Source organism: Hypanus sabinus, chromosome 10, assembly GCF_030144855.1.
Source record: "Hypanus sabinus isolate sHypSab1 chromosome 10, sHypSab1.hap1, whole genome shotgun sequence".
Classification (NCBI taxonomy): domain Eukaryota; kingdom Metazoa; phylum Chordata; class Chondrichthyes; order Myliobatiformes; family Dasyatidae; genus Hypanus; species Hypanus sabinus.
The window spans coordinates 60,739,505-60,883,683 of NC_082715.1; the positions used below are offsets into that span (position 1 = coordinate 60,739,505).

Below are 144,179 nucleotides of genomic sequence, written 5' to 3' on the forward strand. Positions count from 1 at the left end.
GGTAACAAATTTCGCTTCTTCCACTGACTGATCCGCTGAGCGGCTTTCCAATTCACGGCATCTTAAGTTTCCAGCGACCCGAGCGCACACTGCGGATCCCGAATAATCCCCCGAGGAATTTTTCAACAATTTATGAATTGCCAACAGGGAAGCTATGTAATTTTTAACGTTAATTATACTGCGATAAAAGTGAATTCAAGTATTGAAAAATCACGATCAAGATACTTTAAAATGCTCAAAAGTGTATCTGCAGAGCATCAGAAAACGATGCGGTGCTGCTAAACACGCTGTACTTTGAAAAGATCTATCAGTTAATAAAGTGCTGTAATTGAGTAGGATTAATGGAACTGTGCCCACGGAATGATTTGAAATCTTCAAAATTATGAAGGGATCTAATAGGGTAGAAAAAAAAGAAAATCACTGTTGTCTATAAAACTTAAAGCAGATTGAATAAATCCACAGAAATGTCGTTAGCCCCCCCCCCCCCCCCCCCCAAAGGGACGGCAATGCAAAAACAAGGAACAGAATAGAGGCGGGGAAAGGAAGTTAAGTACTGTACACAGGAAAAAGCAATAACAGATGCAAGATGGCATGAAATTGGGTGGGTCAAGTTGTCAGGTTTCGGCAGAATAGTTAACGGAGTTTGCGCTTACTGATAAAAATTCCACTTTTTTGTTTTCAGTCGTATATTTTATGTGGGTTCAGGTTTTGCATGAGTGGGTGGGCGCAGGTGGGACACTTCGAAACATCGTGAATTCCCCCCCCCCGACCCCCGATTTATTCACAGTATTCCAGCAACCAACCCTGTCTGTCAGGTCGCTCCAAACCACTCCTTTTGGTTTCTAACAATGCATAATGCATTTACATGGCATCCCTCCGTGAGGCCATTAGTACTTCTGGACTGAGGCACAAAGACTGCATCCCTCTCAAACACCGTAAACGTTTGAACGCCTGTGATGTAGTTTAAAACCCGAGCTTCCTCCGTGGGTCGGTATCAGGAACAGGGCTCAACTCTCTTCACTTACAGAGGTGAAAAATGAAGCCGATCCCACGCAAAGATGCAACTAAATATACAGCCAGAGCGAAAGCCCGGAAACGTCGATTGCGTTTCTCGCCGCACTGATGTCGGACCTGCTGGGTGATCTCGTTCCAAGTATATGCACCTCGCTAAAAGCGAGCAGCCGGCTCTCGGGCCGCGCAAATCGAGCTCGGCAGCACCTGACAGCGGGCCGCTGCCGGACTCGGCCGCGTTCCGATCGCCGCCTAGCAACGGTTCAGCCCCCGGTTCTGCTGCCATTGTCTGGCTCCGCACGCAGCTCCCGTCTGTCTCTACGTTCACTTTCATTGGCAGCGGCTGCAATCAGCGCAGCTGAGTGGGCGGAGGGTTCCTGATCGTGACGCAGCCGCCCGTTGATGGAGTGCAAACGGTTTCGTGGTTAGCCTGCTGGATGCAGCCGCTGCCACCTTTGTAGACTATCAGGAGAGAGAGAGAGAGAAAAAGAAAATTGGACAGTGGATCTCGGTTTTGGTTAAAGAAGACGGGGAAAAGTAGAGAATAAACCTCTTCCGCTCCCAGCTTCCCTGGACAACCGGTGTCTGCCTCGATAGGTTTTGCAACTGAACCCAAACAAAGAGACAAAGGTGGGTCTTGCATCTTAAAATCTTGAATGTCTCTGGCATGACAAGACAGGATGGGAGTCTGTAGTAATCATGGTTTGGGCCTGTCTCGTTGCCCTTTATGCAATTAGCAACTTGCGGCTCTCCTGACATTTCGGTGATAATGTCATTACCCCTCTAAACTGGGACTTCCAGTTGGCCGAGACAACCTCTGTAATTTGCTAGGTTCTTAAGTATTAATACTTTGTTAATCTCGCCACGGGAAGCAAGCTTATGGCGAATTTTCATGCAATAAATACCGCTAAAGATTAGGAGCAAATGTATTTTTTACACAGTCCCTTGTTGCCCAATATTGGCTGCTGCATCTCAATTGACAGAAGCGGTTTGCATCAATGGTAACCAGTTTGTATATTTATCTTCGGACATTATACTTTGTAAAGCCGGTTAAATTTTTAAATTGTACGCAACGATCCAAGTGCTAAGTAGCAACTCCTCGTTAGAATCGAGTCCACAGATAATATAGTTGGTAGGTTTTGCCTAAGCTATCCTAATCATAGATGTCACAGAGAAAAAACATAGGTAGTAATTAATATATTTCTTATACCAAACTTTTGTTTTTTTTCCCATGACGAGTGTCAAGAAACTGGATCGGTTGGCACCAATTTTTCATGTACATGTAAAACAATTTTAACCCTGTGTTGATTGCCGTTCTGCCGATCGGGACAATGGACCAGGCACTAACGTGCGTCGCGCAATCTAGTATGTTCAGTGATTTTCCAGTTTAAGACGTGCACTAAATTACTGCATTGTTTTTGCAATTGCCATTTCTGCCTCTTGACCTTAGTGGAATGCTGCCAATTAGAAGCAGTGCATTGAGCGACTTTGTTGGCATTCTTATTTTACTAACCGACCCGTTTCGCTGACATCGGGAGACCTATTCGGCAGCCTCAGAACTGACTATAGGCTGCTCACCTTCCATACGACGCTAAATGTGGGCAGCATCTAGTTGCTTACGTGCTTCTGCAATGGATATTTCAGTGGGGATGCCGGTGGCAGCACTCCTTTTCTGGAGAAGTCGTTGTGGTTGGTGTTTGGCCAAGTTGTAGAGCTTGGGGCTGGAGAGAAGGAGGCCCTTCACACTTGCAGAACCTCGAGAGGTACCAGTTCTGAACAGATCAGATGTATCTGATGGACAAAGCACTTTCAGGCCTGGGGGTGTGTGAAATGTTGTGGGGATACGTTTGATCAGTTTTCAGTGCCTAGTGGCATCCCCTGCTTTAATCAAGCTCCTGTTGACTCTCAGCTTCCTCACACAAGTTAATTCCATGGAACTGCAGCAGATCCCCACAATGAGTCTCAGTTTGCTGCATCACAACAGTGTAGATGGGTTATGCCTCCAGCAACGACCCTGTGAAATTGTAACCCCACGATAATATACTGCACTCAGTCACAGCAAGGGGTGTCCACACACTTTGATTAATGTTGTGTTGTTGTGCAGATTCACCTGCACTAATTGACTACAGGATGTCAATGAATGAATCACTCCCAATCAAGCTAATCCCAATTAGCTGGCAGAAACGCTCTTGGGTCCTCTGAAGCTCACTTTAGCCTTTTATTTATGAGGAAAAGTGGATTTTGAATTTGAATGAAAACCAGAAAGGGCTGGGAATTCTCTGCAAGCCATGGAAAGGTAAGTAGAGCAAACAAAACATTCCAAGTCAACAATACTTTTATCTGTCCCACGGTACTTATCCCTGCAAGCGTAAGTGCTACACCTGTCCCTACACCTCCTCTCTTACCACCATTCAGGGCCCCAAACAGTCCTTTCAGGTGAGGGAACACTTCACTTGTGAGTCTGCTGGGGTCATCTATTGCATCCGGTGCTCCCGGTGCGGCCTCCTCTACGTCGGAGAGACCCGACACAGATTGGGGGACTGCTTCGTCGAGCACCTCCACTCCATCCGCCACAACAAACAGGATCTCCCGGTTGCCACCCACTTTAACTCTGCTTCACATTCCAATTCCGCTATGTCTATACATGGCCTCCTCTACTGCCATGATGAGGCCAAACTTCGGTTGGAGGAACAACATCTCATATACCATCTGGGTATTCTCCAGCCCCTTGGTATGAACATCGAATTCTCCAACTTCCTGTAATTCCCTCCCTCTCCCTTCCCCCATCCCACCTTCACTCTGTCTCCTCTTCTAGCTGCCTATCACCTCTCTCATGACTCTGCCTTCTTCTACTACCCATAGTGCTTTCCCCTTACATTCCTTCTTCACCTCTCCTGCCTCTCCTCTCCCTGCTTCCCTTCCCCCACCCCTTGATCTTTCTTCTGATTGGTTTTCCACCCTCCCCCCACCTTCTTTATAGGGTCCCTGCCCCCTCCTTTAGTCCTGACGAAGGGTCTCAACCCGAAACGTTGACTGCTTCTTTCAACGGATGCTGCCCGACCTGCTGAGTTCATCCAGCTTTTTTGTACATCTTGATTTGACCACAGCATCTGCAGTGCACCTTGTGTGAACACTTTGATCTGCTGTGTTAATTTTTTTCACTGACCCTTCACCATTGCCGAATGAGTGTGGTAATACTATAGGCATCTCCTGCCAGGCTTTTCAAATGTTGTCCTTAACTCATCTCCTGGCGCCCTTCATCACTGAAGTTTAACTCACATATATGTCTTTCCAAGTCTCTTTCACTGAACTCTAAGCTCCTGCAGCCTCCTTCCTTGATGATTACTGCTGCTGTGATCCCACTGAGAATTGTGTAGATCATGTTTTTGCACATAGCAAGGTATAACCCTAACTCTGTCTCAAACATCTTCTTGGCCAAAATTGCACGGTTGTGATTGTTGGGTCTGAAGTGGAAAGTGATGTCTGAGTGTGCTGAAAAAGGCTGAAGTCCACAGCAGAGAGTTATACAGCATGGAGAGAGGCCATTTGGTCGAACACGTCCAAGCTGACCAGGATGTCTGTCTGAGCTAGTTTTACACATCTGCTTTTAGTCCATATCTATGTAAACCTTTCCTATATTGAATCTGTCCAAGTGTCTTTTAAATGTTGCAGTTATACCATAAGACCATAAGATATAGGAGAATTAGGCCATTTGGTCCAATGGGTCTGCTCTACCATTTCATCATGGCTGGTTCAGTTTTCCTCTCGGCACCAATCTCCTACATGTATCCGTTCATGCTTGACCAATCAAGAGTCTATCAATCTCTGCCTTAAATATACATAAAGACTTGGGCACCACAGCTGCTGTGGCAAAGAATTCCAGAGATACACCACTCTCTGGCTAAAGAAAATCTCCGTTCTAAAAGGATGCCCCTCTTTTCTGGCTGTGTCCTCTGGTCTTAGACTTCCCACCACTGGAAACATCCTGTCTGCATCCACTCTATCAAGGCCTTTCACCATTTGATAGGTTGCAATAAGGGCACCCCTCATTCTTCTGAATTCCAGTGAATATAGGCCCAGAGCCATCAGATGCTCTTCATATGATAAGCCATTCAATCCTGGAATCATTTTCACGAACCTCCTTTGAATCCTCTTCAGTTTCAGCACATCCTTTCTAAGGTAAAGGTCCCAAAGTTGCTTACAATACTCCAAGTGAGGCCTCAGCAGTTCTTTATAAAGTCTCAACACTGCATCCTTGCTTTTATATTCTAGTCCTCTTGAAATGAATGGTAACATTGCATTTGCCTTCCTCACCATAGATTCAACCTGCAAGTTAACTTTTAAGGAATCCTGCACAAGAGCTCCCGAGTCCTTTTGTACCTCAGATTTTTGTATTTTTTCTCCACTTAGAAAATAGTCAGCCTTTTCATTTCTTCTACCAAAGTGCATGACCATACACTTCCCGACATTGTTTCCATCTGCCATTTCCTTGTCCATTATCCAAATCTGTCTAAGTCCTTCTGTAGCCCCTCTTCTTCCTCAAAACTACCTGCCCCTCCACCTATCTTCATGTTGTCTGCAAACTCTGCAACAAAGCCATAATCCAAATTATTGACATATAATGTAAAAAGAATCGGTCCCAACACAGACCCCTGTGGAACACCACTAGTCACTAACAGCCAGCCAGAAAAGGTCCCCTTTATTCCCACTTTTTGCCTCTTGCTAATCAGCCATGGCTTTATCCATACATCATACCAACCTCTGCAGCTTCCTTGGGCAGCTCATTCAATACATCCACCACTATCTGTTTGGAAAACCTTCCCTTTAAATTCCTTTTAAATCTTTACCCTTTCATGATAAACTGTTTAGTTTTAGACTCCCCCATCCTGAGAAAAATAAAGACCTTATCTATGCTTTTCATGGTTTTATAGATCTCTGTAGGGTCACCACATAGTCTCTTAATGTTAAGGGAAAAATGTCCCAGCCTGTCCAATTGCAAGTCCCCAGTCCTGTTCTAAGCAGTGGTTAATTCACAATAATGTCATTTGTTACTCGTATTTTGAACAAGGTTGATAATTTATCTTTGATACAGATCACAGTATATGTCAAGTTTCTGGATATACCTGTTAAGTTTACTTCCCATTAGATTCTGAGAAATGTGCTTTTCTACATATTTATTACTTGCTTTCGAAGTGAGATAATTAATATTGAACATTGTTCCCATTTTATAATCTACAAATAAACCATTAGACTGATCATACTGTATGAATTTATTCATGCTGTAATTAAGCAACTGTCTTTCTTTTGTGAAGTAAAACAACTCTTCATTAATATTGTCAAGGAATTGAGCCATATCAGGAATCATAGAGAGACCGTAAGTCTTTTAGAGTAAAGGTTATGGGGGCTAGTGCATTGGAAAGTGGAGTGAAAGTAAAACGTTGGCCATAATCTTATTAAGTGGTAGCAGGCATCGGAGACTGAATGGTGTACTAATGCAAAACACACAATGCTGGAGGAACTCAGCAGGTCAGGCTGAGTCAGGCAGGTCAGGTCAGGCTATGGAAATGTATAAACTGTCAATATTTTGGACTGAGATATTTTATCAGGACTGGAAAGGAAGGGAGAAGAAGCCAGAATAAGAGGAGAGGAAGGAATACAAAGTAGAAGATGATAGGTGAAGCCAGGTGGGTAGTGGAGGGGAATGAAATAAGAAGCTGAGAGGTGATGGATGGAAAATGTAAAGGGCTGGAGAAGAAGGAATCTGATAGAAAAGGAGAGTGAACCATGGGAGAAAGGGAAGAAAAAGGGAAGAAAAAGGGGCACTGGAGGAGGTGATAGGTGAGAAGAGGTAAGAGGGGAACCAGAGTAGGGATTTGAAGAAGGGATATGTCTATAGTGTACATCCATCCCCATTCATTATGCCTCTTTTTGTTGTGTATGATTGCCACTTACGGCTTTAAAGTCAACATTCTTCAGGTACAAGTCCAGACTGTAACAGAAACATCGACATTAAATAGAAACTCTTATTGTACCTTGCAAATAAATGTTTTCAGGAAACTGAATTTTGTAGGGCATAGTTAGAATGAGTGATTGATGATTTTGTGAAGAATTTGAATTGCTGAGGGAAATGAAAAGACTGGAGGAGGTTCAGGTTGCAAGTTTGTTAGTAGGTGCAAGGATGTTAATTGAAATTTGGAAGAAGAGGTCAACATTAGGCCTAAAGGTGTAAGAAGAGGCACAATGTTGGGGTATGGTGTGCATTTGCAGACAACATAGAACAGCAAAAAGCCCTTTGGCCCATAGTATTTGTGCTGATCATGATGCCAATCCAAACTAATCTTATTTGCATGCACATGGTCTATATCCTTTCGTTTTCTGTCTGCTCAGGTGCCCGTCCAAATATTTGTTAAACACTCTGTTTCTACTTCCACCACTTCCCATGGCAGTGTGTTCCGTGCACCTACTGTTCCCTGTGTGTTTAAAATTAAAAAAAATTGCCTTTCTCCATCTCACCTTAAAGTTATGCCCTCAAATATTTAACATTTCCATCCTGGGGAAAAGTCTGGCAATGAAGAGGACTTCAGAAGCTACAGATGTGAAATTCTTGTTTAATTACCTTTGGATTATTTGTTCCTTGTAAACATCAGTAAGATAGCCCTTCAATCATGCCAGGAAAGACTTGCAAGTTGTACAGAGTCATTGATTCAGAGGTTAAAAACACAACATTATTTTCATTTACAATCATGTTTCTCATGACTAATGTCATATTTTGCTGGTTTTTGTCTATTGCTCTCAATGTCTACTTGCCATCTCCCTGCACTTGTACTCTCCTGGCCTGGATGTGGAGGGCCTGTGGGTCCTATGGCAGGGCCGACTGGTGGAATAGTACCTGAGCTTCAAGAGCCAATAACTTTGAAGCAAATAATTAAAAAAAAATCTTTGCTAAGTGAAAAAATTTTAAAACACATAAAACGCGTACAAAATTTAGAAACCTTTTACCAAAACAATATTTAAGAAGGAACCTGTCTTCAGCATTTTCTGTATAACTCAAGCCCTAAAATTTCAGTTGTTATTAAGTGACTTGTGCCAGATCAAGAGATAATTTTTCTCTGGCTTAATAACTCTAGATTATCAGCAGTACAGAGCTCAGTGTGGTGAAGATTTTAGCATTCCAGATTCATCAATAGTTTGGTACTTCCCCATGGAGTTAAGCTCCAGATTTACTTCCATTTAAGCGGCTAAAATGTTGGCGTCTTATTAGCTACCTCTGAACCCACAAAACAAGAGCATAAGCAAGACATTTTTGCTCTTGAGGAGCACTTGAGAAGAATAGATCTCAGTTGTTCAGTTCAAGTCTCTGACAATTACCTGCAGTTGAGAATAATAGATACTTGGAATCTGAGAGAAACTTGCTCAACATGCAAAAACAAATGCTGAGGTCTGCTGGGTATTCATTGATCCACATGGTTCAGAGTTGCCCTGATGGGAAGGTGTAAATGACAGGGCTGTTTATCTCATTGATTTGTATGGAATGTTGTTGATGTCAGGCACAGAGTAGCGATGGATTGGGTTGGTACACATGGGATTAACACTGTCAGGTGATGTATGAAGTAATTTCTTACATCATTTACACTGTTGTGATTGAAAATGTTCCCGAATATGAAAAGCTCACAAATTAGGGTTGAAGCCTTTTTGCATTGTTGTTGTGAATGACACTCAAACAGATCTCTTGCGTATTGTGCTAAATGCTTTTGTTGCCTGTTCAATTCAAAGTAAATTTTACTATCATATATGTCTCCATATACAACCCTGAGATTTATTTGTCTTTGGGCATATTCAGCAAATCTATAGTATAATATTTGTAACAGGATCAATGAAAGATCAACCAGAGTGTAGAAGTCAACAAACTATGCAAATGCAAATATAAATAAATAGCCATAAATAACAATAACATCAGATAAAGGGTTCTTAAAATGAGATCATTGGTTGTGGGAAACATCTTAATGAATGGGCAAGTGTAGTTATCCCCTTTTATTCAACAGCCCAGTGATTGAGGGGTGGTAATTCTCGTTGAACCTGGTGGTGCAAGTCCTGAAGCTCTTGTACCTTCTACCTGATGGCAACAGAGAGAAAAGAGCATAGCCTGAGTGGTAGTGATCTCTGATAATGGATGCAGCTTTTGTATGACAGCATTTCATGTACGTGTGTTCAATGATTGGGAGGGTTTTACCCAAGATGTGCTCGGCTGAATCCATGACCTTTTGTAGGACTTTTCGTTCAAAGGCATTGGTATTTCCATACCAGGCCATGATGCAGCCAGTCAATGTGCTCTCCACTACACATCTGTAGAAGTTTGTCAAATTTTTTGATGTCATGCCAAATCTCTGCAGACTCCTAAGGAAGTAGAGGCACTGCCACGCTTTCTTCGCAGTTGTGCATATGTGCTGGGTCCAGGACAGATCTTCTGAAATAGTGACACATAGGAATTTAAAGCTCCTAACCCTATCGATCTCTGATCCTCCAATGAGGACTTTCTCATGCTTCTGAAGTCTACAATCAGTTCCTTGGTCCTGCAGACATTGAGTGAGAGGTTGTTGTTATGACACCACTCTGCCAGATTTTCAATCTCCCTCCTGAATGCTGATTTGGCCCATAACAGTGTTGTCATCAGCAAACTTGAACATGGCACTGGAATGGTGCTTAGTCACACAGTGATAAGGGTAAAGCAAATAGAGCAGACATTGAGCAGACAGCCCTGTGGTGCACCTGTGCTGATGGAGATCATGGAAGAGATGTTGTTGTCAATCTACTGACTTGGGTCTTCAGTGAGGAAATCCAGTTACACAAGGTGGTATTGAGGCCAAGGCCTTAGAGTTTATTGACTAGTTTCAAGGGGATGATGGTATTGAATGCTGAGCTGAAGTTAATAAAGTGCTTCCTGATATACAAACAAAACAGGTTGGAATCAAAACAGGTTAGAATAATTTTTAAGTACAGACTCATGTAAATAGGCTTTTATTAAAGCTGACCATGTGTTGTTATATAATTTTGCCTATTCCAAAGGTATCTACTGTGCAGAACACCTATAATTGTACAATGGAGAAATAGAGACTCTTGGCAGATGTGGACCTGAGCTTCAGCTTGCCTTTCAGTTCATTTCTTTACCCTGTCGACTGTCTGATCTCTCCCTATCATCCTCATTTGCTGCAAGCTCAAGAATCTTCAGATACAGTTTATGGATACTTAACTTGTAGATGAGTTAAGTGAATGGCAACGTTGGCAATTGGAGTATAATGTGGAGTTGTTCATCCTGGGAGGAAGAATAATGAAATAATATTTAGATGGAGGAATATTCAAGAAAGCTAGAGCTCGAAGTCAGTTAGATTTTCAGAAGGCCTTTGACAGGCTGTGGCACACAAGGCTGCTAAACAAGATAAGAGACCATGGTATTACAGGAAAGACACTAGCATCGATAGAAGATTGGCTGACTGGCAAGTGGCAAAATGTGGGAATAATGGGGGCCGTTTCTGATTGGCTGTCAATGACTAATGGTGTTCTGCAAGGGTCAGTGTTAGGACTGATTCCTTTTACCTTAAATGTCAGTGATGGAATTGAAGGCATTGCGGCCAAGTTTGCAGATGATACAAAGGTAGGTGGAGGAGGCAGGGGGGCTGCAGAAGGACATAGGCAGATTAGCAGAATTGGCAAAGCAGTGGCAGATGGAATACAATGTCGGAATTGTACACTCATGCACATTGGTGGAAGAAATAAAGGATTAGGCTATTTTCTAAATGGGAAGAAAGTTCAGCAATCTGTGGTGCAAAGGGACTTGGAAGTCTTTGTGCAGAATTCTCTAAATGTTAGCTTGCAGATTGAGTCAGTGGTAAGGAAAGCAAGTGCGATGTTAGCATTCATTTCAAGAGGACTAGTAGATGAAAGCAAGGATATAATGCTGAGGATTTATAAGGCATTGGTCAGACCGCACTTGAAGTGTTGTGAGCAGTTTTGAGCCTCTTATCGAAGAAAGGATGTGCTGGCATTGGAGAGGGTCCAGAGGAGGTTCACGAGAATGATCCAGGGAATAAAAAAGTTAACATGTGCAGAGCATTTGATGGCTCTGGGCCTGTACTCACTGGAATTCAGAAGAATGAGGAGGGATCTCATTGAAACCCCTTAAATAGATTTATATAGAGTGGACTTGGAGAGAATGTTTTTTATAGTGGAGGAATTTCAGACCAGAGGGCATAGCTGCAGAATACAAGGAGAAATTTTTTAGTCAGAGGGTAATGAACCTATGGAATTCATTGCTGCAGATGGCTGTGGAGGCCAAGTCATTACATCTATTTAAAGCGGAGGTGTTAAGTTCTTAATTAGTAAGGGTGTCAAAGGTTATGGAAAAAAGGCAGGAGAATAGGGTTGAGAGGGATAATAAATCAGCCATGATGGAATGGTGGAGCAGACTCAATGGGTTGAAGAGGCTATTTCTGCTCTTATGTCTCATGATCTCATGGTTAGGGGTCCCTTGTGCAGCATAAGAACTAATAGAGAATCTTATTTATAAGCCATTGCAGGTTAAATTCCAGAATACAGAGCTCACAATATACAGAGTTCACCAAGCAACCAATCAGCAACAAGACCCCCTCCCTACATCAGAATTGGTTTCCGTGATGACAACCAATCAGCTGATTAATAAGTCTATAAAGGCCAAGCATTGTGAGGACACAATTAACAGCACACTGATGATGTCTCCTCCTCTGGTGATTAAATGTTTGCAAATGGATTGCCAAGATTGGAGAACCACTCATCCCAACCAAGGTATAGAGAAGGCTAAATTTCAAGTGCTTATTTCAACGTATATAGCAAGATGACATTGAGAGTACAGTAAACAAATTTATTTAGGGAACGATGATATTTCATTGGAGATGGTTCAGGGGAGATTCACCAAGATGAAACTAGGATTGGAGGAGTTGTCCTATGAGAGAAGCTCAAACAGATTGAGATTCTATACATTGGACTTGGAAGACTGGGATACTCAGTTTTGCTTTCAGAATATTTTGGTTCACGTTGTTGATCAAAATTTGAAGTTAAAGTGATTTGTTCTTGATACTATAGTAGTTTTTGACCAAGTGTAGCAACAAAGAAGTCCTGGAAAAAGTGAAGTCAGCGGGGACTCTGGATGAAGCACTCCACTTGATGATGTATAAATTTCGCACAAAAGATGTGACTGTGGTGTTGTGTGCCAGTATCCCCAGCCATAACGTTTTGATGCAGAACTCCGCAAGACAGTGTCTAAAACCAAATCATGACCGGCCTCTTTATCAGTAATCATTGCTTAACATATGAGAGTTTCAGTGAGTGTGTTCAATTATATTCATAATTCCTCAGATAATGGAGTCTGTGCCCTCTTACTTCAAGACCTGTGTAATTTCAGGGCTTAGGCCAATTAGTTGACAGGTACCATTCGTGTCACACAATGTCAAATAATGGCCATCTCTATCAGTAGAAAATATAGACATTTTTGCAATACGTTCAGTAACATCAATTTTGTCAAGAGCCACCAAAATAGTGGATAAGGGTAGGCTATTACTTTAACCAGAAACTTTACCAGACCAGCGGAGCAAGTATTGGACACCTTATTGGATATTCAGTGGCAGGAAGCTCACCTCTTGATTCACCAAAGCCTTTTCAGCATTGATAAGGCATGCCAGGATTGTACAGGCTATTTGACGAGGTGAAGGTATCTCCATTAACATGAAGTGCTAAGCCAACCAGGACAAACAGACAAGTTGATTAGCACCACCTATCACAATAAACATGGAGTCATAGAAAACTACAGCACTGAAACATGCCCTTTGACCTACCTAGTCCGTGACGAACCATTTAAACTGCCTACTCCCATCATCCTGCACTGGGACCATAACCCTCCTTAGCCCTACTATCCATGTTGATATCAAAACTTCTTTTAAAGGTTGAAATCAAGCTTACATGAACCACTTGCACTGTGAGATCATTCCACATGATCCTCTGAGTGAAGAAGTTTCCCTTTGTGTTTCCCTTAAACTTTTCACCTTTCACACTTTACCCATGACATCTAGTTGTAATCCTACCAAACCTGAGTGGGAAAATCTGCTTGCATTTACCCTATCTATATCCCTCATAATTTTGTATGCCTCTGTCAAATCTCCCCCCAATCTTCTTCTACATTCCATTAAATAAAGACCTCATCTATTCAATCTTTCCTATAACTCAGGCTCTCTAATCCCAGTAACGTCCTTGTAAATTTTCTCTTTCAACCTTATTTACATCTTTCCTGCAGGCAGGTAACTGTACAGAATACTCCAAATTAGGCATCACTTTCAACTTCAACATAACATCCCATCTCCTTTACCCAATACTATTATTTATGAAGGCCAAGTGCCAAAAGCTTTCTTTATAACCCTATCTACAAATTATGAATCTGTATTCCCAGATCCCTTTGTTCTACAGTACTCTTTAGTGCCCCACCATTCATTGTGTAAGACCTACTCTGGTTGGTTCTACCCAAGTGCAGCACGCCTGCATTTTTCTGCATTCAATTCCATCTACCATTTTTTAGCCCATTTTACCAGCCAGTCCAGATCCAATGCAAGCTCTGATAGTCTTCCTCGTTGTCCACTACACCCCCAATCTTGGTGTCATCTGTAAATTTGCTGATCCACTTAAACACATTATCATTCAGATATAGATGATCAATAGCGATGGATCAGCACCGATCCCTGCAGTACTTCACTAATCAGAGAGGCAACCATGTTCTAGCGTTGTCTGGCTTCTCCCACAAAGCCAACATCTAATCCAATTTACTACCTCATCTTGAATACCGAGTGACTGAACCTTCTTGACCAACCTCACTGCAGGGACCTTGTCAAATACTTTGCAAAAATCCAAGTAGACATAGAAAAAACAGAGAAACCTAGAAATCTACAGCACATTACAGGCCCTCCTGCTCACAATGTGCCGACCATATACATTACTTTAGAAACTGCCTAGAACTTGCTTACTGCATCTCTCTCTCTGAACCCTTAGTGCCTAGGTGGCACATGGGGCCTCTTTCTTATTGCATAGCCCTCTATTTTCTAAGCTCCATGTCCCTATCTTAAGAGTCTGTTAAAAGACCCTATTGCATCCATGTTGCCACCACTCCCTGTGTGAGAAACTCACCTCTGACATCCGCCTTATCTATTTCCAAGCACCTTAAAACTATACTCCCTTCTCTTACATTTCAACCTGGGGAAAAAGCCTCTGGCTATCCACTTGATCAATGCCCCTCATCATCTTATACACCTCTATCAGGTCACCTCTCATCTTCCAACGCTCCAAGGAGAAAAGGCTGAGTTTACTCAACCTATTCTAATTGGCAGGCTCCCCAATCCAGGCAACATCCTTGTAAATCTCCTCTGCATTCTCTCTCTATGTATCCACATCCTTCCTGTAGTGAGATGACCAGAACTGGACACAGTACCCCAAATGGGGTCTAATCAAGGTCATCTACAGCTGTAACATTACCACACAGCTCTTAAACTCAGTCCCACGGATGATGAAGGCCAACACACCATATGCCTTCTTAACAACACTGCCAGCAGCTTTGAGTGTTCTATGGACATGGACCCTAAGATCTTGTTGATTCTCCACAATGGTAAGAATTTTACCATTGATATTATATTCTGTCTTCAAATTTTACCTGCCGAAATGAACCACTTCACACTTATCTGGGTTGAACTCTTATCTGCCACTTTTCAGACCAGTTCTGCATCCTATTGATGTGCCGCTGTAACTTCAGACAACATTTACTGCCAGCTTCATAAGCATATTTGGTGTACCTATCTGCCTATATTTGCTATGTACTTTTTTTTCTTAAACCAGGTCTTCAATATCTCTTGAAAACCAAGGTTCCCTACACTTGTTACCTTTACCTTTTATTCTGACAGGGACATACAATTTTGTACTCACAAAATTTCACTTTTGAAGGCCTTCCACTTAGCAAGTACACCTTTGCCAGAAGCCAGCCTAAACCAATACACACCTGCTAGATCATTAAAATTGGCCTTCTTCCATTTAGAATCTCGACCTGCAGACCAGACCTATCTTTTTGCATATTTGCTTTGAAAGTAATGCCATTATGACCACAAGTGTTTCCCTACACAGACTTCTGTCACCTGCCCTGTCTCATTCCCTATCAGCAAATCAAGTATCGCACACTCTCTCGTTGAGAGTTGTATGTACTGATTAAGAAATCTTTCCTGAACATATTTCACAAATTCTATCCCATCCAGTCTTTTTTACAGGTGTGGGAATCCCAGTCAATATGTAGAAAGTTAAAATCACCTACAACAACAGCCTTAAATTTCTTTTGATCTCTATAAATTTGTTCCTCTAAATCCTGTGATTCCTACCCATGCTATTGGTATGTATATGGACTACAACCAGTGGCTATTCATCCCCTCACTTAAGAATCATGAGGACTTGATCCCAGATATCCTGGACTCTGGCACCTGAGAAGCCACAAGCCATAAGACCATATTGGAGCAGAAGTAGGCCATTTGGCCCATCGAGTCTACTCTGCCATTTCATCTCAGCCCCAATCTCCTGCCTTCTTCCTGTATCCCATCATGCCCTGACCAATCAAAAGTCTATCAAACTCTACCTTAAATATACATAAAGACTTGGCCTCCACAACTCCTTTTGGCAAAGAATTCCATATATTCATCACTCTTTGGCTGACGAAATTCCTCCTCATCTCTGTTCTAAAAACCATCTTGTTCTTGTCTACAAAAGCACCTGTCTGTTCCCCTAATTAATGAATTCCATATCACCACAGCTTACCTCTTCTGCTGCCTTCCCTTCTGAGTCACAGGGCCAGATTCAGTTCCAGAGATCTGACAGCTGTGACTTTCCTCTGCTAGGTCATTCCCCCATCAGTATCCAAAGTGGTATACCTGTTGTTGAGGTGGATAGCCACACAGGGGTCCTCTGCCCTGGCTGTTAACCCCTTTCCCCTTCCTGACTATCACCCAGTTTCCTTTGTCCTGCACCTTAGACAAAGTTCCAGCTCCAATTCCTTAATGTGGATTGTTAGAAGCTGCAGCTGGATGCACATCTCTGATGTGTAGTTGTCAGAGACACTGGAGGCCCCCATGCCTTCCTGTATCCCATAAGAAGAACATTCAACTATCCTGCCTACTGTTCTAAGTGAGCAAATATATAAAGGAAAAATAATAAGTAAACTTTAGGGAAAAAAATCTGCCTACAGCTTTTTGCTTTCTCTCACTCATGCCTCGAAGAGCGAAAGCCTTAAAATCCCCACTCTAACACTGTCCACTCCAAAAATGGCTGTTCAACCTGCCCCACCTTTTAAAAATGTTTTTCAATCCCAATCACTGGCTGCTGCTCAAAACACCAAAATATCACAACTCAGTGCCTAATGTACTCAATTGGTGAACTTGAGTGGGCTGAGTCTTGTTTTCTCTGTCGCAGACCCAGTGTGATTTCTGTGTGTGCCACCCATATTCTGATTAGGGATTCTTTAGCTGCATTTCCAAAAGTGCATCTTCTAACATCTTAAGGAGCAAGAGCAGCAGGAACACGGAGGCAACACCACCTCCAAAGACCCAAGTCGCATGACTTTCCATAAATAAGAAAATAAATCTCTGCGTTTTTACTTGTTCAATAAAGTATTTGTGTGTGTTGCATTCAGCATCCAAAATTAATTTTTATTTGAAGTATAAGGATCTTCCATTGCACTTGAACATGTTTTGAAGAAAATATCAGAGCTCAGAATAATAGATTTCTTAGGCATATGAATGCTACTGGCTAAAGTGCTGAAGCGGATAAATCACTCAGAGGTGTAAGTCACCTGCGATTTGCTATATTGACAGTGGGATGGGAACTTGCATAGTTGCAGAATAGAGAGAGGAAATGCTATGGAGAGCTGGGGGTTAGTAAGTAAATTTGGTAAACAAAGGAAGTGATATTGGAAAGTGATAAAAACAAATGCTTTTGGAAGAAAAGGTAACAGCAGTTCGGCAGTGTTTAGCAGCGCATACTTAATGCAAGGATTGAGGGAAATAAAGCCAAGAACTGAGGGCAGAAATGAACGATGGGAAATGTGATATTTTAGCTGTTACTGAATTTAAACTTCACATGGAGCATGAGTGGCATTCTTCTGAACTTCTGATTTACAGTGTTCTTCGTATGAAATAAAGACCAGAATTAAACCATGCTGAAGGAATAGGATTGGTTAAGGAAATAATTACAGCTGTAAAAGGATGATATGATTGAATGATGAACAAATATGAGCTCTGTGGTAATTAAGCTGAGAAAACTAGTGGAAGTAATTTGTTGAAGGTGTACTACAGTCCCTGGAAGGGTCAGGTAGAAGGAAAAACAATACTATCAGCAAATCTCTGGGTAGTGAAAAGATTGATTTCAGATAATCATCTGGGACAGAAAATAGAGTAACACTAAAGAGGGTGCAGAGATCTTAAAAGCCATTCTTTCAATTAGCACATAACAAGTTCAACTTGAGAGGGAGCAGTTCTGAATTTAAACTGAGATTGTTAAGGTGTATTTTGAGGCTAGTGACTGTAATTCAGCAAATTACAGCATATTTGTCAATGGATAAAGGTAGACCAAAACGTAAGGGTCAATTTTTCCCGTCTAGGATGCATTTTAGTAGAAGTGGACTGAAGGAGCTTTTTAATGGGAGTAAACCTCCAAGAGAGTTTGGAGGCTTGCATACTGCCAAGGACCCAGAGAGCTCTGTTGGCTGAAGTCAGGGCTTTATGCTTTGGCTCTTGGTAGGGTCACCCATGCCAAACAGGTCAAAGGGTAGAGGCCAGACTAAGAGTGGTCAACTGGTCTTCCAGGATCAGGGGTTCAGTCAGGGCTAACAACCGGTTACAGAAACAGCCATGAAGAATCATTCTACATCTGAGTGTGACGGTATTCTTGAGTCTCCACCCAGGACTAGAATGGCTGACAGTAGTGAAAACTGAGAGGAAGCTACTGACGTGATGAAGGAAGTTCCGAACACTACCAGAAATGGAAGACCTTCATTGCTGCCCTAAGCATTAGTGTCATAATGGGCAGTAACGAACTTAGTGGGAGTAAAGATTCAGATTAGGAGGGTTCCCACCATATGGGTTAGGACTCCAATTCTAGATTGTTGCACCATTCTGTGTGGAGATGCATACATTATAGGGTATTGGAAAATAAATAGAGTTTATGTCTGATACCTAGAACTCAATATTGAATAAAATCTAGAGGAATGTAGAAATTGTAAGGTTGAAATTTAAAAGAAAAATATAGTTGACTTTAATGTCAGGTGCAAGATGAGTGAGTTTGGAGATTTTACATGTATGGGTAAGTCTGAGGACAAAAGACTGAAGATAAGACCAATGGGCACAGGCATGGTAGGTTGCTAATGAAATTTTGTCCAAAGAACTGTGAGTTAATACATTAGGATGTTGAAAAGTGCAGAGGATCCTTGGAGTGCATTTCCATAGATCCCTGACAATGGCAGCAGATGGTGGGGAATGGGAAAAGGTTAATCACACCAGGATTATAAAGTCCTCGTTAAGTAACAGCATTGATACAATGCTAAATGTTGGTCATTGCTGGAAAAAGTTTGGAGAACCATAGCCAATTTTTTTGCTAGAATCTGGACCAAAAAAAAACTAATTGCTGGAGCAAATCAGTGAGGTGAGGTGTGGGATGAGGGAGGAATTATCCAATTTCACGTACTGATGCAGGGTCTTGACCGGAAACATAGACAATCTGCTTCCTCCCATTGATGCTACTTTATCCAGTCAGTTCCTGCAGCATTTTGTGTAACTCCCGGTTCGGCTAGTGGCTTAATCTAGGGGAAGACAGCCCTTGGCCCAGCCAAACTTAAATCTTGTTTGGGTGGATGCTGTGTGATGTGTCCCGTTACAAATCAGCACCATGAAATAACAAACAGTACACAATATGCGATTAAATGATTGAGCTTTATAATTCTTAATTTGACTTATGGTTAGTAAAAAAACAAAAGAAAAGGGTCCATTCTCATGAAGCAGTCTAACGTGCATTGTTGGAGCTCTCGGTTCAGTCCATGGGTTTCCCACCAACCTCCTCCGAGTGTACCTCCTCAAACCCTCACTCCAAGTCCACTCCGTAGGATGGTCTACCAACTCTCTCCATTTGTGTCTTCTCTCCTCATCTCTTCCTGGCAAAACACCGTAAAATCCCTGCTCCCAGACCCACAAGAAGGAACAACATCTGTTTCATTCGATAGCCCTACATTCTGAATCCCTGATATCTCTAGTCATAACCCAAACATTGCTGCTACAGAGAAACCATTACATTAACAGTAAAACCTTACAGCGTGTTACATTTGTTTTTTTGCATGAGATTTATTCTGATATTTCCACGGTTGGAGTTGTTTAGGGTCTTTGGAACAGGCGAGACTATGATGATTTAATTGAATGTATAAAGTTATCAGAAAACCATATAGGTTGGATAGAAAAGATCTATTTCTTTTAACACAGAGGATGAGGTTGGTAACTGGGTTTATTCAGGTTATCAGGCAAAATGATTTGAGGGGTGTTGTGGAACTATTCAAAGGAGAACATATTAGCTGGTGATTATCCATAAGTCAGCATCATCAAAAGATGTTGTGTGATCATTAACATGTTGCTGTTTTGTTGGCAAGTTGCTGGTTACAGCCCTGGGAGCTAGTTAAGGATCTTCAGAAGTCATTGTGCTTCATTTCTGTTCTTTGCGATGACTTGAACTTGTGAAAGTTGGAGGAGCAATGCATCATATTCTGTTGAGGTAACCTCCAACCTGATTGCAGAAATGTCAATTTCTCCAAATTCCAGTAATTTTTTCCTCTCCCCCTTCCCTCTTCATTTTCCCACTCTGGCCTCTTCATTTACCTATCACCTCCTCCAGTGCTTCCCCTCCTCCCCTTTTTCCCGTGATACACTCATCTCTTCTATCAGATTTATTCTCCAGCCTTTTGCCGTTTCTACTTATCATTCCCCAGGTTCTTACTTCATTCACTCCCCCCACCACACACTACCACCTGGCTTCACCTATCACTGTTGAACTTGTCCTCTCCCCCCTCCCACCACCTTCTTATTCTCCCTTCTTTTCCCGTCCTGGTGAAAGGTCTTGTTCTGAAGCATCAAATGTTTACTCATTTCCATTGATGCATCCTGACCTGCTGAGTTCCTCCAACATTTTGTGTGTGTTGCTCTGGATTTCCAGCACTTGCGGGATCTCTTGTGTTTATGTAAATGTTAGTAGTCTAAATTGAAAGTAGCACCAAAAATGGAATGCCAGATGAAAGTGTGAATTGGTGTGCACACTTAATTTTCTTTCCCTCTTGCAGCAAAATGCAGTTGCACATTGAATCGATAGCAGCTGGCTCAACAGTAATGGAGTTGTTCAGTGGAATTATTTTCTTCATAAATAATGCATGACAGGAAAATTCCACGCCACCAGGCTGAAATGTGGTGCTCGTCAAACATTAACATGTTTGTGTTTAACTGTTTAGAATTTCTGTAAAGTGCCTACTTAGGAAATAATGAGTGCGATGGCATGTGAACAGAGGAGGTGTGAGGGGGATGATTACTGCCATTGATTATTTTAATACAAGCCACTTATCGTGACTACCTGTATGTGAACATGCCTTTGAAAATTGTATGGTTTAACAATGATCCTTACTAAATACTTTTGCCCAGATGCAAATAACGTGAACATAATTACGAGAGCTTTCCCAATGGTGTGATAACAGCTTGCCTGACTATTTAACTAACAGGCTACTTTAATAGTAGAGGCAGTACGCAGCAGCATTATGTGGCAGTTATTGTTTTGTGTCTATGATTCTATGATCAACTTAATTAGGCATTTGTGGAGATTGGGTATGTCACCAAAGACTCATAGATTTCTATATATATGTTGGAGGGCATCACAGCCTGGTATGGAGCCTCCAATGCAGAAGATTGCAAGAGGCAAGCTATAGTCTCAATTAGGTCCAGCACAGGCACAACCCTCTGCACTTCTGCGAGAGGTAGTGCCCGAAGAAGGTGGCATCCAACATTAAGGACCCTCACCATCTGGGACATGCCTATTCTGTTTGCTACCTTTGGGGAGTAAGTACAGGAGCTTGAAGACCAATACTCAACAATTTAGGAACTGCTTTTACAGCTTCTTCCTCTCCGCCTTCAGATTTCTGAACGATCCATGAGTACTATGTTGGATCTGACTATTTAATTCTTAGATTAGACTGTTTAATTATTATTTTATTTGTAGATTAACAGTTAGTTTTCTGCTTGTATTTTACATAAGTCTTATTTGCATGTAACAGTTTAATATGCCTCTAGTTGCTATACAAGGTATGATTCTTTGTTCTGGATTATTTGAATAAATGCTTTCTCATTGGTTGGCACTTTTCTACAAACTTGTTTGGAATTTTCCTTATCTCTGTAGTATAAAGCTGCTCCATGCCAGGCACCATCTTATCAAGATCGTCACTTGTCTTTAAGGCTTCTCCAAGAGTTTCTGTTTCCTTTGTTTTATCAACACTTAATAAACTGTTTATGAAGAAACAAGTGTTGTGCCTCTTTCCTAACTTGTAAAAGAACCCAACATCAGAATCCAACAATAATCTCATTTTTTTTAGTATTTATTATGTAATTCATAGAATTTTATGTTTTCACACTGTACTACTACCACAAAACAACAAATTTCATCCAATTCTGATATTCTCCTCTTAGCTTGTTGAACGTAAACTATTGTATCCTAGTTGAATTTCGTATTAAAAAAGTTTTAATGCCAAAATGTAGGAGGTATCTATGTGCAAAGTTAAAATTGAGCAAGGAAAATCCTTGAGGTATAATTTAAAGGTGCATGATTTTGTTACATTTTATTCTGTATTTTACAAATCTTCTGAAGTGTGTCAGCTAATCAAATTGAAATCCTATTGTATAACATTGCAAACATCCTGTGAAAACTTGGAGCCGTATTTTTTTCTCATCATTCTACAATTTCACTTTTATAACTTTCTGAAGTAAAATTCTTATGTCATTTTGTTTTGTGATGTCAAAATCAAATAGTCAAGCTTTCTCTTGTCCCTGTACAAACTAAATTGTAGTGAGCAGATAAAATGTTAAATGTGATCTATTAATGTGCTCACATTCCGGAAAGAAGTTAGCTAATTTGAAAGTTGGACCAGGATTGATTAACCTATATGAGGGTCAGTATAGCTGAATGTTACTTGAACATTTTTATTATTCAGTGTTTATGAGGTAAATATGTTACTGCTATTTGATCTTACCTAAGACTGACATCCACTTGACATCTGATTTGGTATTGTTTTCTCCTTTTTTTCTGTTTTTATTTTGGTGAGGAATGTTTTTATGTTGTTAATTCTTTTCTTTCTTCAGTTGCTGGTTCCCATTTAAATTTTACCTTTTTTTTCATTTCCTGTGTTCCTACTGTGCTGAATCCTATTATAAATGATATGCACTGCAATAATGTATTAACAGATTTTTCAACCCAGTGTAATCTATGATCTTAAAGTCTTGAAGTGATTTCTGATAGGTTTCATCAGAATTGCAAATGATGTGGTATTCTTGTGACTGTATCGGGTACAGGGCTACAGTGATATAGAGAATTTGCTTTGGGTTAGACGTCCCTCTATGAACTGTGTATGTTTCCTCTGATAGCTCTGGTTTCCTCCCACAGTGCAAAGATGTAGGTTGATTGGTCATTGTTAATTGTGATTTGGGTAGTGTTGTGTTGTGCAGCTCATTGGGCCAGACGGGCCTGTTTCACACTATCTCTGATAAATGACTGCATTCCACTATACCTAAAGAACTAGAGGTTGTGTTTCTTTTCAAATACTTGTTGCTGTAACACATTTGATTTAACCTTTACCCTTTTACATGTTTCATAACCTCTAAAAAGAGAAAAAAAACCTTTAATATTGAAATAATAAAACCTAATAGGAAATTGAGGGATACACAGTGTATTTTAATATATTTGCACCTTTTCAATGTTCAGAATTCTGGTATGGTACATGCAGTGCCTATAAAAAGTATTCACCCCCCCACCCCCAGAAGTCTGCATGTTTTATTGCATTAGAAGCAGAGAAACATAGAAAACCTACAGCACAATACATGCCACAATATTGTGCTGAACATGTACTTATTTAGAAATTCCCTAAAATTACCCATAGCCCTGAATCACAGTGGATTTAATTTGTTTTTGACACAGATCAACAGGAGAAGAATCGTCTCAAAGTGAAAACAGATCTTTACAAAGTGATCTAAATTGATTGCAAATGTGAAACACAAAATAATTGATTGCATAAGGATTCACCCCCTTCAAATCAGTATTTAGTAGTTACACCTTTGGCAGCAATTACAGACTTGAGTCTGTGTGGATATCAGCTGTCTATCAGCTTTGTGCATCTGAACATTGCAATTTTTCCCCATTCTTCTTTACAGAACTGCTCAAGTCCTGTCAGATTGCATGGGGATTGTGTGTGAACAGCAATTTTCAAGTCCAGCCAGAAATTATCAATTGGATTGAGGACTTGGCCACTCCAGAGCATTATCTTGTTGTTCTTAAGCCATTCCTGTGTAGCTTTAGCTTTATGCTTGGAGTCATTGTTTTGATGGAAAACAAATCTCCTCCCAAGTTGCAGTTCTCTTGCAGACTGCATCAGGTTTTCCTCCAGGATTTCCTATATTTTGTTGGATTCAGTTTGCCGTCTACCCTCACAAGCCTTCCAGGACCTGCTGCAGAGATGCATCCCCACAGCATGATGCAACTGCCGCCATGTTTCATAGTAGGGATGGTTTGTTTCTGATGATGTGCAGTGTTTGGCTTACACCAAACATAGCATTTAGTCTGAAAGCCAAAAAGCTCAATTTTGGTTTCATCAGGCCATAGAACCTTCTTCCAGCTGATTTCAGAATTTCCAACATGCCTTTTGGCAAACTCTTGCCAAGATTTTATGTGAGTTTTTTTTTATTCAGCAGTGGCTTTCTCTTTACCACTATCCCATAAGTAAAGCAATGACTGGTGAAGCACCTGGGTAACAGTTGTAGTATGCAGTCTCTCCCTTCTCTGTCACTGAAGCTTGTAACTCCTCCCGAGTTGTCTTAGGCCACTTAGTGGCCTCCCTCACTCGTCCCCTTCTTGCACACACTCATTTTTTGAGGATGTCCTGCTCTAGGCAGATTTACAGCTGTGCCATATTCTTTCCATTTCTTGATGATTGACTTAACTATACTTCAGATGATATTCAGTAACGGAGATTTTCTTGTATCCATCTTTTGACTTGTGCTTTACAATAACCTTTTCACAGAGTTGCTTGGAGTGTTCTTTTGTCTTCATGGTGTAGTTTTTGCCAGGATACTGACTCACCAGCAGTTGGACCTTCCAGATACAGGTGTATTTTTACTATAATTAATTGAATCACCATGTCTGCACAGAGATCTCCAAAAACACATCTCCATTTAGCTAATTATGTGACATCAAAAACCAATTGGCTGCACCAGTGATGATTTGTTGTATAATATTAAAGGGGGTGAATACTTATGCAATCAATTATTTTGTGTTTTATATTTGTAATTAGTTTAGGTTACTTTGTAGAAATCTGTTTTCATTTTGACTCAAAAGTCTTTTTCTGTTGATCAGTGTCAAAAAAGCCAAATTAAATCCACTGTGCATTTTGTGTGTGTTGTTGTTTAAATCCACTGTGATTCAGTGTTGTAAACAATAAAAGATGAAAACTTCTAAGTAGGGTGAATACTTTTTAAAGCACATGTAAATAGGGAATTCTTCTTGGATTGTAAGAATTCCATCAGCAGTGCTTAGCTTCTGAATTCAGAAAGTGTAAAATCAAGCCAGGTCTTGGCATAGCTGTGGCCTTTTAACAGTTGTGGAGGGCTTTTGGATCCCTACTTTGTTTTTTGCATCTCCAATCCAGATCTTGTCATCGTAGGTTGCGGCAGCTTCTGTATTAGTGGCTTTTAGAGGTGAAAGATGTGAAAGAGAGCTTGAGAATGTAACTTCATCGGGTGCGAACTACTGATTTCTGATAGATCAGCTTTATTGTTCTTAGAGTTATCGCCACCATACCAAATGGTGTTGGTGCCATTTGTGTATGGTGGCGACATACACATGTGTATGTCGGAACACCCATGTGTTCCAATAGCTGTCAACTCTATTCCTGGAAGTTGCACCAAACTTTACATGTTGTTCTGAATAGAACATGGGGGGAGAAAACTGGCATTGTATGCGTGTTATATTTGGCTTGAACAAAGAGAATTAGAACCATCTTCCACTTGATGAGTTAGGAGATCTAATGTGTAGTTTATTGGCTAGTCTTGTCTATTCTCTTGAATGGTAGGTTTGTATATATTGTCTAGGTCTAGTAAGTATTTGAAAATTGTAGGTTGTGAGCACAGCTAATATTTGAGCTCCACCTTCAAGAACACTTAATGCCATGAAAGATGTGAAGACTTACCTGAACCACATCTTTCACCCTATAAATCTTCAATGCGGTTAAGATGTCCAGAGGCTCTTTCTAGTGGAGGTATCAACACATTGGACTCCTTATCTTAGAAAGGATGTGCTGAAACTGGAGAGGGTTCAAAGGAGGTTCACGAAAATGATTCCTGGATTGTCACATGAAGAGCTTTTGATGGTTCTGGGCTTATTTTTGCTGGAATTCAGAAGAATGAGGGGTGACCTCATTGAAACCTCTTGATTGGTGAAAGGCATTGATCGATTGGATGAGGAGAGGACATTTACCGTGATGGGAGAGTTTTAAGACCAGAGGACACAGCCTCAGAATCGATGGGTGTCCTTTTGGAACGGAGATGCAGAGGAATTTCTTTAGCCAGAGTGTGATGAATCTGTGGAATTCTTTGCCACAGGCAGCTGTGGAGGCCAAGTATATATGTGGAAGGGTGATGCAACCACACTGTCACATGGAACTACAGTTACTTATGTGGAGGTTAAACACCAGAATGTACTGGATGGGGCAATTCTTAAAAATTCAGTGTAACCATTATTTTTATACTTGTCTGAAAGTTGTTTATATTTCACAGTATTCATAAACCAAAACTACGATGTTGGTATTTGTTAGCTGCCCCACAACCTTATTGGTGGATAACTTTTTGTCATTTAATTACTTGAGCATTAAATTGGTTTAATGGCCATTCCGTGCGTAATTATTTGAAATATGATTAGACTCTTTATGTGATAAGCTGACAATATAAATTAAATTCTTCATTCATCAAAGCGCTTCTCAGTATCCCAAAGGGTCGATTATTTCTGTGCAGAGTAATGAAGCTGCAAATCAAATTCCCAGCAAGGACAATTAGTTCACTTGATAAGTATTTTTCAAAGATATCAGAATAGTTGTTGGGTTGGCTGCCTGACGAAAGCAGACAAATGATCAGATTCTGGAATATTAATAGATTGCTATGATTCCTGTGTCTTTTCGGATAACTGGCAAGCTAATTCTGAAATGTCACCTGTGGTTAACTGATGAGAGTAATTAGTAAATGATAGCTTGATATTTTGTTTTATCTTCCTGGATATACTTTGGGAAGCAATTCACCAAGGGGGCTGATCAAATTTCTTAGTTTCTGCCCTATTTAATTCCTTCAAAAAGATGATGGTCAGAAAGCTAAAGGGGCTTGTGAGCTGAATGTCCTTTTCTTTCCTGCAACATTTTTCTTATACAGTATTGGTATTTCTCGTGCAGCTATGGAGGAACAGTTTCTTTGAGTTATTAAACAGTGCATCAGAGCAATGGATCAGCAAGTGGGCTTCGTGCTGTGCACCTTTGCCATTTACCGGAAGGACGTTGTTCAGTAGTGGAATAAGAGGTAATGCATCTCTTAAGTCTCTTTTTTAATATGTTGACTGCAGACAGCAATTCTCTTCATTCATTGTAATCCAATTTACATTCTAACGGTCTTTGTAGTCTGATCATACAGTAACTCGCTAAATTTAAATACATAGGTTTCTTGGTCTGCTTTATAGCTTCCCCAATAATGTTTGATAGGAAGCATATGTAGAACTGATAAGGTCCTAATAATGAAAATTTCAAAGGTCCCTTAGACTTTCAAATTGTTTCACGTCTTTTATTTTCAATTGAAGACAATTGAAAAATGTAAAGCTGCGACTTCTACTCTGGTTTGATTCTGGAAATTGCTTTTGGTTATTGTGGAGAAGAGAGGTGAAGCTTTGTTATTGAAATTGGAATTGCTGTTCTTTTGACTGTTAAAAGGTTTGGGGTAATTTTATACCTGATTGCCATATTAAACAAAGTTGGATTGTGCAGAATAGCTGTCTAAAAATTAACCTGCCATTGAACAGCTGGCAAAAAGTATTTCAAGCTGAGAATGCCAGTGAGAAGTATGTTGTTACTGAACAGGGGATGTAGCAACTTAAATCTTTACATTTTGTGACCTCTAGTTCCTGGCTAAGAAATAGAAGTGGAAGGATATTCATCAGAAAGGCTGTTGCTTAGAATTTCATTCCTTTTTCAGTGGTACTAACGATATACAGTAATATTACTATAGCAATATCAGCACACAGCATACAACTTCTGAAATTCATTGAAGGAAGTTAATGGAATGAATTTTGCAAACAGAGTTCTGCATACTTACTTTACACAACATTTACCACTGTCAACCATGAATGTATTTTGAGGCATATGTAGTTTGTGTTGGAATGGGTTTTGAATGGATTACTTTTGAAGTTGGAACAAAATTTGCTGATGCTGAACAGCCACTACTGAGTGGACATATATTCATCATGGTCCTATCTTGAAAGATGACCAAGTAGGAAATCAATTTTTAAATCATATTTTCCCAAAGGAACATTGTAATCAATCTACATTTCAGCCTGATTGTAAAAAGGAAATTCAATTAATTAAATTTATGAAAATATTTTTGAATGAATGGTGTGCCACAATCTATCAGTCAGTGTTCTTTTGTCTAGGTTTGAAAATGTTAAGTATTCTGAAAATGAACTAGATTTTTAAAGAACAAATTTGGTTAAAGTAGGAATTAAAAAAATGCTCTTGGGAATATTTTTAGAGAATGCTTTTCTTGTACATTGTGCCTATTAACTAGAATAAAATGTTAACATCTTTTTCACAAGTTTATTCCAACATACTGTATTTCAGTCTTTCAAAAACAATGTGGAATGGTTGATGTCAAATTTATTTTTGGTGGCCTCTAGTATTGAGTTCAAATTTGACAGAGTAAAAATAGAAAATGGTAGAAATATCTGCAGAACTTAACAGCACCTGAAATGCTTTGGATCATGTCCAATGTTGTGAATATATTATAATTGCACACTTGGGTATTTTTGGAGATCATTATTATTAGAGCAGCTCATGAAAATTTGAAATGTTATGCACTGCCACAGGAAGAGTGTTACGTTGGAACAAACACCGTAAATCCATGCTAATTCCAAAGTGCAATTGTACTTCATATTCTACAAAATAAGTTTGTGTAGGAAAGAATGGCTTTGATGGAGAATTAAAGATCAACAACTTTTAATAGAGGCCAATGAAGATTTATTTACCTTAACAATATAAATTGGATGAATGAGATATGATCTCATTAAAATGTACAGGATTCCAAAGAGCTGGAGATCTGGGATATTGGGACAGAGGAGTAGTCATTGAGTATTGAGCTTGCAGAGAGGGTTTAAATCTTTGGAGTTCTCTTCATTGGAGAGCTGTGGATGCTCTGAGTATGTTTAAGGCTTTAAGATTTTTGGACCCCAAGGAAATTGGGCAGGACTTTAGTTATGGTAGTGAATTGCAGTCATTTGGACTGTTATGTCCTTTGAAATTCTGCCTCCTCTTATTCCCATCTCTGCTACTGTTTATAAACAAGCATCTCCTTTGTAATTGCTTATTTCCTGTTTTTACTGTATTTGCAGTGTCACATTAACATTAACACATTCTTTCTCATTTCTATTTCCCTTTCCAGTTAGCAGGAGTGTATTTGTTTTGAGAAAGGGATGCGTATGACTGATCGTACATGTGCTAACATTCAAGCAGTAGGGCCTTGTCTCCAGCTGCCTTGGACTCTTCGATTTTGGATTAAGATCTAACTGTCATGTCTGTGTGGTATCTAGCCCACGTTAGACCAACTCGCATATTGGCAAGTTTAATTCTACAATGTGAAGTTCATGATTGTAAATATCAGGACATTCACAGAAGATTGCTCTCTAATCATAGCTTGGGAATTCAGATGTTTGTCATTGACATCATTGGGTTGGGACAGTTGGACAGCAGATGGCCAGGTTGAAGGATAAGCTGTAAAGTGAGCACTGTCTTCAAGTGTGAGCCAGTCTGGTTATCTCTGAAAGTGTACATTTCAAGGCCCTTGGCTCAACCTAATGTGGAACTAACACATTGCAGTCATTAGTTCATACACCTCAATCCTGGTAGAAATAGGGAATTGCCCAACATTCCAGAGGGAAGCAGGCTAAGTTTTTGTTGGTGACACTATATTGAGAAAATAGTGAAGGATAGAATCCTCTGGCAAGACATGAAGGGTGGACTAACTTTGAAAGAGTCCACCTTTTTACAAATTTCCTGTTGTTCCATTAACATGAACAGAAGATGTCATAGCATCAAGTACAGGCTATCATACAACAAGCAGCAGTTTACCCATGCTGTGGTCGGCACTAGTAACTGTTGGAGCAACCACTGCTTTATTTGCTGTGCTACTTTCCTTTGCTCCTTAAGTAAATGCATCAACAGAAGAATTCCTGCAAGACATTAGGTACACAAGGATTTGAGGACTTCACAAAGATGTCTCATCTCAGACTCTGCCGAATGGCTTCCAAACAGCATGAGCTGTAAAGTGTACATTGTGTTTAGTCTGCCCTGAAGTCCACTTCAATTAGCTCCTGTGAGGAGACTCTTGGTTTATTTATCAGAACACTCCAGGACTGGTTCTATGAGAATGACCAAGAGATACAGGAGCCGTGCAGCGCTTCCTTGGACTGGAAAATATTCAAGGTTACTGACATCTGAGGGTGGAGTTACAACAGCCAACTCATGGTGGGAGCAAAGTGCACAGGAGGTCAGCAACTAACTCACTATTATTATATATCTGGATTCTCCTGCAGTGTCAGGGACAAATGGAGAGGAGGTGAATACTCCTTGGAGGAAACACTTTGCGAGCAACTCTTCTAGTCTGATTGTCCTTGACATGAGCTCCCAAGACTTGTTGCATTAATCAGTCCAACTTTACTGACACATTTGATGGGCAAAAATCTGAGAGGGCCTATGACAAAAAAACACCACCCTCAGGTACAGATAATATTCCTACTGAAGTTATAAATTCACAAATTTATTAATGTCACCTCCCATGTATAGGAAGTAAAGCACATGCTGATGGATCCCACAAGTGCCATAATAGTGACAATATCCAGGAAAGGAGATAGGTCTGGTTGCAGAAACCAGACAGCGGTCTCCCTGCTTTCTGCTGTAGAAACGTTGTCCTCGATTGTTTTCTCTCAGTGGTTCCAATGGTGGTTCCATGGAGATTCTAGCAGCCTTGTGTCACAGTGGACATGATCTTCACCATGCATCCATTCTGAGAGATTTATTAGATTTTGAGTGCAGAATACAGATACTAGCATTTATTCAGAGACTGAACTGCATGTCATCAACCATTTGGTCATGTAAACATGCGCAACATGCACATAACCCTAACCATTGCATTCAATGCTGGTGAAACAAAGTTTTTCTAGAAGTTAGTTCCCATTGACCAACAATGCCCTACGACAGTTGGGGTCCACAAGGAGAAGCTGGAAAATGTGGATTGCTCCTTGTACTTCACTGGGTTCATTGGCCTGACTACAACATTTGCACCCTCAGCACCAAAGTCCTGAAACATAGACCCTGCTGCAAGCTGCCGTGGCAAGAGATCAGAGGATACACTTGAATTCTTCCCAAACCTCAATGGAAAAGATGTCACATTCTTGCTGACTCATCCCAGATCAGTGATTGAACAAAATGGAGAAGAGCGTGAGGTATGATGATGAAGACCTTGAGCTTCTTGACTGAAAAGGTGGCAGCCCAGTGTAAAATGTGAAAGAATGTAATGTCTCCCATCTACTCCTCCGGTCAGAGTGTGGGAGTTACACATTGACCTTACCATTACCTCAGGATCTACAAAACTGGATCAATCTCGCCTTCAATCTCTTGGGATTGACAAAGAAGGCACTAACATAAAAACAAAAACTGAAGAGCCATTGGTCCACAAATGCACTGTAATAGTGACTGCCTCTTAGAGAGGAGATAGAAGCCAGTTGAAGGAGCTAGAGGGGAGTCTCTCTGCTGTCTGCTACACCAAAATTGTCACCAGTGAACTCCACACACAAGGCGGTACTGGTGTGCAGACAGTATGCATTTCCAATAATGCCCTTTCACCAGAGCAAGGGAAACATTACTTCTGTGCTTGTCATAAATGTTGATTGTCTACTAAGTATTTCTAACATTTCAGATTTTCAGCAGTTTTTTAATTTGCTTCCATGTTTAGATTTTGGACTAAGCACCAATGGAAATACATCTCTTTATCTCATCTATAAAACTATAGTTTTTTTAAAATACCTGTTAATCACCAGCACCTTTTACTTTACAGAGAGGGCAGCACCACTTTGAATTTTTTCCTGGAACCCTGGGAGTGTCTCAGTTCCAATACACTTAATGATCTTGGTTATACTGTACTTTCCCATGCCCATATCTTAATTTACTGCAAGATCACTGACCTAAAACAATACATTTGTTTTTCTCTTTGTCGAGGAGTCAGACATCAGGAAGAGCCGTGGTAGTAGCGGACTCCATAGTAAGAGGAACGGAAAGGGGTTTCTGCGGCAACAGGCGAGATTTAAGGATGGTGTGTTGCCTCCCTGGTGCTAGGATCCAGGACATCATGGACCGATTGCAGGGAATCCTCAAGGGTGAAGGTGAACAGCCGGAAGTGGCAGTGCATGTCGGCACAAATGACGTCGGGAAGAAGAGGAAGGACATTCTGCAGCGGGACTTCAGAGAACTCGGAAGAAGGCTGAAAAGCAGGACTTCCAGGGTGGTTATCTCCAGTTTGCTTCCAGTTCCTTGTGCTGGAGAGGGCAGGAACAGGGAGATAATGGATCTGAATGTGTGGCTGAGGAACTGGTGCAGGAAGCAAGGATTTACATTCTTGGACCACTGGGATCTGTTTTGGGGTAGGGATGAATTGTACAAAAGGGACGGGTTGCACCTTAATAGGCGGGGGACCAGCATTCTGGCAGACAGGTTTGCCACTGCAACATGAATGTGTTTAAACTAAGTAGTTGGGGGGGGGGGGAGGGGATGAATTGGAAATATAAGGATGGAGTTAAAGGGAAAGTAAAAATAAGAAAAGTTAAAAAGGACAACAGAATCAATGGAGTAGAAAGCTCAAGAAGAGATCATACAGTATGGCCAAGTGAAATAGGAATTGATATGAAAGGAGAGGGGAGTAACAAATTAAAAGTATTATATATGAATGCACGAAGTATAAGGAATAAAGTAGATGAGCTTAAGGCTCAGTTGGAAATTGGCAAGTACGATGTTGTGGGAATAACAGAGACATGGCTTCAAGCAGACAGGGCCTGGGAAGTGAATATTCAAGGATATACATCTTATCGAAAGGACAGACGGACTGGCAGAGGGGGTGGCTCTGTTGGTGAGGAATGATATTCAGTCCCTTGTGAGGGGGGGACATAGAATCTGGGGATGTAGAGTCAGTATGGATAGAACTGAGAAATTCTAAGGGTAGAAAGACCCTAATGAGAGTTATCTACAGGCCCGCAAACAGTAGTCTGGATGTAGGGTGTAAGTTGAATGAAGAGTTAAAAATGGCAGGTCGCAAAGGTAATGATACAGTTGTCATGGGGGATTTCAACATGCAGGTAGACTGGGAGAATCAGAATGGTACTGGACCCCAAGAAAGGGAGTTTGTGGAGTGTCTCCGAGATGGATTCTTAGAACAGCTTGTACTGGAGCCTACCAGGGAGAAGGCAATTCTAGATTTAGTGTTGTGCAATGAACCAGATTTGATCAGGTACCTTGAGATAAAGGAACCATTAGGAGGTAGTGACCATAATATGATATGTTTTAACCTACAATTTGAGAAGGAGAAGGGAAAAACGGATGTGTCAGTATTACAGTTGAACAAAGGGAACTATGGAGCTATGAGGGAGGAGCTGGCCAAAGTTTAATGGAACAATACCCTAGCAGGGAAGACAGTGGGACAACATTGGCAGGTATTTCTGGGAATAATGCAGAAGGTGCAGGATCAGTTCATTCCAAAGAGGAAGAAAGATCCTAAGGGGAGTAAGGGGCGGCCGTGGCTGACGAGGGAAGTAAAGGGCAGTATAAAAATAAAAGAGAAGAAGTATAACATAGCAAAGATGAGTGGGAAACCGGAGGACTGGGAAGCTTTTAAAGAGCAACAGAAGATAACAAAAAAGGCAACACGCCAAGAAAAAATGAGGTACGAAGGTAAACTCGCCAAGAATATAAAGGAGGATAGTAAAAGCTTCTTTAAGTATGTGAATAGCAAAAAAGTAGTTAAGACCAAAATTGGGCCATTGAAGACAGAAACGGGTGAATTTATTATGGGGAACAAGGTAATGGGAGACGAGTTGAACAGGTACTTTGGATCTGTCTTCACTAGGGAAGACACAAACAATCTCCCAGATGTAATAGTGGCCAAAGGAACTAGGGTAAAGGATGAACTGAAGGAAATTTATATTAGGCAAGAAACGGTGTTGAATAGACTGTTGAGTCTGAAGGCTGATAAGTCTCCGGGACCTGATGATCTGCATCCCAGGGTACTTAAAGAGGTGGCTCTAGAAATCCTGGAAGCATTGGTAATCATTTTCCAATGTTCTATAGATTCAGGAACAGTTCCTGCTGATTGGAGGGTGGCTAATGTTGTCCCACTTTTCAAGAAAGGAGGGAGAGAGAAAACAGGGAATTATAGACCAGTTAGCCTGACGTCAGTGGTGGGAAAGATGCTGGAGTCAATTATAAAAGAGGAAATTATGACACATTTGGATAGTAGTAGAAGGATCAGTCTGAGTCAGCATGGATTTATGAAGGGAAAATCATGCTTGACTAATCTTCTGGAGTTTTTTGAGGATGTAACTATGAAAATGAACAAAGGACAGCCAGTGGATGTAGTGTACCTGGACTTACAGAAAGCTTTTGATAAAGTCCCACATAGGAGATCAGTGAAAAAAATTAGGGCACATGGTATTGGGGGCAGAGTACTGACATGGATTGAAAATTGGCTGGCTGACAGGAAACAAAGAGTAGCGATTAACGGGTCCCTTTCAGAATGGCAGGCTGTGACCAGAGGGGTACCGCAAGGTTCGGTGCTGGGACCACAGCTGTTTACAATATACATTAATGATTTATGAAGGGATTATATACATATACATATACATAGATGAAGGGATTAAAAGTAACATTAGCAAATTTGCTGATGACACAAAGCTGGGTGGCAGTGTGAAAAGTCAGGATGATGTTATGAGAATGCAGGGTGACTTGGACAGGTTGGGTGAGTGGGCAAATGTATGGCAGATGCAGTTTATTGTGGATAAATGTGAGGTTATCCACTTTGGTGGCAAGAACAGGAAGGCAGATTACTATCTAAATGGAGTCAAGTTAGGAAAAGGGGAAGTACGAGATTTAGGTGTTCTTGTACATTAGTCAATGAAAACAAGCATGCAGGTACAGCAGGCAGTGAAGAAAGCTAATGGCATGCTGACCTTTATAACAAGAGGAATTGAGTATAGGAGTAAAGAGGTTCTTCTGCAGCTGTACAGGGCCCTGGTGAGACCACACCTGGAGTATTGTGTGCAGTTTTGGTCTCCAAATTTGAGGAAGGACATTCTTGCTATTGAGGGAGTGCAGCGTAGCTTCACAAGGTTAATTCCAGGAATGGCAGGACTGTCATATGTTGAAAGATTGGAGCGTCTGGGCTTGTATACACTGGAATTTAGAAGGATGAGAGGGGATCTGATTGAAACATATAAGATTATTAAGGGATTGGACACACTGGAGGCAGGAAGCATGTTCCCGCTGATGGGTGAGTCCAGAACTAGAGGCCACAGTTTAAGAATAAGGGGTAGGCCATCTAGAACAGAGATGCGGAAAAACTTTTTCACCCAGAGAGTGGTGGATATGTGGAATGCTCTGCCCCAGAAGGCAGCAGAGGCCAAGTCTCTGGATGCATTCAAGACAGAGTTAGATAAGCTCTTACAGATAGTGGGGTCAAGGGATATAGGGAGAGGGGAGGAACGGGGTACTGATTGTGTATGAGCAGCCATAATTACAGTGAATGGCGGTGCTGGCTAGAAGGGCCGATTGGCCCACTCCTGCACCTACTATCTATTGTCTCTCCAATATGCTGCCTAATCCCCAGCATTTTCTGCTTGTCTTATGTTCGCATTATCTTGCCCTTTGACTTGCTCTCTCATTTGAAACATAGAAACATAGAAAATAGATGCAGGAGTAGGCCATTTGGCCCTTTGAGACTGCACCGCCATTCAGTATGATCATGGCTGATCATCCAACTCAGAACCCTGTACCTGCTTTCTCTCCATACCCCCTGATCCCTTTAGCCACAAGGGCCATATCTAACGACCTCTTAAATATAGCCAATGAACCAGCCTCAGCTGTTTCCTGTGGCAGAGAATTCCACAGATTCACCACTCTCTATGTGAAGAAGTTTTTCCTCATCTCGGTCCTAAAAGGCTTACCCTTTACCCTTAAACTGTGACCTCTCATTCTGGACTTCCCCAATATTGGAAACAATCTTCCTGCATCTAGCCTGTCCAATCCCTTTAGAATTTTATACATTTCAATAAGATCCCCCCTCAATCTTCTAAATTCTAGTGAGTATAAGCCTAGTCGATCCAGTCTTTCTTCATATGAAAGTCCTGCCATCCCAGGAATCAATCTGGTGAACCTTCTCTGTACTCCCTCTATGGCAAGAATGTCTTTCCTCAGATTAGGGGACCAAAACTGCACACAATACTCTTGGTGCAGTCTCACCAAGGTCTTGTACAACTGCAGTAGAACCTCCCTGCTCCTGTACTCAAATCCTTTTGCTATGAATGACAACATACCATTTGCTTTTTTCACTGCCTGCTGTACCTGCATTCCCACCTTCAATAACTGGTGTCCAAAGATACCCAGGTCTCGTTGCACCACCCCTTTTCCAAACATAGAAACATAGAAAATAGGTGCAGGAGTAGGCCATTTGGCCCTTTGAGACTGCACCGCCATTCAGTATGATCATGGCTGATCATCCAACTCAGAACCCTGTACCTGCTTTCTCTCCATACCCCCCTCCATACGGCCGCCGTTCAGATAATAATCTGTTTTCCTGTTCTTGCAACCAAAGAGGATAACCTCACTTTATCCACATTAAATTGCATCTGCCATGAATTTGCCCACTCATCTAACCTATTCAAGTCACCCTGCATCCTCTTAGCATCCTCCTCGCAGCTAACACCGCCGCCTAGCTTCACGTCATCAGCAAATTTGGAGATGCTGCATTTAATTCCCTCATCTAAATCATTAATATATATTATAAACAACTGGGGTCCCAGCACTGAGCCTTGTGGTACCCCAGTAGTCACTGCCTGCCATTCTGAAAAGGTCCCATTTACTCCCACTCTTTGCTTCCTGTCTGCCAACCAATTCTCTATCCACATCAATACCATACTCCCAATACAGTGTGCTTTAAGTTTGCACGCTAATCTCCTGTGCGGGACCTTGTCAAAAGCCTTTTGAAAATCTAAATATACCACATCCACTGGCTCTCCCCTATCCACTCTACTAGTTACATCTTCAAAAAATTCTATAAGATTCATCAGACATGATTTTCCTTTCACAAATCCACGCTGACTTTGTCCGATGATTTCACCTCTTTACAAATGTGCTGTTATCACATCTTTGATAAGCGACTCTAACATTTTCCCCACCACCGATGTCAGACTCACCGGTCTATAATTCCCTGGTTTTTCTCTCCCTCCTTTTTTAAAGAAGTGGGGTTACATTAGCCACCCTCCAATCCTCAGGAACTAATCCAGAATCTATGGAGTTTTGAAAAATTATCACTAATGCATCCTGTATTTCTTGGGCTACTTCCTTAAGCACTCTGGGATGCAGACCATCTGGCCCTGGGGATTTATCTGCCTTTAATCCCTTCAATTTACTTAACACCACTTCCCTACTAACATATATTTCCCTCAGTTCCTCCATCTCACTAGACCTTCGGTCCCTTACTATTTCAGGAAGATTATTTATGTCCTCCTTAGTGAAGACAGAACCAATGTAGTTATTCAATTGGTCTGCCATGTCCTTGTTCCCTATGATCAATTCACCTGTTTCTGACTCTGTAAGGGACCTACATTTGTCTTGACCAATCTTTTTCTTTTCACATATCTATAAAAGCTTTTACAGTCAGTTTTTATGTTCCCTGCCAGCTTTCGCTCATAATCTTTTTTCCCTTTCCTAATTAAGCCCTTTGTCCTCCTCTGCTGGTCTCTGAATTTCTCCCAGTCCTCAGGTGTGCCGCTTTTTTTTTGCTAATTTATATGTTTCTTCTTTGGACTTGATACTATCCCTAATTTCCCTTGTCAGCTGCGGGTGCACTATCTTCCCTGGTTTATTTTTTTTTGCTAAACTGGGATGAACAATTGTAGTTCATCCATGCGATCTTTAAATGCTTGCCATTGCATATCCACCGTCAACCATTTAAGTATCATCTACCAGTCTATCTTAGCTAATTCATGTCTCATACATTCAAAGTTACCCTTCTTTAAGTTCAGAACCTTTGTTTCTGAATTAAATATGTCACTCTCCATCTTAATGAAGAATTCCACCATATTATGGTCACTCTTACCCAAGGGGCCTTGCACGACAAGATTGCTATCTAACCCTTCCTCATTGCTCAATACCCAATCTAGAGTGGCCTGCTCTCTAGTTGGTTTCTCGACATGTTGGTTCAGAAAACCATCCCGCATACATACCAAGAAATCCTCTTCCTCAGCACCCTTACCAATTTGGTTCACCTAATCTATATGTAGATTGAAGTCACCCATTATAACTACTGTACCTTTTTCACACGCATTTCTAATTTCCTGTTTAATGCCATCCCCAACCTCACTACTACTGTTAGGTGGCCTGTACACAACTCCCACCAGTGTTTTCTGCCCCTTAGTGTTATGCAGCTCTACCCATATAGATTCCACATCCTCCAGGCTAATGTCCTTCCTTTCTATTGCGTTAATCTCCTCTCCAACCAGCAATGCTACCCCACCTCCTTTTCTTTCCTATCTACCCCTCCTGAATATTGAATATTCCTGGATGTTGAGCTCCCATCCTTGGTCACCCTGGAGCCATGTCTCTGTGATCCCAACTATATCATATTCATTAATAACAATCTGCACATTCAATTCATCCACCTTGTTACAAATGCTCCTCACAAAGCCTTCAGGCTTGTTTTTACAACAATCTTAGCCCTTATACAATTATGTTGAAAAGTGGCTCTTTTTGCTTTTTGCCCTGGATTTGTCTGCCTGCCACTTTTACTTTTCACCTTACTACTTTTTGCTTCTACCCTCATTTTACACCCCTCTGTCTCTCTGCACTTGTTCCCATCCCCCGGCCACATTATTTTAAAGTCTCCTGAACAGCAGTAGCAAACGCTCCTCCTAGGACATTAGTTCCAGTCCAGCCCAGGTGCAGACCGTCCTGTTTATACCTGTCCCACCTCCCCCAGAACTGGTTCCAATGCCCCAGAAATTTGAATCCCTCCCCCTTGCACCATTTTCAAGCCACATATTCATCTGAAGTATCCTCCTATTTCTACTCTGACTAGCATGTGGCACTAGTAGTAACGCAGAGATTATTACCTTTGTGGTCCTACTTTTTAGTTTATCTCCTAACTCCCTAAATTCACCTTGTAGGACCTCATCCCATTTTTTACCTATATCGTTGGTACTATGTGCACCACGACCGCTGGCTGTTCACCATCCCACTCCAGAATGTCTTGTAGCCGCTCAGAGACATCCTTGACCCTTGCACCAGGGAGGCATCCTGGAGTCTCGTTTGCGGCTGCAGAAATGCCTATCTATTCCCCTTACAATCGAATCCCCTATCACTATAGCTCTCCCACTCCTTTTCCTTCCCTCCTGTGCCGCAGAGCCACCCATGGTGCAATGAACTCAGCTGCTGCTGCCTTCCCCTGATGAGTCATCTCCGCCAAAAGTATCCAAAACAGTATGTCTGTTTAGGAGGGAGATGACCCCAGGGGACTCTTGCACTATCTGCCTACTGCTATGCTGTCTAGTGGCCACCCCTTCCTTTCTGCCTGTGTAGCCTTTACCTGCGGTGTGGCCAACTCACTGAACTATTCACGACTTTCTCAGCATCGCGAATGTTCCAGTATGAATCCAATCGCAGCTCCAGACGCTCAGTGCGGTCTGCCAGAAACTGCAGTTGGACACACTTCCTGCACACATAGTCATCAGGGACACTGGAAGTATCCCTGATTTTCCACATGCTGCAGGATGATAGTTTTAGCCATCTAGCTGTTAGTCATCATCAGTCTAGGCTGGGCATTACTGGGTGGTATTGGACAATAGGAAGTAAACTGTAAGGCAGGTCTTTATAAATTAACTTTGGAGCCAAGTGTACTGGGATGTCAGATGGTTCCACTTCCCTGCAGGCTATTGGTTTCACCAGATTAGTCATCCTGTATTACCAAATGGAATACAGGATGGTGAACCTGTATTACTAAATGGAATAATTTTATGTTGCCTGAAGGAGTACCTATGTGGAAGGGGTAGTTGAGTTCCCAGAAAACAATCTACTGGTGCTTTTTTGTAATGTGAAGCTGAAAGCCACAAGCTGAAAAACAGTTATTTATTTTTACTTAAGTTTTCACATACATTTTACGTAGTTACTTTTATTCTTGAGTACAAGGAAGGGAATGCCTTTTCTAGGAGAAGGGGACCATTCCAGAAAAATAGGTGTCATCTGAAATAAAAAATTTGCACTAGGCATGTTAGTAAAACACAAATGATCTCAAAGCTTTTCAGAGGCGCATCTAGTCTTGCTTGGTTATTTTAAACAATAACGTTTTAAGCACAAGAGGGTCATTGAAGCAAACGGTTGTTATGACCTCTGCTCTCAGGAAGTAACGCAAAGGAGGCAGGCCAAAACAGGAATTACCAACAAAAGATATTTATTAAAGTTAAGGTGAAGGGAAATAGGGGATATGAGGTGTGGTAGTACTGGCTGCAGAATGAGAGAAGGAGTAGGAGTGGGAGCGACCTGGTTTTCAAGCAGTCCACAGCAGTGCCAGCAGTGGAAAGGTAGTTGCAGGTATCCCAAGGAACTGCAACACAGGTCAAAGAGGAAACACAGGCCAGGGAATGTACAGGACATAACACATTGACATTTACTTGAATGACTATTGCCAATACTGATTTTTACAACTGAGAACCCTGATCACTCCATCACGGAAACTCCCTCTTTCTCTTGTCTCGCTAAGGCGTATTGTATTTTTGCAGCTCAGATGGCTTCGCTGTACACTGGCAAAGGTTTGGATTTGTGCTTTCACAATTTCTGTAGACCTGTGATAATCAGAGTGTGTGCTATCACAGTTATTTATGTAGTCTCTATCTTGAGAAAAACAGTAATTCTATGAGCCTTCAGGAGCTATTTGGATGTTGTCCTTCCTCCTGTGCAGCAGATTGTTCTGTCCATCTTGCTCCCTTTTTATTCATAGTGTAGGAAAGAGAAGAACACTTTGGTACAACTCCTCCCCCCCACTCTTCTTCACCATTCCCCATTCCCATTTCCCCCTCTCACCTTATCTCCTTACCTACCCATCACCTCCCTCTGATGCTCCTCCCCTTCCCTTTCTTCCATGGTCTTATACCCTCTCCTTTCAGATTCACACCTCTCCAGTCTTTTATCTCTTTTACCATTCAACTTCCCAGCTATTGACTTCACCCCTATCACTTTGTACTTCTTCCCCCACCTTCTTAGTCTCATTTCTCATCTTTTTTTTCCAGTCTTGATGAAGGGTCTTGGCCTCAACTGTTTACGATTTTCCATAGTCGCTGCCTCGCTAGCTGAGTTCCTTCTGACATTTGTGTGCTTCTGTTGCTTGAATTTCTAGCATCTGCAGATTTTCTCAAATTTGGGTATCAATTAGCTTACTAAGTTTACCAAAATTGCTTTGTAAAATTAGCACAGAAACCAGAGCCTGCTCACTACATTGATCCAGCAAAGGTTACGAGAGCTACAGACTGTATATATTTTATTTGGCACTTGTATAAAGGTACTGTATCTCTGAATGAATTTGAATTAAGTGATTTGTTTCCATTATCCAAAGTCAATTCAACGTAATATGAAAAAATTAGAAAGAAATTATAAAGTTGCGAAAAAGCAAATTAAAACCGCTGATTTGTAGCCCATGTAGTTTGTCAAAATTGTTGCTATAATAGTGTGAAAGAGTTGGAAGTAGTTCCCAAGATCAAAAAAGCTATCAATGATCATCAGTTTGAATTGTATTAGATGGACCATTATGCGTCACTGAAGTACCTTTATAGTTAATTGATATAGGTGAGTTTGGGTAATTCTGTTTCCCTGAATGACATTCGATTTAAGGTTGTTGATCCTACTGAAGCTCCTCAGTATTGTACTCCTCCAGTTTCCATGCATATAGGCATTAGAGGTTTGATCTGATCTAACCCCATTTTTCTTATGATTCAAACAAATATTCGCAATATAACGGTTATAGGTCTAAGTTTACAATATAATATACAACTTGACTTCGCATTTAAGAAAAAACATTTGAAGTTAACTGGGTTGCATTGAAATGTGAATACTTAGTGAATCACCTTGATAAAATGCAAAGATAATTCGTTTGGGGCTGGTCAAACCTCTGCTGAATCATGCATTGTATCTGGAAGAGTTCAGAAGATTCAACAGCCTTAAAACCTAAGGGGTAGGTGATAGTCCAGAAGCTAGTATGGTTATGAAGTTAAGGAATCTGATAGGAACCGGTTTTGTATTCAAAAGAAGACTATCTTTACTCAATAAGATAAGTAGCATACTTCCTTCAGTCATTCTGAAAATGGCATAAGGGAAATATATTGCTTACCTTATTGGGTAAAGTAGACACATTCTTTTTTAGGGCCTGTATTCATGCCTGAAGTAGGTCATTGGTTATTTGAAATGCAATGAGAGGTTGAATAATTGTTTTGTGATGATTTTTGTGGTTATAGTAACTATTTCTTGAGGTTGGAATGATTTTTGAAAATGGCCTTGTGCATTTGATTCAGGCTTTTTGCCGACTATAGGAGAGAAATTCTCTTATGCTTCCAACACATAACTTCTCTGAGTTCAGGAGTTCACATAGAATAACCATGCACACCTTCAAGAGTCATTTGAGAAGTGTAACATGATAGCAGTGACCGACTCCTGCAGGTCCTGTGTTCAAAGTGGAATAGGGTAGAGCTGGAATGCTGGAACCAGGAATGACAGGATGAAGATGGCACCTAGCATCCCAGCTCTCTGATGTGTACATTGATGACAAAGTTGGGCACCCAGGAGAAGCAGAGGGGTGATTGGGCTGTCTTTCTCCTGCCCATTCAAAGAAAGAAGGAAGCTTTACATTGACCTTGCAGACATCTAGTGTATTGGTAAAGACTTTATTAGTGGTTTTGAGGGGAACCCTCAGCAAACACTGTACATGCACTCAAGCAGTTCTCCATCTTTCCTTTAAAACCAGTTCCGTTGGCCAAAATCACCGACAAGTGTGGACTGCATTCATAGAAAGCTACTGCATTTGCAATGATATCTGGTGTTCAAGTAATAATCATTTACAATATAGTTGAACTCATAGGATTCCATGGATGATTGTGATTTGGCAGTAGAGAATGCTTGTTTGAGGCTTTTCAGAATCAGAATCAGAATCAGGTTTATTATCACCGGCATGTGATGTGAAATTTGTTAACTTAGCAGCAGCAGTTCAATGCAATAGATAATCTAGCAGAGAGGAAAAAATATAATACATAAACAATTAAATCAATTACAGTATATGTATATTGCATAGATTTTAAAAATGGTGCAAAAACAGAAATACTGTATATTTTTAAAAAAAAAGTGAGGTAGTGTCCAGAGATGCAATGTCCATTTAGGAATTGGATGGCAGAGGGGAAGAAGCTGTTCCTGAATCACTGAGTTTGTGCCTTCAGGCTTCTGTAAATCCTACCTGATGGTAACAGTGAGAAAAGTGCATGCCCTGGGTGCTGGAGGTCCTTAATAATGGACGCTGCCTTTCTGAGGCACCGCTTCCTGAAGATGTCCTGGGTACTTTGTAGGCGAGTACCCAAGATGGAGCTGACTAGATATACAACCTTCTGCAGCTTCTTTCAGTCTTGTGCAGTAGCCCCCCCCCACCATACCAGACAGCGATGCAGCCTGTCAGAATGCTCTCCACAGTACAACTGTAGAAGTTCTTGAGTGCCAAATCTCTTCAAACTCCTAGTGAAGTATAGCCGCTGTCTTGTTTGCTTTATAACTGCATCGATCTGCTGAGACCAGGTTAGATCCTCAGAGATCTTGACACCCAGGAACTTGAAACTGCTCACTCCCACTTCTGATCCCTCTATGGCGATTGGTATGTGTTCCTTCTTACCCTTCCTGAAGTCCACAATCACCTCTTTCGTCTTACTGACGTTGAGTGCCAGGTTGTTGCTGCGGCACCATTCCAGTAGTTGGTGTATCTTGCTCCTGTACGTCATCTTGACACCATCTGAGATTCTACTGATAGTATCATCAGCAAATTTATAGATGGCATTTGAGTTATGCCTAGCCACACAGTCATGGGTGTAGAGAGAGTAGAGCAGTGGGCTAAGCACACACCCCTGAGGTGCGCCAGTGTTGATTGTAGTGAGGAGGATAGGTTATCACTAATCCGCACAGATTGTCATCTTCTGGTTAGTAAGTCAAGGATCCAATTGCAGAGGGAGGTACAGAGGCTCAGGTTCTGCAACTTCTCAATCAAGATTGAAAAGTGAGATAGAGGGAGCAGTTTCTGCCACACTTATAGCATGTCTGTCAAGCTTCCAATGTACATATTTCCAAAGTGTCTACTATGTGCTCCAGTCAAATGGAGTATCTGTCATGGTCCCAATCATGGCAAGTAACATTACCTCTGGGAGTAGATTGCTGGATTAGCAATAATTGTTTTTGTCCAGGTGACCAGCTAATTTAAGAAGCAGCTTTCCATTACCTGTGGAATCTGTGTGCCTGATCACACTGAGATTTGCCTAGAAACTGTTTTGCAAATGGCAAGCTCTTGCCTCTTACCAAAGCCACCTCACAAAGCTAAATGTTTCATCATTTTCCTTTCTATTGTGACTGGGTGGGCTTCAGCACCAGACCTTTGGCTTAATATGCTACTTGAAATACGGCAAAATGCTGCAGATAAGCGTCATCCTGGACTTTTAGGCCTGAATGTCTGGACTGGGATAGTGAGACTTAGAGGTGAGAATGCTTCCATAAATAACTTTCTGTTCCCAGGGAACTGCCAGAATCCGTCTTTCTCTGCCAGATTTGAATTGATACTCTAGATGGAGCCTTGTTTCTCCCAATATCCTTTCTCTCTAAATGAGCATTTGTACCCGCCACAAGATGATGCCTTTTATGGCCAATGCCAATGTCCTTTCTATGTCCATAATAAACATTTTTGAATTCCTTGCATAATGCCTGTGATATGGTGGGTAGGGTGTAGATGCAGGATGGGAAGGTGTTTGGTAATTTCAAATTTAGCTTGTTGTGCAGTGTTACTTATAGCCTTATACAGGTGCTGTGGAGACCCAGTCATTAGGTATATTCGTCAAGACATGAAGTGATATGAGGAGAAGGCAGGAGAGGGAAAATGGGTCAGCTATGATGAAATAGTGGAGCAGACTTGATGGGCAAAATGGCCTAATTCTGTTCCTATATCTTATGGTCTAATCTAATCTCTTGTGGTCTAATTTATATAGTCATGCATGAAAAGTATTCCAGTTCCTGACAGATATACATATAGCCAACTGTTTTTGTTGTGGATTGGACTACGTAATAATTGTTTGGAAACACATTTAGCTGCAATGTTCAAGGTTATTAATATACAAGGACTGTGAAATGACATTCAGGATTATTCTAGAATATTTGTTTGGTTGTGATTAATTCACAACTTTAATAATATTTTTGCTCTCTTCCCCTGAAGACATTTACCCACTTTGTCCAGACAATAGTAGAGTCGTCTCGCACTGAGACCAGTCCTTCAGCCGCCATGACCTTGCTGACCTCTTTTTTCCATCGACACAAATTCAGTTTGCCTGCAGTAGGATATCAACCACTCCGTGTTTTAAAAAACTTTACTTTTACAAATCTCTTTTAAAGCTCCTTCCTCTCATCTAAAACCAACGCCTTGTTTTTGAGTAACATTCCCATGGGAAAAGATTTCGACTATATCTTATCTGTGTCTTTATAGTTTGCATACCTCTATCAAGTACCTCCTCAGCCCCTTTGTTCTAGGGATAACAAACCTCATTCCTTATACTCCATCTAGCTAGCTTCCAACCTTGCTGGCGTGAACATCAAATTCTCAAACTTATGGTAATGCCCCCACCCCTTCACTATTCCCTAATTCCTTTACCCTCTCACCTTATACCCTTATGTGCCTGTTACTTCCCTCTGGTGCTTCTCCCACTTTTCTTTCTTCCCTGGCCTTCTATTCTCTCCTATCAGACTGCCTTCTCTCCAGCCCTGTATCTATTTTATCTATCGACTTCCCAGCTCTTTACTTCAACCCTCTGCACCCCCCCAATTTCACTTGTCACCTTGTGTTTGTTCCTCTCCTCTCCCCAGCTTCTAACTCTAATTCCTCATCTGTTTTTCTCCAGTCCTGATGAAGAGTCTCGGCCTGAAACATTAACTGTACTCTTTTCCATAGATGCTGCCTGGCCTGCTGAGTTCTTTCAGCACTTATAAAAATCTTCCAAGCTCTGCAAAGACATCCTGTCGATAGTGTGCCAACCAGAACTCCCAAAAGGGCTCCAAGCATGGTCTAACTCGTGTTTTGTGAAGTTGCCATATAGTGAACCAACTTCTATATTCTTTGCCTTTTTGTTCTATTGTTTTTGAACTGTGAGCATTTTTGGACCACACTTATAACTAGCAGTTTGTTGTTCCCAAATATCCAAGGAAATTTAAAAATTAAACTGACTGGAGTTTTCTGATACATTTTGCATTGTAAGTTGAATATAACTTTTCACTTAGTTTTTATTTTTTCATGAACTTTGCACATTAGGGTTAGCAAGAAGATCTAATGAAGTTCCACAGGCAGCTCCTGAGTAATATACTATATTTTAATAAATAATATATTCATTTTATCTATAAATCAGAAATGGGAGCTATGCTTTGAGGTTTGTATCAGGTTATCTGTGATTTTTAGCCCAGCCTATGTGTTTCTTTTCAATGGCCTGAATGCTGAACCAATAATTATGGCATTGAAGCCGCTCTTCGAGTTTTAAACTCTGGGCATTGCCCAGTTAATGGCTACTGAGCTGCTTGATAGAACTCCTTGGATTAGAAACTCCAGCTCATAGTCTCAGAAAGAGGACATAAGTTGAAGAGTATGTGCAGAGAAATATAATCGGTAAAAACAAGCAGAGTTCTTTGTGCAAAATACTGCGGATGCTAGAAAGTTGAAATAAAACAGAACAGGCTTGAAGTGCTCCGGAAGAAGGGCATCACCCATGGTGAAAGAAACTGAGTTTGCATTTCAGGTACAAGAAAAGGTATTGGATTACCTGAACATGCTTTGAGACAACGAAGCTACAACATCTTGTGGACAGATTGCATGATCTATTTCATCTGTCTATCCACTACTTGCTATAAAACAACACTTTATCTACTAGTTGTAGAAGGACAGCTTTTTTGGCCCAAATTGTAGATCGTCTTTCCTTTGATAATTTTTTTTTGTTCTGGTTTGAACAATATGGTATATACTGTAACATCATGGTGGCAGGGCCAGTGCTGAGGTCCTGCTCACAGAATGTTTTGACAGCCAGTGAGGTATTAGGAATAGTTTAAAAAGTTCCAAATTCTACAAAATATTTTGCATTTAACTGTAAATAAATTGTATACAAAAAGCATTTAAATACAGTAAATGCAATTTAATTTGGAGAACAAGCTCAATTTGTCTTTCTCACTGATCAGTTCCTTTTGTTTGTATTCACTGTGACTAATCTGGCACAATGTAATCTATCACATATGCTTCCTGGTTGAAGAGATTCACATTGCAGAAATAGGCAGGTCAGAAGATGTTGTCACCAGTTAAGGCTGGTGCCAGCAATGCAAATCAGAAATTCCATGGATGAATGCAATTACTTTCCAATTTTACAGCTGGTGTGGTAATGGAAGATCCAGTTCTGTTTATTTAGTTAATCTATTACATATATTTTATGTGTCAGTACTTAGATTAGAGGCATATAATCATGTAGGCAGCAAAGTTCGAGTTTTTTAAATGTTAGAAATCTTGTCATAGTGTAAAATTATAAAAACAGATGCAATAATGCTAGGAATTATTAATATAATTTATACAGCAGGTCAGCATCAATTTATTTGCTTTATTTGTGAATACTCTAAATTAATTTTGCTCTGAATTTGTTCTCCCACTCCCACCTGAAACCATGGTTTATTATCCCTCCGCTTCTGTATTCAAAGTTTATCCACTATGGTTGCCTAGCTATATCCATGTTAGTTAGTCACTCGCTAGTGGTCTGAATCTTAAAAAGCACTACTGCTTGACAAATATGCTGAGAAGGACAGTAAAGATCAGTGAGTCTGACACTTCGCCTGGCCAATTACATCCCAGTTTGCCTCACCCTGTATCTGCTGAGAATTGTGATGTGCAGCTAAAGAAGCATGCTCCAGACCTCCGTCACCCACACTTTGTGGAAATGAATGCCTTCCTGAAAATAAAGGGAGAAATATGGTATGGGTAAATCTTTAAAGATGGTGTTACACAATGTGAAGGTTGTTAATGCAATTGGGATTGTTGGGTTTATTGTACTAGGTACAAAAGCAAACAAGCTGCATCATGCTCTGGTTAGCTACAGCTGGAGATTTGTGTCTGTTTCTGAGAACTGCACTTAAAGGAGATGTTAAAGCATTGGAGAAAGTCTGGAAGAGATTTTACAAAATTGTATCATGAATGAGTTGCAATCAGTGGCCACCTGCATGTCAGTGCAAATATCTAATCATCCAATCATGGTGCAGCTGCCCAATGCATAAAAACATGCTGACATGGTTAAGAGGTTTTGACACTGCCTGGAAGGGTGGAAGAAGCAGCTTCATTGGCAATTTCTGTAAGATGATGGCTATTATGGAAATATAAGGAAAATTGCACCAATCTGATGAAAGAGTTTGAAAGATTATCCCAATTGGCCTATTTCTCCAGCTCAAAGAGCAGGGAATGGGTGAAAAGGTGTAAAAGGTCTTCATATACTGTTAACATTTTTGGTTCTACATTAAGAGCTTGCCAAGAAAAAATAATAAATTATGTAAAATAAATAACCACAAAAAAGTAGATATGGGAATGTACTTCAAAATTTCAGCTAGATTTTATGTAAGTGGCAACTTTACTTATGTTACTATAGTTTTGCATGTATATAGAGTTGTTTTAATGATACTTTTGAAATATGTTTACACAAAAATATTTGTCCAACTCTGTGCTTATTCCAGTTATAGTGTTATAATAGAAGCTTAAATTTTGAGAGTGAGTTGCTTTGAAATTTTTTGATTTAGTTAAAATTCAGTGTGGTATTTATAATTTGAGATTTATAGCATCAACTTAAGAGTCTTTAAACCTTTTTACAATTTTCTGCATGTCATTTCAGATCAATTTCATGTTATGTTTACGAACAGCCACCAATGACCTCTTTGTTCTCTGGCCTGTTTGGAACTTGGTCCACCAGTAAGTAGATTACTACAGTTAAACTTGAAAACATGAAGAAAAGAATTGATGTACAATTAAAACAGATTAGTGTAGTAATTTACAGAAATTTAACATGTTAGTAAAGCCATGTAGCAGCATATGTTATGGTTATCAGCATTTTCTGCTGTTGGAAAAGAATGGAAAATATTCAGACTTAATAAGGTGTCTGATGGCCTATTCTGCACTGGGAGCCAAGTGCTGAAGAAGTCATCTGTTAAATCAGCATGCTAATAAACTGTGTTGCATACTTTTAAAAGTTCTACAGAACTTTCCACTGATATTTCCAAGCTAATGATATCTGGATAAGTGCATTATCCAATTGAAATTTTGAGGAAAAATATGTAAGGGAATTTAGTGACGTACTGTGAGGATTGGAAGATGTATGAGTGTATTTCTGAATCATTTGAGCACTGCACACATGAAGATATGGAGACATGGTGACCTCCAGCAGTGTGCCACATGTCTCTGAATGCCATTTCCATGAATCTTGTAATTTCTCTGTATGTGAGGCTACTGCTGCTGTGAAGCTGCTTGAATAGATCCCAGCTGCTGGAAACTTACTTTTGGTTGGCCCAGTCTCTCCTGATTATCTGAAACAGTTTTTCATCCACCACATCACCAATATTTTCCTCACTCACCCTTGATCTATCTGATTATGTCCTGAACATTCTTTTCCACCTCCCCCTTTCATCACCAGTGATTACAATCTTGACACCCACTCCAAAGCCAGTCCTGACTTTTGAGTTCCCCAGCACCACAGCAAGCAACTTTTCCCAGGCAATGATGAATGGAAGAAAGATCTTTGAATACATTGTGTGTCGCCCCTCTCTTTTCCATCTGGTCATTTGAAGTGGTGGGCCTTCACATAAAATGTCACCAACATACTTGAGACTGCATATATCATGGTGGTAAAGAATATTTAAGTCTTGTTATTTAAGTTGGATATGATGCTAGTTTACTTGCGGACATAGCACTTAAATATAAAAGCAGGTTTTCAGATCACTGTCTAATGTGAAGTAGTACAAAAATCATTGAATTAAAAATGGTTTAAAACAGCAAAATTTGTTTTCTAATCACTTCAAACTTACTGAGTTAATATGTTAACAAGGTGAGAATATTTGAAATTGTTGCTGCTCATCAATGTTAACTAATACTGTAAGTAATTTCTCATGCACCAGAAAAAGCTTCCGCTGTGCAAGTCAAAATCTAAACCAGAATCCAGTTCATTATCATTGACATATGTCACGACATTTGTTCTGTGACAGGTGTATCTCAGATAGGCAGATTGAGGATGGTGTATTTTAATCTTTATCATGAGTGAGGCAATTACTTCTTGATTAACTGATGATTCATCCCATGGAAATTTAAGACTGGTAGTGGAGGCTGCTTCTCTTTTTTTATTCTTTCTGGGAACTGCCACCACATTTCAATTGTAATTTCAGACAAGGCTTGACAGGTGCAGATGGGTATTTTGGTGGCTGCAGGGTGAATCCTGAAGAGAAGTCATCGTTGTGCACTGTGGAATGGGTCCATCCTGCATGTGCTATCTCTCAAGATAATCATTTGGCCTCATTGCGCTGGTACTTCATCAAGGCTTTCTGTTAACAATCATTTATCTACTTCCTTATTCTGCTTTTATAAATTCGGCCCTGAGCCCTGTTTCTGGTAGGGAATTCTATATGCTAACAGTCCTCATTATATCAATGTTACTTTTTTTAGTGAAGGATTTAAATTGAGGAGAAAATCCTGATAATATTTTCCCCCCAAATTTCCTTTTCAAAGCTTAAAAGTAAAATGAAACCTGGTTTGTTTCTTCAAATTATTCTGAGTTAGTGAGGCTAATTATAATGCCCAAAAATCATTGAGGTAAGTTAATTTTGCACATATTAGTAAGTAAACTAGGAATTTCCTTATGAACAAACAGTTCTAGAGGCAGGGTTTTAAATGCAAATTGGCTGTAGCAATAAAAAGTTTTGCGGTTTTACATGTAGAGCTCTTCCAAGGTGACATGACCTTTTGACAAAGTTATTAAATAAGAGAAAGGTATTTGCAACCCTTCACTGTGAATAGATGCAGATAAAAGCCAGATAGTCATGCCATTTTTTTCTATATAAGATGCCGGTTGCAAAATGGCTAGAGTACCACGTGCCATTTTAAGAAGATTTCAAGACTGTAGAGAGGATTTATTAGGGGCGTAAACTTAATTACAGAACTAGAGAACCTGTAAGTTGTTATAGCAAAGTCGAGAGGCTTTCAAAAGGAAGAGTAAAAGAAGAGAAACTACAACCACTGGCAAGAAGGGCAATCTCAAAGAAGGACCAAAATTGACTGAGGAGACAGAAGTTAAATTAATTTATTATGCAGAGAATTATTATGATCTGGAATGCATTGGCTGGAAGTTTGCTGGGGCCAGGTTCAATAATAACTGAATAACAAGCCAGATAAATGCCTTGAGGGAAGGTGGTTACAATACAATGAGGAAAACAGTGTACTAAGACTAATAGGAGAGCTATTTCAAATAGCTAGCTCAGCCGCAGTGGGCCAAGAGACTTCGATGATGTAAGGTTGAACTACAATTTTCCATACAGATGTTGTTTGTTTGAAAGTGTCATGAAATCCTAGCATGTTTAAGAACTGAAATAATCAATTCCCTTTTAGCAAATGGAGAATTTGAATGATTTCCCCCCAAAGTTGGTAAAACTGTGCTTGCAGAGATGTATATGGTGTATGGCTCAGTGTTACTTCCCAAAATAATGTGATTACCTGCCACATTATATTCTGCATATTGTAAACATTAAATGTGACGAAAGCTGTTCAGTTTGAGGAAAGTCATCAATGTCAGTATCACATTTCATAGCTCTGTTGTGCCTTTAAAAAATTGAATGTGATTACATTGTTGCACTTGCAGGTATTTTCTTTCTTCCAGATTCAACGTAGAATGACAACAGAAAGGTATAGGCCTACTTGGGACCTGGCATTGGATCCCCTTGTATCCTGTAAACTGTGCCTTGGGGAATACCCTTTAGAGCAAATGACAACAATATCACAGTGCCAATGTGTATTCTGCACTCTGGTTGGTACAATTATTTTTGATACTCTCTAACTATTCGTAGGTGCTTGAACCGATTTTGCAGTGTTAATTTGTCCCATTTGCAATTGTCTTAATAGATTTGACATTTTAATCAATTTCAATTATAGAAATTGCAGGAAGAGAGTTTATCACTGCTGAATTTGTACATCAAAGCATGAAATAGTAAACATTTTAAATCTCAGAATGGGAAGAATAACTTAATATTTTAATATTATAATCTGCTTACTTACTATACAGTGGATTCCAGTTATTTGGGCCGTCAGTTAATCAGGGCAGCCACTTATTTGGAACAACTCTTAAAGAACAAAAACTGATTGTGGTATAGCCAATTTCCCTTTGTTTATTTGGGACATTATGCCACTTCATTGGGACAGGAACTTGTTGCCGAACAAATTCTAACTTGTCAGTTGCGTGCACTTGTGTGGCCTTTAGACACTACACTGTGCTTAGAGTGAACAGTTTTTAAATAGTGTCAGTTGTGTGTATTTGTGTTCAAGAAGTCGTGATTTTTTGTCACAGGAAGTTGGTGAGAAATAGGCGGTAAGACAATTCAGAACTGTATTGTTCATTGTGGTTTCAAGCATTGAGGCTTGGAGAAGCCAGAAGTTGCTGGGAGTAAAAATTTCACTACTTCACCAAGTTCGGGCCTACGAAGAATTTGAAGGTATCGACAATATCTTGAATATTACAATGAAAATGAAGATTTAGAAGATTATTGAAATCATTGTATGAAGGTGTCTGGTCTGATTTTACAGTCAATCAAAAGAGCCAGATGAATTCCTCCATCGATAACTATTGGAGCTATTACCCAGTTTTATGGTATTGTAGTGGTAGTGTTTTAATTTGTTCTGTATTACATACACAATTTGTTACTCTGTTAAACAGCAATTTGTCTTTTTCATACTTTTTTAATGATTTCCATGAAACTTTGGCTAATTGGGTCAAAAGGTATTGGTCCCAATGTGTCCTAATTAACCGGGATCCACTGTAGTAATTTAATTCACAATTTCTACAGAGTGAAATCTTTGTCATTTATGGATTTTATTTTTATTTGCTGTTATCAGTTTGTGGTGCTTGATCTTGTATGATAATTAAATGATTTGTCATAATTTTAATTTTGTAAGATATTGCTCAATTTGTTTTACCAACAATGCTGAAACACCTTATATTTTGTAATTCAAAATGTAAATTTATTTTGCTTTGTAGTAATTTTTCATGTTGAATGCATCACCTCCTCTGCTTGGAACTCAAAACAGATTTTCTATTTTAAGAGCTTTTGGCATTGGGATTTACTTTGTATCCTGTCACAAATTCTGGATTATTAATATATCTGGTCTCTATTACTTATTGAATTTAAAATGATTAACTTTGTTTTTAATGCAATTGTTAATGATTTTCTTTAGCCTATAATTTTCTTTGACATAATGCATTGTATGAAGCCACAGCAGCCAGGCCCAACTTTTACAAGTAATCCTTCAGCTTTGACTCCATTTCCACTAAGTTACCATGCTGTCCTAACCCATTATCCCACTGAAATCCTTCTAAATCACCTTTCTCCCATGAACCATGATCCTCAAGTACTACCCCTTTCCCAATCCTTTTCCAAATCCATGAGCTTTTGGCTCAAAGAAAATGCCTTGTTGATGAAGGAGCACATTCTGAAACACCTGTTCACATCTCCTCAGACTGGAGAGGGCATTGTAAAGGAGACATTTGGCTGTGACTATGAGTCCGATTGACCCGTGATTTCATATCCAGATCTTATTGCCCCTGATGCACCATCAATAACTCACACTGAGACGTAAGGCGAGATATCGGCTTTTATTGACTGGAAGAAGGAACCAGGAGTGAGTGTCTATCATACTATGTCCTGGAGACTGAGGCCGAGCGTCAGGCCTCAGATCGCCTTTATACAGGGGCCTGTGGGAGGAGCCACAGGAGCAGTCAGCAGGGGGCATGTCCAGACAGGCACATAGTTCACCACAGCCCCGCTGTATTGAGTGACTAAGAGTGAAAAATGACACACTTGGTTGTTTCTTTTGCACTATCCTTGTTTGTTCCCCAAATCTAATTAGCCTTAGCTTTAAAATAACAATCATTTTGCTGTTGCTGATGAATGGCTTATATGAGAGGAAAACATCCCATAGGAGCTCATCGATAACATAAGATTTAATGGGAAAAGTGGGATGGATTGCTTTACTGAAAATCACAATATAGGCCATTTCATAGGAATATAACCCTTCTGTAACATGGCCAGCTTTTGTAAACTCATGGGTGTAACTGCCCTTGTAATTGTTCTACTAATGATAAATATTTTGTGTCATCTTTCTATGAAAGGTCCAAAACCTAGAATAAAAATTGACAGGAGTGGCTTTAAAGTAAGTTTACACTGAATATTATTTCATTTTGGAGTAAGCCAATGTAATTTTAACTTGGTGAAAGGCAAAATCAACCTTTAAAGTGTAAAGTCTTCAATTCTTTGTGAAGGTGCCTCCAGGTTATATTGGTCAAATCTAGCATAAAAGGCATTGAGCTCACTAGGAGCAAAACCTTGTTGTCCCCTATGTTGTTTGACTTAAGTTGTAGAAGATGATAGCATTCAAGCCCTGCCACAGCCATCAAGCATCCTTCTGTGATTCATGTTTGGCCCATAATTGCCACTTGCATTTGAGAAGGCTTTCTGGAGGTTGTACCTAGACTTTTCCTGGTCACCGGTCCTGAACGCCACCAATCTAGCTCTCAGCAGATCGTGGATCACTTGGTTCATCCAGGGCTTCTGGTTGGAGAAGACTCCGAATGATTTTGTGGGAACACTCATCCATGAAGTCTGAGAACATGGCTATCTACTGACTCAAAGCAATCCCAAAGTCACTCCTTTGCCTCCCATGACATTCTCTTTATTGTCCTTGTCAATGGTGCCTTGCTCTTTAGCCTCTACCTGTATGCAGGTAGGAGGAGGACAACAAGATGATAAGATTTCCCCAAGTACAGTAGACATTCCTCATGGTAGTGTAACAAGGTTTGAGTGTGTTGGGACCCCTGGTGCTGCAGGTGGAAGACCCCAGCAATGATATGAGAAGTGTCAGGGTAGGCTGTTTCTTGTTTGCTAATCATGGCACTCAGTGTATAAAATGCTTGCTTAACATCAGCCTTTGGCAGTCAGAACCACAGAGGAGAACTCACTTCATAATTTGAATAAATGGCACTCATTAGATGTTCCATGTCAGGAGAACAAGAGTGAATCAAGACCACTGCATCCGAGCACCACGAAGAATCTATCATGAAACACAGATCCCCACCCCCTGCCGCCTTTGAATCAGCAGTTTGGTCAGTCCAGTGGATCGAGAAAACCTCTGGCTGGGTTGCCATACCTGGCGTGTCTAGAGTGAGCCATGTCTGTTAAACAGAGAAAGCAGCAATCCCTTTTCCTCCAGTACACAAATCTTGCACTTAGCTAATAAGATCCTGGGGAGAGGAAGTTTCATACCCTGGCTTGAAGTTTGCTATACCTGCATTCTTGAGAGTCAAGTTCAAGTACTTCAAGAGGCTGCACTCCTCCATCCCTGTACCAGGAAAGCTTCAAAGCCCTCCACTTCTTTCTGGACACTAGACCCAATCAGATCCCCTCCACCACCACTCTCCTCTGTCGGGTAGAACTGCTCCTCACTCTCAATAATTTCTCCTTGAGCCCCTCCCACTTCCTTCAAGCAAAGGTTGTAGCCGTGGGGGTTTGCATGAGTCCCAGCTATGCCTGTTTGTCTGTCGGCTACGTGGAACAGCCTATGCTCTGACCCTACACCGGCATCACTCCCCCACTTTTCCTGCACAACATAGCTGCTGCTTCCTGCACGCATGCTGAGCTTGTTGGCTTCACCAGTTTTGCCTCCATCTTCCACCCTGCCCTCAAATTTACATGGTCTATTTTGCTTACTTTTCTTTATCTGTGGAGGCAGTTTATCCACTGATATCTTTTGTAAACTCACTGATTTTCACAGCTACCTGGATTATGCCTCTTCTCCCCCTGTCACTTGTAAAAATGTAATCCCCTTCTCTCAATTCCTCCGTCTCCACTTAATTTGCTCTCAAGATGCGACTTTTCATTCCAGAGCTAATGAAATGTCCTCCTCCTTCAAAGAAAGGGGTTTCCTTCCTCCATCATCAACACTGGCCTCACCTGCATCGTTCATTTCACACAAGTCTGCCCTCACCCATTCCTCCTGCCATCCCACCAGGGATAGGCTTCCTCCTATCCTCACCCACCACCCCATTAACCTCTGCATCCAGCACATAATTCTCTGTAACTTACACCATCTCCAGTGCGATCCCAGCACCAAGCATATCTTCGCCTCCTCCTCACTTTCCACTTTCCGTAGGAATCACTCCCTACAGGACTCCCTTGTCCATTCGTCCCACCCCACTGATCTTCCTCCTGGTATTTATCGTTGCAAGCGGAACGAGTGCCACACTTGGCCCCTACACCACCTCCCTCATTATCATTCAGGGCCCCAAGCAGTCCTTCTGGCTGAGGCGACACTTTACCTGTGAGTCTATTGGGGTCATCTACTATATCTGCTGCTCCTGTATATTGGTGAGAGCTGACATAGATTAGGATACTGCTTCACCGAGCACTTATGCTCCATCCACCAGAAAAAGTGGGATTTCCTGGGGCCAGCCATTTCAGTTCTCTTTCCCATTCCCATTCTGACACGTCAGTCCATGGCCTCCACTGCTGCTGTGATGAGGGCACACTCAGGTTGGGGGAGCAACACATATTCTGTGTGGGCACCCTTAACCTGTTGGCGTGAACATTGATTTCTTGAACTTCTGGTAATAGACCACTCTTCTTCTCCTCCAATATTCTCCATTCCCATTTTCCTCTCTCACCTTATCTCTTTACCTGCCCGTCACCTCCCGCTAGTGCTCCTCCCCTTTCCCTTTCTTCCATGGCCTTTTGTCCTCTCCGACCAGATATTCTCTTGTCCAGCCCTCCATCTTTTTCACTACTTGACTTCCCAGCTCTGCACCCCGTCCCCTGTCCTGGTTTCATCTATCATCTAGTTCCTTGTAGCTCTTACTCTCATCCCCCCCCCCCCCCAATTCTTATTCTTATTCATCTAATCTGATTTTTCCAGTCCTGACAAAGGGTCTCAAACCAAAATGTTGACTGTTCACTCTTTTCCATAGATGTTACCTGTTCTGCTAAGTTCCTCCATCACTTTCTGTGTATTACTTTGACTTCCAGCATCTGCAGGAAGCATCAAACAATTTTCTCTTGTTTGTAAAATTGCTAGTTCATTAAGATGGTTGAAAAGTGTGTTTCTGAAAGGGAAATGGCGGGCTGCAGATTGCAGTGATAGTAGTTCAGAATAAGTATCTCTAGAGGTTTTGTGTGTTGCTGGTAAACCGTCGTGTATCACCAGTGCCATCTTGAGATTCACCTGAGTTTATGGGTCTGTGGGATCAAGGCCATCTCCTGCTTTTAATCCAATCTGCCATAAGAGAGGAAGTTGAGGATATTTGGTAAACTTGGATCTCACTGCTGTCATTGCATATGGAATTAGTATTGTCCCTCACCCAATATCACTTGAGCAGAATGTTCGGTCACATGTTCATCACCATTTGTAGATTCTTGTGTGGAAATTGTTTGCAAATATATAATAAGAGTAGATTTAGGAAACCAGGGTACTCAGTGCTAAAGCACTTTGGCTATGAACAGTGCAGAATAAAGGGTTTTACATTAGTGCAGTCGTTAGTGTAATCCTTTACAGTGTCAGTGACCCAGGTACAATTCCACTGCTGTCTGTAAGCAGTTTGTATGTTCCCCCCGTGACCGTGTGTGTTTCTGTTTCTTCCACGTCTCAGAAATGTGTGGGTTAAATGGTCGTGTGTGTAACTGGATAGATCAGGTTTGCAAGGTGAGAAAGATATGCTACTACAAGAGACCATAAGACCTCGGAGCAGAATTAGGTCATTTTACCACGCTGTATCTCTAAATAGCAAATAAATCAACTCAAGTCTTCCACATTTTTTTTAAGCTAGCTGAAGTCCTATGTATTGGAAGTTGGTGTCAGTTTTAATCCATCTTCTATAAGCTATTCATCCATAGTAGAACCCTGCTAATATTCTGCTACTAACTGGCAATCTTATTTAAAAGCTTGCATGATATTTCTTTTATCGCATGACACCACGACATACTGTTGCTCAATTGTTTGAGCCAGTTAAGACTTGCTGAAGAATGGACTCTTCTTGGACTTCCAGCCGGGTACAAGTATCAATTTTAACTGATATTTCAACGATGGACTCTGCAGTCTTCATCAGGGATGACGCCTGGGCATATCTAGTGTGGTGATAGTTATACGTTCCTCCTGATTGGTTAGTCCTCTTTGGCTCAGGTTTTCACTGTCCTAAACAAAGGAAGGCACTAGATCCTTTTTTGCTGAAGAAGGTTTATCTGAAGCTGTAAGGCCTGACATGGTTTCAGATGCCTATGGATGGGAAGAGGTAGAGGTGGGTGGAACTGGACACAAAGTGTACTTCAGTCATGTGAATTTCAACCAAGTTGGCATATCTAGATGCAATGAAAATTCACCTGTACAGTGGAGAGAATATATCTGTAAAAACTCTCTGGTTTGTCAACAGTGTCTGAAGCAATATGTGGAGCTTTTGATAAAGGAGGGCTTAGAATCTGCAGTTACCTGTCCTGATGCTGCTTGCCCTAAGAGAGGTCACCTGCAGGAGAATGAGGTATTTCTCAAATGTAACAATAAAGAAATTATATAAATTACAGATCTTTTGTAACACTCTTCATGTGGATGTGCACTCATTAGGGTGAAACTTTGTCTTTCTCTTCTTCCCAGAAATAATATTTAGTATTGGATTATTATATCTTGGCTTTCTCATTACAAATATACTTACTTAAATTATTTCAAAGTATATCACAGAAACTCCAAAACTGTTCTCATAAATCTTTATTGAGCACTTTGTAGTCCATATAACTTGTTTTCCCCATTCCATAACTGTTTCTCATTGTTTATCTCATGAACAGATTGAATGCATTGTAGCAGCAGAACTTATGCAGAGATATAAAAGACTGCAGTTTGAAAAAGGCAAGTAACTTGTAATATATATACGGGTAAATGCTTTATATTTTTTGTATTTCAAATTCATTTTGATTTTAATTGCATTTCTTGTATGTGAAGATTTTGTACTGTAATATTAAAGCAACCTGATTTCGGAATATCTGGTTTGAATTTACCAATCATTGCAGCATATAGCGATAGACTATTTGTCAGTATAATTACGTATCCTGCTCATTTGCTTTTCCATTCACTTTGGCTAAACACTCTTTGTCGAGAGAAAGGGAACCTGTAGCATTGTTTCATTTTCATCTTGGAAGATGATGAAGCCGCTCAGGTCCTGATTCAGCAAGACAAGTCTTGCTTGCACGAATGAGTGACAAGCAGCAAACACTCTACGTATTGGCCTGGCAGTGACTATCTTCTTATTGAGAGAATATCTAAGTACCTTCTTTTGACATGCAATGGCATTGCTTTGCTAAATCACTCCTCATTAGATCGTGATATTCATAAAACTGAGGAACTGTTGTGGTATAATAGGTGCATCAAGTCTTTGCTGGCCACTGGTGGAGTCAGCATCAGTCAAATTCCCCTGCTTTGTTCAAAGTAATTTGTCATTTTTTGTAAACTGTGCATTTTAAAATGTGCATGTGGATGGTTTTTAGAAGAACATCATACGTCACATTACTTAATATTATAAAAACAAGTTACAAAACTTATAGCCCTTTAATACTTCATGTATTATGGAGGTAAAGAAGAAATATGAATTAGAAGATTTGTGAAACCATTTATAGAGTAGATGCACCCTGCGAACTGACTGGGTAGTACAAGTATGACTGGCCTGGTTGGCCAGGAGAAGATGTGTCCAACCAGGTGCTAGAAAATTATTTGGTAAAACAGCCTGAATAAAGGCAAAAGTATTAATTCCAGCGTATTTTCAAAGTACATATATGGATCATAAAAATGTGATGGCTAGAAAAAAGCAAAACTTTTTTATTTATTTGAAAATAGACTTTTGTTTCCTGCTCTGATCGTCCACATGCCTGCTGAACTCCAGTGAGATTTAATTGGATGAAGTTGATTTCCAGTGTTCAGCTTGAAACTGTCAAGGTTCAGGAGGGTTAGATTATTTATTATATAAAGTTCATTCACTGGAGAGAGCGGTGCCATATGGTAATGCAAAGGTGTCTTTTTATCCACACATTATTCAGTATTAAAGGAAAAAATTAGACATACAGAGCCATAGAGCTGGAACTCTGCTAGCTGAAGCTATTACTGTTATGGGAAAAGTATTAATGCATTCAAATAGCTAGGCTCTAAAGAGCATCAAAAACATTGATTGTAGGTGTACTCAGTATTCAAATATGTATGTAAATGCACATGTAACCAAACATAAGTGCATGTCTGTTCTTTTGATTCATCTTTTGCTTTCTTCATGGAGCTGTGATCTCAGATGAACAGTCATTAGTGTAAAGCAACTCCTCTGTTTTTGTTTGCAGTGTATATAGCTGAAATAGTTTGTCTTGAACTCTTTGTTGTCTAGGACATTACTTGGTCAGCCCAAGTATTTGCCTTGAATAACTATCAAGCCCATAATTTGCAAAGCCTTGACCCAAACCTCTCTTCCTGATTTCACTGCTAAATTGGATTATATTAGGTCACATCGTGTTTCTGAAAGATTCAATCCAATTTTCTCTGCCTGTGAGCAAACCTCAAATGGAATTCCAGAAGCTGCTCTGCAAATGTAATGGAAACTCCTTCCATTTCCTCAGTTAAAATGTTTCATGTTGAACCTGCAGGCTGTTTCCAAGCACAGCAAACTTGCAGGGTCTGCATCCTTCTCCCTTTTCTATCCAAGTACTACTGTGGATCTAGTGCTAGAATTTTCAACAAATGAGCTTCATTCTTGCCATGACCATGAATTTCAACATGAGAATTACATCCTAAATGTGTAACTGGACCAAAAATCCAATTATGTGTAATCAAAATCTATGTACACAGCTGTGTGTGTTCTTGTCCAATAATAATAATAGCTTTCTCTGTATTTCTGTGGTGGTGGAATTTACCCCAGTGGGTCTGCTGTGTCCATCTGGTTTAAGCATTTGTATGTTCAGAGGTTAATTATTCTCTTAAAGAAAATGCCAGGCAGTGTTAAGCAGACCATGAGAAAACAAACAGTTTATGAGTTACAGTGTTATTTGGACATGGTAAATAATTCTTGACATCCAGTTAACTCTGCTGGATGTCAAAGTAAATCAGTTACTAGGTGAATAACTAGTAATAGCCTTTGGTGCAGCATTTATTGGTGGAAATTGGGATACAAAATTCCATTACTGAGTAAGTTGCTGAGGAAACACAGCTTGTCGCATGGGAAATTAAGCTATTGTTTAGAAATGAGATTTTACCCCAATAAGTGGCTATGATTAGCATAAACAATCGAGAGATAACCTGTATAAAATTGTGAGGTTGGTTGAAATCTAGATTGAAATGACAACCTAGCTGACATCTTTTCCCAGAAACAAGCATGGAAATGGGACCCATGTGATTCTACATTTTCACATCCCAAAGTTCAAAGTAAATTTATTATCAAAATATATATGTTATCTTATACAGAGCCTATAAAAAGTATTTACCCCCTTTGGAAGGTATCAATTTGTATAGTTTCAGAGCATTGAATTACAAGGGGTTTAATTTGACTTTTTTTTACTTTGATCACCAGAAAAAGACTCTCTTGTGTCAGTGAAAACAGATCTCTACAATGTGATCTAAATTAATTACAAAGATAAAATACAAAATAATTGATTGCTTAAGTATTCAACCCCCCCCTTAATATGTCACAACAATTCATCACTGGTGCAGCCAATTAGTTTTAGAATTCATGTAATTAGTTAAATGTTGATCACCTGTGTGCAATCAAGGTGTTTCAATTAACTGTAGTAAAAATACACCTGTACCTGGAATGTCCAGCTGCTGGTGAGTCAGATCCTGGCAAAAGCTACACCATAAAGACAAAAGAACACTGCAGGCAACTCTGTGAAAAGGTTATTGAAAAGCACAAGTCAAAAGATGGATACCAAATAATTTCCAAGTCACTGAATATCCCTTGGGGTACAGTTAAGTGACTCATCAAGAAATGGAAGGAATATGGCACAGCTGTAAATCTGTATAGAGCAAGCCATCTTCAATAACATGCAAGAAGCAGACGAGTGAAGGAGGCCACCTAAGTACCTATGACAACTCTGGAGGAGTTACAAGCTTCAGTGGCTGAGATGGGAAAGACTGTGCGTACATCAACTGTTGTCCAGGTGCTTCACCAGTCACAGCTTTATGGGAGAGTGGCAAAGAGAGAGCCACTATTTGAAAAAAATGCTAGCATGAAATCTCAACTAGAATTTGCCAGAAGGCATGTGGGACACTGTCAAGTCAGCTGGAAGAAGATTCTGTGGTCTAATGAAACCAAAATTGAGCTTCTTGGCTACCAGACTATACGTTATGTTTGGTGTAAGCCAGACACCGCACATCATCAAAAACACACCATCCCTACCGTGAAATGTGGTGGCTGCTTTGTGCTGTGGGGATACTGTGACAATGACCCCAAGTATAAAGCCAAAGCTATACAGGAATGGCTTAAGAACAACAGCATTCATGTCCTGGAGTGGCCAAGTCAGTGTCCAGACTTCAATCCAATTGAGAATTTGTGACTCAATTTGAAAAGGACTGTTTACTCACAATCCTCATGCAATCTGACAGAGCTTGAGCAGTTTTGTAAAGAAAAATGGGGAAATATTGTAATGTCCAGATGTTCAAAGCTGATAGAGACCTATCCACACAGACTCGAGGCTGCTAAATACTGCTGCTAAATACTGACTTGAAGGGGTGAATAATTATGCAATCAATTGTTTTATGTTTAATAACTAATAAATTTAGACCAATTTGTAGACATTTTTTTTCACTTTGACATGAAAGTCTTTCTGTTGATCAGTGTCAAAAAAACCAAAAAATCCTTTGTTATTCAATGTTATAAAACATGAAAACTTCCGAGGAGGTGGGAGTGGTGAATTGGCATCGTACAATCCTGAGATTCGTTTTCTTGCAGGCATACTCAGTAAATCCAAGAAACATAGTGGCACCCAACAGATCAACCAATGTGCAAAAAGCATCCAACTGTGCAAATACAATGGGGAAAAAAATTAATAATAGATAAGCGATAAATATCAAGAACATGAGAAGAGTTTTTGAAAATTGTGGGAGCAGTCCAGGGGTGGGGTGATTGAAGTTATCCCTCTGGTTCACAAGTCTGATGATTGAAGGGTAATAACTGTTCTTCAATTTGCTGTTGTGGGTCCTGGGGTTTCTGTACCTTTTCCCTGATGGCATCAGTGAGAAGAGGGCATGGTTTTGGTGGTGGGAGTCTTTGCTAGATGCTGCTTTCCTGTGACAGTGTAGACATGCTCAGTGGTGAGGAGGTCTTTTCCCATGATGGAGTGCCGTCTTCTTTTGCTTTGCCATGTTTTACTCACAGAGGGCTCACCCATTAATGGCACCCATCGCTCCCATGGCTGCTATTCAACAGCAATATGCTTTGGGAACTATCTAGGAGATCTAGATAGGGAGGTAGAATCCAAATTCACACGATGGGACGTGGAAGTTTGGGTCAGTATGGCTGGAGTAAGGTCTTGCACACAGGGAGTGGTGAGGAGCAGGTTGAGGGACAGGACACCTGTCAGGATCGCTGTAAGAAGTGCCTCACAGGAGAAGGCTGCTGTGGTTTCCACCAGGAGACAAAATTTGCATGCAAGAGAATAATGCTGATCAAAATTTCATGATCTTACAAGGTACATCAAGATAACCTACTTGGTTCCTTACTTCATAGACTGGAGATCCTCAGAGAAAGCCTAAAAGCTTCACTTGCTTATGTAGGGTGTCCTTTATCAGGAAATGCAAAGATGTTGTTTAAAAAAACATAAATAAGTACAGTAGGAATTCATTCCTTTGCATGTTGCATTCATGTAGGTGGTTTTATGTATCCTCTGAGATCTCCCAGATGATTATTAGTATACTATGTTGGCATTAGGAAGAGACATTTGATCTGCTTTAGGAGATTTTATTTTGCAAAAATCATATCTGTAAGTAGACTTGTGTCACCATAGCCAATTCCTTCCTCCCTCTGGCCACTGAAAGATAAAATTGCGGGTGTTCAGCAAGAGATTCTGCTATCTCCAGGTCTGTCTCATGGTCCTCGGACTCCATATGGCCCCTTTCTCATTCACCTCGGGCAGCAGCTGCTGCCTTCGCTTGGTACAGCATGCAACAGATGATGTATGTGCTGCAATTGTCCCCCTATGTGTAGCCATCAAAACCTCATACTCGAGACACCTGTGGCATTGACTTCAAAGACTTGCTGTTGAAAGTATGGAATGTTGCTTTAACCTCCTAAGAAAATAAAGGCACTGGCACACTTTCTGATTGAATCAGTGCCACACTATACACTTTCTGATTGAATCAGTGCCACACTATACACTATCTGATTGAATCAGAGCCACACTATACACCATACACTATACACTATCTGAGTGAATCAGTGCCACACTATACACCATACACTTTCTGATTGAATCAGTGCCACACTATACACCATACACTTTCTGATTGAATCAGTGCCACACTATACACCATACACTTTCTGATTGAATCAGTGCCACACTATACACTATACACTTTCTGATTGAATCAGTGCCACACTATACACCATACACTTTCTGAATGATTCAGTGCCACACTATACACCATACACTATCTGAGTGAATCAGTGCCACACTATACACCATACACTTTCTGATTGAATCAGAGCCACACTATACACCATACACTTTCTGATTGAATCAGAGCCACACTATACACCATACACTATACACTTTCTGAATGATTCAGTGCCACACTATACACCATACACTATCTGAGTGAATCAGTGCCACACTATACACTTTCTGATTGAATCAGAGCCACACTATACACCATACACCATACACTTTCTGATTGAATCAGAGCCACACTATACACCATACACTATACACTTTCTGATTGAATCAGAGCCACACTATACACCATACACTATACACTTTCTGATTGAATCAGAGCCACACTATACACTATACACTATACACTTTCTGAATGATTCAGAGCCACACTATACACCATACACTATACACTTTCTGATTGAATCAGAGCCACACTATACACCATACACTATACACTTTCTGAATGATTCAGAGCCACACTATACACCATACACTATACACTTTCTGAATGATTCAGTGCCACACTATACAGGACACCTGTACACCTGCTTGTTCATCAGCCAATCGTCTGGCAACAACCCAGTGATCAAAGCAGGCAGACATGGCCAATAAGTTCAGTTGTTGTACAGACTAAACATCAGAAAAGGGAAGAAATGTGATCTAAGTGGCCCTGACCATGGAATGGTTACTGTGGTATCTCAGAAACTGTTGATCTCTTGGGATTTTCACATAGAGTTTACAGAGAATGGTGCAAAAAAACAACAAAAAAAATCTCGTGAGCATCAGTTCTGTGGATGAAAATACCTTGATAATTCGTGACAGAGGTCAGAGGAGAATAGCCAAAATGGCTCAAGCCGATAGGAAGATGACAGTAACTCAAGTAACCACACATTACTACAGTGGTGTCCAGAGAGCATCTCTGAATATATAATATGTCAAACCTTGAAGTGGATGGGCTGCAGCAGCAGAAGAGCATGATCATACACACAGCATCCACTTTATTAGGTACATGAAATCCATAATAAAATGACCAATGAGTGTATGTGTTCAGCCCAAGGTGGGGCTTGTGATATGTTGATGCATTGTTATGTGGGGGTCAGTTTATTTGTTGGTCGAAAGGAGCTTCCATTGTGCCAACTGTTGCTTGAAGTATGCAACAGTTCTTTCCCATTGGTTGCATTGTGTGGAGAGAGAGAGAGAATGGTGTGGAGAGAGAGAGAGAATGCTGTGGAGAGAGGTGTGGAGAGAGAGAGAGAATGCTGTGGAGAGAGGTGTGAAGAGAGAGAGAGAATGCTGTGGAGAGAGGTGTGAAGAGAGAGAGAGAATGCTGTGGAGAGAGGTGTGAAGAGAGAGAGAGAATGCTGTGGAGAGAGGTGTGGAGAGAGAGAGAGAATGCTGTGGAGAGAGGTGTGAAGAGAGAGAGAGAATGCTGTGGAGAGAGGTGTGAAGAGAGAGAGAGAATGCTGTGGAGAGAGGTGTGGAGAGAGAGAGAGAATGCTGTGGAGAGAGGTGTGAAGAGAGAGAGAATGCTGTGGAGAGAGGTGTGAAGAGAGAGAGAATGCTGTGGAGAGAGGTGTGGAGAGAGAGAGAATGCTGTGGAGAGAGGTGTGAAGAGAGAGAGAGAATGCTGTGGAGAGAGGTGTGGAGAGAGAGAGAGAATGCTGTGGAGAGAGGTGTGAAGAGAGAGAGAGAATGCTGTGGAGAGAGGTGGTGCTACAGCAGCTGTGTCGGGTTTCAAGTGCCACAGTGAGGCTTGGCCTCTTTTCTTTGACCTCAGGGTCTGTTTCATACTGAGGTTGTGACCAGTGCTGAAGAACCACTGGGAAAGTATGCTCCAGACTTAAGGCTCACCCTCATGCTTAGTATCTGTTTGTTGAATATTTAGTTTGTAGTTTGTGCAACTTGGGAGAACTTAGACGTTTGGTCAAATCTTTTTCTGGTTGTAAAAAAAAATAATATGCTTATTCATAATCAGTGTCTTTCGTCTCGCTCACCGAATCCCAGCTTCTATGTTACATGCATGTAACTTATAGTTTATTTATAGTTTGAGGTTGTTTATATATCATTCATTCATTATGTGCTGTGCCATATGACAAGCTGTCATGGTCTTTCCATGACCATGATTGTTCTTGGCAAATTTTTCCATAGGAGTTGTTTGCCATTGTCTTCTGAGCTGTTTCTTTACAAGATGGGTGACCTCAGCCATTAGCAATATTCTTCGGAGATTGTCTGCCTGGCATCATAGGTCATGTAACCAGGAATTGTGATGTGCACCAGCTGCTTGTATGACCATCCGCCACCTGCTCCTGTGGCTTCCTGTGATCCTGATCCCGGGGGACTAACCAGGTGCTTACCTGCCCAAGGGTAACCTGTAAGCTAGCAGAGGGAAAGAGCGCCTTACACCTTCTGTATCTCCACCCTGTCATCCCTATTTTATATAAATATAAAATGTATATTCACAAAAATTATTTATCTATAATTTAAATTAAAACATAATTTAAAGTTGTTGACTCTGCCTGCTGCCGAGTAGCTAAATGTACTCATGTAAATCCCATGTTCATCCTTCTTTGCCTTCCTGAAGTCAAGAGTCAGTTCTAGGTTTGCTGACATTGGGTGAGAGGTTGTTGTGGCTTCACTCAACCAGGTATCATCTCTGCTCTAGTAAGCTGACTCAATGCCACCTGATTTGCCCAGCAGTAGTGCCATTATCGTATTTGAAGATGGCATTGGAGTTTTGCTTAGCCACACAGTGACGTAGAAAACAGAGTAGACCTCTCCTATCCCTGTGCACGATCAAATGACTTTTAAATATTCTTATTATACTGCCTCAACCACTTTCTCTGGCAGCTCTCTCCATAGATGCACCAGCCACTGTGTGAAGAAATTGCCTCTCAGATCCCTTTTAAATTTTTTACCTCCCACCTTGAAACTTTCCCTCTATCTCTTTCTTATCCTTTCCCATATCAGGACAATTTTGGCCCTCAACACCCATGTATCATTTCCTTCACAGGTACTGTTCTACTCACTGAGATCCTCCAGCAATTTGTTTGTTGACAGGTCCTATACCTTCTGGTTACCATAGTGATATTGTTCTACTTCTAATGTCTCAAAACCAATTTTCCAGGCTAATTGGATGAGCACAGATTACTCTGGTTATATTGTAACCTTACTCCCACTGCATCTACTCCTTTTCTAGCAGATCTTTTTGAATAACTAATGCCATGTGTAAAAGTCTATGGGAGGTTGACATTGGATTGTTAGTGTTGAGTCTGTGCTGATCTTTTCCATTGTCCTTTGCAACATAATCTGGACAAGTGAGTTATTTTTCCTGACTTGGCCTATTTGCTTTATCAAATAAAGAATTTGGGAAACCCATTTTAGTAAGCTACAAGAGAGGAGCACAGTAACTATTTTGAATCGAATGTTCTGGACATCATAAGAATCTCCCTTTGTAAACCCACATTTTTCCCCTAAAAAGCACAACTAATAAGTTACAAAATTTGTAAATAATAGCTACTTTTATCAGTTTTTTATTTAAAATTCTTTGCACTGTAGCTACTTCAATCTAAGTAAGTAACCTGAAAATATCTATGGGTCTTTCAGCAAATACATGTTGTGGGTTGTAAAGAATTTCTGCCTTGTGTTTGCACAATTGGTTACATAATTAATTGTCTTTCAGAAGTGCTTTTGGATCCACACCGAACTTGGTGCCCGTCCTCTACTTGCCAATCTGTCTGCCAAATCAAGGAGGTGGAGTTGCAGCAGGCCCAGATGGTGCAATGTGCAACCTGTAACTTGCAGTTTTGCTCTCTCTGCAAAGCAAATTGGCATTCAGGGCAGGCTTGCCAAGAAAACATGCCCATTACCTCATTCCTTCCTGGAGAAAGAAGGTACTCCTTTGCTTTACTGACAGCAGATGCTACTTTTGCATTTCTTTATGCCTCTTCCACTGATACACTGACAGATCTGTAGCACTTCTGATCGTAAAATTGCTCCCCGTTGTTGAATATCATTGGGGTGGTAAACTGCATTGAAGATTTCCATCATGAGATGGTCTTATATGCAGTATTATTTTGTGAGTGAATTGGAACTACAAAATTGACATCATTCCACTTTTCAAAATACTCATAATTATTGATCTTTGAACTAAAGCAGGATAATTTTATTGCTACATTCTTTACATCAATATAATTTGCAGAAAATAAAATGAAATTAAGCTTAATAGTCTCAAAGGTAAAGGTTCCCATCACAAAAGAAAAGATGCAAGTATAATGCTTTGAACCCTGGCATCGTTCCGGAGGACTGGAAAATTGGAAATGTCATTCCCACTCTTTAAGAAAGGAGGGAGGCAGCTGAAAGGAAATTATAGACCAGTTAGTTGGACCTTGGTGGCTGGGAAGATGTTGGAGTCAATTGTTAAGGATGAGGCTATGGAGTACTTAGTGACACAGGACAAGATAGGACATGGTTTCCTTAAGGGAAAATTTTGCCTGACAAACCTGTTGGAATTCCTTGAGGAGATTACAAGTAGGATAGATAAAGGGGATGCAGTGGATGTTGCATATTTGACTTTCAGAAGGCCTTTGACAAGGTGCCACACATGAGGCCGCTTACCAAGTTAAGAGCCCATGGTATTACAGGAAAGGTACTGGCATGTTTAGAGCATTGGCTGATTGGTAGGAGGCAGTGAGTGGAAATAAAAAGAATCCTTTTCTGGTTGGCTGGCAGTGAGTAGTGGTGTTTTGCAGGGGTCTGTGTTGGGACCACTTTTTATGCTGTATTTCAGTGATAGAGATGATGGAATTGATGGCTTTGTTGCCAAGTTTGCAGTTGATATGAAGATTGGTGGAGCGGCAGGTAGTGTTGAGGAAACAGGTAGGCTGCAGAAGGACCTAGACAGATGATGCATGCCGGTGATAATAAACCTGATTCTGAGATTAGGAGGATGGGCAAGAAACTGGCAAATGAAATATAATGTTGGAAAATGCACAGTCATGCACTTGGGAAGAAGAAATAAATGTGCAGACAATTTTCTAAATGGGGAGAAAATCCAGAAATCTGAGATACAAAGGGACTTGGTTGTCCTCGTGCAGAACACCCTTAAGATCAACTGGCAAGTTGAGTTAGTGGTGAGGAGTGCAAATGCAATGTTAACATTCATTTCATGAGGTGGGGGGGGGATCTTATTGAAACCTTTTGAATGTTGAAAGGCCTAGGCAGCGCAGATTTGGAAAGAATGTTTCCCATGGTGGGTGGGGTCTAGAACAATAGGGCACAGCTTCAGTATATAGGGGCATCAATTTAAAACAGAAATGCGGGGAAAAGTCTTTAACCAGAGGGTGGTAGATTTGTAGTATTTGTTACCACAGGCAGCTGTGGAGGCCGGGTTGTTGGGTGCATTTAAGGAGGGGATTAATAGGTTTGTGATTGGTCATGGCATTGAAGGCTATGGGGAGAAGGCTGGGGATTGGTGCTGAGGAGGGGAAGGAAAAGATCAGCCATGATGGAATGGTGGAGCAAACTCAATGGGCCAAATGGCCTAACTGTGCTCCTATGTCTTATGGCGTGTTGACATCGGATTGATACATGCGTGGAGCTTACTGATAACCAGCAGTGGTGGAAATAAAAGTCTCAGCCCAGTCTGCCAGTTCAGAACTAGAAGCAATCTTAAATGAATTTTGTGTAATCAGTTACAGTATATCACCTGTGCTGATCTTTGTGACTGGGGACAGGATTTGCCCCAAACCTGGCATAAGATTCCCATTTTACCAGTGCAGCAAATTGCAATTATCTTGGTGCTTTAGCAAGATCTGCAAATGTGAATTTTGGCTGAGAACAAGGTTATAATTTAAGCAGTTGTAACGTAAAGGGGTGTGGATTTAAATGTCATTCGTTGCTTTGTAACTTTTGATACAGCACGGTATTTTAACTATCTCATCTCATTGGAAGTCTGGTGTTTACTTTTCACCACTGGATCCTTGCTCTGGCACTTTCATAGAAAATTTGCGCCAGTAGCTGTCCCAGAGACAACATTTCTGAAGTAAAGAAGAAACAAATAGGGTTACCCTTGTGTCATTCCTCATCACATCTTTTGGGATTCTGACATGCATTATACTAAAGAACCAATATTAACACGAATAAGAGAGGATCTGCAGATGCTGGAAATCTAAGCAACACGCACAAAGTGCTGGAGGAACTCAGCAGGCCAGACAGACAGGCAGGTAAAAGTACAGTCGACATTTTGAGCCAAGACTCTTTGCCAGGACTGGAGGAAAAAAAGATGGGGAGTAGATTTAAAAGGTTGGGGAGGGTAAAGAGAAACACAGTGTGGTAGGTGAAATTGGGGCGGGGGGGAAGGAGGGGTGAAGTGAAGAGCTGGGAAGTTGATTGGTGAAAGAGATGTGGGTCTGGAGAAGGGGAGTCTGATGGGTGGGGATAGAAGGCCATGGAAGAAAGAAAAGGGGGGAGGAGTGCCAGTGGGAGGTGATGGGCAGGAAAAGAGAGAAAGTGAGAGAAGGAAAGGAGGATGGGGACTGGTGAAGGAGAGCGTGGAGGGATGAGGGGACCATAACACAAAAGTTCAAGAAATTGATGTTTGTGCCATTAGGTTGGAGGTTACTCCAATGGAATATAAGGTGTTGTTCCTCCAACCTGAGAGGCCTCATTGTAACAGTAGAGGAGGCCATGGATTGACGTATCGGAATGGGAATGGGAAGTGGAATTAAAATGGGTGGCCACTGGGAGATCCCACTTCTTCTGGATTCTTTTAAATCTGCCTTTTAAATCTACTCATCTTTTTTTCTCCAGTCATGTTGAAGGGTCTCAGCCTGAAACATTGACTACTTTTTTCCATGTATGTTGTCTGGCCTGCTGAGTTCCTCCAGCTAACAAGTGCTCACTATTTGCTTTATTGGAGCTCTCAATTCAGAACAGTGCACTGTCCCTGTGGTGTATATAGCAGCCTTCAACGTTTGATCAAAATTAAACAGTTAGTATTTGATTCACATTTTTATACTTGTACGTATGTCTGGTCATTTTGTAAGGCTGCCATTTTAAATGTCATGTACAGTATTGGTATTGATATTTCCAAAGGCTCAATAGATCTGTCAAAGGTTCCACTGTGTGGTATTCCTTATTCAAAGTTGTCATAAAGTTTATCTGGTCATTTGCTGTGTGTAAGATATTTCTATGTTCAGTTTGGCAGTTACGTTAACTTATAAAAATAATCTAATGCAAAATAGATTTTATTTTGCTTCCTAACGTTCAAAGTACATTTATTATCAAAGAATGGATAAATTATACAACCTTGAAATTTGTTTGCTTGCAGGCAGTCACAAAGCAAGAAACCCAAAAAAACATTAAAAAATAAAGACCAACACTTGATGTGCAGAGAAAGAGGGAAAAACATAAATCATGCAAACAATAGAATTGAGCAACATCATTACGAACCAAATGAGTTTTTGGATCTGAATCCTGTAGCAGACTGGAATAGGCCCAAGCCTCAGTATCAATCCATCATAGTAGTGGGTACGGAGCACAACAGCTGAGGGCAGTCTTCATAGCCTCAGTGCCATGGGAAGAGGAGCGAATATTATGGGAGAGCAAGTAAAATTGGCTCTCATCTACTATTCAGATGCCCTGTCTTTCCAATGTATTGTTTAAATTGTCCAAGCGGCTTATTGTACCTTGCCAAAAAGCTTCGGGCCTAGAACATCATTTGAGCAGAAAAAAATGCAAAGAACAGATAACATTGAAGGAAATGCCACTTTATTTCAATTAGTTTTGACAAAATCCCTTATACTTGTGATTTATGAGGTACCTTGCACTGAAATTACAAATAGGCTGAAACTTAACTTTATGAGAGTGTTTTACATTTAGGTGCAGATAACAGATGAAAATCATTGCTTGAGTAGAAATTATTTGCTGATTTTTCACACTGGTTGCAGTATAAGGTGGGTCCTTTTCTGTTGTATTGCTTGAGATACCTGAAGCAGGCGTTTGAAAATGATTTTCTTTTCTCCGTTCATCTAGTTCATTCTTTGAAAATGATGAAGGGGATGATGTCCCAATCAAACGTTGTCCAAAATGCAAAGTCTATATCGAAAGGGATGAGGGTTGTGCACAAATGATGTGTAAAAATTGCAAGCATGCCTTTTGCTGGTACTGCCTGGAATCCCTTGACGTAAGTGAAGCAACAATCAGTTCAATTAATGAATAAAGATGGAAGTATGTGCTTATGCACATTGATATATGCTGTCATGTTTGCACGTCATGGTAAAACAAGTTAAGACCAATTTCATTTGATTTTCACACAACTGACAGGGATCAAGCAAATGGTGCTGAAATAGGTTAATTTTGCTTCTTGTACCTTCTTCACCATCCAAGAAGATCGTGGCTGATATTTTTTTATTTCAGTGCCACTTTCTTACATAAAACTGTATCCTTTGATTCTCTTAATGCCTAATTATCTATGATTGTCTTTCTTGAATACATTCAGTTACTGAGTATCCAATGCTCTCCTGAGTAGAGTATCTCAAAAATTCTTCTCATTTCTGTCCTGAATGGCAATTCTTTTATTTTGAAATCCCTATTTCTGGTTGTAGATGACCCAGCTGAGGGAAATGTCATCCCTGCATCCATTTTGTTAAGCCCACTAAGAATCACATATTTTTCAACGGTATCATATCTAATTCTTCCAAACTTGAGAAAGTATAGAGCCAGTCTACTTAACCTCTTTTAAAATGACAAACCAGTCAGACTCGAATATATCTGGTGAAACTTCTCTGTGTCCTGTCAGTTCGGAGTGTAATCTGTGGTAAAGTGCAGCAAAAACAGGGTAGATGGTTGAAATTATAGTAAGTGCTCTTACTATAACAACTTGTTAAATCAACCAGCAGTAATATGCATTTATGAATCACATGGCTCATCACCTTAGATTAACAAAATAAAGGCACCAAATCTAAATAAATTTTTGGAAGAGTAGCCAAAATGTTGTTCATAGAATTCAAAATTCAAAGTAAATTTATTATTAAAGTACATATATGTCACAATGTACAACTGTGAGATTCATTTTCTTGCAGATATACATAGTAAATCTAAGACACTCAAAGGAATCAATGAAAGACTGCACCCAACAGGATGAACAAACAACCAATGAGCAGAGACTACGAATTGTACAAATACAAAGGAAAATAATAATAATAAATAAGCAATAAATATTATAAATGTGAGATGAAAAGTCCTGGAAAGTGAGTCCATAGGTTGTAGGAGTAGTTCAGCGGTGGGGCAAGCAAAGTTCTAGTTCAAAGGCTGTTGTTTGAAGGAAAATAATTGTTCCTGAACCTGGTGGTGTGGGTCCTGAGGCTCCTGTACCTTCCTCCTGATGGTAGAAATGAGAAGAGGTTATGGCCTGGATGATGGATGCAGTTTTCCTGCAACAGTGCTCCACGTGGATGTGCTCAATATGGTTGAGGGTTTTATCTTTGATGAACTGAGCCATATCCATTACTTCTTGTAGGATCTTCCATTCAAGGGCATTGGTGTTTCCATACCAGGCTGTGATGCAACCGGTCAACATACTCTCCACCGTACATCTATAAAAGTTTGTTAAAGTTTTAGATGTCATGCTGAATCTTTGTAAAATTCTAATAAAGTAGAAGTGCTGCTGTGCTTTCCTCGTAATAATATTTATGTGCTGGACTCAGGACAGATCCTCTGCAGCAATAACACTGAGGAAAATAAAGTTGCTGACCCTCTTAATCTTTGATCCCTTGATGAAGACTGGCTTATGGATCTTTGGATTCCTCCTCCTGAAGTCAATAATCACCTCCTTGGCCTTGCAGACATTGTGTAAGAGTTTGTAGTCATGGCACCACTCAGCCAGATTTCCAAACAACCTCCTGTATGCTGATTCGTCACCACCTTTGATTCGGCCGATGTCAGTGGAGTCATTAGTAAGCTTAAATACTAGATATTAAATATGAGGGTGTGTTTTTATAGGGAAAAGTATAGTAAGTTCACTAAGCAAAGTAATCCCATAAACAAGCCAGACAATAAAGTGCAAGGCCATGAAATGTAGATTGTGTGGTCCATCTTAACTAAAGCGAGATCTGTACAGCAGTCAGAGTAGTGGATTAGAAGCTGTCCTTGACTTGGTGTTCAATGCTTTCAGGCTTTTGTATCTTCAGTCTGTTGAAAGAGGGCAGAAAGAAAGAATGTCCAAGCCATCAGTACTGAGAGTTTGTATTTGATATATTAAACTGCTCACCGTGTGGATTGACCAGTCCCTTACAAAGCCTCAGCTTTATATCCTTGTTCTTGTATTCTAGTTAATTTGAAATGAATGCAAACATTGCATTTCCTTTCTTACCACCATCTCAACTTCTAAATTAAACATTAGGAGATCACCCATAAGGACGTCCAAGGTCACATTGCACGTCTGAAGGTCTACACCCTTACTACTTCTACCAAAGTGCATGACCATATACTTCCCTACACTGTATTCCATCTGTAGTCTGTTCTTCTCAGACTCCCTGCTTCCTCAATTCTACCTGCACTTACCTGTTTTCATATCATTTGCAGACTTGGCCACAAAGCTATCAATTTCATCATCCAAATCACTGACATACAATGTGATGATAAGTGTTCACAACACCAATCCCTGCAGAACTCCACTAGTCACTGGCAGTCAACCAAAAAAGGCTACCTTTATTCCCACTCTTTGCCTCTTGCCAATCAGCCAATCTACTATCATCCTAGTATCTTTCCTGTAATACCATGGACACTTACCTTGTTAAGTAGCTTCAAGTGCAGTCCTTTGTCAAAGGCCTTCGGAAAATTCAAGTAAACACTATTTGTCTATCATACCTGTTATTTCCTCAAAGAATTCCAACAGATTTGTCAGGCAAGATTTCCCCTTAAGGAATCCATGTTGATTTTGGCCTATTTTGTCATGTGGATCCAAGTACCCAAAACCTCATCCTTAATAATGTTTCCAAAATCTTCCCAACCGCTGAAATCAGGCTAACTGGCCTATAATTTTCTTTCTACTGTGTCCTTCCCTTCTTAAAGTGTGGAGTGAAATTTGGAACTTTCCAGTCCTCTAGAACTTATGCATAATCTAGTGATTCTTGAAAGGTCACTACCAATGCCTCCACAATCTCTTCAGTTACTTCATTCAGAACCCTGGCGTGTCATTCATCTGGTCCTGGTGAATTATAAACCTTCAGAACAATCAGCTTCCCAAGCAACTTCTCCTTAGTAATAGCAATTACATTCCCTTCTGCCCCAGGACCTTCTCAAATTTCTAGCACTCTGCTTGTGTCTTCCACAGTGAAGACTGACACAAAATACTTATTAAGTTTGTCTACCATTTCTTTGCCCCCCATTACTATCTCTCCAGTGTCATTTTCCATAGGTCCAATATCCATTCTCGCATTTCTGTTACTTTTCATGTATCTGAAAAAAACTTTTTGTATCCTCTTTTATATTATTGACGAACTTACCTTTGTGTCATCTATTCTCTCCTTATGACTTTTTCAGTTGCCTTCTGTTGAGTTTTAAACACATCCCAGTCCTCTAGCTACCCACTATTTCTTTGCTATACTACATGCTCTCTCTTTTGCTTTAATGCTGTCTTTAACCTCCCTGATTAGCCACAGTCGCCTATTCCTCCCTTTAGAATACTTCTTCAACTTTGGGATGTATCTATCTTGCCCCTTTTGTTTTGCTGTTGGAAACTTCAGCTGTTGCTGGTCTGCTGTCGTCCCTGCTAGTATCCCCTTCCAATCAACTTTGGTCGGCTCCTCTCTCATACCTCTGTAATTCCCTTTTACTCTACAGTATTTATCTTCACTTTCTCAAACTGCAGGGTGAATTTTATCAATTTATGAACACAGTTTCCTAATGGCTCCTTTACCTTAAGCTCCCTAATCAAATTTGGTTCATTACACACAAACTCAATCCAGAATTGTTTTTCTCCTGTTGAGCTCAACCATAAGCTGCTCTAAAAAAGCCATCTCGTAGGCAATATACAATTCCCTCTACTCGGTTTCAGCATCAACCTGATTTTTCCCAACCTACCTGCATATTGAAATCCCCTATGACCTTGCCCTCTGAACATACTTTTTAAATCTCCCTTTGTAAAGGCAGATTCAATTGTGTGTTCTAAATGTATTATTTAGTAAGATTATCTTTGTCATCTGAAATGTGGCCTCTCTCAATAGAACCAAATTTCAAAAGTGCAGTTTAATGTAACTAGTGGGGAGAACAGAAAGGAATCTTCATCCAAAGCTTCTTTAACTCAATGATTTGTTATTTTACCTCCCACACCTAATAGTCAGTACTGCCATTTTTTGTGAATTGTCAAATAATTTGATGACATTTTGTGACAAAACACCTACATCTACTTAGTTGTTGAGTACCTCCAAGGTTAAGATCAATTAAATTTTGGTAAACGATGTAGCAATATAATGTGAAAGTGGACTTGAGGCACAGGTTAGCCATGATTTCAATGAATGGTTGACAGAATATCAACATCAGCTTCTGATAACCTTGTGTGATACTTACAGCAAAAGGTTTAATGCCAGTGATGCTAACTACAATGAAGAGATGCTTTTCAGTCTGGGCAATAGTTAAAACTAACACCCTGTGCATGTTATCCAACACTATGGCCATACTTTTTTCTTAAAAATTGGCCATATTTCCATCACACACAAATTCAAACAAGGCTGTAAGTACACAAATTAAAATACTTTTACTTAGAAACCACATTTCGCTGAATTATGGTGAAGGTATGGCAAAATAAGCAAGCAATACAATCCTAATAGTCTCATTCCCCTTTCTCTCTATTCCTATACATCCTTGCAACATATTATCTTTCAGGCACGTTCATAGTTGGGAGCTTAACATCCAAGGATACACATTGTATCAAAAGGACCGGCAGGTAGCAGGGCACTGTTGGTATAAAATTAAATCAAATCCTTAGAAAAGGTGAGATAGGATCGGAAGATGTAGAATTCTTGTGGGTAGAGTTAAGAAACTGCAAGGATAAATAGACTCTGATGGGAGTTATGCACAGGCCTCTGAACAGCAGCCCTGATGTGGGATATCCTTTACAAAGGATATCCTTGGAGGAACTCAACAACTAAGTAGATTATGTCACAAAATGTCATCAAATTATTTGACAATTCACAAAAAATGGCAGTACTGACTATTAGGTGAGGAAGGTAAAATAACAAATGATTGAGTTAAAGAAGCTTTGGATGAAGATTCATTTCTGTTCTCCCCACTAGTTACATTAAACTGCACTTTTGAAATTTGGTTCTATTGAGAGAGGCCACATTTCAGATGATAAAGATGATCTTACTAAGTGATACATTTAGAACACACAATAGAAGAGATATAAATAAAAATATTTCTACATTCTCTATTTCCCATTGGTTTATTGCGAAGTAAAATATCTGAAAATGTGAGCTTTGCAAACAGAATTACAGAGTATATTTAAGTACCTGATTTTACTTGGACACAAAGTAAATTAGTAATATAATGGGCATCAGAGATCCCTGTAAAGTCCTGTAAAATGTATCAGACACAGTTCAAAATTTACAGCAGGTTGGGATTGAACCTTACTCTTTGTGATAGTGATAAAAGGTGCATCATTGTTTACTGAAAGATCTGAGTTAGGATTTGATCAGCCAAGTGTATAATTGCTTTGCTGCGTATTCATTGATTGGATTAACCCTAGCTGGGAGTTGCACAAAAAGTGGTGTAGCATGCATGCATACATAGGTTTTGTTCAGATAGGAAAAGACTTGGGCATTGTGCATTTTTACTCAGGATTGGAAATGCAATTTAAAATCCCTCAGCATATCCTTTATACATAACTTGAGCTCTACACAGTGAGGTCATTGTGAAAAGAATATGTTTATAATGTTTTTAAATGTGTGATACGCAGAAGAAAAATAAAAAAATGTCACACCCAGCTTGCATATACCTCTAGAAGTATCATTAGGACACAGCATGGCAGGAACTTTCTTTTAATGGAATGAATGCAGCATCTTATCATTGTAGGTGTTAATTATTGAAATGTATTCCTAATATTTTACGAGAAGCTACCAATCTGCATAGTTAATTACAGAGGATATACTGCACGTAAACATTTTTAGCAGCTGCAAATGCTTGTTGTGATGCTTTTCCCGGGCTTCATCCCATACTTCCTAAACATCAAGAAACTCATTTTGCACTCCACAGGTTCTTCCTGCTTTGCTCAGAATTTTTAATAGTTTTTGATTTTTATGTCTTGTCATTGGGAAATATGTCAGATTTTGCAGCTGTGCTCTCTGGTCTTAGTACAGTCCTTTACCTTTCCCCATCACCACATACACTTGCAATAAAGCATTGCTCTTTGTTACTCAGCTATCATAAAAATGAATAACTCAGTCCCTCTAGTTGCTGGACAGATACTTGAATTAGTAGGACGTAGAAGGATATGGAATTAATGCAGGCAAGAGAGATTAGTATAGATTGGGTTAGGGTTGGCATAGATGCAGTTGGCCTGTTACCATGCTGTACTACTCTGCTACTACTGCAGTTTCAGTGTTTTATATATTTATTTTCTATAGAAGATCGTTTCAGAATATCTTGATTTTTCACAAGCTTAGCATTGTACAAGGGAATTTGCAGAAAAATGTCACATTAACTTTAGAATAATGTCTCTGGCACTAGCATCCTTTTCACTGTTTACTTAAGTTTGACTTCTGTGTTAACTGATTGTTGTTCTTACTAGAGTTAATTTGATTGAATTGCCAAACTCAGGAGAGTAACAGGAGAGAATTAATATTAAATAATTACAAGATGCGGAGAGTGACAGAAAGCAAAACTAAACATGTTGGTTCTGGGTGCATTTGGGAGTATATGTCTACAGTCAAACAGTGAAGTTAAACTGGTCATTTTATAATTTAAGTTTCTAATCATAAATGTAAAATTTTCATTGAGCCATTATATTTGGCTAGTCCAATGAAATTGCATATGTTTTTCTCCATTAAGAAGGATTATTGATATATTTGTAAGTGGTAACCTGTTTGAACTTTTATTAATGTATTTGAAACTGAGCTTATCAACAGTTATCAAACTGAGCTTCATTTGGGTATTCAGCTCCTCCACCCGTATATAACCTGATGTAACCAGCAAAAATTATTATTTTAAAGAAACCTGAACTGAACAAATTTTACATATTTTATGCTTTAGTCTGCTTTAGGTCTTTTTTTTAGATGTGAAAATACAGTTAATAAGTGTTCACAACTGGCTGAGCACTTAAGGCAAGCTCAGTTTAGAGAGATCTTCTGAAGGGTTACACAAATCTTGCAATTTATTCCTGAGGGCACATGGAGTTTATGGATGGGGTGTAGGCTGGTTAAATTAAATTTAAACTATGGTTGAAAAAGAAACTGCACAGTTAACATCAACGGCTCCTTTGTAGAGATCATTAAGAGCACCAAATTTCTTGGTGTTCACCTGGGGTAGAATCTCACCTGGTCCCTCAACACCAGCTCCATAGCTAAGAAACCCCAACAGCGTCTCTACTTTCTGCGAAGGCTGAGAAAAGTCCATCTCCCACCCTCCCATCCTCACCACATTCTTCAGAGGATGTATCGAGCGCATCCTGAGCAGGTGCATCACTGCACTGTCTCAGATCGTCGGACCCTACAGTGGATAGTGAGCTCAGCTGAGAAAATCATTGGGGTCTCTCTTCCTGCCATTACAGACATTTACACTACACGCTGCATCTGCAAAGCAAACAGCATTGTGAAGGACCCCACGCACCCCTCACACAAACTCTTCTCCCTCCTGCCATCCGGGAAAAGGAACCAAAGCATTCGGGCTCTCATGACTGTGTAACTGTGTAACAGTTGCTTCCCCCAAGCCATCAGACTCCTCAATTCCGAGAGTCTAGTCTGACACCAACTTGCACACGCACACCTGAACACTACACCATTCCCAGGCCCCAGACAGTCCTTTCAGGTGAGGCACCACTTCACCTGCGAGTCAACTGGGGTGATATACTGTATCCGGTGCTCCCGATGTGGCCATTTATACATTGGGGAGACCCGCCGCAGACTGGGTGACCGTTTCGCCGAACACCGGCGCTCAGTCCTCCAGCAGTGGCAGGATCTCCCTGTGGCCACACACTTCAATTCCACAGACCACTCCCACTCCGACATGTCTGTCCATGGCCTCCTCTACCGTCAAGATGAGGTCACACGCAGGTTGATGGAGCAGTACCTTATCTCCCACCTAGGTAGCCTCATTCAACTCACAGACCTCCATTGATACCCTTGCCTCCCCCCCTTACCCCATCCCTATCTATTATTTTAGTCTGGTTCTCGTTCTCTTTCTTTTACCCCCCTCACTATAATCTCTCCCCAGCCCTACCTTTCTTTTTCTTTTATTTCCCATAATTCTCCACCTTCCCCCTAGCCCATTTCCCTTCAGCCTATCACTACCCAGCTCTCTACTTCATCCCTCCTCCCACTTCTTATCCCCCCCTTGACCATCCCATGTTACTTCACTCCTGATGAAGGGTTTCGGCCCGAAACGTCGTCACTACCTCCTCCCATAGATGCTGTCTGGCCTGCTGAGCTCTGCCAGCATTTTGTGTTTTTATTTATTTCCAGCATCTGCAGATTCACTTGTTGTTGCCTTTGAAACCACTCCTTTTGCAATTTTTGCTCATTTCTTCTCAATTCCTGCTAAAACATTGTTTACATTTACATCATTTATTATTATATTGTAATTTGCCCTTTATTGTGTCAGTTGTTTTGTTTATTAATTATTGTACTGTCTTGCACTATCTTGTGCACTTTATGTAGTCCGGTGTAGGTCTGAAGCCTAATGTAGTTTTGTGTTGTTTCATGTAGCACCATGATCCTGGAGGAATGTTGTTTCATTTTTACTGTATACTGTACCAGCAGTTATGGTTGAAATGACAATAAAAATGACTTGATACAGAAATATCTGCAGATCTTAGAATTTAGAGTTTAAAATAAACTGCTGAGAGAATTCAGTTGGTCAAGCGACAAATGTGGACACAAAGAAATGGCCAGTGTTTTGGGGCAAGATGTGCATGAGGACTGAAAGTGTAGAGGGGAAGTAGCCAATATATAGGGGTGATGATGAGACAGAGCCTGGCTGGTAATATGTGGAACCATATAATGGTGATGGGCACATGGAGCCATTTGGGGGAAGGGATAAGATGGGTTGGCCAAGGGAACAGAAACCTACAAACTGTAGAAGGTTAGATAATGTGGGTGAAAGACGAGATGGAACCAGGAGTAAAAGGATATTGAGTCCTAGTAACATGGGTGGGGAATGGTGCAGGATGGAAGAGGAGAGCAAAACAAGACAGACCCCTAGTGGATTAGTGGGACTGAGAAAGAAACACACATGGAGTTGATTACCTGAAACTGGAAATCCAATTTTCATATAAAACTATGATTCCAAGCAAATTCATCTCCAAACTCTCAGACCTGGGACTCAGTGCCTCCCTTTGCAGTTGGATCCCAGACCTAATGACCAACAGACTGCAATCAGTAAGGATAGGCAGCAACACCTCCAGCATGATTATTCTCAACACTGGTGTTCCACAAGACTCCATTCTCAGTCCTCTATTCTACTCACTATGCACTGACAACTGCATGTTCAGATTCTGTTCCAACTCCATTGACAAGTTTGTAGATGATACCACTGAAATGGGCTGAATCTAAGAGTACAGGAAGAAGATAGCTCAATAACATGCCATCATGGCAGCAGGCTTTTCCTCAATGTCAGCACAAAAAAAATGAACTGGTCTTTGACATTGTGATGGGAATGGTGCACATACTCCTTTTGGCAGAAGATAAAATAACCTGCAAACGTGTGTATCCAGGTTGAAGAACAACATCTATCCACTCTTTATAAGACTATTGAGTTCTCCCCTAGAACAATAAGATGGAATCTTATTGAAAGTCCACCTCATTATGACCTTACACCTTTTTGTCTACCTGCACTGTACTTTCTCTGCCACTGATACTTTTCTCCATTCTGCTAATGTTTTACCTTGTACTCACTCAGTGCACTGTTTTAATGCATTAATCTGTATGGATGGTATCACTGCACCTTGGTAAATGTGACAATAATAGACCAATTTACCACCGGGCTGTGGGCTTTTTTAAGTGGAAGCTGAGGTGTTGTTCATTGAGTGAGTGTGGGGCCTCACATCGCAGTGAAGAAGGCTGAGGACAGACGGGTTGAAGTGGGAATCTGAAGAAGAGTTGAATTAAGGTGTTACTGGAAGTTTAAGATGGCCATTGCAGACAGAGCACTGATACATTTCTAAATGGCTGACCGGTCTTTGCTTGGTTTTGCCAATGTAGAGTTGGCCACATCTTGAGCACTGGAGGTAATGGACCAAGTTGGAAGAGGTGCAGTGAATCTCCGCTTCACCTGGAATGGCAGGTTAGGCCTCTGGATGATGGTGAAGGAGGAGGTTCTGGGACAGGTGTTGTCTATCCTATGGTTGCAGGGGAAATTGTCATGGGACAAGAAAGGCAAGGTGGGAAGGGTTGAGCGGGCTAAGGAATCTTGGAAAGAATGGTCCCTTTGGAAGGCAGAAAGTGAGGAGAATGTGATGGATAGTGGAGTTCTTTTGGATCTGGTAGAAATGGCCAAGGGGGATACTTTGGATGTGGAGGCTAGTAACGTTAGCATAAAATACATGATTGCAGGGGACTCTGGCGATAAATAACTTGTAGTTAAATGTTAAAGCTAATGGCCATATTTTCCGATATTACACGCGGAGACCCAACGCTCATGCTTGTACTCCAGCAAAGGGGTGGTGTCAGGATTTGGAGCCAAGTCGGACATGTTATCCTTCTCCAGCACTGGAGAAGCTTGTGAAGCATGGCCAAGTATGTCCTTGTGCCTTTACTCAATAAAATCAGTGAATTTCAATGCAAATTCCTTCAGGAGAGTGAGGCTTTCCTAGTCCATAGATCTTGGGTCTGTGTGTGGCCTGCTGGTTTCAAAGGTGCATTTACAGTCAGAGAAATATATACAATATACATCCTGAAATACTTTTTCTTTGCAACCATCCACCAAAACAGAGGAGTTCCCCCAAAGAATGAATGGCAGTTCAATGTTAGAACCCCAAAGCCCCCCCTGCTCCCCCCCTCGTGTAAGCAGCAGCAAAGCACCAAACCCCTCTCCCTGACAAGCAAAAGAAAGGCATCAGCACCCACCACCAAACACTCAAATGTGCAGTAAAGACACAGACTTGCAGTACCCCAAAGACTACTTGTTCGCCCAGTATTCGATATACCACAGGCTCTCTCTCTCCCTAATAAAGGAAAAAGAGGTGTCTCCATTTCACAGCGAGAGGAGACATAAACTACTGGCTGGTTTATGATGTTAAAAGGCCTTTGTGTCACTTTTTCCGAGCTCTGTACCCAAAGAACTCTGGTCTCTGGGCATGTAGCCAGCTCACTGCTTTCGATTTTCTGGCTCCCATGACATACTGGATTCCTGCAGAGGTACCAACCTCTGGTCCGCCCGTCTCCACAGCCCTGAGATCCCTGAACTCTGGAAGTGAGCTGATCTTCTGGGCCGCATACTTGGCATATCAAATAACTGCCAGTTGTGAAACCCTGAGAGCGGGTCCCATTCCCGCTAAGACCCAAAGTCAGCGTGTAAATCCAGGTCAGGGTCTTCAAAAGAACCTTGAAAGAAAAACACAGACATATTAAAGATAGAAATAGAGCTGTTTCCGAAGATACAAGTAAAGGAGTCACCGTTAGGTATTGTATGCTGTTGTGAATTTCCTATGTTTATCACTTAACAGAATGGGTCCTACTGGTTGAAGTGTGACTAAATGTGAGACACTAATTTAAAACAAGTTACCTCATAGTTTTATTTTAGAAAGTAACAATAGAACACTAGAATATTTTTGCAGTGCTGAGCCAGCTGCCTTTTTATATACCTAACTGGGCAGTCCATTGTTGGCTTTCAGCGGTCTGTTCTTCTCTCCCTTGCCCCACTGTGTATTTGTCATGTTTTGCAAATCCTAAGAGGCGAGTGGAAAAAAATAAAGCTAGCAGGAGGTTAAAAACAGTCTGTTGGGGGGGGGGGGGGAAACAATGTTGCAAGACATTGTAAATAAAAATACTAATCATTTTAATTTGTTGGAAGAGAAGAAATTCAAGTTTAAAATTGGAATACATTTAAAAAAAATTATCTTATACAGTGCTAACTGGATTTTGCTTTGAGTAAAAGAATGTAAATCTTTTTATCTGTTTGTTTTAAATAGGATGACTTCCTATTAATTCACTATGATAAAGGACCTTGTCGAAACAAGCTTGGCCACACACGTGCCTCTGTCATTTGGCACAGAACCCAGGTCAGTGATATTTGCTTGACATTTACAAAGTTTTGATTGTGAATTGGAGACCACTTATGATGGCTGTAAGACATTCAAAAGTATGAAACAGTTTAAAAGATGCAGCTGGCATTTTTACATACAAACAACAAGGGTAGACCATTGCATCATGTATACTCTCCATAATAACCCAGAGACTTGGTCACTGATGGTGTCAGTACATGAAGTTGGACTTTTTAACCACCAATGCATCAACTTCAGTGGTTGCATTGCAAACTCCAAGCTCAATTGCCAGACACTAAGTTGGAGCAACGATGATCAGGTTTGGGAGGCTCCACCTCAAGCTACTGGTTATCCAGGCAGGTTCCTCAGCCAGTCTGTTGTCCTGTGCACTAGCATCACCTAGTCAACTTCAGAATGGCATGCAGCTGAAGAAGGAGGTATTCTAAAAGTTGGTGTTTGACCCGAAACTGTAATTCCTTTTCTCTCTCCTGACTTGTGAGACTTGCCAGCACTTCTTGTTTTATTTCAGGTTGACAGTAGCTACAGATTTTTAAAAGGACAATACATAATTACAATATATGATAAATAATTTGGGGCAGCATAGTAAATTAATGGTTAACACAACAATTTTCAGTACCAGTGACTTGGGTTCAATTTCTACCACTGACTGTTAGGAGTTCGGAAGTTCTTCCCATGACCACATGAGTTTTCTCCAAGTCCTCCAGTTTATTCCTGCAGTCTACAGACATACCAGTTGGTAGGCTATTTGGTCATTGTAAATTGCCCCGTGATTAGGCTAGGGTTAAATCGGAGGGGTTGATGGGTAGTGCTTCTAAAGGGCAGGAAAGGCCTGCCTTTTCTACACTGTATCTCATTAAATAAAAAAATTGAAAACTTAAAATCTAATAGTGTTTGTGTATTCCATACAAAAAGGAGTTTTCTGATGACATACAGTATATTGCTTTGAAGTCTGTAGGAATTTGTGCTGGTTTTAACTTTTCAAAGAATGTATCTGACAGCCCAGCATCTGGTTTACCAGTGCAGATTCAAGACGGTATGGGCTTGAGGTCTTTTGACCTTTTCATCCTGTGCTAAAATATCTGCTTAATTTAGAACTCAGACACATTGCTACAACATGGAGTGAAGAAAGGATGGTTTTGACTGCTAGATGGAAAACTGTGGCTGTGAGGATTGTCAAGTTTATAAGGCACAAATTTCCACTGCAATCACATACTTTTTCCCTATTTTCAACCCTTATGTCTGTCCTCTGCATTTGATTACGTTATTGTTACAATTAATACAAATGGGTTACTAAAAGACAATAAAGAAATCTTTGGTCCATTTTCACTAGTGATTACCTCGTTCAAAATTATTGGATGAGAGTTTTCATTTTTCTTTAATATTGCAGACTGCAACAATCATATTTTATCTTCTTTCTTTTAGGTAGTTGGAATATTTGCAGGCTTTGGCCTTTTGCTATTAGTAGCATCTCCTTTCCTTCTGCTTGCCACGCCGTTTGTCCTCTGCTGCAAGTGTAAATGTAACAAAGGGGATGATGATCCTTTACCAACATAAGCATGATGCCCCGATAAAGAAAACTGGAGGATGGAATTCTATGAACGTTCTTTCCTACATAACTATCATCTCAAAATGTCTGATTTTTGTCTCATAATACTTCCCAATGTAAGCATTTATTTTCCACCTTGCACAAGTCCAGGGTCTGTGACCGAGCAGTGATTTTTTTTAAAGTGCAGAAAAGAGGCAGTTAGATCATACAAGGGAGAGTTTAGTCCAAGAGAACACACTGGAAAATGGCATACTGCACGAACTTCTGGAATGTGTGAAGCAAGCTTAAAAGTATACTTTCTTGAATGGTTCTAAAAGAAGTGGTGCACTTGATCGTGTACAGCTGTACACTAAAATGCTAGATTTATTGATTGTATCAAGAAGGAAAATGTGCAGTTTTGGAGTAAACAGAACATGAATGAGAAGCAAGCTGATGTTTCAGGAGATATAGAGAGAAGGCATTCAGTTACGATTGCAAGTCCTATCAGAATTATTTTTTTAACATGAAAAAGCCCACATCCTTTTCTATAAAGAGACTAAGGTCAAATTTTCTGTATCAAATTCTTTCAAAAGGCATTTTTGACTATTTTAATTGGGGATCTAATGGTTTCATCATTTCTAAGTGCTCTGATTTTTTTCATGCCATATGTAGACTTGAAAATAATATTGCCATGTTTATTCTCTGAATACATAAAGGTGCATTGATTCTTATTAGAAAATTGTAGTAATGTATCTATAATTTTGACTGCTGATTAGAGACTGATTAATAACTATGGGACTGTGAAAATGCAAAACCATGCCACACCTATCAGGGTCTTAATGTGAGAATGATGTTTATTGAAATTCATTCCTCAAAAGATGCTCTGTTTTGCACTAAGCATAAATTATGTGAATTTTCACTCGTTCCAACAACTCAAACCTTACAAATTAAGTCTGAATTGATAAAAGGAAAATGATGTGCCCTAAAATATTTATAAAATGCTTTTTAGATTTTAGCAAATACATTTTGTGATATATACCAATACAACAGGATCATAATCTATTAATTTTAAATCATTATGACTCCTTAAAATTATTGTTGGGTTTGTGTAGTTGAAAGATGAATGCCTAGTAATTGGAAGCATGAATTAATTATCTTGCGGATTTTTTCATTGTACCAGGATTCTGAAACAAATTTAGATAACAAGCGATTGGAATCACTAAAAATATAACACACTGAGGAGTGAAATTGAGTCATGCCAGTGAGCTCTGTATTTATGACTGTTTGGCTGTTTTAGTTACAAAGTTCTTGCAGTACATTTTGATTTATCTCCCATTTTAATTGTAAGAGATTTTATTCTAACTTTAAAAAATAATCTTTACATTACTAAATTATTATGGATGGCTATGGTAACCAAGAACAAAAATTAGATGGCTTTTTTTTATCAAGTTTATTTTCAGAGTTAGACAGTGAACACAATTTTAGTGGAAATGCAAATTAAGCCAAACACAGGATTACAAACTAGGAAGCAGAATAAACAGGAGAAAATCTGCAGATGCTGGAAATCTGAGCAACACACACAAAATGCTGGAGGAACTTGGCAGACCAGGCAGCATCTATAGAAAAAAGTACTGTCGACATTTCGGGTTGAGCCCTTTGGTGGGACTGGAGAAGAGAAGCTGAGGAATAGATTTAAAAGGTGGGGGGAGGGGAGAGAGGAACACAAGGTGATACGTGAAACCTGGACGGGGAGGGATGAAGTACAGGATTGGCAAGTTGATTGGTGAAGGAGACAGAAGGCCATGGAAGAAAAAAAGGGGGAGGAGCACCAGAGGGAGACAATGGGCAGGCAAGGAGATAAGGTGGAGAGCAGGAAAATGTAATGGGGAATGGTGAAGTGGGGGGCGTAATTGGAAGTTTGAGAAATTGATGTTCATGCCATCAGTTTGGAGGCTACCCAAATGGAATATAAGGTGTTGTTCCTCCAACTTGAGTGTGGCCTCATCACAATAGTGGTCACCCATTTTAATTCCCATTCCTATTCCGATATACTCTCCATGGCCTCCTCCACCGTTGTGATGAGGCCACACTCAAGTTGGATGAACAGCATCTTGTATTCCATTTGGGTAGCCTCCAAACTGATGGCATGAACATCAATTTATCAGACTTCCAATTACGCCCCCCACTTCACCATTCCCCATCACATTTTCCTGCTCTCCACCTATCTCCTTGCTCACCCATCGCTCCCTCTGGTGCTCCTCCCCCTTTTTTTTCTTCCATGGCCTTCTGTCTCTTTCACCAATCAACTTGCCAGCCCTTTACTTCCATCCCTCCCTGTCCAGGTTTGACCAATCACCTTGTGCTTCTCTCTCCCCTCCTCCCCCCCCACCTTTTAAATCTACTCCTCAGTTTATTTTCTCTCCAGTCCTGCTGAAGGGTTTCTGCCCGAAAAGTCAACTGTACTTTTTCCTATAGATGCTGCCTGGCCTGCTGAGTTCCTCTAGCATTTTTTTAAGGAAGCAGATACCAAGTTGAACTAAGGAATATCGTGATTTCTTTCGACAGAATTGGGGTGGGGAATGGGCCTGTAGGGGATAGAAAAAATTCTAATTGGGTTGTGGAGACACAACATATTGCAGATGCTGGAATGTTGAGCAACACACAAAAAGCTGGAGGAGTTCTGTGTATCAGACAGCATCTATGGAGGGAAGTAGCTGGTCTCCTATCAGTTTCATCATCTGGATATGCCTATTACCTAGCAGTTCTTGCTCTACCCATTTCTTCCACCTTTTTATGCTGGCTGTCTCTGTTCTATTTCTCAGTCCAGATGAAGAATCTTGACCCAAAACAATGGCTGTCCATTTTTCAAAATTGATGCTACCTGACTCGCTGAGTTTCTCCAGCATTTTGTGTGTTGCTCTAGTTGAGTTCTCTTTGCACTTCTATTATTATTTTTAACAATGCCATCATGAAGTGTTTTATGGTTTTAAATTCCATTTCTTTAAGTCAAAACAATTACTGTGCACAGAGTTAGTTTCTTATTTAGTAACGCACCATTGGCTTGCCTTCAACAACTTGCAGATAGTTATAGGATTGTGGGATAACATTGCCATTGTGTTCTTACAGAGATATTTCTGTGGAATTTGGAGCTCTGTATGTCACGTTCACTTGCTGAGTAATAGTGTTGCATACTCAAGGATTGAATGGAGGCGTAGTTTCACTCTTTTCATCTTTACTGCTTAATATTGTTGTTTTTCCCAAACAGATTTATTAAACAGTGAAGGACTAAACAACTAAATTATCTCACAATAACTTTTGGTGTGGTTATTAAGCTTATCTTCTGCTTAGCTGGGTAATTGTCAGTTGTACAATGTAAGATGATTTATTCTGTAGTGTCTATTCCTATTTTTGCTGTTTTGCTGTCAGAAACTTCCACCAACTTTTTGATTGGCCCAGATTAAGAAATACTTTCCATTAGATCAAAAGGTCTATTAACAATTTATAATTTGTGTAAATGGAAAAAAATTGCCAGATGAGCATAACCCATACAAAGACTAAAGTCAAAGTAATTTTATTATCAAAGTACATATATGTTACCATACACTAACTACTTTGAGATTTTTTTTTTTTTGCAGTCACTTACAGGAAAATAGAGAAATACAATAGAATTTATGGAACACTCTACATAAAGACTGACAATGAATGTGCAAAGGCAGACAAACTGGAAATAAAAATAAAATAATACTGAGAACATGAGTTGTAGAGTCCTTGAAAGTGAACTGTAGGTGTGGAATCAACAGAGAATTATGGCAAGTTTTAAGTTATGCACTCCATTTCAGGAGTCTAATGTTTGCAGGGTAATAACTGTTCCTGAACTGAGTGGTGTGGGACCTAAGGCCCCTGTACCTCCTGCCCAATAGTAGTAGCAAGAAGAGAACATGACGTGGATGATGGGGTCCTTGATGATAGATGCTGCTCTCTTGTGGGAGTGCTGCATGTAAGTGTGTTCAATGGTGGGAGTGTTTTGCCTGTGATGGTGTGGGCTGTATCCACCCAGTCCATCACAAGTCTGTAGGCTTTTCTGTTACTGGGCTTTGGTACTTCCGTACAAGGCTATGATGCAACCAGTCAGGACCCACTCTATCTATAGAAGTTTGTCAAAGAAATGAGATGGGGACATATTCATCCCTGCATGGAAAGCCAGCTCTGGTAGAATGGGTGGATAAGATCAGTACTGGGATCCAATGGCCAGGAGGTGGTTCTGCACCACTCCATTGAGACTGAAGGGCATGATGAGGCACAAGAGAAATCATGTCATTCACTGCAGCCAAGGAAGCCATTATAACCCAGTCGTGATGACCAATTGTACCACTAGACCCAGACTGTCGAGGTCGAGAGTGGAACTGTCCCAGTGTTATAGCCTTTCCACTTTTAAAAACCCTCCCACACAGGTTTCCAGTCATTATTGGATATGCAACCACTTGTATTAGTAGTGTTCTAATTTGTTCTGTAATTCATTTAAATACATAATTTGTTACTCAGTAAAATGGCAGTTTGTGTTTTTTTTTATACCTTTTAAACTATTTCTGTCAAACTTAGGCTAATTGTGTTAGTTTCCTAATTGGGCAAAAATGTAGTGGTCCTGCTGTGTCCTGATTAACCAGAATCCACTGTGTGTGTAAGCTAATGGGAATGTGGATTCTCAGTGCACCCTGACTTTAACACAGAATGAATGTACAATAGAAGTAGGTAGTTAAGAAGGATGGAAACCAGCAATGCTACACCTGTTTTTTTGTGATGATTTCTCAAAGTGATAAAGGAATGGAATATAATGGGATAACCTACACCACCCCCATTTATTCAATACTACCTTTCAAATCAAACTGCTCAGGGTTTGACTCTGTTTCCTGCATCGCAGGAAGCGCTTCCTAAAATATCATTCTCAATTTGCTGCAAGTTACCACAATTGGTTAGAAATGGCAAGTCATATGGTATTGTAGCCTGACCTGCTACATTTGTTGAAGCTCTTTGAATTTGTGAAATATCTCACAGAAAGCAGGAGCCAACAAATGACTGCAGAAACTTGTGTGCATATGTTTCCGGATAATCCTTCACTGAAAAGAGCACATAATCTAAAAACTGCAAGACTCCTTTTATTTTACACTGAATTACATAGAAACATCACAGCTGATCTGCTTCATCTCACCCTATCGACTTGTGTTTCATTCCTTTCTCTCCATGTTCATCCTACATCCTGTTCAATGGCATCCGCACTGCTTGTCTGGAGATGTTATTTTTGTGTCAGTGATTCATTTTTGGCCTTCGGTATATTCTGCTTGCTTTCTGTACATATATATTTAATGCTGAATAATATGTTTACCAAGAATATTTTTCTTTAAAAATGTTTTAAGAGGAAAAAGAGTAAATACAATAGTTTTCCATCAGGAAGCACACTTGGTCTTAGAATATTTTTATGTAATCATGGTAACTTGTAATTTGTGTTGCACCACACATTGCCTTTTAGTCTTTCTTTGGTTCTTTTCATGACAGCAAAAAGGTGGTGATTGTCTTGAACTTTTAATGGTTTATTCATAGCTATGCTTCCATGCAGAAATGTTGCCAAAGTGTTATTGTGTATGTTTTTTTAATATGTTAGTGATAAGGAATGTCCAAATAATGTCAGCTTTATTCTTCCTCCTCCTCTCCAAAATGCTGCCAGGTGATTGATACCCAGTCTCAATATCTAATTTGTAATCTATGTATTGTGCTAAGGGTTCTATTTTATGCCTTAAAATGCTTCTGTGAACCATGTCAATGTTAAAGTTAATAATCTGTATTTAAATCATAGCTTGCAAGTGCAAAATATTTCTATAATCTCATATAAATATAGGGAGCTCTCATAATCTCCATTCTGTGTATTGCTAAGCATGGACTATCCTGCCTATAAATAACTAAATGTGTTTTAAATATATATAATTGGTATCTTATCTTTTTTAAAATAAAATGGTGCAGATATTCGGAATTCCATTGTGCTACCAGAACTTAAAGTTGTCATAAATCTTTAGAGAATTTTCAAATTGAATTTGGACAGGTACATGGATAGGAAAGGTTGGAAGGTTATGGGCCACGCACTGCAAATGGGATGAGCTTTGATGGACCAGTTGGGTTGAAGGCCTAGTTCCTTACTGTACATATCTATGAACTCTATCGGAGTGTACTGCAAAGGCTAGAAACTGAACCTCTCCCAGTTCTGGGCAGGATCCAATAGTCGTCTGATTATTCCCAACAATAATACCATTAAAAATTCAGATTATTCATCATGAAAATAAATATGCATTATTTTTAAAAACCACCACCAGCTTCACAAAGGAAGCAATCTAGCACCATCTCAGTTGTATGATTTGGGTGTCTTTTCCATTGTTTTTGGATTAATGGCCTGGCAATTCTATTCAGTCATATTGTGCACTAATTAATAGACTGTTAATAGAAATCCTACTTTGTATTCCAATAGCGTACTTTGAGATCATCCTCAAAATTGATTTGCATGTGCAAGGCTATTGTGTGGTGTGGCCTGTACTTACTTATGTAGGCCTTTTACAAAAGGGTTGAAAACTACTAAGGTGTTAGATAAAGAGTCTGACTTTACCTGACCCTCCACTGGAGAACTGGAGGCATCCACCTTTCAGGTAAGTTCTTCCTTAAATGGTTTTAATGGTGTTTGCTCCCACCCTCACTGCTAATATCCTCAGCTCTGCCCTCCCCCTGACCACTCAATACTTGTCTCCAACCTTCAACTTCCCATGTAGAACCGGTCCCCATTGTCTGATCATCAACTGGGCCCAACCCTTACTTCATTCTGTCTTTACTGATAATGGTGTACTGGGAACCTTGTAAAGTAACATGGGTGACTTTATCATGTGATTCATCATTGTTGGAGATGCTCTTTGAATAGCACTGAGTGACTAGGATCTATTCAAGTCACTGCCCCTCCATGCAGAGTCAACATCCCCTCCTAGTCCAGCATTGTCAGTAGCTCTGTAGGTAATAGCTCTTTAAATACACACTCTAGTTCTGTTTAAATGTGCTTAGGCTTTCTGCCTCTACAGCCTTCTGGACTGATTTTGAGAACCCTCTGGGTGGAATATTTTTCTCTTGGTCTCCTTTCTAATCCTACCACTTGTTTTTCTGTTTATCCATGCCATCCAGTTTTAACCATATTGTTGAGTAGTGAGTCCTCCCTATTCTGATCAGGTTCTTCATAATTTTATCAACCTTAGTTAAGTTTATCCAAATTTTTCTTACTTGTAATGTTATCCAACCCTCTCTTCCTTGTAAATTTCCTCTGCATCCTCACAAATGCAACATGTCTTTCTTACGAAGAAAAGGATGCCATTCCCAAAACTGACTTACCATTACATCCTCAGGAAGGTGAAAAGTATGTGAAGTTCTGTAGCAATGAGATGCAAGGCAGATCAGGGTTTCTACTCAGTTTCATTTAAGTGGCCTGTAATAATAAATGTTTGGAAAGGTGATGTCCTACATTTCTCTTTGAACTCTGTACACTGGGAAAGGATCTCCTTCAGAGATGTGTCTGAAATAGATGCCTATGACTCAGATGCAAATATCCTTTTGCATAGAGTACATATGTAAAATCTGTCTCCATTATGAATATCAGTAGCTATGTTGGTCATCACTTATTAGACTTAACTATTTATCAGGACTATTCATGATGAGATATTTGCAGAAGCAGCATCAACAGTATTGCCCATTGAGCTCAGTCAGCCATGCTGTTAGACCCATGTGAAATGACTGAGTTTCCCCCAGGATCAGGCCAGCTCTGCAGTAGAGCGCTGTGCTACTGCAGGTGTCATTCATTGTCCTCTCTATCCTGCTGCTTTGCATTGTAAACAATTCAGTGACTATCTTTGGAGATGAGCATGATTTGTTTTAGCAAATGGTCTCCCTTCAGTGTCATTGGCAGAGCTAGGTGATCTGATTTTGTAGGTAAGTAAGGTCTCACTGATCAATGTGTGTCAAAGGCAATTCTGCTGGCTGTGGAGTTTTTCCCTTTGATGCTGCAAGTGTTTGTTCTCTTTGAGCTATTTGTCATTTCCTACCAGGGAAGAGGTAATTCGACTCATACTCATATGTTCATACTAGCCTAAATAGAGTAATTTAGGCTAACCTTGCTTCCCACTGTGCTTAACCCTCTGTTATGACTCATTCAGGACCTTTTTCACTGTGATGAGGATTTCTGCCTCAACGGTTTCTTTAGGCAATCAGTTAACTTCTTCGAGTAATACTTTGCGAATGAGTTCTCCTAGATAATTACCCTGTGTATACAACTTCACCTTCTACAGTTCCACAGAAAACAACCTTAGCCTAGTCAATCACCTTTCACCATTAACATTTTTTGTTTGTGGCTATATTCATGTAAACCTTGGGTGTTTTCAAATCCTGTATTCTGGAGACTAGAAGAGTACACACTGTCCTATCTAATATTTTATACTGTTGTAGCATTAACTTCTAGCTCCCATAATCTCAAAGGTTGTGTATAGTTAGTGTGAACTTTGAATACTAATAATCAAGGTTGGTATTCAAATGTCACACTACTCAATTCAGCCTTTGAGAATCTAGCCATTTGCTTGGAGCTTGTCTGTTTTTATGTTCTGTTTAAAATCCATCTATTTATTGTGTGCTTCCTTGCTTCGTTTACCTTCCTCAAATGTACTGTCTCATGTTTGTCCAGATTGAAATGCACTTGTTAGCCCACCCACAGTTAAAAGATTCAAACAGAGTAAAGCAGCACGCACAAAGATCTTGGGGGTATCAGGGGCTTTAGTACTGGCATCCTAATGCAATTCTTTTAAATGCACCTGCTGCAGCCAAAACATGGACTTTTCAATAATTTGAAAGCTGCTTGAGCTAAGAAAAAAATTATGTGAAGATAAGAGGATCTCAAAGATTATGTCAGAAATTGTGGGGCACAAATATCTTGCCCTATGTTAACTCATTTAAGTGACTAGACAAATATCCCATTTAAATTTGATGCAAAAGAAATATTTTTTTTAAAAATCACTCAGTTTCCAGTGCTAGCATTCCACTGAGTAATTTCAATGATCAGGGATGCAAGGATGAATAATTTTGCTGAGAGCGCGGTTATGATCTGGAATCCTTGAGATACTGTAAAACCTTTCACAATATAGACTTAAATTTTAATTAGAAAGTATCACACTCTGATGTTTCCAATAATTCTGATGTTTAGCAGATTTAAGATCTAAAGTTTTTCTGAGTGTATTGACAGTACCCCTAGTGTGTTTGTAATAAACTGTGTTTTTGAGAATCGTTCATACCAATCCTTGAGGTTGCTGTATTGTACCAAGATGAGGAAGCAATGTCCTGCACCTACAACCCATCAGTCTCTGTGCAGGATGAGTATCCACCCTGTATTGATAATTATTTTTTCATATTGTTATGTGTTCCTTTCTCATTCAGCTCAAGGTATTCACATATGCATTCCCAAACAAGAAGACACTCTACATCCAACCAAGGCCACAAGAAAATATTTCATTAGGACTATCACAAACACAATACAGAAAGAAAAACAAAAGCTTACAGTAAAGGCAGTACTGAAGTCAAAGTAATACTTATCAGCCACAGAACAAGTTGATCTCTGTAACGTCAGAATCACAATTATCTCCTTACAAAATGGAGAATAAAAACACGGAGAATTCAGTGGGTCAAGCAGTATCCATGCTGGATCTGCCGAGAACTTCCAATGTTCTGTGTTCCCTATTCCAGCATCTGCAGTCTCTTGTGACTTCCTTGTAAGGGATTATCTTGCAGTTACGAAATTATAAGGTATTGTGCTGAATAAAGATCTTTTATTGTCTTCTAGTTACAGCTTCCATGTAATTTAGTTCTGCATCATATTTCCTTAAAAGGAGTATTATCCCAATTCAAAAGATAGAAAATTTCACATCTACTCTATTCTTTGTATGGAATCTCTCGATGAGATTTGTGGCATTCTCATCTTTATCTTCTCTTTGTTGATAGAGTTGGTCACAAGTCACCTGCCCTTGCACCCTCAGCTCAATGGAAAGATGACAACCTCTGTTCCATTTTCAAACACTAGTTTGTTTGCTCTTCAAACTAGTATGAAGATTTGAAATAGTTTTGAAAATTGCTGTGGTAGCCAAATAAATCCATCAGTTTTGATAGAATTACATAATAATCAGACACATAAAACCCCCATTCAAGGCCTGACCACAATCTTAGCCAAAAGTTAAGTTCATCACTTGACAAAGTTCACGCAACACACACAAAAAGCTGGAACTCAGTAGGTCAGGCAACATCGATGAAAAAGTGTATAGTTGATGTTTTGGACTGAATCCCTTCAGCAGGAGAGATTTGGGTCTGAAACATCAACTGTGCTCTTTTCCATGGATGCTGCCTGGCCTGCTGAGTTCCTCCAGCATTTTGTCGGTGTTGCTTGGACTTCCAGCATCAGCAGATTTTCTCTTGTTTGTAACTGGACAAAGTTTGACAAGCCAAACAAATGTCACATATTGAAAATTGTGTAAGTAGAATGTTCAAGGCTTGTAAAGGCAAATTTGGCTTCTACAAATATAACTCTACAGCAGTGTGCATTGATTGAGAAGATAGTATTTGCTTCTTATGCAACACAGCAGGTATTAGATGTTACTGTTTTTCTGAATATCAATTCCCTCTGGACAAACAATTCACCATATGTAGAGATATTTAGGTTTTTCTAATTGGTTAAAGCCAGCCGTGCTGAATAATAACCTGCAACTATAGCTGAGCTTGCTTATTCGCTGCAAGTTGCTGCTAACATACATCTCTGATTGGAAGAAATTTATTGCAATCACTTTCAGCTGATGTAAAACCACAAGCAGAAATAACATCAGGCCGGTTTGCTTTACTTCCCTTTTATGAGACACTTTCAGGCAAAACATTTGCCATTTAAAACATTGCTAGGTACACTGTAAGGTTGAGCACGTCTTATTTTCATGATAATTGTTTCAGTTATTACCATATTGAAATTAATCTCAGGAACTCTAGGAACTTATTCCTGATTTGTTGGCTCACCTATTCGGCTTTTAATTTGCTTGAAGTGGAGGTGACTGGTTGTGTATTTTGCATCATTGCAACTCCAGTTTACAGGCGGCCCAAATTCCATTTAAATCCAACACAGGGCTTGCACTCATTAACACCACCCAATTGATTTATGCTATCCCTGTCTGATATTGGTCTTTCCAGCTACTTGTGTGCTAGTGATTCTTTTCTGTGACATTTTGCTGCAGTATGGTTGTCATTCGTTCTCACGTGCCATGGCACTTCACTCACTTGTGGAATTTCTGTTTCTGTCTGCTTTAGGGGTTTGTTAGCATTGTTCCCAAAATAGCTGCGGTGATCTTTGGGGTTGCTTATGATAAGTTTTTATCTACAATTTGAGAGGGATAAGGGCAGATCAGAGGTGTCAGTGTTGCAATTAAATAAAGGAGACTACGGAGCCATGAGGGAAGAGCTGGCCAAAGTTAAATGGACGGATTCCCTGGCAGAAAAGACAGTGGATCAGCAGTGGCAGATATTCTTGGGGATAATGCAAAAGCATTTCATTCCAATGAGAAGGAAGGATTCAAAGAGGGGGAAGGGGCCACAGTGGTTGACAAAGGAAGTCAGAGATTGTATAGCATTAAAGAAAAAGAAGTATGACAGGGCTAAGATGAGTGGGAATACAGATGATTGGGAAAGTTTTAAGGAACAGCAGATCTTAACTAAAAAAAATACGGAGAGAAAAAATCAGGTATGAGCTCAGTCTAGCAAGGAATATAAAAGGGGATAGCAAAAGCTTTTTTAGCTATGTGAAGAGAAAGAAGATAGTTAAGAACAATGTTGGCCCCTTGAAGAATGAATTGGGAGAAATTGTTATGGGAAACAGGGAAATGGCAACAGAATTTAACGCGTACTTTAGATCTGTCTTCACCAGGGAGGACACAAGCAATCTCCCAGATGTATGGGTGGGCCAGGGTCATAAGATATCAGAGGAATTGAGACAGATTGACATTAGGAAAGAAACTGATGAGTAGACTGGTAGGACTGAAGGCTAATAAATCCCTGGGTCCAGATGGTCTGCATCCGAGGGTTCTAAAAGAGGTGGCTCAGGAAATTGCGGATGCATTGGTAATCATTTTCCAATGTTCCTTAGATTCAGGACCAGTTCCTGAAGGTTGGAGAGTGGCTAATGTTATCCCACTTTTCAAGAAGGGAGGGAAGGAGAAAACGGAGAACTATCGCCCTGTTAGCCTAATGTCAGTCGTGGGGAAGATGCTTGAGTCCACTATTAAGGACGAAATACTGGCACATCTTGATAGCAGTAATAGGATTAGGCCGAGCTAGCATGGATTTACCAAGGGCAAATCATGCTTGACTAATCTGTTGGAGTTTTTTGAGGGTGTAACAAGGATGTTAGACGAGGGTAAGCCAGTGGATGTTGTGTACCTAGATTTTCAGAAGGCATTCGATAAGGTGCCACATAGGAGATTGGTGAGTAAAATCAGAGCTCATGGCATTGGGGGCAGGGTTTCAACATGGATAGAAAACTGGTTGGCAGATAGAAAGCAAAGGGTAGCAGTGAATGGGTGTTTCTCGGACTGGCTGGAGGTGACTAGTGGGGTACCACAGGGCTCTGTACTGGGACCACAGCTCTTTACGACTTATGTCAACGATTTAGATGAGGGCATTGAAAACTATATCAGCAAGTTTGCTGACAATACTAAACTGGGTGGCAGTGTGATATGCGAAGAGGACGTTAGGAGAATACAGGGAGACTTGGATAGGCTGGGTGAGTGGGCAGATACTTGGCAGATATCATTCAATGTGAATAAATGTGAAGTTATCCACTTTGGAAGCAGGAACAAGAGGGCAGAGTATTGTCTGAATGGTGTAGAGTTAGGTAAGGGAGAAATGCAAAGAGACCTAGGAGTCCTAGTTCACCAGTCAATGAAGGTGAATGAGCAAGTGCAACAGGCAGTGAAGAGGGCAAATGGAATGTTGGCCTTTGTTACAAGGGGAATTGAGTATAAGAGCAAGGATGTCCTTTTGCATTTGTACAGGGCCCTGGTGAGACCACACCTGGAATATTGTGTACAGTTTTGGTCTCCAGGTTTAAGGAAAGACATTCTGGCAATCGAGGAAGTGCAGCGTAGATTCACTAGGTTGATTCCTGGGATGGCAGGGCTGTCTTACACAGAGAGATTGGAGAGATTGGGCTTGTACACGCTGGAATTGAGGAGATTGAGAGGGGATCTGATTGAAACGTTTAAGATAATTAAATGATTTGATAGGATTGAGGCAGGAAATATGTTCCAGATGTTGGGAGAGTCCAGTACCAGAGGGCATGGATTGAGAATAAGAGGTCAGTTATTTAAAATAGAGTTGAGGAAGAGCTTCTTCTCCCAGAGAGTTGTGGAGGTGTGGAATGCACTGCCTCGGAAGACGGTGGAGGCCAATTCTCTGGATGCTTTCAAGAAGGAGCTAGATAGTTAGCTGATGGATAGGGGAATCAAGGGATATGGGAACAAGGCAGGGACTGGGAATTGATAGTGAATGATCAGCCATGATCTCAGAATGGCAGTGCAGACTCAAGGGGCCGAATGGTCTACTTCTGCACCTATTGTCTATTGCTTAGTTTCAGGTATTGGACATGCTTTGTCCTGTCACCTCCCAAGTAACTTGGGGTTGAGCCTTCATACACACAGCCCTGTGACATTTCACCAAGATTTTCCAAGATTTAAAGTACCTTTATAAAACAATCTCTCTTCCAGCCTCCAGCCTAAAGTTCTGAATTGTATTTGGTTTTTGGCTCCTTAGTTTTTTATGCTTTTATTTAGAGATACAGCACAGACAGCTGAAAGTTGAGGATATGAGTTGAGAGTTAAGGGGCAAAAGTTTAGGGGTAACACGAGGGGGAACTTCTTTACTCAGACGGTGGTAGCTGTGTGGAACAAGCTTCCAGTAGAAGTGGTAGAGGCAGGTTCGCTTTTGTCATTTAAAAAAAAATTGGATAGGTATATGGACAGGAAAGGAATGGAGGGTTATGGGCTGAGTGCAGGCAGGTGGGACTAAGTGAGAGTAAGTGTTCACCACGGACTAGAAGGGCTGAGATGGCCTGTTTCCGTGCTGTAATTGTTATATAGTTATGTGGAACTGGTCCTTCCAGCTCATGGAGTCACAGCACCCAGTAATCCACCTATTTAACACTAGCCTAATCACAGGACAAATTAACCTACTAATTATCTTTGGACTACGTCAGGAAACTGGAGCCCGTGGAGGAAACCGATGCAATCGCAGGGAGGCTGTGCAAATTCCTTACAGCCATGTGAGGACTAAACTCCAAACTCTGACAACCCGAGTTTGGACAGGAAAGAAATGGAAAGGCTGTGGTCCTCACTACGTTGCCATGGCATCAAACTTTAAGGTGTTATTCTATTGAATTCACAAACTTTACGTTTTCAAACGGTCCTCACTTGTTTTCCAAACTCTCCGAGACAATACTGCACAAACTTTGCCAGCAACACCTTTGTACTCTGCTTGTTTTCGTCCTCAGATTGTTCATCTTTAGATAGATGTATCCTATGCAGTGTTGCTACCTGAACTTGCTCTGACCCAAAGATGGTTAGTGGATAAGGAGATGTATGCGAGGAGGTTTCATTTGATTTCCTCTCATTTTACTCCAGTATCTCCCTCCCTTAATATTCAGTTTTGTGAGAATCAAGGATACTTTGTAGTGCAAGGATAAGACATTTTCTGAAACAGTGAATCTGCAATCAAATTATCACAGTTTGAAATGAAGATATTTGAGAAGCTGATCTCTCTGGCTGTAGTATGCATATCTGTACAGTGGCACTTTCGACCTGATGCCTCACCATTCCAGTCCTAACCTAGGATGCTGTCTGTGTGGAGTTTCACTGTTCTCCATCCTGTCTTCTCCCTCTCTCAGGTGCTCTGGATTCATTCCACCTTCCAAAGACATGCAGGTTGGTAAATTGCCCCTTGTGTAAGTGGAATGGGAAATTAAAGCAAGAGTGGGATTGATCGATGAGCCAGCCTAGACTCAGTGGGCTGAGCGGCTACAGTATCTTCACTGTCATGAAGTAAGGAAATATGGGCATGTTTTTTGGCTTCCTAAGTAATACTGTACTCCCTATCTCAGCAGCTGTAGTAGGTACATGTGGGGAAACTTTTCAGCCAATATGAATCCACTTTGACTTAAAGCACATCACTCACTTTCAAACTATTCTGAGCAAAAATAAACAAGGAACTCTAAAGAACACACACTAGAAATGTTGCCTTTGCTGATGTCTGGAGCTGTTTCATCACACTTTTAGCATGGATTTGCACCAGACCCAGCTTAGTCCGCATCTGCTGGAAAAGAAGACCAGTCAACATCTTAAACAGCAGCAGAGGGTTCAAACGGATGAATGACTTCCTCCCACTCCCACCTCTGATTTTTCTTTCTTACTGGCAGGAAGGGTTGGTTCAACAGAGTTGGTTTAAGCTGAAAATGGACATCTTGTTATTCCTGACACAGAGTTAAATTAGCACAGATCTTTATAAGATCTCCTTACCAATGCTTTTTTTTTATCAAGTACAGTAAAGGAATACCACATTACATGACTCATATAGTGGCAACACAAGAGAATGCAGAGAAACAGCATCTCGTATTTTTCTGGGTAGTCTACAATCTGACAGCATGAACATCAAATTCTTCATCTTCTGGGAACTACCCCACCACCACCAAAATTCAGACTTCTAAGTACATTTACTATCAAAGAATGTACACGTTATCCAATATTGAGGTTTGGCTCCTAACAGGCAGCCACAAAACAAAGAAACCCAAAATAACCCATTAGAAAAAAAAATCGAACACCCAATCTGCAGAGAGAAAAAACTCATGCAAACAAAAAATGCAAGAAAATAGCGTTCTGAACGTCCACAAAGAGTTTTTCCCCAGATCCTTAGTTCAGCACCGAACGGAGCAACAAGTCGAACTGGCCCATCTCTCACCTTGGGCCCCGAAGTCCAAACCACCTCCATTTTGCCAGGCACCTAAATCATCATCCAAACATCAGGCTCACTGACTCACCTAGATACGCACTGGAGCCTGGGCCCCGCTGCTTTAATTCAGCCCAGCATTTAAATTGATTGCATCTCGAGACTTCCTCACTTTTGGCGATGGGGCTGGCTGCCTCACCTCACCTTGGTTCTGCCATAAGGAATTGACTCCATGTCCAAAGGGAAGTTATGGACTATCACTTGCAATGATCATTTATCAGAAAAAGAGTGATTAACAAAATATTTAGTTGTTTTTCTTGTTTCATTGGCCCCTGGCCAGAAGTCACTGTGATTCAGTAGCACCATCTTAAAAATAAAGGGTAACACAAGAGTATGTAATTGTTTTGCCCATAATATCGAAGATGGACATAGTCCAAGAATTACTTATTTAAATCTTTGGATATGTCCTTGTTATACACAAATATGAGCAAGAATCTTGTTAAATAACTTTGACAGCAATTTACACCTAAGACTCTTTCCAAGTGTGCATTTCTCAGAGAGAGGCGTGTAGCAAAGTAATTTCAGTTTCTGAGGCTGACATGAGAGCATCCTTCAGGAGGATGCACCCACAGAAAGCATCCAGCCCAGATACGATACCTGGCCAAGTACTAAAGTCCTGTGCTGATCAACTGAGTGTTCACTGAGATCTTTAACCTCTTGCTTCAGCAGTCCGAGGTACTCACCTGCTTCAAGCAGACTTCAATTATACCAGTGCCTGAAAATAACGTGGTAATCTGCCTCAATGACAATTGTCCGGTAGCACTTGAATCTACAGTGATGAAGTGTTTTGAGAGGTTGGTGATGAAACATATCAACTCCTGCCTGAGAAGAGATCCACTCCAATTTGCATACCGGCACAATAGGTCCACAGCACATGGCTCCTTTATCAACCCTGGAACATTTGAACAGCAAAGTCCAAATTTGGATGCTTTTTATCGACCACATCTTGGTATTCAATGCTATCCTCCCTTCAAAACTAATCAATAAGCTTCAATACCTCGACCTCGATAACTCCTTGATTTCATCACTTGCAGACCCAAGTCAGTTCAGATTGGTAACAATATCTCCTCCACAATCTCCATCAGCACAGGTGCACCACAAGGCCAGTGTGCTTAGCCCCTGCTTTACTTACTTTATACTTATGACTGAGGGTAAGCAATATCTTACTTAAATTTGCTGATGACACCACTGTCGTTGGCCAAATTAAATGTGAAATATCAGCATATAGGAAAGAGACTGAAAATCTGGTTGAGTGGTGCCACAACCACAACCTCTCAATCAATGTCAACAAGACCAATCAGCTGTTTATTGACTTCAGGAGGAGGGAACCAGAGGTCCATGAGCCAGTCCTCATCAGAGATGGAGAGGATCAGTAGCTTTAAATTCCTTGGTGTTATCATATTAGAAGATCTGTCCTGGGCCCAGCACTTAAGGGCAATTATGAAAAAAGCATGACAGCCCTCTACTTCCTTAGAAGTTTGTGAAGATTCAGTATAATATCTAAAACTGTGACTAACTTTTATAGATGTGTGGAAGAGGGAATATTGACTTATTGTCTGATAAGGAAATTCTACAAAATGTAATGGATGTGTAAAGCCCTCCCCAGCAATAAGCTTATCTACACAGAATGTTGTCGCAGGGAAGCAGCATCCCCACCACCCATACCACTAGATTCAGGAACAGTTATTGTAATGTGGGCCTCCGTTAGGATCAATAGACCATGGATTTGCGCCTTGATTGATTCATGGCGCAAGCCTGGACAAGGTTTTTTTTTTAAATGGAAGACCAGCAGTTGCCCAAGCTGCAAGTCTCCCCTCTCCATGCCACCAATGTTGTCCAAGTGAAGGGCATTAGGTGTTGTCGCAGTGCAATGTGTGGTTAAGCGCCTTGCTCAAGAACATACACACAGCCTCAGCCAAACCTTGAACTAGCGACCTTCGGATCACTAGACGAATGCCTTAACCACTTGGCCACGCGCCAACACAACAGTTATTACCCCTCAACCATCAGGCACTTGAAGCAGAGGGGATAATTTCACCCAGTTTTGCTCAGTCCATCACTGAACTTTTACCAAAAACTACAGACTTCAAAGACTCATCTCATGTTCTCAATATCTATTGCTTATGTATTTATTATTATTATTATTTCTTTTATTTTCCTTTTGTCTTTTGCACAGTTTTCTGCTCTGTTGGGTGCAATTTTTCATTGATTTTATTTGGGTTGTTGGATTTATTGACTATACCTGCAAGAAATGAATTTCAGGGTTTTGTATGGTGACAGATATGTACTTTGATAATAAACTTACTTTGAACTTTGAAGTAGGTAACTCCTGCTCAAGCTCAATTTGCATTTCAATTCTCATTCAACGATACACAAGAATACAGACAAATAAAACAACATCCCTTTGAGGCCAAGTTGCAATATACATTACCAACAGTCACACACACCACATATAGATTGTGATCACAGAGAAACTCTTACACAAAACGTGTGTGTGTGTGTCTGTCTGTGTGGGGTAACTGTTAGTCTCGTGAGACCATGGATCTGTGCCCTCTCCAGGGAGCAGGCCTGGGCAGGGTTGTATGGAAGACTGGCAGTTGCCCATGCAGCGAGTCTCCCCTCTCCACAAAACTGATGTTGTCCAAGGGAAGGGCAAGGGCCGATACAGCTTGGCACCGGTGTTGTCGCAGAAGTTGCCAGAACGAGGTTGAAGGCAACGGCGGACTGCCTTAGAGACTTCAGCTCTGGATTTATCCTCAGGGTTTACTCCCGAAGACTTTCCCATGAGTGGGTATGGCTGCAAGGCAGCGGAGGTTTGAAATCAGTTTTCCCTCTCTTAGATGGACTGCCTTCCCAGGCTGACAAGCTCCATCTACCTAATAATATAACAAATAAAGTAGTGGACGTCCCTGAGTGTCATGACATGTAGATTGTTGATGAATGGAGGTTGTCCTGGTGCCATGTTCCTGCCAGAACAAGCTGCAGAAATTAATCATTTCAAGCAAGCGCAGCTGCAGATGGATGTAATCCACCTTGTCTTCCTGGGATGAAATCCTGGAGAGTGGCACCAACAGGAGGATCCAGCCCCCAACCTAGTATGGAATCCAGCAATGCACAGCCAGCTCCGGCACCTTCTTTGTCAGGGACCGCAACGGATAAACCTGAGGCACAAGGGCCTTGTCCACGCAACAACCGAACCAACGCAGCTCTCCTCCAATGGTCTCCCCAAAGAAGCAATGTCCAACAGGCTCTTGTGATCACAAAAAAAATACCAAGGCCAATAATCTGTAGTCATTTTTGTGTTGTGCACCACCTGGGTGAAAGCAATCTGCAGCCCATTGTGAACGAAGCCCATCTCCATCGTGTTCCATCCTCATGTTCGTGGGGTAGACCTGCCGTACTTGATGTTCTTAATAGTCAGCAGTGTCTTGCGATTGTAAAACAGACATAAAGTATGAACAATTGCACTTTTGGACCCAGAGAGGCCATTGCTTCTGAGTACACTGCCATCTTACCAAAAGAAAATAGTGCACATCATTATACATGCCAATCCAATTCATAATCTTTAACGTGTTTAAGAGGGATTTAAAACAGACTACTTTTTTCTCAAATAAATGCCAGTTATAACAAAATACAGCAGGATGACATTAAATACAATGCTTGCAAAATGTGAAATTTTGCTCAAATATATTAAATGAAAGGTGTGTCCTTGGATCGTGGGAGGAAAACGGAGCTGACGCACTCTTGGGAAGGACGTAAAAACTTCTTACAGATGACGTTGGAATTGAACTCTGAACTCCGATGCCCCAAGCTGTAATAGTGTTGCACTAACCCTGGTGCTCTAATTTGCAAGCCCATTAAAAAAAATGAATTGCAAAGCTACTTTTATGCTACTGACAAAATGGCATAATTAAGAAAATCTTTTTTGTTTGTATACTATATTTGAAGTAATTTTCCAAGATTATGATGCTATAAATGGATAGACTCTTTCAAGGTCTCTGTTATATTTTTATTAATAGTAAAACAATGAATACATATAAATAAGCAGCAGGACTTGTGCTTTTTATCCTTATAAAAGTCCATTATTATTGATACTAATGCATTAAATTAGTATGCATGATCTCTGCTCAAAATTACAATGGCATGGTTTTAGGAAGATATCAGCAATTTGGGCACATGTTCTCATAAACGCTCACTACCCCTAGTCTAGAGATTCACTGAACTCACAATTCACTAAATAGTCCAGTATTCTTCCACACATCGGTTGATAAAGTTATTAAGACAACGTATTGGTAGGTGGTAGGAAATTCAAGGGGAGAATTGATGGACACATGAGAGGTGATATTTACCAGGGAAATAAACTGGTAAGGGCTCATTAGATGTTGGTGCCTCCAATGTGAGAATGTTGTTACTGTTTCTCTTAAACACAAAACACCTCATACTGTTTTTTTTTGCAAAAACCTATATTGATGAGCCCGGTGCTCTAGGACAATTTCAGAGCTATAGGACATGTTGGCCAATGCAGGCACTTTGAAGCTGTTGGAGTTTAGGGAGCAAAATACTGTTGCTTGGTTTGTACAGGCCGAGGTCCAGTTTGCACTGCAAGAAATCTCTACCACCAACACCAAACTTTTCTATGTGACAGCGTTGCTCAGCAACTCCATGGCTGTCAGAGTGGTGAGTCTATTAGAACACTCACCTGAACACAATAAATACTGATTGCTGAAAATTCACTTTTTGCTGACGTTTGGGGTATTAGAGCCTGAGAACACCAAACATTTGCTCTCCGTGCCCAGCCTCGGCAATGCTAATCTATTGAACAAATGGACCACATGCTGTCCCTATTGGGAAATCACCACCCTTGTTTTATTTTTAAAGAACTCTTCATGCAGCAAATGCCTGATCAGATTCATATAGCCTTCACCAATGCACCTGTGAAGGACTATAGGGAGTTTGCTAAAATGGCTGATAGTCTACACTCAGCCAGGCAGAGGTGCATCATTCCTCCTCTTTTCCCTGTCTCAATAAGCCCAGTCAGAAAGGCTTCCTAGATAACAATGCCCACGACTGTGAAACAAACAACGCCGGGTCTGCGTTTTTACAATGCTCACTTTGATACGAACACTACGAAGTGCCGACTACCAGCACACTGGGACATCCGAGGCCTGTGAATGCCATGGGTTTGAGATGTCTGCTGTTCAGTACGGACATCCTTTCAGGGCGACCCTTCCCCTCTGACATGGGTGCTCAACTGAGTGTGCTGCCAGCATTGCCGATTGATGAGAAAGTGAAGAGTAAAGAAACCTCGCTGGAGGCTGCCCAAGGCTGTAGGATCCAGACTTATGGGATAGAACAGGTGAGACTCTGCATCAGTGGGTGATGTTAGACATGGGACTTCATCCTAGCTAAAGTGGCTGGAACTCTGCTCAGTGCTGACTTCCTGTGTGCCCAAGAACTGTTAGTTGATCTTAGGATCTGTCGGTTTGTGGATGTCAAGGACATTGGGTTATTACTCTGCTCCCCAGTAAGTTCCTCACAACAACTCTGTCAAGTGTATGCACCACTGCATGTGAGTTTACTCGACTGCTGGACAAATTCTCAAACCTCACCAAGCTCACATTCTCCACTACAGTCACAAAACATGAGGCCAAGCACCACATTTCCACAACTGGTCTGCCACGTACTTAGACTGGGCCCAGAGAAGTTGGCAACCATGGCTGATCTTGTCAAGATGGAAAGACTTGGCATTGTATGCTGATCTAAAAGTCCCTGGGCTTCATCCACTTTCAAGGAATTATGGATCTGTATTCCCAGATCCCTCTGTTCTACCACACTCCTCAGTGCTCTACCACTCACCATGTAAGACCTACCCTGGTTGGTACTAACAAAATGCAACACCTCACACGTGTCTGCGTTAAATTCCATCTGCCATTTTTCCAACTGGTCCAAGATCCAACTGCAAGCTTTAATAGTCTTGGTTGCTATCCACTACATCCCTAATTTTTGTTATGTACCAACAGCAATAGATATGAAATTGAGTTGGGTTTTTATAAATAAACAATGAAATTTGTTAACCTCTACTCAAAAACATCGGAAAGTAAACAAACAACTAACTTAAATGGAAGTTCACAGTGTTATGCATCTATAGTTATCAAACAGTCAAACTTAGAGACAATTCTTAACAGACCTTACTCAAGCACAGTCTTAAAGTGGTACTTTAATAAGTCCATAGGATTCATAAAATAAGTGAGAGGAGACTTCCCGAACCAGTGAGGAGCGATTCTTGAGAAAAAAGATGAAACTGTTGACGTAAATCCCAGCTGAGAAATACCTTTTCCGAAGAGATCCCGAAGAATAAGACTTCTCACAGTAACTGACCTTTTGCTGGAGGTGGTCACCACACTACACCTGAGACCATGCAGGGGTTAACCAAAAGTGTGTGCCACAATCCACATCAATCACTTTGAGACACACAGAACGCCATTGATTTCTACCCAATTCTTTGGGTTCGTATGAAGCTGGTAACTCTTCACTTTCTCTTAAACTCTTTCTCTCTCTCCTTCTACGATTATATAACTACCTACTGTGACTCCCAGCAAAACAACTACGCAACAAATTACAGTTTCCCCTTCTATACCGGCTGGAGCATGCCATCATATGCCATCACATCACCCCACTATCAGGAGACAATTACATTGCACCAATATCACAAGACAATTACATTATGCTCAGGAGAAACTCACGGGACTGGTAACACTGTCATCTGCAAACTTGCTGATCCAGTTTACCATAATATCATCCAGATCATTAAGATTGGCTAGACATGACCTATTATTCAACAAGCCAAGATGACTATTTCTAATCAGTCCTGTCTATGGGACTCATATATCTGACTATCTCTAATCAGTCCTGTCTATGGGACTCATATATCTGACTATCCCTAATCAGTCCTGTCTACACAAGTACTCATATACCTGGTCCCTTAGGGCTCCCACTACTGATGCCAGGCTCATGGGATTATGATTTCCTGCTTTATTCTTAGAGGCTTTCTTAAACAGTGGCAAAACAATATCAACTACCCTCCAATCGTCTGGTACCTCAGTGTTGCTAAGGGTGATTTAAATATTTCTGCAAAGGCCCCTGAAGTTCCTGCACTGGCTTCCCACAAGGTTTGACAGAACATTTTGACAGGCACTGGGGATGTACCCACCCTAATTTGCCTCAAGACAGCAAACACCTCCTCTTCAGTAATTTGTGTGAGGTCTGTGACCTCGCTGCTGCATTTGCTCACAGCTATAGACTCTGTGTCCATTTCCCGAGTAAATGTAAATGCAAAAAATTCACTTAAGATCTCCCCCATCTCTTTGGCTTCACACATAGATTACCACTCTGATCTTCCAGAGGACCAATTTTGTCCCTTGCTATCACTTTGCTCCTAATATGTATGCAGAAACTGTTAGGATTCTTCCTGACCTTAACTGATAAAGAAACCTCACGTCTTCATTTAGCCCTCCTGATTTCTTTCTGAAGTGTTTTCTTGGATCTCTCATACTCCTCAAATATTTCATTTGCTTCTTTCTGCCTATACCTACTATGCAACTCCTTGCTTTTTCTTAATCAGTGCCTCAAAATCTCTCATAAACCAAAGTTCTATATACCTGTTATCCTTGACTTATATTCTGACAGGAACATACAAACTCTGTATTGTCAAAATTTTACTTTTGAAAGCCTCACAAAGTATATTTTGCCAGAAAACAACCCTTCCCAGTCCCCACTTTCCAGGTCTTTTGTGATACCATCAAGACTGGTCTTTCTCTAAGTTAGGATCTCAACCCAAGGACTGGACCTATTTTTTCCATAATTGCCTTGAAACTGATGGTATTATGATCATGAGATGCAAAGTGTTCCCCTACACAAACTTCAGTCACCTGCCCTGTTTCATTCCCTGAAAGGAGATCTAGGATCACACTCTCTCTAGTTGAGATTCCTATGTACTGATTAAGGAAACTGTCTTGAGCGTATTTGAAAAACTCTTTCCCATCCAGCCTTTTCATATATGGAAAGTTAAAATCACCTAGATCACAACCTTATCTTTCTTGCGGTTGTTTACTATCTCTCTACAAATTGGGTCCTCTAGTTCCTGCGGACTGTTGAGTGGTCTACAGTAAAATCCCATTAATGTGATCATAGCTTTCTTACTCCTCAGTTCTACCCGTAGAACCACACTAGATGAGCTCTCCAGTCTGTCCTGACTGAGCACTGCCATGATATTTTCCTTGACTGGTAAGGCTCACCCCTGCCTCTTTAATCTCTCCTGCTCATCATTGTCGGAGACAGTGGAACCCTGGATCATTGAGCTGCCGGTCCTACCCCTCCTGCAACCAAGTTTCACTAATAGCTACAATGCTATATCTTCCCTTCTGTACAGGACCCAGCTTTTCTGGAAGAGAGTCCAATGACCCAAGGATCTGAAGCCATCCCTCCTGCACCAACACCTCACTCCCATGTTAACTGTGTGATCTACCTACTTCTGACCTCACTAGCACGTGGCATGGGATCAATCCTGAGATCACAATGGTGGGCGTTCTGTCCTTGAACTTTGCACCAACTACCTGAACTCACTTTGCAGGACCTCATCATCCATCCTACTCATGTCATTGGTAGCATTGTGGACCATGACCTCTGGCTATTCACCTTTCCACTTAAAAATGTTGTGGAATCAATCTGAGATGTCCCTGACCCTGGAACCCTGGAGGGAGCAAACCATCTGGGAATAACAAACAATAAAATCTGCAGATTCTGGAAATCAAAGTAATACACACAAAATGCTGGAGGAACTCAGCAGGCCAGGCAGCATCTGTGGAAAAGAATAAACATTCGCTGTTTTAGGCTGAAACCCTTCCTCACAACTGGGAAATGAAATGAGAAGTCAGAGTAAGGAGGTGGGGGAGGGGAGAAAGAAGTACAAGATGGTAGGTGATAGGTGAAATCAGAGGGGGGGGGAGTGTAGTGGAGCTGGGAAATCAATTGATAAAAGAGATAAAGGGCAAGAGAAGGGGGAATGTGATAGGAGAGGATAGAAGGCAATGGAAGAAAGGGAAAGGAGAGGAACGGCAGGGAGAGGTGATGGGCAGGTAAGGAGAGAGGGAAATGGGAATGGGGGGGGGGTGGGGAATTGCCAAATGTTCAAGAAATTAATGTTCATGTAATCAGGTTGGAGGCTAGGTGGCAGAATATAGGTGTTGCTCCTCCAACCTGAGAGTGGCCTCATTTTGACAGTACAGGAGGCCATGGACTGACATGTCGGAATGGGAATGAGAATGGGAAGTAGAATTGAAGTGGGTGGCCACTGGGGATATCCCACTTTTTCTGGTAGATCGAGCATAGGTGCTTGGCGAAGCAGTCTCCCAATCTACATTGGGTCTCACTGATATACAAGGAGGCCAAACTGGGAGCACTGGATACAGTAGGTGACCCCCAACAGACTCACAGGTGAAGTGGTACCTCACCTGGAAGAACTTTTTAGGGCTCTGAATGGTAGTGAGGGAGGAGGTGTAGGGGCAGGTGTAGCACTTGTTCTGCTTGCTAGGTTAAGTGCCAGGAGGGAGATCAGTGGGAAGGAATGAATGGACAAGGGAGTTGTGTAGGGAGCGATCCCTGTGGAAAGCAGAAAGTGGGGGTGGGGGGAGAGAAAGATGAGCTTGGCGGTGGGATTCCATTGAAGACGATAGGAGTTCTGGAGAATTATGTGCTGGATCTGGAGGTTGGTGAGGTGGTAGGTGAGGACAAGAGGAACTCTATTATTGGTGGGGTAGTAGGTGTATGGGATGAGGATAGACATACATGTAATGAAAGAGATGTGGGTAAGGGCAGTGTTGATGGTGGAGGAAGGAAAGCTCCTTTCTTTGAAGAAGGATGACATCTCATTAGTTTAGGAATGAAAAGCTTCATCCTCAGAACAGATGAAGAGGAAACAGAGGAATTGAAATCAAATCAATCAAATCAAATGAAGTTTAATTGTCATTCAAACCATACTTGGATACAGTTGAATTAGACAGCATTCCTTTGGGGCCAAGGTGCAAAAACATTCATGTGGAATCAACATTACAAAAAAGGAAATAAAAGAACATAGTAATGTAAGAAAACAATATTTTAGTCCAAGTCCCTGTGAGTGACAATTCTTGCAAATTTTATGGTTCCCGACTTTTCTGCCCGTAATTTACCAATCCATCACCGGAGGGTAGCACCGCCAGGAGAGGACACCCCCAAACGAGTCTGGATGCCACTCTACAATGGAAGCCCAAAAACTGAGGCCTGGTCCTAGTTACAATCAAGGCGACACTGCTGCCTTGCCGCCTGTCTCGCGACCAAGCAAGGGAAGCAGACCTGTGGCAATCAATGTCCCACAGGGTCTTGTAATTGCAAAAGAAATGTCCAAGACAGTCACTCGCAGTTTCGCTGCAAATCGTCTTTGTGCCAACTCGAAGGCACCAACTCTGATGCCTCGGAGTAACAGGCAACAGCATGGTCTGTACCCAGGCCAGCTCTTCCGAATCCTATCTGGCTTCTCATGCCCAACTCGATTTCCCCTGCCCGTCAGCCCAGCTTGAATCCCCAGGCCTGACGGCCCATGTCAACATCCCTGGCCCAATGGCCCGATTTGACATCACTGACCCAATGGCCCGGCTCACCTTCTCTGAACCATTGGCTGGCTCTTACGACACTCCGGCCAGACATTCCAAACAATGAACAGCTCACTAACACAGTAGAGTTGCCATACAGGTAGTTACTGGAGTCAAGAATAGTCTTGGTATGTATATAAACACATTTAACAAGGAAAAAAGCACTTTTTGTTATCCCCCAAGGGCTGCTGCGTGTATATGCGCCACCATCTTACCGGAAGAGAAGGGGATGGTATTTTTATGAATGTCAGGGTGGGAAGAGGAATAGTCCAGGTAGCTGTGAGAATCAGTGGATTTATAGGAGATATCAGTGGATAAATTGTCTCCAGAGATAGAGACAGAGAGATCGAGAAAGGGGAGGAAGGTGTCAGAAATAGACTAGGTAAGTTTATTTTGAGTATGTGTCTGTGCTTTTCCAAGCCTGTTCTCTCTTAAGCCTGTTGAGCCAAAGCCAGACACTAACACTGCCCCACTCCAACAATGGCCATTGTCCTAATGACATGAACATCAATTTCTCTCACTTTCAGTAGTTTCTACTCCAACTCTACTCCAAAATCTTTTGCCTCCACCTCTTCCCATTTTGGTTTCCTTCTCATCTTTTCTTTTCTCCTCCCCTGCCCTCATAACATGCTCATAAACTCCCTCTGTTTCACCTCCTCCTCTTTATTCCTCGGTGCAATGTCCTTTCCTATTAGATTCCTCCTTATTCAGTGCTTTACCTCTTCCACCTATCACCTCCCAGCTTCTTACATCATTCCCCCCCCCCCCCCACACCCACCCACATAGCCCATCACCTGGTCTCATCTATTACCTACTGTCACATACTCTTCCCTCCTTCTTATTCTGGCATCTACTCCCTTGTTTTTCAGAATCAGGTTCAATATCACTGGCATATGTCATGAAATTTGTTGTTTTACAGCAACATTACATTGCAGTACATAATAGTAAAAACTATAAATTACAATAAGTATATATAAAAAAGAAAAGGCTTTGAGCTCATCTGGGAGTGAAGCATCACTGTGATCCATCATGTTAGGTTTCACTTTGTAGGAAGTAATGACTTGCAAACCCTGCCAGAGCTGACGTGTATCTGATTCCACGTCTAACCTCAACTGGAATTGCTTTCTCATCCTTAAAAGATCTTTCTGTAGGTCGTACTTGGACTTCTTGTATAGTTCTGGATCACCAATCTTAAATGTCAACTGTTTATTTCCCTTCACATGTTTTGCCTAACATCTGAATTGCTCCAGAATCTGTGTGTTGCTCAAGATTTCCAGCATCTGCCTACTGACTATTGGAGTCTCTATAATATAACTTTACCAAGGTGACTATCACTTTCTTATTTTTAACTTCTATCCAAATGGTCTTCTTAGATAATCTCTTCTGAATATCCTCTGCAAGCACTGATGTTACAGTGTGTCCTCCCTTATCAAAAAGGCAACACCCCATCCTTTTTCCTTTGTCAAGTCTAAAGCATTGGTATCTTGGGGCACTGACTTGCCAGCCAAGCCATGGTTCTGTATGGCCACAACATTCCAGTTTGTAGAGGGAGCCATGACCTCAATTTGTCATTGAATTGACTTTGAATTAAACATTGAAATAAACAATTGTCCTATCTATCATTGTCCCGTAAACATGGCTGTGTTGATGGCTAGGTTTACACTCTATGGTTGCTACACTAACCTCTGTGTTCTTACTGAATTCACTCTCTCGAGTCCCACCCCACTGGCAATAGAGTTTAATCTCTCGCTATTGGAAAAAGCAAAACTTTCCTCAAGGATATTAGTTCACCTCTGTATCAGGTGCAAACTGTCTTCTACCTCAGATCCTTATAATCCAATAAAATGGATCTCCACCAACCTTCTCCCACTCTCTACACACCAGCTGTTCAGCCTATCTTTCTATTCCTGGATTTACAAACATGTGGTCCTGGAACAATCTGGAGATCATGACTCTCAAAATTCTGCATTTTAATTTCTTTCCCGACTCCTTGTACTCATTCTATATGTCCTTTGTCACAAATATGTGCAATGACTCTGTATGTTCACCCTCCCTTGAGAATTTTCTGCAGCCGCTCAGAGACATCCTGACTCTGTCATCTGAGCAACACACACCATCCCGGCATCTCTTCAGCAGGCAACAGAATCTCTGGTCTGTCCCCTGACTGCTGAGTCTCCTATTACTGTCACTCTGTCTGACTCTCCCTCTCCCTCTGAGCCAGAGAACTGACTACTGCTGCCAGCACCTGAAAGGACATCTCTCTCAACAGTGTAAAAAATGTTTGTGAGGGGAATAGTCACTGGGGAATCTGTATTAACTGCCTATTACCCTGACTTCTGCTGGTGGTCACCCATCATGCTGATCTAACTGTTTAATGCAAGGCCTTGGTGAAATCAATGCACCAATTTATTTATAAGCACATAGGCTATTGCATAAGGATTGTGGAAAATAAGCTGATTCTGATGGGTCAAGACAAATAGACCCATCCACAGTGTAGGTGTGTATGGAAGGAGGAGGGGTGAAGAATTTTTAGGCCAATAAATCTATTTTTCAATATTTAACATCCTCTCCTTTGGATTGTGGTGTTGACTGGACATTGCAGACTAAAGCAGTCACTCAGGGCTAGTGGTAAATGATGGCTTGTACTGGGACAGTGAGCGGTTGAGTTGGGGAGTGCAGGCTGGGGAGAAAGAAGTTGGGAAGGGGAACAAGTTAGGAGTGGATGGGGTAAACAAATGTACAAACAACATAGTACAATGTTTTAATTGCACTTCAGGGCATTCAGCTCCAAGATGTTGTGACTGCACCAGGACTCCAGCTGGTTTACTTCCTGATGGAACTTGGATTCATCGCCTCTGGAGTCTAAGGCCACCATTGGTCAGAGTTAACCTAGCTCTCTAGATAAACAAACCTGGGAGGTACGATATGGAGAGCAAGCTGTTGCCCATGTAGCAAGCTCCCCCTCTCCACACAGCTGATGAACCCAAAGGAATGGCAGAGGTCGATACAATTTGGTACCAGTGGCATCGCAGGAGTTGCTGGGTAACATTGAACTCAATGTAGGACTGCCTTAGGGATTCCAGCTCTGGACTTTTCCCTTGGGGTTTGCTCCTGTAGCCTTCCCCATGAGTGGGTACAGCCACAAGGCAGCTGAGGTTTGAGATCAGAGTTTTCCTTCTCCTAGATGAGCTGCCAAACACGGCTGATGAGCCCCATTTACCCGAAGCAACTGGTTTTAAGGCACCATTGACCTACCTTTGCTCTTTCTTCTGTCAGCAGAAACAATTCTGCTGGGCTTAGTAGCTAATTCACATGTGAAGGCAAGGAGCTGGACTTGGTTGTCAAAGGTTATTTGAGGACTCATGACATTGGGAACATTTAATAAGTAGTGGGATCTTGTTTTCATTACCACCTCTGGCTATAACAACCTTAAGGAACCTGAAGGCCTATGGTGATTAGACCAATCACAATAGTGTCACGTGCAAACTTTATCAGTTTAACCGTTGGATCAACAGAGTATGAAGGGAAAAAGAACATGTCGTGATGTGGGATTCACGTGAACTGGGGTACAATGAAAAACTTCGTTTTGCATCCATACAGATCAATTCATTACAACAGTACATTGAGGTAGTCAGAGGGAAAACAATGAAAGAGTGCAGAATAAAGTGTTACAGTTACAGAGAAATGGCAGTGCACAGACAATGAGGTTCATGGCCTCACAAGGTAAATTGAGAGGTCTAATTCTATCATACTAAGGGACTGTTCTGTCTTATAACAGTGGAATGAAAGCAGTCGCTGGGCGTGTGCATTTTCTGCCCTTTGGGAAGAGAGAGAAAAGATAATGTCTGGGCTGGATAAAGTTTTTGGATTATGTTGCCTGCTTTACATGGAGGGGAGGCTGGTTTCTGTGTCGTGCTGAGCTGTGTCCACAACCGTCCGCAGTTTTTCGCGGTCTCTGGCACAGCAACTGCCATACCAAGCCACGATGCTTCCAGGTAGGTTGCGTTCTATGGTGCATTGATAAAAATGGTGAGGGTCGACATGAATTTGCCAAGAAACACAGGTGTGCTGTCTTGGTCATGGCATCGAAGTGGTTAAGTTAGGACAGGCTATTGGTGCTTTTCAATCCTAATGCCCTGGAACTCTCAACCCTCTTGACCTCAATGCCCTTGATGTAAACAGGAATGAGGAACTAGAAAAGACAGTAAACATTTATATTGAGAGCAGATACGCCTTTGGGGTTGTACAAGATTATATGATGCTCTGAGTACAAAGAGGATATGTCACCCCTTCTGGAATACACATACAACATGAGGAATATGTTAAGAATCTGACAATAGCAGCTGGCCACTCCAAGAGGTAGATGAGCTCAGAAAGAAATGCAAACCCTGCAACAAAAGGGAAATGATTATGCAGTTAACGCATTGATGAAGAAAGAATAGGAATGGACAAGGACAGGAGTCTCGCTCCAACAAATAGAATAACCAATATGTCAGAGAATGGAAGGGGCATCTTTTCAGGGAAGAAAAACACACATTTGTCCACAGTTCCAGCAGAGTGTGGTGAAACGACAAACAGTAATAATCCCAGCCTATGTCCAACAGATTTTGATATAGGTTTATCACAGAGCAGCACCCCTTGAGTCAGGGTGGTACATCAGATTAGTCATTGGTTTTGATGGAAAAGGATGGGAAAGATATAGCTGTACTTTGCTAATGGTGCATAACTTGTGACAGTGTGAGTCACAGAGGATGCCAAAAGTACAAAGGGGGAGGGGGTCAATGGGAATGTGAACAGATATTGTGGATTTGCTAGCATGGAGGTTACCATAATGCTATTACAGCACCAGCGTCCTCGGTTCATTTCCTGCTACTCACTGTAAGGAGTTTGTACGTTCTCCCTGTGACCGCTTGGGTTTCCTCTGTGTGCTCTGGTTTCCAGAGATGTATGGGTTAGTAGGCTAATTGGTCACGTGGATACGATTGGGTGGTGTGGCTTGTTGGATCAGAAAGGCCTGTTACTGTGCTGTATTTCTAAATTAAATATAGATTTCACTGGACCCTTGTCCAAGTGAGGATTTTTCATAAGTAGAGCATGAGGGCGGAGATCAGAGAGGAGTTGGAGAAATTGGTTTAAACATGCTAGTTGTTGGCAAAGTGGAAGTCAAAGGACACCTACGAAAGAGGAACGGGATATACGGTGAATATCAGAGGGGAAAGGAAAGTGGATATATCAGAACCAAGCCTGTATTGGGCAATCATGAGCATTGTAGATGTCACTGAACTAAAAACTAAGCTGGCAAGCAGAAAGGTAAACTTTATTTGATTGAAAATATGGAAGGTACAAAACCATTTACTCCCTCACTGGATTAATTCAGCAATGCAATCACAATGGTGAGAGCTTCACAGTCATTAGTCAGAATAGAAGATCCTTTTGGGTGGTTTACAGATGAAAACTGCACAAAAATATGAAGCTGTTTATGGTACCTATTACTTGAAGAAAATTATATTCACTTCAAAGTGTCTATTTCAATACTTGTCTCTATTGTTGTGGACATTCTGATCGTTCCGTCTTCTAGTGGGAGTTTGGAAGCGTGAAGTCTGCCTGCAATACCTCTGAAAAATCATATTATTATGGGGCTTAGGGAATAACTAAATTGCGCAAAGGTTCATTAGGATATCCACCGCTCAATATATAGTCACAGATCATAACTGATTAAAGTATTTGGAGTGACAGAAAAAATTAGCTGATGCTAAACCTGCAAAAGTAAAATATGTAAAATTTAAATGTTAAATTTCATTTGATCAAAATGCTGCATGCATGCTAGCCTGACTTCTGGAAATTAAGTAATTCTGCACCAGTCTGAACATTGCATCACTGTAGCAACAGTTGCTGACCCTCGCTTAACATCTCTGATTTACCAATCTGAGGAAAATCTACCTATATTTAAATTACAAGTACCCTTTTCAATCTTGGTTTCAGCCTTGACACATGGCAGAATACTTAGAAAATTATAAAATGTAAAGCATTGACCATAAATTTGGTATCAACTTTTTTCACGAGGAATGTCTATTTCTATTGTAGTGTTCATAATAAACATGAAATTTGTTTTGTCCAAACTGCATCTATAATGACAGATGTTATCAGTTAAGAACATTTAACAAGATGCATTTTATTTCAATGTTAACAATTTTACATTATTTTGGAAGTTTTTTGGGGAAAATCATCATCAATCAAATTTTGGGAAAAAGTTAAACTTCCTTAATATAAACTCATCATGTTCATGAAATTTGTTTTCTTATGAAATACTTTTATGCTCTTTCCAACCAGTAATTGAGCTACTGAATTCAAAAAGAGCTTTGACACAGATGAGGAGGAAAGCATTGTTTAAAATATTCCAAAAAATTCTACTAGCAAAGCAGCCTTCTTTGGTTATTTGTAAAATTAATAGAGATTATTAAGTACTTTAAGGATTAGATTAAGCCCATTCTTTCCTCCAGAAAGGATTTTAAATTGGTACTGGAGGAGAGTGCGGTAATATATATATATATATATACACACACATACATAAATATTATAATCAATATAATAACTATAAATACTTCACGGGAACATTGGTTTAAAATGGATACTTTGAGGTCTTTCAGGTGCTACATAAATATAAATGTATCTTTCTGACTCTATACTTGCAACAGAGGCAGTTCTGGGGAGACTCATAAGACTGTTTCCTGGGAAGTAGGGTTTGCCTATTGAGGAAAGGTTAAGCAAGCTGGGTTTGTCTCCATTGGAGTTTAAATGAATGAGTGGTGATGTTATGGAAGCAATACACTATTCTGGAATGGCTGACAAGGCAGATGCTGAGACGATATTCCTTTTCGTGAGGGTGTTTAGAAATGGGGAGATGGGCATGGTTTCAGAGTAATGGATTGCTTATCTAAGACAGAGCTGAATAGAACATTTTGGACCATGCAAAAGTCAAAAATAGGGCTGGGGCTATCTATGGCTATACCAAATGGTGGGGTAGGCTTCCCCAGAATATTACTAGATAATGTTCAGAACATTGAGAGCAAGTTGATGAACTAAGAACGAGACTGGTCTCTCAAAGGAAACTGAGGGACCATATCTCGTCAAAACGTGTCTTACGCCTACTTCACCTACTGCTCCATACGTCTTGACAGCTTAATTCACTGGTTGGACTGACTGATGGACTGTCTTCAGGGAGAATTCGAGGAAGAGGGATCTGCTTCCTAATCAACAACTCATAGCACTTGGAAATAATTTTCCTGGTAAGTTCCTGCACGTAGAGCTTGGAATATCTAAGAGTGAAATGTCACTTTCTCTTTATCTGTCCTGACAGCAGCTGGCTGTGAAGTCTGCAGTCAAAGAACTCTATGGCCAACAACCCTGAAATGGGAGAGCCTGAGTCCCTCTTCATAATTTCCAGTGACTTCAACAAGACCAGCTTTGAGAGTGTATTACCAAAATACTGTCACGAACTTTATTAGCGAGTGTGTTTAGGACAGCATACCAAGGAGTCGAATTGGGGCATTCCCAAACTAGAAACCACAGAGGAACTGGGAGATCCACTTTCTACTGAAGTCAAGGTACACAGCATTCAAATCAGGTGACTCTAACCTTTACAATAAATTAAGATGTGACCTCTGTAAATCTATCAGGGATGCCAAGAGACAATACCAGTCCAAAATTGAAACCAAAACCAGTTGACAGTTAAAGCAGGTTTACATGTATAATGGATAACAAATAAAGTTAGGCAGAATTGCCAATGACAGTAAATGTCTTCATGATGAGCTTTGGCATTCTAAGCATGTTTTGAACAGAAGGGGATTGGAATATTACCAGGCAACCTGACGACCGCCAGTGCACCTGAACACAGAGTCGCTGTTGTGGACATAAGATCAGTCTTTTAAAGAGTAAACCCATGGAAAGCATTTGGCCTAGATGATGTCCCTGGCTGTGTTCTTAGATCCTGCACTGATCAACTGGCAGGTGTGTTTGCAGATATTTTTAACTTCTTCCTACTTCAAACTGAAGTTTCCATCTGCTTTAAGAAGACCACTATTATCCTTGTACAAAAGATAAACAAGGTAACATGCCTTAATAACTACTGCCCAGTAGTTCTGACATCTACCATCATGAAGTGATTTGGGAGGCTGGTTGTGATGCATGTTAACTCTTGCAGATGCTGCATTTAATTCCCTCATCTAAATCATTAATATATATTATAAACAACTGGGGTCCCAGCACTGAGCCTTGTGGTACCCCACAAGTCACTGCCTGCCATTCTGAAAAGGTCCCATTTACTCCCACTCTTTGCTTCCTGTCTGCCAACCAATTCTCTATCCACATCAATACCATACTCCCAATACAGTGTGCTTTAAGTTTGCACGCTAATCTCCTGTGTGGGACCTTGTCAAAAGCCTTTTGAAAATCTAAATATACCACATCCACTGGCTCTCCCCTATCCACTCTACTAGTTACATCTTCAAAAAATTCTATAAGATTCGTCAGACATGATTTTCCTGTCACAAATCCATGCTGACTTTGTCCGATGATTTCACCTCTTTCCAAATGTGCTGTTATCACATCTTTGATAATCGACTCTAGCATTTTCCCCACCACCGATGTCAGACTAACCGGTCTATAATTCCCCAGTTTCTCTCTCCTTCCTTTTAAAAAAAGTGGGGTTATATTAGCCACCCTCCAATCCTCAGGAACTAATCCAGAATCTAAGGAGTTTTGAAAAATTATCACGAATGCATCCACTATTTCTTGGGCTACTTCCTTAAGCACTCTGGGATGCAGACCATCTGGCCCTGGGGATTTATCTGCCTTCCCTCAGTTCCTCCATCTCACTAGACCCTCGGTCCCTTACTATTTCCGGAAGATCATTTATGTCCTCCTTAGTGAAGACAGAACTAAAGTAGTTATTCAATTGGTCTGCCATGTCTTTGTTCCCTATGATCAATTCACCTGTTTCTGACTGTAAGGGACCTACATTTGTCATGACCAATCTTTTTCTTTTCACGTATCTATAAAAGCTTTTACAGTCAGTTTTTTTGCTCCCTGCCAGCTTTCTCTCATAATCTTTTTTCCCTTTCCTAATTAAGTCCTTTGTCCTCCTCTGCTGGTCTCTGAATTTCTCCCAGTCCTCAGGTGTGCCGTCTTTTTTTTGCTAATTTATATGTTTCTTCTTTGGACTTGATACTATCCCTAATTTCCCTTGTCAGCCACGGGTGCACTACCTTCCCTGGTTTATTCTTTTGCCAAACTGGGATGAACAATTGTTGTAGATCATCCATGCGATCTTTAAATGCTTGCCATTGCATATCCACTGTCAACCCTTTAAGTATCATTTGCCAGTCTATCTTAGCTAATTCACATCTCATACCTTCAAAGTTACCCTTATTTATGTTCAGAACCTTTGTTTCTGAATTAACTATGTCACTCTCCATCTTAATGAAGAATTCCACCATATTATGGTCATTCTTACCCAAGGGGCCTCGCATGACAAGATTGCTAACTTACCCTTCCTCATTGCTCAATACCCAATCTAGAATAGCCTGCTCTCTAGTTGGTTCCTCGACATGTTGGTACAGAAAACCATCCCGCATACATTCCAAGAAATCCTCTTCCTCAGCACCCTTACCAATTTGGTTCACCCAATCTATATGTAGATTGAAGTCACCCATTATAACTACTGTTCCTTTTTCACACACATTTCTAATTTCCTGTTTAATGCCATCCCCAACCTCACTACTACTGTTAGGTGGCCTGTACACAACTCCCACCAGCGTTTTCTGCCGCTTAGTGTTATGCAGTTCTACCCATATCGATTCCACATCCTCCAGGCTAATGTCCTTCCTTTCTATTGCATTAATCTCCTCTCTAACCAGCAATACTACCCCTTTTCTTTCCTGTCTATCCCTCCTGAATATTTAATATCCCTGGATGTTGAGCACCCATCCTTGGTCACCCTGGAGCCATGTCTCTGTGATCCCAACTATATCATATTCATTAATAACTATCTGCACATTCAATTCATCCACCTTGTTCCGAATGCTCCTCACTTTGACACACAAAGCCTTCAGGCTTGTTTTTACAACACTCTTAGCCCTTGTACAATTATGCTGAAAAGTGGCCCTTTTTGCTTTTTGCCCAGGATTTGCCTGCCTGCCAATTTTACTTTTCACCTTACTACTTTTTGCTTCTACCCTCATTTTCCACCCCTCTGTCTCTCTGCACTTGTTCCCATCCCCCTGCCACATTAGTTTAAAGTCTCCTGAACAGCAGTAGCAAACGCTCCCCCTAGGACATAGGTTCCAGTCCAGCCGAGGTGCAGACTGTCCTGTTTATAGCGGTCCCACCTCCCCCAGAACTGTTTCCAATGCCCCAGAAATTTGAATCCCTCCCCCTTGCACCATTTTTCAAGCCACGTATTCATCTGAAATATCCTCCTATTTCTACTCTGACTAGCACATGGCACTGGTAGTAATCCAGAGATTATTACTTTTGTGGTCCTACTTTTTAGTTTATCTGCTAACTCCCTAAATTCACCTTGTAGGACCTCATCCCATTTTTTTACCTATATCGTTGGTACCTATGTGCACCATGACCACTGGCTGGTCACCCTCCCATTCCAGAATGTCCAACAGCCGCTCAGAGACATCCTTGACCCTTGCACCAGGGAGGCAAGATACCATCCTGGAGTCTCGTTTGTGGCTGCAGCAACACCTATCTATTCCCCTTACAATCGAATCCCCTGTCACTATTGCTCTCCCACTCCTTTTCCTTCCCTCCTGTGCCGCAGAGCTCCCCGTGGTGCAATGAACTTGGCTGCTGCTGCTTTCCCCTGATGAGACATCTCCCCCAACAGTATCCAAAACAGTATATCTGTTTAGGAGGGAGATGACCCCAGGGGACTCCTGCACTACCTGCCTACTGCTATGCTGTCTAGTGGCCACCCCTTCCCTTTCTGCCTGTGTAGCCTTTACCTGTGGTGTGGCCAACTCACTGAACATGTTATTCATGACTTTCTCTGCATTGTGGATGCTCCAGTATGAATACATTCGCAGCTCCAGACGCTCAATGTGGTCTGCCAGAAGCTGCAGTTGGACACACTTCCTGCACACATAGTCGTCAGGGATATTGGAAGTATCCCTGATTTCCCACATGCTGCAGGATGAACAGACCACGGGGCCGATCTCAGCTGCCATGCTCTACACAATACTTGCCTCAACTTTTGAAACTTTTTCCTTTGAAAGGAACTTACCCGGCCTTACCTCACTTGGAGTGAAGCTCGTCCTCAGCCTCTGCTCGTCAAAGCCTCAAATCTCCACTCCTTCACTGGCCCACCAATTCACTTGTCTCTTTCCACAGGCTACTCCACTTGAGCTACCCCTCTACTTATTTGTTTGTGTTTTTCAAACTGCTTGGTGACCTGACCTTGATTGCCCAATCAGCTGCTTTCTGCTGAGTCTGAGCTATTGAAATCTTAATTGTCTAATCAATGGTTTTCTGCTGAGCTATTCAAATCTTGATTGATTTGATTGCACAGTCCAACTGCCAAAACTGCCAGAATCTCTCGAGTAAAAGCCTCACATCTCCACTCCTTCACTGGCCCACTCACTCACTGGCCGCTCCGCTTGAGGTATGTACCACCAGGCTCAAGCAGAGCTTCCAGACTGTTGTACTAAGACCACTAACTGTTCGCTAGTATGATAAGATGGACTTCTGACCTCAAAATCTACCTCGTAATGATCTTATTGTTTGCCAGCACTGCGCTTTCTGCTTAACTATCACATTTCATTCTACATTCTCTTGTTGCTTTTCCCTTGTTGCACCTCAATGCACTGGTGTAATGGAATGATCTGTATTGATAGTAGGCAAAGCAAGATTTACACTGCACATCAGTAAACGTGGCAATGATAAACCAACTTACCAATTTAATAAACCAAATTTATGTCTCATGAGAACAAAGCAGAGCACGTAATGTTTATTGCATGTGATCAAAGTAAGCAGGTGAAGATATTGATTGGTATGCAACATATAGTGTTTTGATTCAGGTGCTCTAATCTGGAGAACTATTTCCAGCTGATGGTGAAGTTGAACTCATAAAGTACACAATCTTCACCCCAGGCAGAGAAAGCCAAACTGTGGGAGGAGAGAGAAAGACAAGCTGAATAAAGTGGATGAGCTCAGAGTGTGGATCAGTACTTGGAACTATGATGTTGTGGCCATGACAGAGACTTGGACAGCACAGCAGCAGGAATGTCTACTTTAAGTGCCAGGTTTTAGATATTTCAGAAAGGACAGGGAAGGAGGCAAAAGAAGTGGTGGCATGGCACTGTTGATCAGAGATAGTGTCACAGCTGCAGAAAAGGAGGAAGTCATGGTAGGGTTGTTTACGGAGTCTCTGTGGGTGGAAGTTAGGAATAGGAAGGGGTCAATAACTCTACTGGGTGTTTTTTATAGACCACCCAATAGTAACAGGGACATCGAGGAGCAGATAGGGAGACAGATTCTGGAAAGGAGTAATAATAACAGGGTTGTTGTGGTGGGAGATTTTCATTTCCCAAATATTGATTGGCATTTCCCTCGAGTGAGGGGTTTAGATGAGGTTCAATTTGTTAGATGTGTTCAGGAAGGTTTCTTGACATGATATGTAGATAACCCTACAAGAGAAGAGGCTGTACTTAATCTGGTATTGGGAGATGAACCTGATCAGGTGTCAGGTCTCTCAGTGGGAGACCATTTTGGAGATTGTGATCACAATTCTACCTCCTTTACCATAGCATTAGAGAGGGATAGGAACAGACAGGTTAGAGAAACGTTTAATTGGAGTAAGGAGAAATATGAGGCTATCAGGCAGGAACTTGGAAGCCTAAACTGGAAACAGATTTTCTCAGGGAAAAGTACAGAAGAAATGTGGCAAAAATTCTAGGAATATTTGCATGGGGTTCTGCGTAGATACGTTCCAATGAGACATGGAAGGGATGGTAGGGTACAGGAACTGTGGTGTACATATGCTGTTGTAAATCTAGTCAAGAAGAAAAGAAGAGCTTACGAAACATTAAGAAAACTAGTGGACTGCAAAGCTTGAGCATGTAGATATTAAGGAAGAGAACATGCTGGAGCTTTTGGAAAGCATCAAGTTGGATGAGTCAACAGGATCAGATGGGATGTACCCCAGGCTACTGTGGGAAACAAGGGAGAAGATTGCTGAGCCTCTGGCGATAATCTTTACATCATCAATGAGGATGAGAGAGGTTCTGGAGGATTGGGGGGGGGGGGGTTGCAGATGTTGTTTCCATATTCAAGAAAGGGAGTAGAGATAGCCCAGGAAATTATAGACCAGTGAGTCTAATCTCAGTGGTTGGTAAGTTGATGGAGAAGATTCTGAGAGGCAGGATTTATGAACATTTGGAGAGGTACAATATGATTAGGAATAGTCAGCATGGTTTTGTCAAAGACGGGTCGTGCCTTATGAGCCTGAATGAATTTTCTGAGGATGTGACTAAACACAGTGATGAAGGTAGAGCAGTAGATGTAGTGTATATGGATTTTAGCAAGGCATTTGATAAGATACCCCATGCAAGGCTTACTGAGAAAGTAAGGAGGTATGGGATCCAAGGGGACATTGCTTTGTGGATCCAGAACTGGCTTGCCTACAGAAGGCAAAGAGTGGTTGCAGATGTGTCATATTCTGCATAGAGGTCAGTGACCAGTGGTGTGCCTCAGGGATCTGTTCTGGGACTCCTACTCTTCGTAATTTTCGTGATTAAGAAGAGGGATGCCTCACGTCTTAATAAGCTGGTAAGGAAGGTGGGCTCTGTTGTGGGCAGAGAATTGGAGAGTATGACATCGGTGGCAGAGAGGAGGGTGCTGAGTTGACTACGGTCAATCATGGAAAACCCTGAACATCCTCTGCACAGCACCATCCAGAGACAGAGAAGCAGCTTCAGCGGCAGGTTGCTGTCAATGCAATGCTCCTCAGACAGGATGAAGAGATCATTACTCCCCAACGCCATTCGGCTCTACAATTCAACCACCAGGGGCAAGACATGTTAAGTGCCGGGGTTAGGACTGAGCTTAAGTTACCACTCAATGCACTTTTAGTAAACTATTTAAGAACTTTTTAAAAGCTATTTATTAATGCTTTTTGGGAGGGTGATTTTAGATGCATATTATATTTATACTGTTAAATACTGTATGTAATTAGTTTTGCTACAATAAGTGTATGGGACACTGGAAAAATGTTGAATTTCCCCTGGGGATGAATTAAGTATCTATCTATCTATCTAAATGACCTGGATGAGGAAGTGGAGGGATGGGTTAGTAAATTTGCTGATGACACAAAGGTTGGGGGTGTTGTGGACAGTGTGAAGGGCTGTCAGAGGTTACAGCGGGATATCAACAGGATGCAAAACTGGGCTGAGAAGTGGCAGATGGAGTTCATCCCTGATAAGTGTGAAGTGGTTCATTTTGGTAGGTCAAATTTAATGGCAGAATATAGCATTAATGGCAAGACTTTTGGCAGTGTGGAGGATCAGAGGGATCCTGGGGTCTGAGTCCACAAGACACTCAAAGCTGCTGTGCAGGTTGACACTGTGGTTAAGAAGGCATATGGTGCATTGGCCTTCATCAATCATGGGATTGAATTTAAGAGCCCAGTGGTAATGTTGCAGCTATATAGGATCCTGGTCAGACCCCACTTGAAGTACTGTGCTCAGTTCTGGTCACCTCACTACAGGAAGGACATGGAAACCATAGAAGGGGTACAGAGGAGATTTAAAATGATGTTGCCTGGATTGGGGAGCATACCTTATGAGAATAGGTTGAGTGAACTCGGCCTTTTCTTCTTGGAGCAACGGAGGATGAGAGGTAACCTGATAGAGGTGTACAAAATAATGAGAGGCATTGATTGTGTGGATAGTCAGAGGCTTTTCCCCAGGGCTGAAATGGCGAGCGCAAGAGGGCATAGTTTTAAGGTGCTTGGAAGTAGGTACAGAGGAGATGTCAGGGATAAGTTTTTACGCGGAGAGTGGTGCGTGCGTGGAATGGGCCTGCGGTGGCAGTGATGAAGGTTGAAACGATAGGATCTTTTAAGAGACTCCTGGATGGATACATGGAGCTTAGAAAGAGAGAGGGCTTTGGGTAAGCCTAGGTAGTTCTAAGAATGAGACATGTTCAGCACAGCTTTGTGGGCCATAGGGCCTGTACTGAGCCGTAGGTTTTCTATGTTTCTGTGTTCTATGTTTCTAAGTTGGGGAAGAAGCAAGAGAGTAAAAGGAAGGAGACTGAAACCTAGATAGTATTTAACTAGCCACAGTGCAAATGAAGAACCAATAATCCTAGGCACAGTTCCTCATTCATCACTAATCCGCATTGTTTTCCTTTCCTCAGCACATTACCACATTTTCAGGAGCAGTAGCAGTGAAGAACTTGCGTATAACTTCATGAAAATCACATTTAGTTATGTGTTAAGCCTAGCTTCAGCTCCTCTGTGCAAATTCAAATTACATTCTAAAGCACTTTGGGTTAAAGTTGTGTATTTTTTGTTCCTGCAGATGTAAGCATGTAGGATCTATTTAATGAGTGTTTTCAACAGTTCATTTAAAACAATCATTTGCATGTTTAATTTTTTTTGTAGTTTCACACATTTGCAGCTTCATGCAAAGGGTGGTACGTTTTTGGAATGAGCTGCCAGAAATTTTGCTGAGACAGATATATCAGCACTGTTTACCAGCCATCTGGTACATGAATAGGAAAGGTTTAAAGTGCTATAGGGCAAACTCAGGCAGATGGGACTAGCTCTCTGGATAATCCAGCAAGCATTCATGAATTGTGCTCAGGGCATGTTTGATGCTGTAAGACTCTGTGACTCTTGGAGATTTTATATATAAAAAGATCTTTTTTTGCAATTGCTTTAGCAGTTTCCTCCCCAGGATTTTCCCTAAAAAAATCTGAGAAGAAAGTCAAATTATACTTTGGTCACTTTTGGATGTGTTGATTCATTTTATTGCAGGGAAATCGCCTATTAAAGTCCAGTAAAAAGTGACCATTTCTTTTCTGTCATTCTTTATTTTATTCTATACTCTACTAAAGTTAATCAGCTCATTGAGTCGCAGTATATTAGTATTACATGAAGAGCAACATTGCAATTTTGCTCTTTATATAATATTAACTTAGAGCAACAGAATATCTCAACGATTTTGTTGGAATGATAGAAAGAAGGATAGGTGCAATCTAATTACAGTTACTTGCTCAACTGATAGAGAGCTTTTCCCCATCTGTGGCTTGAGACTGATTCCCAAAATAGTCCCAAATATTAGAACACACTGTCAGGATAAAAGTCCTCCAATACACCCATGTTCCCATTGCCTGTAAGCAACACAGTACATCTCTCAATACATTGAGAAAGAGATTTTATAGTCCAACTTGCTTGCAATGGTTTTCCCAACAAAGTGCACCAAATGAACACAATTAGTTAGTTGAACTCCAGAAAGAACTTCCAGTTCAATTGATAATTTAGCCCACTGTGATCAGCTGCAAAATGATAAGTTGCTTCTGGAAGCGAACAAGAAGTTTGACATGAGCAAAATGAAATTGTACTTTAGCATTTAAAGTAAAGCCAACTTATTTCCTATAATAAAATTTTCAGAAGGATTTCTCCTCCCCAAATGGCTACCAGCCAAAGTCTTTGCTGAGGACTTCAATTTCTTCAAAATTTTATCCACTCATTAAAAAGATTCTTGGTTTTACTGTGCTCACGCTAAAGTTAACAAGCTATACCACGAAAGACTTCACAGTGCCTGGTGGTAGTGTGAAAAAAAAATCACTGATGTTACCAACAAAGCAGTTCTTATAGTTTAAACAATAAACAAAACTGTTAGAAGACTACTGCACATTGTGAGTTCTGAAATGTATTGAATATTGTTGCATAGTCTGGTGAGTATGCTGTTGTTTTCCACATCAGGGATTAGTTAGGTATGTGCAAACGTTGTTATTTCCATTTCATGCTCTCCTCTAGTCCTTTAATAGCCCTCAAGTGAAATGGCCAAATTGTTGTTAATAGAAGCTTTATTTTCCAAGAGCAAAATATAATTACTCATCCACTATTAGTAATTGTAATAGAACTGAGGTACGAAATAGCCTTTCCCATGTCTCTAATGGAACATCTCTGCGAAGTATTCTTATGCCTGTTTTCCAACTGAGCAATTACTACTTTTCTGTTTTTGACAAGGGTTTTTGTTTGAAGAAACACAGCTGTAATTGAGTTGACTGCAGGATTCCTCTTGCTACATCTTAAAACTTTACTAACGTTTGATAATTTTTTGATGATATCAACACCTCTTATTTTCACACATTTAAGCAAGAGCAATTTGCACAATGCACACAAAGACTTCTTCAGGAGTGGAAGGGGAGGAAGGGGGAAGATGCCAGAATTAAAAGGTGGGGGAAGGGAAGGAGGACTAGCTGGAAGGTGATAGATAAACCTAGGAGGGTAGGAAAGGTAAAGAGGGGAGGTAAGGAATCTGATAGAGGAAGAAAGGGATCATAGGAGAAAGGGAAAGAGGTGGGGCACTGGGGGAGGTGATAGGCAGATAAGAAGAGGTAAGAGGGGAGAGTGGGGAATATTTTTACCAGAGGAGAAACCAATATTCATGCCATCATGTTGGAGGCTACCCAGATGGAATATAAGGTGTTGCTCCTTCACCCTGAGGGTGGCCTCATCATGGAACAAGAGGTGGTCATGGACTGACAAAGTGCTACACCTGCCCATTACCTCCTCCCTTACCTCCATTCAGGGTCGCAAACAGTCCTTCCAGATGAGACTACACTTTAGCTGTCTATTTTATCCATCCTGGTGCTACCATTGTGACCTCCGCTTCTTCGGTGAGATCCATTGTAAATTTGTTGAGCATCTCTGCTCCATCCATGAAAAGCATAACTTCACAGTTGCCAAACATTTTAATTGTGATTCCCATTCCCATTCAGGTATGTCCTTCCATGGCCTCCTCCTGTGCCACGATGAGGTTACCCTCAGGGTGGAGGAGCATCACCTTATATTTCATGTGGGTAGCCTCCAACCTGATGGCATGAATATCGATTTCTCCTACTGGTAAAACATTTTCCCTCCCCCACCCCTCTTCTTCTATTCTACTCTGGCCCCTTAACTCTTCTCACCTACCTATCACTTTCCCCTAGGTCCCCTCCTTCTTCTCTTTCTCCTATCGTCCACTCTCCTCCAGCCTTTTATCTTTTCCACCTGCCTGGCATCATCTATCACCTTGTAGTTGTCCTCCTCCCCCTCCCTCCACCTATTTATTCTGGTGTCTTCCCCCTTTCCTTTGGTCTCAGCCCAAAATGTCAACTGTTCATGCTGCCCAACCTGAAATGTTGCACTTAACATTTCCACACAATAGTCTATAGAAGCTAAGAGATTTCTCAGGCACATTGAGCAATATTCATTTTTGAGATGACATTATTATCCAGCTTTAGCTATACTAAAAAACTGATGGTAGGTCCTTTATTTGATTTGCTGTGCCCCGTGTGGTAAATGTAGTCCCACAATATTTTGTTACAGAAGGTGTTTTATGATTCTGACCCAGTGCTGATGAAAGAATGGCAATTTGTGTCCAAGCTGGGACATCAGATGACACAACAAGGGAACTTGCAGGAGATGGTGTTTCTTACCATCTGCTGGCTGTTTTCTTCTAGACAGTGGAAGCTGCTGATCTGGGAGGTGCTATCAATGAAGTTGCCAGTGATGAGGCAATGGAATCAGCATCACTGAACTCATCTCATGGAAAGTTGCTCCCAAAAATCCTTTCAATGCTATGCAGGCAAGTGGATTATTGCCAAGAAGAAACTAAAATCTGCAAAACACGGACAGTGGAAGTAGTTGGCACAAGTGTCTTTGTTGTTGTCATGTAGTGGATGGAATAGGGATTGCTATTCCATGAGACTGCTGTTGTGATCACCATTTTGTGAACTGCTTCTCTGAACTGGTTCTTGCTCAGCGATGGTTGGATCGAAGTCATTGAAAGTGGACACTATGAGTTACCTATGGATAATTTGCTCTACCAGAAATCATGGAGTAACATACAAAATAGCTGGGGGCAGGGGAACTCAGTAGGTCAGGCAGCATCTGTGGAGGGAAAACCGTCAACATTTCAAGTTGAGACTGTCCATTACCACTCAAGTCTATGTTTCCATACTAAAGATCAAGTTCTTTGGAAGGTGTGAAATGCAGAAGGCCAGTTTGTGTCTGTGAATTGATGCAGTTGAGCTGGCTGTAATTGGTTTGAATTGTCCAGATTCTTGGAGGAAAAAGAAACTGATCAGAAGCAAGAGAACAACATCAGAGGCAAGTTCTTATATGTGAGAAGAGCAACGACATAACGCTGTTTGTAGCCTTTGGCTGATTCAATGGGAAGTTGATAAGCCAGAGCCAATTAAATCAAAATATAACACAGTTCAATCTGAAAATGAAAGAGGATAATAATGGAAGTTTTTTTGTGAAGAAGCAGTGAAAACCAGCCATTAAGAAGTAGATGTTCTCACATCTGAAATGTGGATTTTACACTGAGATCTGGTTAGTGTGAATCCCTATTCCTGGCTATTTTACTGTTCAGGGATAGACAGGGAAGCCTAATGGGTGTGCGCACAGAGCGTTGATCTTGCATGAGTTGCACGTGTACTTTTAAATAAAATGTATAAACTGCATTTCTGATTTTAACTGAACTAAAAAGGTATTGATAGTTGATACAGATTCTCTTTGTGCCTAATCTATTATTGTTGTTAAAGATGGCACTGGCAACAGGAGAATATTGACCCCTAACAGATATTGTGTAAGTGGTTGAGAGAGTTTACGACAATGAAATCATAATATTCCGATCTGTGCTTACAGCCAGGCCATTTTTGCTGGGAGCCCAGTGAAAAGCTTTTCAGCTTGTTGTGACTTCTGATAGGGCTAAATGTAGTTTGTATTTTGGGATGTTAGGTTCTGTGAGGGAAAATTGGGAACTTTTACATTGAATTTTTCCAGCACGGGTGAAGCTATTTGGCTCAGTGAACCTGTGCTGGTTCTTTGTGGAGCAATCCAGTTAGTCCCTTTTCTCACTTTTGTCAATTGGACCCAAGGTTAGTGTAGTGACTCAATGAGGAAAAGGTTCAGATGCTCCATGCACCGGCCCCTCAGCTTTACACAAGCACAAGCTGGCGCTGAAGTAACTGACCATGATGGCAGTAAACCAAATCGAAAAAGATAAATGCAATGAATGCTTTATTCAGCTTATTTAATTTTAATATTTATAAGTACTGTTGAATTCTCTGTGTGTCTTTAGTGCATATATCTTTTTAAAAATAATTTATATTTCCTTTGATTGTTCTAATGCACGTGTTGTATTTGATAGTTAAGACCATTAGGGTCACTCAAAAATTACAACTGCTCTGCCATTCAATATTGGCTGATGTATTTTCCCACTCAAAACCATTTTCCTAACTTTTTCCCATAACATTTGATGCAATTGCTAATCAAGAATCTATCAACCTCCTCTTAGAAAATATTCAATAACTTGGCTTCCATAGCTAATTGTGGCAATGAATTCATAGATTCTGGCTGAAGAAATTCCTCCTCATCTCTGTTCTAAAATGACATTCTTGTATTCTGAGGCTGTGTCCTCTGATCCTAGATTCTCCTGCTATTGGAAATATCATGTCCACTCTATCTAGATCTTTCAATACTCGGTAGGTTTCATTAATATTCCTGTCAAATTTATTGGTTCTGAGGCTAAAATATTTTGATAACATTTAATTCCCATATGAGTCTTCACTAAGACCATTTGACCTAGGGGCAGAATTAGGCTATTTGGCTCATTGAGTCTGCTTTGCCATTAGATCTTAGCTGATCTATTGTCAGCCTTATTTTCCTGCCTTATCTCAATAACCTTCAACCCCTTTACTAATCAAGAACCTATCAGCCTTCACAGTTGTATGTGGCATTACATTCCACAGATTTATCACCCTCTTGCCAAAGAAATTCCTCATCCTATAAGTTCTAAAGAGATGTCCCTCTATTCTGAGGTTGTGCCCTTTGGTCCTAGACTCCTCCACTATTGGAAACTTCCTCTCCATTTTTACTTTCTCCAGGCCCTTCAATATTAAGTAGGCTTCAATGAGTTCTTCCCCCCCCCCCCCAATTCTTTTAAACTCCTGTGACTACAGACCTACCCATAAAATGCTCCTCATATATTAACCTTTACATTATGGAGATTATTCTTATAAATGTCCTCTGAACCATCCAAAGTGCTAGCACGTTCTTTTTTAAAAATGGGGCTCAAAACTGCTTGCTATACTGCAAATCTGGTCTGACTAATACCTTGTAAAGCTTCAGCATCACATCATCATAAAATCTCAGCATTACATCAGTCCTCTCGAAATTAATGCCAACTTTACATTTGCCCACATGCTGCTAGTACCCTGCCCTACCTTTCAAATGCAGATGGTCAGCATACTCCCCAACCTCATCTGGGAAAAGTGCTAATGATGGGGGGGGGGGAACGGGACATGGGGTAGAGGTTTGTCTTCAGTCAAAATGTTGAACTTTGCATTATCAGTTGTCATTTTACACTTCTCTACTCCCTCTAACACTCTATTAAAATCCTACTGAAACCCATTTCTCCTACCCTCAATATTATAATTCCAAGTTCTGCAACATCAATAAATTTGGTAATTTAAATATAAATAACCACTGCTGATGTTTGTGTAGTGCCAATGTTCATCTCCCTCCATCCTGAAAATTGATAGTTTGTCCAACTCTCTGCTTTCTGTCCATCAGCTAATTTCTTAAATGCTCTGCTATAGATCCTTTTATTCAATGGTTAAATTTTAATGAACACTCTTTCATGATGGATTTTAACAGACATCTTCTGAAAATCCAAATATACTCCAGCTTCGAGGCTAAATCTTGTCAATTCCCTTTTAATAAAATTCTGATTGTTGTTTCTAAAATCTTCTCTCCTCCGAAGCCTGTGGTTAAAGTGTTTGTCCTTACACATGCTAATGAGCAGAGGGGTACCATTTGGCATTCTCCACTCGTCTGGCATTTCCCCTGTTTTAGGCAGAATTGGAAGGTCATTGCAATTTCTACTCCTGATTGTCTCAACAAACTGAAATGCACCCCGCCACCTCCCCCCCCCCCACCCCGGAGAGTGTGACATACACTTTAAGTTTAATGAACCTCTCCTGTACTTCTTTCTCAACATTCACCACTTCCATCATCCTGCTGGCACTCTTTAAATGAGACTTTGGCAAAATCTTTATTTGTAAAGACAAACACAAAGTACTTGTCAATTATCTTAACTTTGCCCATTTCACCATATGAACTAAAGGGAATGGAAGAAGACAGACGAAATGTCTTTGTTTTTGCCATGTAGTCAAAGAAATGGAGGCTGCCATATTGTGACACTATTCTTGCAGCCATCATTTTGTGAACCGTTTTGTGAACAGGTTTTTGTTTGGGGACTGCTTAATCAGAACAACCAAAAGTGAACACAATGAGTTTCTTGCTGATGATCTGAAATGAGATCATTTCTAAATAAGAAGTTGTTTATTGAGTTATGTAGAAATGATAGGCTAGTAGAAAGAACAGCCTGAAATCTGAAGTAGCCTGAGCCCAGTGTTTAGCTGACTTGTCTAAGCTGGTTTGAACTGGTCTGAATTAGAAAGAACCAATAAAGTTAGCTGAGGCTCAAGTATACTGCCACATCGAATGAGAAGCTGGCCCAGGTCAGTCAGATGAGCCTGAGCCAATGAAATTGATGCACAACATACTGATCTGATAAGGAAAAGGCTAAAGTGGAGGACTCAGGAATACAGGCAGAGACAATTCTGGTGACCAACTATCCCAGAAGTGGATGACTCCATACTGGAAGTGTGGAGATTACATTGGGATCAAGAGGAATGTTGGCCAATATAGACTTCTATTCCCAGGTATTACCTTTTCTATTCTTTGACTGTTCAGGGAGGGTCAGAGGAACCTAGTGAGTGTGCACACATGGATTTAGTTTTAAATAATTGAAATGCATATTGTTAGGTGAAACAATAAAAGTATTTGTCAGTTAGTACATATTCTCCCTGCGCCTCTATATTGCAGATAAGTACCTGCAAAGTTATCCTTTCTACTTCCCATTCATGTGAAAGAATATAACAAAATCTTCAATTATAAGTAGAAGTTGTTACATCAATCCTTCAACAAAAATATGCAGAAAGTTTAGGAATACAGATTTATATAAAATTAAAAAGTATTTTATAAATGTTTTGAAACACTTTCCTCTGATCACCAATGTAGGTTCCTGGCAATGGGGACATTCCACATCTTTGGCCAATTTTTACATAGGGAAATGACCATTCGTCTTCTCTTGTAAAATAAACATTTATATGCAATACAAAGTGAAATAATTTAGCAATTAATTATTATTATATCGAGGCTACTATACTAAAAGCTTACAGTCCTATGGAGAAGGTAATCATTATGCTACCAGGCTAATTGGTCCATAGTTTCCTGTCTTTTGCCTCTCTCCCTTCTTAAAGAGTGGAGTGACATTTGGAATATTCCAGTCCTTCAGAAGCATTCCAGAATGGGTCAAGGAACCATTGAGAGTTCATTATTAATATGTCTGCAACCTTTTCAGCTACCTCTTTTAGAACCTTGCTGACTTATATACCTTCAGACTCTTCAACTTCCCAAGCGCCTTATTTTGGCTACACTCACTACTACCCCCTGACACTTTCAATTTTCTGGTATGCTGCTGTGTCTTACACAATGAAGATTGGCACAAAATACTCACTGAGTTCATCCACCTTTACTACCTGTCCAGCACTATTTTCCAGGTTCTAACTTCCATTCTTGCCTCTCTTTAACTTGTTATATAATCTGAATATCTTTTGGTATCCTCTTTTATATATTGCCTACCCTACTATCATATTTCATCTTTTTTCTCCTCATTGCTCTTTTAGTTGCTTTTTTTTTGTTTTTTAAGAGCTTCCCAATCCTCTACCTTTCTACTGATTTTTGCTATATTGTATGTTCTCTTTTGCTTTTATGGTAACTTTGACTTCCCTTGATAGCCATGATTGCCTCATTCTCCCTGGACCTAATATGGTCACTGCTGAAGGGTCTCGGCCTGAAATGTTGACTCTGCTTTTTTTCCATAGATGCAAGTTGGTCCGCTAAATTCATCCACCATTTTGTGTGTGTGTTGCTTGGATTTCCGGCATCTGCAGATATTCTCTTGTTACTGAGTGTATGTTCCTGTTTCTCTGCTGCTTTAGCCAATCCCCCTCAAGGTTTGTCGTGCTGTGCAGTCAGAAATGCTTTTCTGCACATCACTGTTGTAATACATGGTTATTTGAATTACTGTCCTCTTCCTGTCTGCTTGAAACTATCTGGCAATTCCCCTTTGACCTTTCTCACTAACAAGGCATTTTCACTCACAGAACTGCCATTCACTGGATTTTTTTTTGTTTTTCACACTCTGTTATCGCTAGAGATTGTTGAGTGTGAAAATCTTAGGAGCTCAGCAGTTTCTGAGACAGTTCATCTGGCACCAACAATCCACAGTCAAAGTCATTGAGATCACACTTCTTCCTCATTCTGATGTTTGGTCTGAACAACAGCTGAACATCTTGACCATGTCTACATGCTTTTATGCACTGAGCTGTTCCCACGTAATTGGCTGATTAGATATCTAAATTGACAAGCAGGTGTACAGGTGCACCACATAGAGTGGCCACTGAGTGCATTTACAAGATAAGGGGCCTCTTTTCAAATTGAAGTGTAGAAAACCCTTTTTGCAGAGGGCGGTGAAACTCTGAGGATTGTGGAGGCTAAATTGTTAGGTGTATTTAAGGTGAAAGTAGATATGTTTTTGAAAGATCAGGGAATTAAAGGTTAAGAGGAACAGGCACAGAAGAGGAGTGGAGATTAGCTGTGGTAATATTGAATGATTCATCTGGCCTACTCCTGCGCCTACTTCTTCGTGCTCACGAGTAGGAGTTGCTTAGTTAATGGCTTTCCTAACCTGCAGCTCTATTTTTATCAAATCACGCATTTGCTCTCCAAGCTTCCTTTGAAAACTTCTGCCCATGCAGATTCTTGACTACAGTAAAATATCCTGTTCCAACCCATGCTACAATGCTTCTCAGTTGCCCAAGGCAGAACTAATTTGTCAATGATTCTTTCATTATGTAAACATAATTAATGCTTTTTTATCATTTGAACCAATCTTCAATTTGATAGATGTCCACAACATAAATATCAGCTATTTCATTCCAGTGCCAATGCTGTTAATCAAAATTTTTTACTGTGGTGGTGCCAATCTCTGTGGGATCCCACTTTGCACCTTCAGGCACTCTGCTCTGTACACTGCCTGGCTCTTCCAATCTCCAACTTTCATCTGGACAGTTTCATACCTTGCTAGATTTTCAATATTTCCCATCTAATTTACCGGACTGCTATTGGTATTCAGATCTTGTGTGGAATATTTTTTCTTGTTTCTTTCCTTCCTTTTGTGCTGCACATTGTACTTATTTTTGAATAGTATGACTAGATGGCATGCAAAGCAAAACTTTTCACTGTATTTTGGCACATGTGACAATAATTCTGTATAATTATCAGAGTAGACACTGTGGAGTTATGATAAGTTTAATTTTCAGAAGTATAGAATTACCAAGTATTAATATGATGCAAAAATTGGCTACATGATATAATGGAGCATGCTTGTGAAATGGCTTCTTCCATATCTAACTTTATCAATATAACTCTTTATACCATTCCTTATAAGCAGCTCTGCATTCCAGCCATTTTTTTCACCTCAGTATTCTCAGTCCTCATTCTCACCACTCTTCAGGAAAATACATTTCTTCCAAATTTCTGCTCTGATCCCATGTGCTTACATTGACGTCTTTAACTTTTTTTCGTCTTCCATTCAAGTGGAAACTCAATTTGTGTCCATGTCAAAGTCACCTCAAGTGGGTCACTCCTTGGCCTTCAATTTTTCTGAGAAGAATCACAGGCTTCCCATTCTTCCCTGAGTTTAAACTCCTATTCTATTATTGGCTTTGGAAACTATTTTTCACATCTTTTCCATTGCTGCTATAATATAGGCCAGGAGTAAGCTCTGTACTCTGCGTCTGGTCCAAACAATGTTCAGTAGCAATTTAGCTTAACTTTTTATAATTTCAATTCTACTTTCATTTCTATTCATTTAGCCTTTATATAACCCCCAGAGTCTCCCTGCAACCTGCTCATGGTCCAAACCACCACCTGAATCTCAGTCTGAACCGCCACCAGGCTCTGTGCCATTTGCAAATTTGGATTATCCCTCCATCCAAATCATTGATAAAACTTGTGAAGAACTGAGGCCCTATTAAAACTCTCTGCAATATTGTGCAATGTATAGTTCCCAGTCTTAAAGTGGCCCATTTATTGCTCTTGTGCTTTCCATTTGTGAATTAGCCCTCAGTTCAATTTAATATAAACACAAGATATACTGCAGATGCTGGAAATCCAGGGGAACTCAACAGGTCAGGCAGCATCCATGGAGAGGAATAAAGAGTCAACATTTTGGACCAAGATTCTTCATCAGGACTAGAAAGAAAGGGGAAGGCCAAAATGCAGCGGGGGATGGGGAAGGAAAAGGAGTACAAATTGGCAAGTAAATGACTGTTTGGAGGACTTATCCCTGCAAACAGCTGAAGTGCTAGACCTGCCCATTCTCCTCTTCCCTCACCTCCATTCAGGGCCCCAAACAGTCCTTCTGAGTGAAGCAATGAATTGAAATGATTTGATTTCTTACATCCATCACATACATGAGGAGTAAAAGTTGTTATGTTAAGTCTCCATCTAAATGTGCCATGTGCAGTCATAGTAATTTATAATAAATAGAATGGTCAATGTAATATAGAGTACACTCAAATCGGCGTGGGCTCTTCAGTCTGTCGGCCTGGTGGAAGAAGCTGTCCCGGAGCCTGTTGGTCCTGGCTTTTATGCTGTGGTACTGCTTCCTGGATGGTAGCAGCTGGAATAGATTGTGGTTGGGGTGACTCGGGTCCCCAATGATCCTTCGGGCCCTTTTTACACACCTGTCCTTGTAAATGTCTTGAATCATGTGAAGTTCACAACTACAGATGAGCTGAGCTGTCCACACCACTCTCTGCAGAGTCCTGCGATTAAAGGACGTACAGTTCCCATACCGGGCATTGATGCAGCCAGTCAGGATGCTCTCAACTGTGCTGCTGTAGAAAGTTCTTAGGATTTTGGGGCCCATACCAAACTTCCTCAACCGTCTGAGGTGAAGGAGGTGCTGTTGTGCCTTTTTCACCACACAGCTGGTGTGTACAGACTATGTGAGGTCCTCGGTGATGTGGATGCTGAGGAACCTGAAGCTGTTTACCCTCACAGCCCCAGATCCATTGTTGTCAATAGGAGTTAGCCCATCTCCATTCCTCCTGTAATCCACAACCAGCTCCTTTGCTTTTATGACATTGAGGGAGAGGTTGTTTTCTTGACACCACTGTATCAGAGAAATTACTTCTTCCCTGTACGCCATCTTATTATTGTTTGAGAAAAGGTCAATCAATTTAGTGTTGTTGGCAAATTTAATTAGCAGATTGGAGCTGTGGGTGGCAACACAGTCATGGGTATACAGTGAGTAAAGGAGGGGACTCAATATGTAGCCCTGAGGGGCTCTTGTATTGGGAGTCAGAGGGTTGGAGGTGAGGGAGCCCACTCTTACAACCTGCTGGCAATCTGACAGGAAGTCCAGGATCCAGCTGCACAAGGCAGGGTCAAGGCCGAAATCTCTGAGCTTCTTGTTCAGCCTGGATGGAACTATGGTGTTGAATGCTGAATTGTAGTCTAAGACCAGCATTCCCACATGAGCATCCTTCTTCTCCAGATGTGTGAGGACTGTATGTAGGGCATTGGCTATTGGGTCGTCTGTCAATTGGCTGTGTCGGTAGACAAATTGTAGGGGGTCGAGTTTAGGAGGTAATAAGCTACAGATGTAATCCTTGACCAGCCTTTCAAAGCATTTGCTTATTATTAAGGTGAGTGCGATAGGACACCAGTTGTTCAGGCATGTTATCTTGGTCTTTTTTAGTACAGGGACAATGGTGGATAATTTGAAGCAGGAGGGCACTTTACGCTGGGAGAGAGAATTTGCTGGGGTCACCCATTATAACCAGTGCTCCCAATGCAGCCTCCTCATTGGTGAAACCCTTCGTAAATTGAGGGACCACTTCATCGGGCACCGCTGCTCCATCTGCCCAAAGTGGAACTTCCTTTTGGCAAAACATTTTAATTCTGATTCCCATTCCCGGTCCGACATGTTGGTCTGTGGCCACCTCATGTCTCGGTTAAAAAAAAAACCCTTCCCCTTTCTTCTTCCTCTATCCCCCATCTGGTGTTTTTCTCTTCCCACCTGCATATCACTTCCCCTAGGTCTTCTTCTCCTTCCCTTTCTCCTATGATGACTCTCTTCTCCTTCCCTTTCTCCTATGATGACTCTCTTCTCCTTCCCTTTCTCCTATGATGACTCTCTTCTCCTTCCCTTTCTCCTATGATGACTCTCTTCTCCTTCCCTTTCTCCTATGATGACTCTTTTCTCCTGTCAGATTTTTTCTTCTCCAGCCCTTTACCTTTCACACCCTCCTCGCTTCACCTATCTCTTCTAGGGATCTTCCTTCCTCTCACTCTACCTCTTTATTCTCGTGTCTTTCTCCTTCCTTTCCGGTCCTGAAGAAGGGTCTTGGCCCGAAACATTTACTGTTTGTTCATTTCTGTAGATGCTGCCTGACCTGCTGAGGTCCTCCAGCACTTTGTGTGGTATGTTGCTTTGGATTTCCAGAACCTGCAGAATTTTTGTGTTTTTGATAATAATGAAGCGTTTCACACATTTGTCAAATGGGAACAGTGAACTAATTGAACTTTTGCACAATATGCAATTTGTGTTGTTTGAGGCTAATTCGTTTCCTGGGTTAAAACATTCAAGTTTAATTCATAGTGCTGTGTTGCTTGTACATTTGTGCAGTGGAATTGAAGCCCCCTTTAGTATTCTGTAAATATTTCCATGGGCAATTTCAGCCTCTGCATCACAAATCCCCCGGTCATAGAACTATTTAGGATAACATTACAAGTTAAGGCTGAATGCCCTCAGGACCATAGAGATACATATCAACTTCAGAAGAAATGCGTCTCCTCTCCACCATTTGCTCATGAGCAACTCAAAAGTTAGCACCATTTTTAACATTCAGGTTCCTTGGTATCATTATTTCACAGGACCTCATGTGGGAGAAACTTACCTCTTTCAAGTAACAAGCTGGCTCTGCAGAGGATGTACCTCTTGCAGCAGTTAGTAAAATTCCTTCTTCCCCAGGGTATTCTGGTGCAATTCAACACAGACATCATAGAGAGTTTCCTCGCATCAGCCACTACTGTCTGGTTTGGTCCAACAATATATATAAAAAAAGTGAACTATCAGGACAAAGAAGTGGGTAGGGAAAATCATTGTGGACATTACTACCTCTCCCTTCTGTAAAATACTAATAGGTTATTAAAAGAAATCTTAATACCATCGTAAAAGTTTATTCCTCCAGGCAGTTAATCTGATCAGCCACTGTAGTTAGTTCCTCATCCCTCGCAATTTCATTCTATTACCTCAGTCACTACACTTCACTGTAAACACTTTAAACCACTTTTTATAATGTTGCACTCACTGTAAATACATGCTGGTATTAATGTGCATTTTATTCCATATCCTAAACTCAGGAGATTCTACAGAAGCTGAATATTCAGAGTAACACATAAAAAGACTGCAGGAACTCAGCAGGTCAGGCAGAATCTATGGAAGAGAATAAACATTTCATGCTTCAGGCCGAGACCCTCCAACAGGACTGGAAAGGAAGGGAGAAATCAGATAAGAAAGTGGGCAGCTGGGGGTGTGGGGGCCAGAGCACAAGCTAGAAGGCAAGAGATGCAGCCAGGTGGGTGGGTGGGGGGGCAGGGGCCAAAGCCAGAAGCTGGAAGGTGATAGGAGGAAAAGGCATCTGAAGAAAAAGAAATCTGGTAAGAGAGAAGAATGGACAATGGGAGAAAGGGAAGGAGGATGGGCACTGGGGAAGATACTAGGCAGGAAGAAAACA

General features: G+C 40.9%; 1 protein-coding gene across 14 annotated transcripts; it reads left to right on the top strand.

The window, feature by feature from the left end:
- Positions 1 to 791: 791 nt before the first annotated feature.
- On the top strand, positions 792 to 88,808 carry LOC132400702 (probable E3 ubiquitin-protein ligase RNF144A-A). Of its 14 annotated transcripts, none has more exons than XM_059981954.1 (11): positions 792 to 1,641; positions 26,822 to 26,945; positions 49,114 to 49,190; positions 52,138 to 52,284; positions 54,640 to 54,680; positions 58,942 to 59,046; positions 59,348 to 59,408; positions 68,856 to 69,066; positions 73,208 to 73,358; positions 85,515 to 85,604; positions 87,030 to 88,808. In XM_059981954.1, exons 4-11 carry the CDS (start codon positions 52,266 to 52,268, stop codon positions 87,159 to 87,161), a joined length of 810 nt encoding a protein of 269 aa, XP_059837937.1. In that variant the 5' UTR covers positions 792 to 1,641; positions 26,822 to 26,945; positions 49,114 to 49,190; positions 52,138 to 52,265; the 3' UTR covers positions 87,162 to 88,808. The 14 variants fall into 14 exon arrangements, with proteins under 14 accessions (XP_059837937.1, XP_059837930.1, XP_059837927.1 ...); XM_059981947.1 differs by lacking the exon at positions 54,640 to 54,680 and adding an exon at positions 50,654 to 50,791 and having other exon boundaries at positions 794 to 1,641; XM_059981944.1 differs by lacking the exon at positions 54,640 to 54,680 and having other exon boundaries at positions 794 to 1,641; positions 52,120 to 52,284.
- The last annotated feature ends 55,371 nt before the right edge of the window (positions 88,809 to 144,179 follow it).

Excerpts from the sequence above, each read along its gene's own strand:
- LOC132400702 (XM_059981940.1), top strand. The coding sequence starts at position 58,774 with ATGGTTTCAGATGCCTATGGATGGGAAGAGGTAGAGGTGGGTGGAACT. Across the intron at positions 59,047-59,347 it reads GTCACCTGCAGGAGAATGAG|ATTGAATGCATTGTAGCAGC; the intron begins GTATTTCTCAAA and ends TCTCATGAACAG. Across the intron at positions 59,409-68,855 it reads AAGACTGCAGTTTGAAAAAG|AAGTGCTTTTGGATCCACAC; the intron begins GCAAGTAACTTG and ends ATTGTCTTTCAG.